This window comes from Pinus tabuliformis, chromosome 6, assembly GCF_031772625.1.
Source record: "Pinus tabuliformis cultivar Carrire ecotype Pingquan chromosome 6, CPIR1, whole genome shotgun sequence".
In the NCBI taxonomy this organism is placed as follows: Eukaryota; Viridiplantae; Streptophyta; class Pinopsida; order Pinales; family Pinaceae; genus Pinus; species Pinus tabuliformis.
This window is the reverse complement of record NC_142292.1, coordinates 1,153,250,945-1,153,395,123: the sequence shown is the minus strand read 5'-3', so window position 1 is coordinate 1,153,395,123 and position 144,179 is coordinate 1,153,250,945.

The window sequence follows — 144,179 nt, the reverse complement described above, 5'->3', positions numbered from 1 at the left end:
TTGATGATTTGGATGCGCCTCCAGTTGGTTCATGTATCTTTATTAAGGGGGAACTTATCCCATCAATAAGAGAGCTATCCCACCCAAAGAGGGGGATTATCCCATTGATGGTGGACCTGAATAACCTCTTTACAGCACTATAAATAAAGACATTGAGCCAGAGGGAGGAGAGGTTGGAGCTATACATTTTCTTTGAGTAAATGCTGCAGGAATTAGGACTCCCATTTAGAACCTTGTGAGGAGAGATTGTCTTTGCTTGATTCTACTTGGAAGTGGGTGAGCTTTGTCAAAGTAGAGGAAAACCCTTGATGGACCCTGGGAGGAACTTGCACAACACCAAGGCCAGGTTGTAAGAGTTTCTTTGTTTCGTTATTAATACAAACTGGTTTATTTTTCTCAATAGCTTGTGTTAATGAGTTATTTCATGTGTTCCTTGGTCTGCATGTTGAATGTATGTTTTATTATATGAAATGCAAGTGCTTGGTAATTGTTTGATTGTTTGTGGTTGCAGGAATTGACTTGAAGGAGGAGCTCATCCGGATCGGCAAGGACGGACTACAACAACCGCGTTTTGGAATAAGGTAATCCTAAACACTTGTAGTTTTCATGTTTTAAAAGGTATATTTAGAGAAAGATCACTCCATTTTGTCTTGTTTGTCGCTAGAGAGTTTAGACTCCTAGGGAGGTCAGTTGTGTCCGCACAAACGACTTTTTCCGCCACGACAAATTGGCGACTCCGCTGGGGAATCCATTAATGAGAAAGTCTTTTCCTTTGTGTGAACTTTGCTCTGAGAAAATCATTTTTATTTTCTGGTTTTTGACTTTGAGAATTAGTATTTGGGTGGCTTAGCTTTAGATTTAGTTAGATTTGGTTTTTCTTAACTTTTCCAGAAGGACGCACCCTCTGAGTACTGCACAGTGCGTCTTTGGACGCGCTGTTGCCGTTTGCACAGAGCGGGCCCGCGCCTGTTCTAACGGGTTGCCTGCGTCTTCCTGTAAAAATTTAGGAAAACTCCATTTTTGCTTTAATTGCTTCTAGATTTTGTTTTTTCTTAGTGTTTTCTGCCCAGATCCTTTAGTACCCTGTCAAAAATTTTCACCTGAACTTGTTTCATTAGCATTCCTGCTTTTAGCTTTCATCAATTGGGTGTTTTGAGTCTCTTTTTTGAGAAATTCTTAATTTGATTTCCTTTGGTCATTACTTGGAGGTTTCTCTCAGTCTTTTCACAATTTTGCATCTTTTTGCTTTTGTTTTTGCAAAAAAATTTCCCCCTCATTCGCCGAGGGGGGCTAAATTGTGTATGAGTGTTAATCGCCTTTGAGTGTTTTTATGTTTTGATCTTTGGAACTCTCACCCAATTTTCTCGACTTGCACTTGATTGGTTCTTAGATTACATTAGAATCATCTTGTGTTTGAGAATTCTCTTGCATAGATTACATTTGCATAATTAGAGTTCTCAGTTTCAGAATATGAATGAAAAATGTGCATAGATTACATTTGCATACTTTTCATGTGAATTGTGCATAGATTACAATTGCATAGTTTACATTCTGAAAAATCAATCGTAGATTTAGATCAGCTTTCTTTGATTTGAATTTACACAAAAATAAAAATAAAAATTGGTTTGGAATTGATTTTCATTAGTTTTTCTTGATGAAATTAGTGCATTAGAGAATTTGTTAAATTTTCTCTTAATGATCAATTTTTTGCATTGTTGGAAGTGAATGGAAACTCTCTCCTTACTCTAGTTAGGATTCATCGAATTGAAAGGATTGCATTATCATATTCGATTGCATTCAGTTGAGTTGGGTCATAACACCATTGGTTTCATCTCCATTTACCCATTTGAGTAATAACAGCCTTAATAACACAGCGCTTAATTAAAATTCATCTAGTAATTTTTACATTTCTAGGGCTCTGAAACACCAACATAGCTTAGGCTAGGGTCTTGGAGTAGGTAAGTACTTAACTCTCCAAGACTACAAAACCAAACAGATAGTTTATCTTGAGTAGAATAAATCAAATTGTTTCAATTGCACTCTGGGAAAGCTCCTCTTAAAGGAGAAGCACGAGCTCGTGTCCGAACCAGTGAGGGGATCATTCCCCCCTCGTTGGGAACGACGCCAGACAGTACGTATTACAAACGGTAAACCTCGGATTAACCATTGTCGAGGAGCCAGGGGTCACTTATCGGTAAACCTTGGATTATTGTCAAGGAGCCGGTAAGGGGATTGAGCTTGCTACTCTGCCCTTGCGTGCTGTCGGAGTTTAGACTGTTCCCCCAGGTGTATTTGTTACTGTTGGTGACCTTAGTGACCATAATCTTTAGGGTTCTACCGAGGTGACGGTGGAGGGAAGGTCCCACTGTACCTGGAGCAGACGTCGGTTATACTCACTTGGATTTTCCGGGGGGTTCACTTCACTTCGAGACGGTTAAAGTGGAGGAACTTGTGCCGGTCTATTCATTAAGCAGGTTGCCGGGGTAATTGTTCCACCCGCCATTTCTGTACTGAATTCTACGAGGTTGGGCTTCATCACCAACTAGTGTTTTCGGTCCAGAGAGCTTACTGTTTGTGTATGGTTTGACTCCTAGATTTGATAGCGCGTGTTAATTTGTTTGTTTTTACTTTTAGAGACCATAGGTGTGAATTGTGAATTTTAGTTGTTAAGTGTGAATTGTGAATTGTTAATTTTAGTTTTAAATTGTTAATAAAATTCACTGAAGTTGAATATAATGGCAAATGTTCCGGAATTTATCAACCTAGGAACCCCTCCTAATGAGAATCCTAGTACTTTTCCTTACTTTGGAAATGTTGGTCCTCCTTATATGGCTACTTTGTCATTACCTGGATTTACAATAGGTTTACCGATATGGTTATTTTCAACTTCGTTGGCCCAAAATACTCCAATTGTTCCATCTCAACCGGATGCTTCACCTCAACAGAGTTCACCATCTCAACATCACCAACCTTCTGTTGACCCTTTACCTTCTTCGCCTAATTTTTCTTCCTCCATTTCTTCCTCTTCGCCTGGTAAAAGCCTTGATGTTAGTAACCAGGAGGCTAAGAAGAAGAAGAAAGGGAAGAAGAAGAAGAAGAAGAAGAAGCAAGATAAGAAAGAAGTCAACCAACCAACCATGGCTGTAAGTGTTAGTTGTGTTGAGGAAAATTCCGACATGCACCGTAAACCCAAATACCCTTGCAGGCTTTGTAAGGGTGACCACTTCCTTGTCAATTGTCCTGGCATTCCAAAAGTCTTGGAAGTATGGTCAGAAAAATCTCATCAACTTTCCGTTGATCCATCAACCAGTGATAGTCAGGTTCCTGGGAAAAAGGGTAAAGTTAGGTTTCCTTGTAAGTTATGCAAAGGGAGTCATCAAACTCACGTTTGCCCTCACATGGATGAAGCCTCAACATTGTTGGAAAACCTTACTGTTCCACAGCAAGAATTTCCAACTGGTTACCGTAAACTTTCTCCCAACCTACCGTCAACTGACGGAGTGATTGATTTAAATTCAAGTACAGTCGATCACACTCTTCCATTGGAGAGTGAAACTCATGTCACTCAGGTTGATGATCCGTTAGTTGATCATGTGGTCGATTCAATTTCACATTCGGTTGATCACACTTTCCCTTTGGAGAGTGAACTTCATACTGCTCAGGTTCTTCTTGTTACATCGGATTCTTCTATGCCGGGGGGCATTTCACCTGTTTCTACAGAACCCCCTCCAAGCACTGAGGTCTTTTCCTTTGATTGGAATAGACTAACAGAACCTCGTCTTCCTTCCTCCATCCCTTTCCAAATCATTGTCAAGGCTGGTGGTAGGGACATACATCGTACTCAGGTAGATGAAGGTGCTTCTGTCAGTATTTTATCCTCAACTGTTTGGAAAGCTTTGGGTTCCCCTCAGCTTGCGCCTATTACGCAGAATCTGAAAGCTTTTAACCGAACCATTAGTGAACCTTTAGGGATCCTTCCTAAGTTTTCTATTACCTTGGAAGGTAAAACTGTCTGTATTGATCTTATGGTGGTTCGAGGTCCCTTGGATTTCAATTTACTCCTTGGGCGAGACTATGTTTATGCAATGAAAGCTGTCGGATCGACACTCTTTCGCATGATGTCTTTCCCTCACAATGGCAGTATTGTGACTGTAGACCAGCTTTCGTTCCCTAGTCTTTTTTCAACTACCAATAATATGACACCCCTAAATGTTCCTGATTCTAAAGTGGTATCTACCCTGCCACGGGTTAATTATGTGGCAACCGGTCCCATGACTTCAGTTACCGATGTAAGTGAGCCTCTCACTGTTGATTTAAATCCGGTAATTGACATGGAAAACTCTATGGGATTACTTGAACACGATGTTCTTATCCCTTTTGAGTCCCTTGACATGTGTTCCTTCCAAAGAACTGTTCTTCCTTCTGATGAAGATCTCTTGGAAGCCATGATCAAGGTGTGTCCATTGACATGTCTTTCTTCCAGTTAGAAGCCATGCTCAGTGTGTACGAGGAAAGTTCCTTTTACTGTGTCAACCTCGTTAAAAAATGAATCAGTGAGTACGAGGATAGTTTTTTCCTGTATCAACCTCGTTAAAAAATGAAACAGGCTAGCGTGAGGATAGTTTCTTCTAGTCTCAACCTCATTAAAAAATGAAACTGGAAGTCATGAGCATAGTTTCTTGTCTTGTGTCAAGCTCATTAAAAAATGAAACAAGGAGTTCCGAGGAAAGTTCCTTTTACTGTGTCAACCTCGTTAAAAAATGAATCAGTTAGTTCGAGGATAGTTCCTTGTCTTGTGTCAACCTCGTTAAAACAATGAAACAAGGATAGGTTATATAGGAAAGTAGGATTAGAGAGGAAAGTTCCTTTTACTGTGTCAACCTCGTTAAAAAATGAATCAGTGAATCGAGGAAAGTTCCTTTTACTGTGTCGACCTCGTTAAAAAATGAATCAGTGTGTTCGAGGAAAGTTCCTTTTACTGTGTCGACCTCGTTAAAAAATGAATCAGTGTGTCCGAGGAAAGTTCCTTTTACTGTGTCAACCTCGTTAAAAAATGAATCAGTTGTTGAGGATAGTTCCTTGTACTGTGTCAACCTCGTTAAAAAATGAATCAGTTGTTGAGGATAGTTCCTGTTACTGAGTCAACCTCGTTAAAAAATGAATCAGGTATGAGGATAGTTCTTTTCTTGTGTCAACCTCTTTAAAAAATGAAACAACCCCCTTTTCAAGTTAAATATTGAAAGTAAACCTTCATTTCATCCAGCCGGTTGAATGCAATGAAGCCTGGGGGGCATGTACCGCATTTCGCATCATTATGCTGGGGGCACGCGAAATTTTTGAGCATAGTTCCTTGTCTTGTGTCAAGCTCGTTAAAAAATGAAACAAGGGTAGGTTAAGTAGGTAGATTGTAGAGAGTAGTCATGAGCATAGTTCTTTGTCTTGTGTCAAGCTCGTTAAAAAATGAAACAAGGATTTTAGAGCATAGTTCCTTGTCTTGTGTCAAGCTCATTAAAAAATGAATCAAGGTTTTTAGAGCACAGTTCCTTGTCTTGTGTCAAGCTCGTTAAAAAATGAATCAAGGTTTTTTAGAGTATAGTTTTTTGTTAGGTAGATTGTAGAAAGTAGTTATGAGCATAGTTCCTTGTCTTGTGTCAAGCTCACTAAAAAATGAAACAACTCCCACGAGTCTTTCCAAGATTTTGAAAGTAAAGCTTCATTCCATCCACCTCATTGAATGCAATGAAGCTTGGGGGGCATGTACCTTGATTTGCATCATTATGCCGGGGGCATGTGAACTTGTAACAAGCATAGTTTTTCGTTTCAAGCTTGTGTAAACATGAAACCGAATCCGAGCATAGTTCTTTTCCTATGTCAAGCTCGTTAAAAAATGAAACAAATCCTCCTCTACTTGAGTCGAGAGATTGACTAGATCTCGTAAATGTTAAGTTGTATATTTAGGTTAGTTGTTTCGGTGTTTTGCATAATTTTCTTACAGTTTTAGGTCAAAGTCTTTTAAATGATCTCGTCACTAAACCTTCATTTCATCCAAATGGTTGAATGAAATGAAGCTAGGGGGGGGCATGCGCTCTAGCAGTTATGCTTAGGGGGCATCAAGCACAGTTTTCTCTCTGTTTCAAGCTTGAGTAAAAATGAAACTACTTTGAAGCATAGTTTTGATCTGTTTCAAGCTTTTGTAAAAATGAAACCTATCTCGAGTCAATTTCAGTTATTTTCAAGACTCGTTAAACTCATGAAAATCCCGAGATTATTTTGCTATTTTTCATTCTCGTAAAACAAATGAAAATGCCGAGTTCTTTCCGTCTTTTCCTGCTCGTAAATTAAATTGAAAGTCGGTCATATGAGTACATTTTTATCCCTTTTTCGAACTCATTAAAATTTACGAAAAAGTGAAAACCATGAGTACATTTTTATCCCTTTTTCGAACTCGTTAAAACTTACGAAAAAGTGAAACCTTGGAGTTCTCTTTTAAGCCCTTTTCAGACTCTTAAAACATGAAAAGATTGCCGAGCGTTTCTTTTACACTCGTTAAAACGGAATTAAAAGACAGTCCCCTTTTAGCTCTTTTCTGACCGCAAAATCAGGAAAAGATTGCCGGGTTTTTGTCGTTTCAAACTCGATATGGAAATAAAACGACGTGTCCTTGATCGCTTTTTACTTTTCAGGTCAACGACACTATTATGAAAGTACTCCTTGGTCGCAAGATCAAGCGGTTCCCCCAGGTATTATTTTATACTTTTTCGGGCTTGAGGGACACAAATGTACGAAAAAGTTCAACGTGGAGTCTCCTTTAGTTTTTTCAGACTCTCTAAAATTGAAAAACGCTGAGTTTCTCCTATACTGGGCTCGTTAAACTTTTACAGTAGAGGACCTGTTCAATTACAAACAGGAACGAACCACTCCTTCCTAGGGTTCGAATTTAAACTAGGTTGGACTCGTCCGAAGGATGAGCTTATAATCAAGCATATGTTATCCTCCTCAAGCTTGTTAAAAATAAAGAGGTACTTGCCAGAAATGGTGGGGGAAAAGAGAGAAGAATGAACCTATTTGTTACCTTTTGTCTCAGAAGAAACTTTATTACCACTCTTGAACACGACACTTTTCATTCACCTGGGTTGGGAAATCTTTTACCTCACAGTTGACCAAACCACTTTGAAAGTCTTTAACCGGGTTCCGGGGATTAACTTTGAGTTATTCGTCACCAAGCCATCTGTCGTGTCGTTATGTGTTCAAGAGGTCTGCAAGCAAAACTTTCATCTGCAAAATACTTGTCATCCATTTGACCATCCCTGAGTCAGTCCTTACAGCAACATTTCTTCAACTTGAACAATGATTTCGTGTTGCAGGCTTGCCTGCAACGGGTCGCTTTCTATCGACATCGACACATTATCTAGAAAGATGACTTAGGAATCGACAGTACCTTGAAGTCTGCATGCATCAATGGCAGGTTTCTCGCCTTTGACGTCAGTTTACATCATTGACTTTCGATCAAAGGATTCCGTGAAGTGTTCGACATCAAAACATCTATTCACATTTCACGGGTTGTGCTTGGTACTTTGAGAACCATTGAAATTACTGGTGGTCTCTCTCACGCTTGTTAACAGTTTACATCATCAACTGGTAATCAAGTGGTTTCTAACATGTTCGACATCAAATCATTTAATCACATGGCTAGAATCGTACCAATTCGGGAAGTAGAAGTGAAGACCCTGGATCTAGTTTCTACCATCCAGGCTGCGAGGAGTTTTGTATTCATTATCTATGTAGACTAATCATAAACAGATGGCTGCGTCCATACTGTGTCTACAAAAGTCTATAAAAAATGATGTACTGCAAGATCATTCCTGTATCAGAATAGTTAGTCCATTAGTTAAAGTTTTGAATCTGAGTATGGGAATGCCTACCTCAGTGATGATATAATCTTATACATGTATTTTGTGTTGAAAATTGCAGGTTCCAACCAGGTCATCCACAAGACAATCCTTGAAATGATAAAGCGCTTCACCCTTCCTAGAATTACAAAACCCTAAATCTATTCCAGGCTTCGCACTTTAGGGGGCAATCTGTTACACTAAAAAATGTCACCATGACCACTTACAGTTAGTATGGCTCAAATCAACAGTCATGCTACCCTCTTAGGCAAGTCTTATGCCTCTGCTATCCATCTCAAACTCAAAGAAGAGAGAAAGTCTTGTCAAAAATATGTTTATCTCTGGGGTCGCAGGTTCTCTCTAGCCTTACCTACGGGGACGCTCACAATGTTCACAAAAGGTGCGTCCTTGGACGCTCTGTATGTTAAGGGACAGGTGTGTCCTTCTGTAAAAGGCAAAATGCGTGAGTTTCATCTTAAAAAAGTTACTTGTGGTTACTTCTAGAACTTTCTAGAGGTCGGTTTGATGATTTGGATGCACCTCCAGTTGGTTCATGTATCTTTATTAAGGGGGAACTTATCCCATCAATAAGGGAGCTATCCCACCCAAAGAGGGGGATTATCCCATTGATGGTGGACCTGAATAACCTCTTTACAGCACTATAAATAAAGACATTGAGCCAGAGGGAGGAGAGGTTGGAGCTATACATTTTCTTTGGGTAAATGCTGCAGGAATTAGGACTCCCATTTAGAACCTTGTGAGGAGAGATTGTCTTTGCTTGATTCTACTTGGAAGTGGGTGAGCTTTGTCAAAGTAGAGGAAAACCCTTGATGGACCCTGGGAGGAACTTGCACAACACCAAGGCCAGGTTGTAAGAGTTTCTTTGTTTCGTTATTAATACAAACTGGTTTATTTTTCTCAATAGCTTGTGTTAATGAGTTATTTCATGTGTTCCTTGGTCTGCATGTTGAATGTATGTTTTATTATATGAAATGCAAGTGCTTGGTAATTGTTTGATTGTTTGTGGTTGCAGGAATTGACTTGAAGGAGGAGCTCATCCGGATCGGCAAGGACGGACTACAACAACCGCGTTTTGGAATAAGGTAAGCCTAAACACTTGTAGTTTTCATGTTTTAAAAGGTATATTTAGAGAAAGATCACTCCATTTTGTCTTGTTTGTCGCTAGAGAGTTTAGACTCCTAGGGAGGTCAGTTGTGTCCGCACAAACGACTTTTTCCGCCACGACTTATCCCTTTTGAGTCCCTTGACATGTGTTCCTTCCAAAGAACTGTTCTTCCTTCTGATGAAGATCTCTTGGAAGCCATGATCAAGGTGTGTCCATTGACATGTCTTTCTTCCAGTTAGAAGCCATGCTCAGTGTGTACGAGGAAAGTTCCTTTTACTGTGTCAACCTCGTTAAAAAATGAATCAGTGAGTACGAGGATAGTTTTTTCCTGTATCAACCTCGTTAAAAAATGAAACAGGCTAGCGTGAGGATAGTTTCTTCTAGTCTCAACCTCATTAAAAAATGAAACTGGAAGTCATGAGCATAGTTTCTTGTCTTGTGTCAAGCTCATTAAAAAATGAAACAAGGAGTTCCGAGGAAAGTTCCTTTTACTGTGTCAACCTCGTTAAAAAATGAATCAGTTAGTTCGAGGATAGTTCCTTGTCTTGTGTCAACCTCGTTAAAAAATGAATCAGTCGTTGAGGATAGTTCCTTGTACTGTGTCAACCTCGTTAAAAATTGAATCAGTTGTTGAGGATAGTTCCTGTTACTGAGTCAACCTCGTTAAAAAATGAATCAGGTATGAGGATAGTTCTTTTCTTGTGTCAACCTCTTTAAAAAATGAAACAACCCCTTTTCAAGTTAAATATTGAAAGTAAACCTTCATTTCATCCAGCCGGTTGAATGCAATGAAGCCTGGGGGGCATGTACCGCATTTCGCATCATTATGCTGGGGGCACGCGAACTTTTTGAGCATAGTTCCTTGTCTTGTGTCAAGCTCGTTAAAAAATGAAACAAGGGTAGGTTAAGTAGGTAGATTGTAGAGAGTAGTCATGAGCATAGTTCTTTGTCTTGTGTCAAGCTCGTTAAGAAATGAAACAAGGATTTTAGAGCATAGTTCCTTGTCTTGTGTCAAGCTCATTAAAAAATGAATCAAGGTTTTTAGAGCACAGTTCCTTGTCTTGTGTCAAGCTCGTTAAAAAATGAATCAAGGTTTTTTAGAGTATAGTTTTTTGTTAGGTAGATTGTAGAAAGTAGTTATGAGCATAGTTCCTTGTCTTGTGTCAAGCTCACTAAAAAATGAAACAACTCCCATGAGTCTTTCCAAGATTTTGAAAGTAAAGCTTCATTCCATCCACCTCATTGAATGCAATGAAGCTTGGGGGGCATGTACCTTGATTTGCATCATTATGCCGGGGGCATGTGAACTTGTAACAAGCATAGTTTTTCATTTCAAGCTTGTGTAAACATGAAACCGAATCCGAGCATAGTTCTTTTCCTATGTCAAGCTCGTTAAAAAATGAAACAAATCCTCCTCTACTTGAGTCGAGAGATTGACTAGATCTCGTAAATGTTAAGTTGTATATTTAGGTTAGTTGTTTCGGTGTTTTGCATAATTTTCTTACAGTTTTAGGTCAAAGTCTTTTAAATGATCTCGTCACTAAACCTTCATTTCATCCAAATGGTTGAATGAAATGAAGCTAGGGGGGGGGCATGCGCTCTAGCAGTTATGCTTAGGGGGCATCAAGCACAGTTTTCTCTCTGTTTCAAGCTTGAGTAAAAATGAAACTACTTTGAAGCATAGTTTTGATCTGTTTCAAGCTTTTGTAAAAATGAAACCTATCTCGAGTCAATTTCAGTTATTTTCAAGACTCGTTAAACTCATGAAAATCCCGAGATTATTTTGCTATTTTTCATTCTCGTAAAACAAATGAAAATGCCGAGTTCTTTCCGTCTTTTCCTGCTCGTAAATTAAATTGAAAGTCGGTCATATGAGTACATTTTTATCCCTTTTTCGAACTCATTAAAATTTACGAAAAAGTGAAAACCATGAGTACATTTTTATCCCTTTTTCGAACTCGTTAAAACTTACGAAAAAGTGAAACCTTGGAGTTCTCTTTTAAGCCCTTTTCAGACTCTTAAAACATGAAAAGATTGCCGAGCGTTTCTTTTACACTCGTTAAAACGGAATTAAAAGACAGTCCCCTTTTAGCTCTTTTCTGACCGCAAAATCAGGAAAAGATTGTCGGGTTTTTGTCGTTTCAAACTCGATATGGAAATAAAACGACGTGTCCTTGATCGCTTTTTACTTTTCAGGTCAACGACACTATTATGAAAGTACTCCTTGGTCGCAAGATCAAGCGGTTCCCCCAGGTATTATTTTATACTTTTTCGGGCTTGAGGGACACAAATGTACGAAAAAGTTCAACGTGGAGTCTCCTTTAGTTTTTTCAGACTCTCTAAAATTGAAAAACGCTGAGTTTCTCCTATACTGGGCTCGTTAAACTTTTACAGTAGAGGACCTGTTCAATTACAAACAGGAACGAACCACTCCTTCCTAGGGTTCGAATTTAAACTAGGTTGGACTCGTCCGAAGGATGAGCTTATAATCAAGCATATGTTATCCTCCTCAAGCTTGTTAAAAATAAAGAGGTATTAGATATCATTTTGGGATTCAACTGCGTTAAGTAAGATCATTCACGTATGACCATTTCCATGAGAGGTAGTCGTAACTGACTAATTTCTCATGATTTTTGAATAGTTCACTTAGCACTCATTGCATCGGGTGATGCTCACAGGGGTGAAGAAGTGGGATTGAAACTAGTGAAATGTGGAGAACGAATCACATAGCATCAATCATCACTTCCGGGGCTTGCACCCGGTAACCAGGACTTCCCAGGAGGTCACCCATCCCAGAACTCCTCTGGCTCAAGCGCGCTTAACTGTGGAGTTTTTCCCCACAATCAAGCCCACTTAGCTTGCTACCCCAAGTGCCATCCGTGCAGTTGTGGTCTCTTTCTATTTCTGAAGAAGGTACAGATCCGTGCGTTTGTGGTATGAGGTCGGTCAAAAAAGAAAGGTCCGGAGGGCTTGCGCTTCCTAGTGCAAGGACCCGACAGGGGGCTCGACTGATAAGGAGAGGAGAAATACAATGATTGGGGCTGTCGTCCTACTCATTATGGTTTGGGGGTCGCTCATCAACTACGAACCATGTGGCACTTTTTCAGGGTATTTGTCTGTTAAGAAACAAAAGATGAGGATCGCAAAGAGAATCTAATCCTAAGGGTAGAGTATAAATCCTATCTATTCAGAAGAAGGTGCGCAACAATAAGATTCTCGTAAGAAGGTACCAGGGGGCAGACACCCAGGGGTGGTTCCGGTCAATCCAATAAGCATTCATTCATTAAGTGCTATAGGGAGAAGGCAAAATGGGGTAGCAAGCTAAGTGGGCTTGATTGTGGGGAAAAACTCCACAGTTAAGCGCGCTTGAGCCAGAGGAGTTCTGGGATGGGTGACCTCCTGGGAAGTCCTGGTTACTGGGTGCAAGCCCCGGAAGTGATGATTGATGCTATGTGATTCGTTCTCCACATTTCACTAGTTTCAATCCCACTTCTTCACCCCTGTGAGCATCACCCGATGCAATGAGTGCTAAGTGAACTATTCAAAAATCATGAGAAATTAGTCAGTTACGACTACCTCTCATGGAAATGGTCATACGTGAATGATCTTACTTAACGCAGTTGAATCCCAAAATGATATCTAATATAATGCACTGCGTAAAACCCCCATACTTAAATTCAAAAAGAGTCAAGGGATCTCTACTTGAATGGTTCATGAGGCACAATACTTGCTAAGGTTTTGCAAATGGGGTAGCAAGCTAAGTGGGCTTGATTGTGGGGAAAAACTCCACAGTTAAGCGCGCTTGAGCCAGAGGAGTTCTGGGATGGGTGACCTCCTGGGAAGTCCTGGTTACCGGGTGCAAGCCCCGGAAGTGATGATTGATGCTATGTGATTCGTTCTCCACATTTCACTAGTTTCAATCCCACTTCTTCACCCCTGTGAGCATCACCCGATGCAATGAGTGCTAAGTGAACTATTCAAAAATCATGAGAAATAAGTCAGTTACGACTACCTCTCATGGAAATGGTCATACGTGAATAATCTTACTTAACGCAGTTGAATCCCAAAATGATATCTAATATAATGCACTGCGTAAAACCCCCATACAAAAATAAAGAGGTACTTGCCAGAAATGGTGGGGGAAAAGAGAGAAGAATGAACCTATTTGTTACCTTTTGTCTCAGAAGAAACTTTATTACCACTCTTGAACACGACACTTTTCATTCACCTGGGTTGGGAAATCTTTTACCTCACAGTTGACCAAACCACTTTGAAAGTCTTTAACCGGGTTCCGGGGATTAACTTTGAGTTATTCGTCACCAAGCCATCTGTCGTGTCGTTATGTGTTCAAGAGGTCTGCAAGCAAAACTTTCATCTGCAAAATACTTGTCATCCATTTGACCATCCCTGAGTCAGTCCTTACAGCAACATTTCTTCAACTTGAACAATGATTTTGTGTTGCAGGCTTGCCTACAACGGGTCGCTTTCTATCGACATCGACACATTATCTAGAAAGATGACTTAGGAATCGACAGTACCTTGAAGTCTGCATGCATCAATGGCAGGTTTCTCGCCTTTGACGTCAGTTTACATCATTGACTTTCGATCAAAGGATTCCATGAAGTGTTCGACATCAAAACATCTATTCACATTTCACGGGTTGTGCTTGGTACTTTGAGAACCATTGACATTACTGGTGGTCTCTCTCACGCTTGTTAACAGTTTACATCATCAACTGGTAATCAAGTGGTTTCTAACATGTTCGACATCAAATCATTTAATCACATGGCTAGAATCGTACCAATTCGGGAAGTAGAAGTGAAGACCCTAGATCTAGTTTCTACCATCCAGGCTGCGAGGAGTTTTGTATAGTCGCCAATTTGTCGTGGCGGAAAAAGTCGTTTGTGCGGACACAACTGACCTCCCTAGGATTCTAAACTCTCTAGCGACAAACAAGACAAAATGGAGTGATCTTTCTCTAAATATACCTTTTAAAACATGAAAACTACAAGTGTTTAGGCTTACCTTATTCCAAAACGCGGTTGTTGTAGTCCGTCCTTGCCGATCCGGATGAGCTCCTCCTTCAAGTCAATTCCTGCAACCACAAACAATCAAACAATTACCAAGCACTTGCATTTCATATAATAAAACATACATTCAACATGCAGACCAAGGAACACATGAAATAACTCATTAACACAAGCTATTGAGAAAAATAAACCAGTTTGTATTAATAACGAAACAAAGAAACTCTTACAACCTGGCCTTGGTGTTGTGCAAGTTCCTCCCAAGGTCCATCAAGGGTTTTCCTCTACTTTGACAAAGCTCACCCACTTCCAAGTAGAATCAAGCAAAGACAATCTCTCCTCACAAGGTTCTAAATGGGAGTCCTAATTCCTGCAGCATTTACCCAAAGAAAATGTATAGCTCCAACCTCTCCTCCCTCTGGCTCAATGTCTTTATTTATAGTGCTGTAAAGAGGTTATTCAGGTCCACCATCAATGGAATAATCCCCCTCTTTGGGTGGGATAGCTCCCTTATTGATGGGATAAGTTCCCCCTTAATAGAGATACATGAACCAACTGGAGGCGCATCCAAATCATCAAACCGACCTCTAGAAAGTTCTAGAAGTAACCACAAGTAAATTTTTTAAGATGAAACTCGCGCATTTTGCCTTTTACAGAAGGACGCACCTGTCCCTTAACATACAGAGCGTCCAAGGACGCACCTTTTGTGAACATTGTGAGCGTCCCCGCAGGTAAGGCTAGAGAGAACCTGCGACCCCAGAGATAAACATATTTTTGACAAGACTTTCTCTCTTCTTTGAGTTTGAGATGGATAGCAGAGGCATAAGACTTGCCTAAGAGGGTAGCATGACTGTTGATTTGAGCCATACTAACTGTAAGTGGTCATGGTGACATTTTTTAGTGTAACATGGAGGCACAACATGAATGGAGATTGGAAACCTCCTAGAAGATTTCAAAACAGACATCTTGGGCACCCTCATGACACAGCTGGATGTCTTACAAGCTAAACAAAAGCAAGCCTTAATATAACAAAACTTGGCCATATTTTTTGCACGCTGTCGAAAGAAGCACAACCAATAGGAGTGTCCATTAGACATGGTCTAGACATGCGCTATCTGCACCAAAGATCACACCACTAAACAATGTCCATCACTGCCAGGGCTGAAAGCAGTATTCAAAGAAGTAGAAGAAGAGACAGAGTCGATGTATCCAATGAACCAACGTCGACAATGGCAGGCTAAATTTGTAGGTATGTCACAAGACACATCCCAGTTATTTCATTCTTCATAGTTTAATCAGCAATAGAGCCTTGGGGTAGCATGGCAAGGCCAATCTCCTTACTCAAATTGGAAAACCCAACCATTCCATATGACATCCTAGCCAACTCAATCCTTTCCAGGTAATGGCTGGCCAAATTCTCCTTTTACTCCTGTTTGGCAAGCCAATCCCCATTAACCCCAGTGACCTGCCTCCACCTCTCAAAATCTGAATTGGTCTCCAAATTGGCAGCGACCGCTGGGGATATCCAATGCACCTATGGGGACAGGTCCTTAACCTAAACTTGCACTATCAACTTCATATACATTACAGCAAAATCCTCAACCTCTTATGTGCCCTCAATTGCCAGCTCATCTGAATCTGAATCCTAATAACAAACTACTCAATTTGGTACATATTATCGAAAGCTTGATTATGAGATTGAGAAAAAACAATGTAGTGAACTCATATTGAGGTCAGGGTGTATCATCACCCATGGGGAAAATAGGGATCAGTCATCAATTGAAATTGAAACCCCACCTATACATATACCACCACTTGTAATTAATACTGAACTAAACCAAGGGGAAGAGACAGATCAGCGTGAAGACCCTGAAAAACTTATAGTCACTTCTCCCCCATTCCCTGAAAGGTTAACGATACTCAAACCTACTGTTTACCCATATTTTTATCTTGTAGGGGAACTAAAAAATCTTTGTATTAAAATTCCTCTCCTCCAGGCTATTCAAGATATTCCCATCTATCCTAAAACAATCAAAGAGCTATGTGTAAAGAAACCTGTGAGGAAGGGAAAAACTTCACCCACCATTCATGTTGTAGGAACCTTATCTGATTTACTCTTGGGAGGGGAAACTCCAGTAATGTATGAAGATCTTGGGAATCCCATAATAACAGTTCAGATATATGGCCTCTCTTTTCCTAATACACTAGTTGATTTGGGTGCAACCATTAATATTTTAACAACAAAAACCTGTCAAGCACTTGGTATTACAACCCTGGAACCAACCACCACCAAGAGGGCAACATGACTATTGCAAAGGGGGATGCTGTAAAAAATATTGTGTTATATCCTCCTGCCAAGCCTAGTCTGCCCATTGTAAAAATATGTAAACAACCACTAGCATACCTAGAGGAAAGCATCCGCTCACCACTCAAAATAGCAGAGGCACTAGAATTCAAAGATCAAATTGAAGATGACAATATCAACAATTTTATCAATCAGCCAGTTGATGTGAGTAATGTAAAGTGTCAAATGTTGAAAGCAATCATTGATAATGAAGCCATGTAAGATCCTTTGGAGGATACCGATGACCAACGTATCCAGACAATTTTTGTTCATAACAGTGAGCCTGTTGAGATTGAACCAGGAAAAGTTCTAAACATTAATGATAGTCTGGATAGTGATCAACAACAAAATCTCATACAAGTCCTCTAGAAATATAAAGGGGATTTTGCCTGGGATTATCCTGACATGAAGGGTATAGACCCATAGCTATATACACACCAAATCTATACGGAGAAGGATGCCGACCCATACGACATCCTCAACGAAGATTGAATCCACATCTCAAGGAAATTGTGAAAGAAGAGTTACAGAAGCTGCTAGATGTGAACTTCATTTATCCTATTTCAGATAGTAAATGGGTCTCTCCATTGGTGGTCGTCCCCAAGAAAAATGGGAAGTGGTGTATTTGTGTAGACTATTGGGAATTGAACAAGGCAACATAGAAATATCACTTCCCCCTCCCATTCATCAATCAAGTCCTTGATACTTTGGCAGGGAAGCATTTCTTTTCCTTCCTAGACGGTTTCAACAATTACAACCAGATTCAGATTGGCCCTGAAGACTAAGACAAAACAACATTCACCTATCCCTGGGGTAGATTCGCATACAAAGTATTACCATTTGGCTTTTGTAATGCACCAACTACATTCCAGAGAGCTATACTCAACATTTTCGTTGACTTGATAAATGAAGGACTCGAGGTGTATATGAACAACTTTACTCCATATGGGGATGAATTCGACCAAGCATTGCAAACATTAGAAAAAGTTTTAGAATAATGCATTGCTACCAGGTTATGTTTAAGCAATGTCAAGTGTCACATGATGATGACCGAGGGCATAATATTGGGACATTATATCTCTGCAACTGGGATACAAGTGGATCCAACAAAAATTCAGGTAATTCTTTTACTGCCTAGTCCCTGCACTTAGACAGAGGTATGTAACTTCCTGGTATATGCAGACTATTATCGTAGGTTTATTAAAAAAAAATCACAAATTACTACGCCTTTATGTGCTTTAACTAGAAATATTGATTTCAAATGGTCTGACAAATGTGACACAACTTTTACAGGTCTAGAGAAACTAGTCTCAACAACAACAGTATTTTGTAGACCAAACTGGGAGCTACCTTTCGACATATCCACAGATGCATCAGATGTAGCTATAGGTGTTGTCCTCGGCCAGGAGGAGGATAGGAAACCTTATGCTATATATTATATTAGCAAAAATCTCACTTCTGTAGAAATTCATTATACATTAACAGAAAAAGAATTCTTAGATGTTATTTATGTAATAAACAAGTTTAGACATTATATAATTGGATACCAAGTCTTTTTGTATACTGATCACTCTTCCATTTGGTATCTAACTAATAAAACTATCATAAACACGGTGGCTATTGTTTTTGTAGGAGTTTGACATTACTATCAAGGATCTTCCGGGGAAGGAAAACCCAGTTGCTGATTTTCTATCTCGAATTACAAAGGTGAATGATCCACTGGTAGTAGATGATCAATTTCCAGATGAACATTTGTTTTCCTTAGCAGTCAAGATGCCATGGTACATAGATGTGGCAAATTATCTGGTAGTAGGGAAGCTACCAAGGCATCTGATGACAAGAGAGAGGAAACAGATCAAGGATAATTTTAGGGGCGAATGTTCGCCCTTTGGCGAAATTAAGGGGTTTTAAATTTTTAGTGGGCGAATATTTTGTATCATAGTACATTTTTACAAATCACCTCAAATAGCCCACCTTATTTTAAGGGAGAGGGTAAAAAAAGTAAATTTAGCCCTTGAAATTAGGACTTACAACCTTCCATTCGCCCATTTTCAAGAATAGGTTTTATTTAAGTGAATCCATTCGCCCATTTTCAAGAATAGGTTTTATTTAAGTGAATCCTATGGGCCAAATACCATATTTATAAAAGAGGTATGGTAAATTAATAAAAATATAAATAAATGAGAGGTATGGTAAATAAATAAATAAAAATTTATATTTACTCCATAAGTCACCTTATATACATGTAAGGGTGTAAACAAATAAAAATATAAGTAAAGTGGAGGTATGGTAAATAAATAAAACGTCTTTTTATATTTACTCAAAAGGTATGGTAAATAAATAAAAATATAAATAAACTAGACGTATCATAAATAAATAAAACCTCTTTTTATATTTAGTCCATAACCCTCGTTCTATTTATGAAGGCTCAAGAAAAAGGTTTTATTTAAGTGAATCCTATGGGCCAAATACCATATTTGTAAAAGAGGTATGGTAAATTAATAAAAATATAAATAAACGAGAGGTATGGTAAACAAATAAAACATTTTTTTATATTTACTCCATAAGTCACCTTATATTTACGAACACTCAAAAAATGGGTTATATTTAGGTGAAACCTATGGCCAAAATACTATGGGACAAATACCATGGACTAGATTGTTATTAATACCATGCAAAAAACCATTATTAACGCTAATATTAGAATTAATAAAAATAAAAATGGCACATGGTATTGACCCATGGTATTCACCAAAATGGCACATGGTATTGACCCATGGTATTCACCTGGAATGTATCCTATTTAAATGGGGGAATTAAACCAGCATGTAGCCAATGCTAAGATTCACTAGGACTTTACAAAGTTTTATTATTTAGTGAAAGACTCGCCAATATCTTACAAGATTTTATAATTGAGTAAAATATTCGCCATGCCTGGTGAGAGATTCGCCAAAAAATTATATATACATATTATATTATTGATAAAATCGCCTTCTATTTTTCCTATATACCATGGAGATTCGCCCATTTATTATATTTATAAATTTAGGGGGGGTTCTTAAAATTTTCACTGATATAGTTGTATGGGGACCTTCTCAAGTATCATCTCTTGGTGGTTCTCGCTATTATGTTACTTTTATTTGTGGTGCAACTAGAAAGACCTGGATTTATTGTATTCAGAATAAATATGATGTATTTGATACTTTCAAGAAATGGAAAGCCTTGGTTGAGAATGAGATAGGAAATAAGTTGAATTGTGTAAGATCAGACAATGGAGGTGAATATTGCAACAAAGAGTTTGATAACTACCGTTCAAAGCATGGAATTCACAAAAAGAAGAAAGTTCCAAGAACACCATACGAAAATGGTGTGTCATAAAGCATGAACAGGATAATCATAGAGCATGAAAGGTGCATGAGATTACATGTATGGTTTCCCTTACAATTTTGGGAAGATATTGTAGATATTGTTGTTTATCTAATAAACGAACGACCTTCAAGTTGCTTGGATGCTGGTATTCCATAGGAGGCAGGGACAGGTAAAAAGGTAAACTACTTAATTTTAAAGACTTCCGACTGTGAAGCCTTTGTCCACATTAATAAAGAAAATAGAACAAATTTTGAGGCAAAATCAAATATATGTACCTTTATTGGATATGGTGTAAGTGATTTTGGTTATCGCTTATATGATTATGAAAATCAAAAATTCATTAGGAGTAGAGATGCCATATTCAATGAAAACTCGTGTATAAGGATCAGATGCAGGAAAAGGAAAACAAAGAATACATAGTGTTTGATGATATCACAGAAAAAATAAAGGTGCTTGAAAATCATCAACAGCCATAACAACAACAGCAATAGGCACCTCAAACACCTGAAAGTGGTGTTAGAAGATCTATCAGGATAAGTAAACCCACTGAACAATAATCTCCTTCATTATATTATGTATTGTTGATTGATTCCAGTGAACTAGAAAGATATGAATAAGTAATGCAAGTGGAAACAAGGAAGAAGCGGGAGTAAGCCATGGAAGAAGAGATGGACTCCTTGATGCAGAACCGGACTTGGGACTTAGTCAAGTTACCTGCAGGGAAAACAACATTGCAGAATAAATGGGTTTAGAGGTTGAAGGAAGAATATGGAGGTAAATAGAGGTAAAAGGCTAGACTTGTGGTCAAGGGGTTTGCACGAAAGAAAGGTATATACTTTTATGAAATAATTTCTCCTTCTTTTAAAATGACTTCAATCATAACTATTTTAAGGCTAGTGGGAGCAGAAGATTTGCATCTTAAGCAGTTAGATGTAAAGACAACCTTTCTCCATGGGGGTTTGGAGGAAGAATATATATGCAACATCCATAAGTGTATGAGGTCAAAGGAAAGGATAAATTAGTGTGCAAATTTAAGAAGAGATTGTTGTTTGGTCAATTTAGTGTGATCTAAATTGCTATTTATAATGTCAACCCGGGGTTCGTAAACTGACGAAGTGAAGTGTACTGTATGTACTAGATAACCAATTCCTTAGTCTTTTGTCGTTTTTAGCTTTTTTTTTAAGTTTGTTTTTGAATTTATCTTTTCCTACTGTGAGATGATGAAAAGGTGATAAAGCAAGTGAAATGTGGATGATTATGGTGATCTCTAAGTGATTTTCAAAACTTAAAAGAAAGAAATTTTTTTTAAAATAAATGCAATGAAATCAATTCTTCAAAAGAAATAAAGACATCAAACAATGAACTATGACATCGGCCCAGTATCTTTGTTGCTGAATGAAAATGAAAGTGAAATCTACACTAAATGAAAAGTAAGAACAACTAATCCACACTATTTTAACTCTTCAACTCAATCTTCCTTATGAAAAGATATCATGAAATGTTAAGAAATGTGAAATCTAAAAGAAGTTAAACTGCATAAAAGAAACTAATCACACTACTTTAACTTTCTTGACCTTCTGCCTTTCAGCTTAATGTACCCTGTGAGAAACAGTCATGAACAAGTCAAGCAATGTGAGATCTAAAGCAAACTAAATCAAGCTATAGTAAGTGATATTCTGGTTCCTAATAAAGTTATTTGATTATAGAAAGGAACCGTTAGTAGATGAATAGCATGATATCTAAAAACAGAAAATAAATGTACTACTCAAGGAAATGACAGTACTTGAAAATCAAACTTCAGAAAACAAGAGTCAGCGACAAAGACAAGATGATCTCGTATGCCAATAGTTATGGAAAGAAAAGGTGAAAAATTGCCCCGGGCTGCCTAAGAACACCTGCAAAAACACTGATCAGTTGTAACCATAAAAGAGCAGCAACGAAAATGTAAATCAACAGAAATCAAAAGCTTTGTTATGTACAGCTAATATACATGATGAAATAAAACGCAGAATTTAAATGACAACTGTACAGCTAATATACATGAACAGAAATAAAGCAATGCAAAAAGTGAAAAGACAACTGTACAAGGTCTCAGTAAGCAGGGGCCCTCTGCCACTTTAACCAATTCAACGAATAGCTACACGCGGAAGTTTAAACCAGTCTTCTCATATATTAAACAGCAACATAAAAGTGCAGTGGGGAAATACAACAGTCTTCAAATTACATTAACAACGATTAACTTGTACAACGTTCATGGACGCATTATTTATAAGGAAAGAAAGCTAAAACAGATTAACTAAATCTACGCTATTAACCACGCTGCCAGAGACACGTGAATCCTCCTCAGCCCAGATCTAGGTAACTGTCATCATGTTTATTAAATCCGAGAGGTATGGATGTTGGATTTGCACTGCCAGGATGTCTTCGTGGCTAAGGATTGTGCCACGTAGCTTCACGTGCTCAAAAATAGAGCTACGCAGAGTCGTGCCACCACTGGACACTTCCGTTGACTATCCTTTGCCCCTAGTTTGACCGCGGGCTTTTATGACCGTGCTGGATGATCTAGAGGGACACGATCCATGTCCTTGACTCCTGTAACTTGCCCATGTGGCTCATTTCCTGAGAGGACACCTGTAGCATGGTGTTTGACAAAACAGCTACAGAATCCTGTGCTGGCTGCAGAAACCTGGGTCAGCTGCGGAAACCTGTATCGGCTGCGGAAACTGAGAAGCTTCCGCAGCTGTCTGAGCAAAATTCTAAACCAAACAACAGTCATCAGCGTAGTTAGAAAACCATGTCAAAAGCTCATTTTTAAACTAAAATACAATGATTTAATCAACTTGGTGGATAAAATGAGTGGAAAAGAAGGCTGAGAGGGTGTATGGGAAGGTGCAGGTTCGAGGCTCAACAATTATATGGCTTAAAACAAGCTTAAAGGCAGTGGTATCTAAAATTTGACAGGTTTTTGTTTGAACAAGGTTATACTAGATGTCACTCTAACCATTGTGTTTATCTTAAAAAAGAAAAATGACGGAAGCTATATTATATTTTTATTGTATGTAGATGACATGCTTGCTACAAGTTCTAACCTACAGGAATAAATGCGCTCAAAGGAAAATTGCAAAATTCATTTGCAATGAAGGATTTGGGTGCTACAAAAAAAATCCTTGGTATGAGAATAAATAGAGACAAAAAAATCACAAATTAACATTGTGCCTAGAAAAGTTGTTTGAAATATTTAATATGAAGAATGAAAAACTCATTAGTACACCTTTCGTTAATCATTTCAAGATAAGTAAGGAGACGTGTCCCAAGACTCAGGAAGAGATGGATTATGTGTGTAAATTTCCATATGCATTAGCATTTGGAAGCTTAATGTATGCAATGGTCTGCACAAGGCCTGATATTGCACATGCAATGGGAGTTGGAAGAAGGTATATGAAAAATCCAAGAAAAGAGCATTGGATGGCAGTAAAGTGGATTCTCAGGTATTTGAGAGGTACCACAAATCAAGCAGTATGCTTTGGTGGTTCAAACATTTCTCTACAAGGATATGTTGATGCAGATATGGAAGGTGATAGAGATAACAAGAGGAGTGCCACAGGGTATATGTTTACTATAGGTTGAACAACTGTCAGTTGAGTTTCAAAATTACAAAACATTGTTGCAGTTTCAACAAAAAAAGCACAGTATGTTGCTGCTACATAGGCTAGTAAAGTAATTATTTGGTTACAAAGGTTTATGGATGAGTTAGGAAAGAAGTAGGAGATGGGAAGGTTATACAGTGACAACCATAGTTCCATTCATCTTACAAATAACTAATCCTTTCATTCCAAGACTAAACATATACATCTCAAGTACCATTTCATACAATCAATGTTGGAATATGGACAGATGAAGTTAGAAAAGATACACACTAGCTAGAATCCTGCAGATATGTTAAAAATAGTTGTAACCAGGTGTTGAGTTACAAAATGGGTATGTATTTACTCTTAATTCCATCAACTTTTTCCTCTTTTCTTATATCTTTCATATCTTAATACGCTAACATATTGATGGATTGTGATAAGAAATGGATGAACTATTCTCAGTTAAGATTTAACCATCGTAACTAACTTTTACTCCTCTTTATGCAGGAAAACGACGAAAGGAATAGTTGTTGCTCCCTAGCGACGGAACAATATAAACCAACAAAGGAAGAATGGAGCGTGTCAGTTGTGGACAGGTCGAAGGACAAATCAAGAGGATCAACGCTAAATATAAAGGGTGTCTCAAGATAGAATTCAGTTGCGAATCCCTCAGGATCGGGAGATCCTGAGGGATCACATTTATCTTTTACCTCTTTCTGACTATAAAAGAAAACGATTGTAGGAGGAAAGGGGATCAATCTCTGTTATTTCAAATTGTAATTTTAATTTACAGACTCGTGCTGTTGGAGAATGTGACCATATTTTAATGCTACTTAATTTCAATGATTAATATATAATTGACATTGTTGTTCATTCGTATTCTCTGAAGTAGCTCAGCAGTGTTCGCTGATGGCTAAGGGCCCAGCCTCTGGTGGATTAAACTGCTTCCTTGTGTTATATATTTCTGATTCTTGCAAGTTTGATTGATTTGATAATTTCCCATTTTTTGTGAGTTTATCTTATTTGCTATTTACTGCTTTCTTGTATTGAAGTAGTATGTTTTCTTTACATGTTTTGCAGCACTATCATTTGATTCGATTTACACTTATTGCAGATTAAATTATTTATATAGTGAATCATATTGATTTAATCAGCTGTAAGAGTTTGGTTATCTCTATTGAACTCTCAGATTGACATCATTACCATTTGGATTTCTTCATAGAGATTGAGTATGATATAGATTGAATCATCTAAGAAGAGATTGGTTATTGCTACCATGCCCTCAGCTAATGCTATTGTTAATTGAATTGCTTGTGTGAGATTTGATTACGATTTCAGCAAAGGATTGATTCTTAAAGCTTGGATGTCATATTTCCTTTAATGATTGCAATTTGAGTTTTATAAATGCATCCGTTTACTCTTGTATCAAAGGTTTACACTTCAATTTAAGAAACATTACTCTCTGGATCCATAGCATGCACATATTGTGTACACTCTTGGACTAAAAGGAATTTCCCAGGTTGATTATTAATGTGGGGTAATTAGGAGTTTTAAAAGACACCTTTTATCAGCCAAGATTTTGGCGCCGTTGCCGGAGAGAGTGTTGCCATTTTACAAAGAGTGATGTATATGTGATAATTGTTGTTGGGAAAGAATTGGGTATTGATAACGGAAGGTAAGAACCTACGTAACGAGCAAGTAAAGTGCTTGCTCCTAGGCCCACTTTTTAGCACAATTACATAAAATTTAATTAGGTGTTTGATGTTTGTTTGTTGAGAGAGAACTAGGTATTAAAAACGGAAGATAAGAACCTACATACAGAGCAAGTAAAATGCCTACTCTCCCCCCCCCGATTTCTAGCAGAATTGCTAGGAATTTAAGGTAGAAATAAACATTCGAGTTTTTGCATGAATGACTGTTACACTAAAATTTGTCACCATGACTATTTGCAGTTAGTATGGCTTTATCAACTGTCATACTATCCTCCTTGGCAAGTCTCATACCTCTGCTCTTCATGTCAAACTCCAAGAAAGAGAGAAAGTCCTTAAAAATTCAAATAACTCTGGGTACGCAGTTTCTCTTAGCCTTACCTGCGTGTACGCACCTCAAGTTGACAATACCTGCGTACTTGTACGCTCTGTCTGTAAAGGGGTGTGTGCGTACTCCTGTAAAGGTCAAAAGGCGCAAGTTTCACTTCAAAAAAGTTACTTGTGGTCATTTCTAGAGCATTCTAGAAGCTTGTTTGACGTGTATTGAGCGCCTCCAGATGGTTCATGTATCCCTATGAAAGAGGAACTTATTACATCAAGAGGGGAGCTATCCCATTCAAAGAGGGGCTTATCCCATTAATGGTGGACCTGATTAACTTCCTCTAGAGTACTATAAATACAGGCATTGGGCCAGAAGGAGAGGAGGTTGAAAGCTTAACATTCCTAAGGGTAGATGCTGCTGGAATTAGGACTCCCTTATAGAGCTTGAGAAGAGAGATTCCCATCCTTTCCTAGCCTTATTTGGAAGTGGGTGAGCTGATCAAAGTAAAGGAGAACTCTTGCTGGACCCTAGGAGGGACCTGCACAACACCAAGGCTCAGGTTGTAATGGTTTCTTTTGTTTCCACTTAATACAATTAAGCTCACTTTTCTCAACAGGTTGTTATACATGATTTGTTTCATATACTCCTTGGTCTGTATGATGAATATGTTTTATTTTATAAGTTATTCAGGTGCTATGTAATCTTTTGGCTTGTTAGTGAATGCAGGTTTCGAAGAGAAGGAGGAGCTCATCCGGATTGGCGAGGCTGGACTACTACAAAGCGCTGGACTAAAGGTATGTTATAAACACCTGATTACTTGTATTCTAAATGCATATTTAGAGAAAGGTAGTGTTTACTTGTCTTGTTTGTCACTAGAAAGCCTTAGCTTCTAGGGAGGTCGGTTTTGTCCGCAAAATTGACTCTTTCCGCATGACAAAATGGCGACTCCACTGGGGAACTCCATTGATGTGAATGATTTTTCTTTTGTGTGAAACTTTGATCTGAGAAAAGTCGTTTGTTTTCTGGTTTTTAGCTGTTTGACTGTGTATTTGGGTGGGATAGCTTAGGGTTAAATTAGATTTCAGTTTTTCTTGGTTTTGCTAGCAGTACGCACCCTCTGAGTTAAGCACAGTGTGTACCTGTATGCACTGCAGCTTTGTGCACAGAGCGTACACGCACCTGTGCAAACAGGTTGCCTGCGTACCCTGTCAAAATTGAGAAAATTTCAATTTTCTCCTTTTTGCCTTCTAGATTTTGTTTTTAATTTGTTTTTTCTGCCCAGATCCACTGGTTACCTGTCATAATTCTTCACCTAAGCTTGTTTCATCAGTGTCAAGAGTTTTAGTGAAATTCATAAATATTTTGCCCCAGGGTTTGATTTTTGCACTGGTCCTGTAGTGACTTTGGCTTTAGGAGTTGTAAAACCTCGGATCTCCCTGGTCTTTTCAGTCTTCTTAGGAGTCAGACCTTTCATAGAATCCACCCTTGTGAGAAACCTACCTTTGTGTTGTCTCTTTGCCGAATCTCGAAAAAGTTTGTTGATTAAAATTTGAATTTTATTCTTAAGAAAAAGAACAAAAGATTTTGATTTTTGTTTTTGACTGGTTTTTGATTCTGCATTAACTAGTCCTTAGTTAAATTTTGACTGAGTAAAACATCCTGGAATCATACTTGCTAGGCTTTTACCTCATTATATTTACTTTTAGGTGAATTTATCTTATATTTTCTTTTGGGTGAAATTGAGTTGATTTGATTGCCATAGATTTTTTAACTTTGATTTCTGTTAAAGTAAGTTTTACATGCTTTGTTAATATAGGGAAAAATCCAAAAAAAAACTCTTTTGAAGAAAAGTTTGCTTTAGTAGCATTTGAGTCTTTGAAAAGAAAAGGAATTTTCGTGAAGTAATTAGTGGTCATGTATTGTATGCTTTGGAAAAGATAAAGAGATTGTTTCTTTGATTTTCATTGCCAAGAAAGTTGTTTTTATATCAATTTTGCATTCTCCAACTCTCTTAGCTAGGGAATTCATTGAAAAAGAAAATTAGTATAAATCATCCTAAGTGCATCTTTTTAGTGGATTTCAGTCGAGTCTACACACCATCAGTTTCATCTCCACTACCTTTTGTCCTAAAGAAAAGCCATAAAAATTAACGCTTAAAGTAAAATCAACTTAATAACTTTTATTCACTAGGGCTCTGAAACACCAATATAGATCAGGCTAGTGTCTTGGAGTAGGAGAGTAGTTAACTCTCCAAGACAGTAAAACCAAACAAGTAGCTCATCTTGTAGTAGGATAAATCCAACTGTTTCATTTGTACTCTGGGAAAGCTCCTCTTAAAGGAGAAGCACGAGACCGTGTCCGAACCAGTGAGGGGATCAATCCTCCTTCATTGGGAAAGACGCCAGATACGCACGTACTACAAACGGTAAACCTCAGATTATTGTCGAGGAGCCTGGGGTCACTTGTCGGTAAACCTTGGATTATTGTCAAGGAGCCGGCAAGGGGATTGAGCTTGTTACTCTGCCCTTGCGTGCTATCGGGTCGTAGACTGTTCCCCCAGGTATATTTGTTGTTGTTGGTAACCTTAGTGACCATTATCTTTAGGATTCTACCGAGGTGACGGTGGAGGGAAGATCCCACTGTACCTGGAGCAGACGTCAACTAGACTCACTTGGATTTTCCGGGGGGTTCACTTCACTCGAGACGGTTAAAGTGGAGGAACTTGTGCCGGTCTATTCATTAAGCAGGTTGTCGGGGTAACTGTTCCACCCACCACTTCTGTACTGAATTCAGCAATGTTGGGTTTCATCTCCAACTAGTGTTTTCGGTCCGGAAGGCTACTGTTTGTGTATGGTTTGACGCCCTAGATTCTTTAGGCGTGTGATTCAAATTTGTTTGGTTCTTTAGAGACTTTAGGTGGTTTGCTTTGAGATTTTACTTTGTTTGCGTGTGCAGTAGTTAAAAGTTTTTAACTATGGCTGAATTACCGAGACAGTCTCGTAGACTTCGGGGCCAGTCTCCTGAGATTGTTACCGTGGACGATTTGTTGAGGAAGTCCCTTAGACTTCGGGGCGAACCTCCCGAAGACGTCCCGGGTCATTACGAAGGTTTGAAAGTCCTTGTAACTCCTAGTGGCAGTAAAGTAGGTTCACCTGAAGAAGGAGATTCGTCATTGGTAGTCCATCCAGATTACCAAGGTCTAGAAATAGGTTATAATCCCGAAGCTGTTGCAGTTTCCGAGCTTGCTGGTAGTTTTTCATCTACTAGTGATATAGGCGAAGAACCTGAAATATCTGAACCTGTTACTCCAACTTCTAGTGCTCCTGATTCACCTAGGGTAGAAAGAGTCATCACCGAAAATCTTCCTTCTGGTTTGATAGCTATTGAAGAACTTGCTCCAGAAGAAGAAATAGGCGTCTCTATCCTTGAAGATCAACCTACTAGAGCGTGAATCCATCTTTCACGGTCCTCCTAGAAGTACTACTTGGTATCTTTCGTTAACCAATTATTTGGACAACTCAGGGTCAATTTTTTCTCCACCTCGTACTCCTTATCCACCCGGAGGTATTTATACTCCTATAAATATGTCTGGTCAGTCGTCCGTGTTCACTCAATCTCTTGAATCTTTTTTGTACGGCGGTCCTTCTGTTCCCTCTGGGTATCAATCACTTTCTGGTACTTTTGCGAGAGCATCTCCTCAACCCATTGAACATGGGTTATTAACTGGAAACAATGGCAATAAACCATTGGGTGTAGGAGACATTTACATGATGTCAGGTTCAGTTCCCAGTTCTCAACCTCAAGGTGGCCAGTTACCACCTGGGGGGCAACCTCAAGGTACACAAATTGCGTCTGGGGGGAAACCTCAAGGACAGTATGTACCCATAGTACAATACATTCCTCAAGGTCAACCCCAGCCTCAATATGTACCCCAAGGTCAACCTCAGTATCAATTTATCCCTCAAGGTCAACCCCAGTGTCAGTATTTACCTCAAGGGTATCTACATCAAGGTCAGTACTCGAGTCAAGGTTATCAACCACCCCAAGGTCAATCTTATGTTCAAGGTATGGGAAATGTACCTTTCAATTATCAAACCTACCCTCAATCCGGTTATGGATCTCAATATCCTCAACCTGTCATGGGTCAATACCCCGGAATGAACATAGTGTGGGATCCATCGCAAGTTCAACAGGTATTGCAGCCAAGTGTACAGTTGTCATCTCAAGCTGGACAACCCTTAGTTTCTGGTTCACCCCAGCAACCAGTCCAGTCTAATGTTCAAACTTCTGTACCTTCGGTAGTTACTCAGTCACCCATTGCACCTAGTACTCCATCTCAAACAACTGCTGCAACTACCACAACATCTGTTCCTTCCACCACACTTACTTCTGGAGTATCGACAGCTCCAGTTTCTACTGTCTTTGCAACTACTCCTCAGACATCTTTACCATTGTCTGGATCCACGATTCAAACTACGGTTCAGATTCCTGTAGGATAGCCTGGTTTAAGTACGGTTGTCATTAGTCAACCACAATTCACTTATCAACCGTACCAGGGACAGTACCAATACGGGCCTGCTGTCCAGCAGCCAGTTTACCAGTATCAACCGTATCCTGGGTACACTTATCAACAACCTCAGCAACCCCAGTACGGTCCGGTTAATCCTGGTTTTCCAGGAGGATACAATATCCCGAATGCGATTCCTATTCCAAGTTATCCTGGATATCCTCCTCCTGGGACTGGTCTTGTGACCCAGAGTTTTAGGGATCCTAATCAGCAATTACCATTTATCGCAACTTTGGATTTACCGGACTTGTCACGCCTAATGAACGATCCAATAAATTATCTTCCGTTTTGGCCACCAATGCCAAATAAGTTGCCCAGTGACATACCCAAGTTCGAAGGTAAGTCTGGAGAGGATCCGTCAAATCATGTGATGACTTACCACCTCTGGTGTGCTTCAAATTCCATCTCGGATGATTCGATCCGCTTACGTCTTTTCAAGCGTACGCTCATTGGTCTTGCGGCCAAGTGGTACATTGAGTTATCACGGGCCTCTTTTTATAATTTTAGTCAGTTAGCTACCTCGTTCCTAACTCATTTTCAGTTGCCGGTCAGATATGATAATGGCACGGAGTTACTAACTTCATTAAAACAGTCGACGTCCACTTATATTTCCGATCATATACATGAATGGAGATGTCAAAGGCGATTAGTGAAAGTTTTTATCCCCGACCAAATCTTAGCTGAATGGTTTGTTAAATCATTATTACCGAAGATTACTGAAGACGTAGCTAAGGCCAGAGTAGTTACTGAGGAGCAAGTGATTGCTCAAGCGCAGTACCTTGACTTAGTTTACACTCAGTCAGGTACGTTACACGAAAAGATCCCAGATCTTCCAAAGTCAAATCAAATCGCTGCTGCTCCTTCGGGATCTCATGCTGCTGATGGCATGATTGGTACGGTGAATACTAAAAGCAAGAAGAAGTCTTCAAAGAATTCTTCGCCCATTATAACCTTACCAGACTCCCCGACAGGAGAATCTTCTGCTGAAGTTTCCGCTGATATTCACGCTGTAGAGTCATCTATGGCTAAATCAAAAAACGGTGGGAAGAAGAAAGGTAAGAAGAAGAATAAAGCAGACAAGACTCCAAAGGAGAAAACAGAAAAGTCGGAAACCAATGACGAAAAGCACAAACCTCGATATCCTTGTCTTATTTGTGAAGAGGATCATTTTACAAGAGATTGCCCTCATCGGGCCGAGGTTGTAAAAATCGTCAAGGGTTCCCCAACTCCTGCTGTTTTGAAAGATCCATTTCCAAAGCAGGAGAGTAAGATGATAGGTTCTTCCTCGAGTGCCAGTGAAGAACCCATATTGATGATGTCTCATGTAAGGATTGCGACTCGATCGCAAGATTATGGTAGTAAAAGTCCTGTTGATGGATCGAAAGAAGCATAATCTTCTCATTCAAATCCATCAACCTCAGCTCCCGGTTCCGATCCACTACAGATCGAGAAACCTAACCCTGACTTAGTAATCAAACCGCCCGCCAAGGGTGTACTTCGAAGGTCTACTTTCAATCCACATGCGAGAGCAGCCCAAAATTACAACATTGTTGAGGATTTAGCTGTTTCACCCTCAGCAATGTCGGCTTTAGAAGTGCTGCAATCCTGCCCAGCACAGCGAAAATTACTTTTGTCGGCTATAGGAGCTGTTGATGTTCAGGACCCGAACCTAATAATCTTTGATCTAGAAAATAGTACACCGCGTTTGCCTCATCAGATGGCTTTGCAGATCCCAGTGATAGTCAAAAACAGGCCTATTCATCGGACTGTAATTGATGAGGTAGCTTCCACGTGTATTATGTCGATACAGTGCTGGAGATCGCTTGGTTCTCCTTCACTAAATCAATCCCCGACAATTCTTAAGGCCTTTGATGGCCGTGGGTTTCATCCGTTTGGCATTCTACAAGATTTTCCTATAGGGGTTGAAGGAAAAACCGTTGTCCATCAAATGACGAAATTCAGACATACAAGGCCCTATTTCAAGAATTCCGTGACGTGTTTGCCTGGTCTTACGAGGAAATGCCAGGAATTGATCCCGCGATTGTTGTCCATGAGATCAAGACTTACCCAGATGCTAAACCCGTTTGGCAACGTTTGCGTCAGATTCACCCACGAAAAGCAGCTGCAATTAAAGCAGAAGTTGAAAAGCTGTTGAAAGCAGGTTTCATTTATCCGATCCCGTTAACGGATTGGGTATCGAATATTGTTCCAGTTAACAAAAAACAGGGAACAATAAGAATATGTATCGACTATAGGGATGTTAATCGTGCTTGTCCCAAGGACAACTATCCAACACCCTATATCGATCAAATAATTGATGATTGTGCCGGCAGTGAAATATTTTCCTTTATGGACGGTTTTTCCGGTTACAATCAAATCAATATTCTACCTGCCGATCAACCAAAAATGGCTTTCATTTGTCCATGGGGGACATTTGCTTATTGCAAATTACCTTTTGGGCTGAAGAATGCCGAAGCCACTTTTCAAAGGGCGATGTCTTATGCATTTCATGACATCAAACACATTGTGCAACCATATCTTGATGATTTGCCCGCTCACTCCTTACATCGAGCTGATCACCTTGTCCGTTTACGAGCATTTTTTATGAGGTGTAGGCATTATCGTATACGGTTGAACCCACACAAATGTGTCTTCTGTATAGAAGTGGGACGATTGCTGGGATTTGTAGTTTAAAAAGCTGGCATCCGTGTCGATCCCTCGAAGGTAGAAGCTATCATCAAATTGCCTCCTCCTTCGAGTCTTCGCCAACTCCAAAGTTTGCAGGGGAAAGCAAACCTTTTACGCCGATTCATTACTAACTATGCCGAGATTACAAAGGGTTTTACCCGGTTGTTGAAACAGAATGCTCAATTCTCTTGGGATGAGATAGCTCAGAAATCTTTCGATGCACTCAAGCACGCGTTGACCCATGCACCATTGCTGCATCCTCCCAACTACAACCAGGATTATTTTTTGTATCTCGCCACCGCTCATTCCACCATTGGAATGGTCTTAGTACAGGAAGACGAATTCGGAACGGAACATGTGATATATTACCTTAGTCGGACCTTAAATCCAACTAAGCTCAAGTATTCACATATGGAGAAATTGGCATTGGCAGTCGTTCAAGCTGTCCAACGTTTTCGTCACTACATTCTTCTCCGTAAAACTACAGTCATTTCGGATTGCAACCCTATGATCTACATTTTGACTAAACAATTTCTAGGGGGCAAGTACTCTAAATGGATTGTTATCCTGCAGGAGTTCAACTTGGAATTTGAAAAATCTAAGTCTAAGAAATCTTTAGTTTTTGCTGAGTTAATGTGTGATTTCCCGCGTGCTGACACGGAAACTGTGGCAGAGGAACCCATTGCGGATGAATCTTTGTTTCTCATAAGCACTTTAGATCCGTGGTATGGGGATATAATCGTCTATCTCCAGACCCAATCCTTTCGACCCGAAGTTTCAAAGTCGGAACGTCGGAAAATTCGATTCCAGTCCCAACAATACAAAATTATTGGAGATACTCTTTATCGCCGTGGGGCGGACTTAGTTTTTCGCCGCTGCTTAACTCACGAGGAAGCTGAAATGGTTTTGAATGACTATCACTCTGGAGCATGTGGCGGTCATATGTCTGGGTGTGCCACAGCCCAAAAGATATTGCGCGCTGGCTATTTCTGGCCGTCCTTGTTTAAAGACTGTATTATTGCGGTTCGGAAATGCCACAACTGTCAAGTGTTTGATCGCAAGATGTGCGCACGACCTGCTCCTCTCCACCCTATAATTGCCGTTGGTCCTTTTGCCAAATGGGGTATCGATTTTATTACATGTAACCCTCACTCGGCCGGGGGGCATGCGTATATCATCCTTGCGGTTGACTATTTTACTAAGTGGGCCGAGGCAATGCCTACATTCGAGGCAAACGGCAAGACAGCTGTGATTTTCATATTCAATCATATTATTGCTAGGTTTGGTGTCCCACAAGCGATAATCACTGACCATGGGCGCAATTTTCGAAAAGTTATGATGACAGAACTTACAGGCCAGCTTGGTTTGCGTCACGATAGCTCAACTCCTTATTATCCACAAGCAAACGGTCTGGTTGAGTCCATCAACAAAGTTTTAGTTATCATGATCCGACGAATCATTGGTATTCATCGGTCGAATTGGCACAACATGTTATTTTCCGCGCTTTGGGCATACCGAACCTCAGTGAAAACATTAACAGGGTTCACTCCTTTCCAACTAGTTTATGGTTTGGAAGCTGTGCTGCCCATTGAATGCGAAATCCCGTCACTTCAAATGGCTGTCGAATTACTTCCAGCTACTTCCGAAGAGGAGAAGTGTTTATTATACTTAGCTCAATTAGATGAGACTCGACATGACGCTGCATTGGCAATCGAGACTCACGCAAAACGTATGAAAGCTCAGTATGATCGAAATGTGACCCCTCGAAATTTTTCGGAAGGAGACCTAGTGCTATTATATGATCAAGCTAACAATAAATTAGGTGCTGGAAAATTCGTTCCTATGTGGCATGGGCCCTACATTGTCAAGCGTAAATTAGCAAAAGGGGCCTATGAGCTGGTAGATTTTGACGGGGACTCTTTGGGTAAACCCAGAAATGGACTTTACCTAAAGAGGTATTATGCTTAAATGATGGGTATGGAGATTCAGTTAAGCTTAGGTTTTCTTTCTAGCTGGTGTGTTTGTTAGTATAGACAGTGTGCTTAGCTTAGAAAGTGTGTTTTTCGTCGTTATTCTGGCTTATCTTGGTTTTACTCTTGATATTGCAGATGTCGACGCCTCTCCAAACGTACATTGGATTCGCTGATGGTGCTTGTTGTAGTACACGGAATATCTCTTCTGTAGCTTGGGTTATCTATTCACCCTCTAATGAGTTATTTTCTATGCATGGGTTGAGCCTCGGTCAAACAACAAACAGCATTGCAGAATATAGTGCAGTGATTGAGTTATTGTCTGAATCTATTTCGTTTGGGATTCGGAGTTTGATAGTGAGGTTAGATTCTGAACTCATTGTATTACAGCTTAATAGAGTGTATGCCATTAGAAATCCAGTGTTATTAAGGTTATTTTTGAGAGTGCGCCTCTTGGAACGTGAATTTGATTACATTGAATATCAGCATATTCCAAGGTCTTTAAATACATTAGCAAATGCAATTGCTTCTCGAATGTTAGACAGACATTTGCGATAATCATACATGTAAATTTAAAAACATTTCATCACACATGTTTAACAAGATAAGCCGGTAATGGTGATATATATATATAAGAGTGTGTCAAAAATACATCGTCTTCGATCATAGGTTGAAAAACACCTTATGATCGGCAAAAATGATAAGTACAAAAAACCAAAATGTCACATGTGTCTACAAAAGTGACCATCCAATCACTGGTGATGCTATCTATACGACACCACTGCACGCGCCACCCTACACAAGAACCTCCTAAAAGGTCCTGGGACTGCGACGACATAGCGCTGAAGTCTGATAGGAATATCATCTATAGTGGTCTCTGGTATGTCTGCCGTAAGACGCTCTAGGTCTTGTTCCAACTCAGCTAAGGTCTCTGTGGCCGCATCCCGTGGGGCCGGTGCTGGTGCAACTGGTACTCTCCTCTCGAAAGGCCGGAGATTGGCTGGACGCTGTGGGCCTACATCTGCATTTTGAAAATTGTCACTGTCAGTTTTGAGACGATATAAAAAAAAAAAAAATAGATAATTTAAAAACCTGTGAAAAATGAAGTACTTGTGTCATCCCACTGTTCTCCCGGTGGAAGAACCATGTCCGGATCTCCATGAAAATCAACTCCGGCATAAGGAAAATCCTGTATCGAGAAGACCTGGTTCTCTAACCAGTGAAAATACTCTGGTCTAAATCGGACAACCTCCGTGCCCTCGTCAGGATGACGGGCCATCACCGCAACCCATCGCATCAACTTAGGCTCTTGGGGAGGCGCAACCTCAACAGTGAGCTGCTGTGGGATCAGCATCGGAACCGTCTCTAGGGCAAAACTCACAACTAAAGGCCCATAACCAAAAGTCTTCAGTTGTCCGTTTTTGGTCCTAGTCAGTTGGCCCTTTAAGTTGGCCAACACAGCATCGCACCAGTTGAAAATGGTGCCCCGATAGCAATCAATCGCCATCCGCATCTGGGATCCAGTGGCAATGTGCAAAGCGGCAGCCCCGCAAAGTCTGGTAACTGTAAAGGCAATTACCATAAGTTCAGGTCGGGATATCTTTTTGATTTCTATCCCCTTATCCTGGTTTTGATTATTACACCACTCTAGTCGGAGACTAGCAATGGACTGGCCACCCGGCCTAGTCCCAGACAGAGTCAATTGTTCGCCCCTCTTGGGAAAACCAGTGAGAAAGTAAATATCTGAGGGCTCTATCTCGAGCTGGTGCCCTCCAATGTAAAAGCACTGATCCTGAACGTTCCACCTTTCAACCAGCCACTCTAGAAAGCGCACCTCGGCCCTCATGCCAGGTATGGCCCAGTATTTGTAAAGACCGCATGCCTTCAAAGCATCAATGGAAGGTTGGTGATTAATGGCGGCCAAATCAACATCTTCGTGTTCTCTCTCGCACCAATCAAGCATGGTGGGCAATCTACACACCATAAAACATCTGTTAGAGTCCATAAATTTAAAATTTTTTGGTTCATTTTGGAGAAATGGGAGTTTGAAAATCCTCTCTGCGGTGTACGCAGCCCGCCTTTAGAGACAGGGCGTATGTACGCAGGTTCTCTTAAGGCAAGCTGCGTACGCCCGGCATTTTCCCAACTGAGAAAATGTCGGGGTACGCAGGTCACCCATGGAGCACCTGCGTACCCCGAAAAGCAGACCTTGAAACCCCCAAGGCCTCCAAAAATTGAAACTAAAGCTTAAAAACAAATTCTAAACGGATGGAAATGCAAGGGAGGATGTTGTAGAATACCTGATGAGACGGCGTTCGGTTTCGACGGTTGGATTCTCCGCAATGTCCACGAGAAGTTTCTTGCCAAAAGCCATTTTTCTCTCCTCAACAGTAAAATGGTAAAAATGAAATGGTAAAAGCCCTTTTTATAGGTTTTTTGAGTAAATAAATGTCAAATTTGTTTATTTTCCACCGTGAAAAGGTATTTTTCAAAGCATTTTTATCTATATTTAAACAGGTATGAGTAATGTGTTGGTTCTTGTGCAGGATAAAATGATTTTCAGGGAAAATTGTCATTTTTCACAAACAAAAACATCAGAGTCATCTTTTAAGCCCTTTTCTGACTCCTAAAACATGAAAAGATTGCCGAGCGTTTCTTTTACACTCGTTAAAACGGAATTAAAAGATGGTCCCCTTATAGCCCTTTTCTGACCATAAAAACAGGAAAAGATTGTCGGATTTTTGTCGTTTCAAATTCGATACTGGAAATAAAACGACGTGTCCTTGATCGCTTTTTACTTTTTAGGTCAAAGACACTAATCATGAAAGTACTCCTTGGTGGCAAGATCAAGTGGTTCTCTCAAGTATTATTTTATACTTTTTCGGGCTTGGAGACACAAATTTACAAAAAAGTTCAACCTTGGAGTCTTCTTAAGTTTTTTCAGACTCTCTAAAATTGAAAAACGCTGAGTTTCTCCTATACTGGACTCGTTAAAATTTCACAGTAAAGGACCTGTTCGATTACAAACAGGAATGGACCACTCCTTCTTAGGGTTTGAATCAAAACTAAGTTGGACTCATCCGAAGGATGAGCTTATAATCAAGCATATGTTATCCTCCTCAAGCTTGTAAAAAATAAAGAGGTACTTGCCAGAAATGGTGGGGGAAAAGAGAGAAAAATGAGCCTATTTGTTATCCTTTGTCTCAGAAGAAGCCTTATCACCACTCTTGAACACGACACTTTTCATTTCACCTGGGTTGGGAAATCCTTTGCCTCACAGTTGATCAAACCACATTGAAAGTCTTCAGTCGGGTATTAACTTTGGGTCAAATGTCACCAAGCCATCTGTTGTGTCATTATGTGTTCAAGAGGTCATTGCAAATAAACCATTCATCTGCAAAATACCCGTCATCCATCTCGACCATCCCTGAGTCAGTCCTTACAGCTACATTTCTTTAGCTTGATCTATGATTTCATGTTGTGGGTTTGCCTGCAACGAGTCGCTTTCTATCGACATCAGCACATTATCTAGAGAGATGACCTAGAAATCGTCAGTACCTTGAAATCTACATGCATCAATGGCAGGTTTCTCGCCTTTGACGACGGTTTACATCATTGACTTTCGATCGAAGGATTCCGTGAAATGTTCGACATCAACTCATTCATTCACATCTCATGGATTGTACTAGGTACTTTGAGAACCATTGACATCACTGGTGGTCTCTCTCACACTTGTTAACAGTTTACATCATTGACTGGTAATCAAGTGGTTTCTACCATATTCGACATCAACTCATTTATTCGCATGGATAGAATCGTACTATTTCGGGAAGTAGAAATGAATACCCTGGATCTAGTTTCCACCATCTAGGCTGCGAGGAGTTTTGTATTCATTGTATAGTAGACCAACTATAAACAGATGGTTGCGTCCATACTGTGTCTACACAAGTCTATGATTATGATGTACTACGAAATCATTCCTGTATCAGAGCAGTAGTTAGTTTGTTAGTTAAAGTTTTCAATCTGAGTATGGGAATGCCTACCTCAGCGATGATATGATCTTATATATGTATTTTGTGTTGAATATTTGCAGGTTCTGGCTGGGCTCTCCACAAGATAATCCTTGAAATGATAAAGTACTTCACCCTTCCTAGATGGTATGAAACCCTAATCTACTATAGGTTTCGCACTTTAGGGGGCAATCTGTTACACTAAAATTTGTCACCATCAATATTTGCAATTAGTATGGCTCTATCAACTGTCATACTATCCTCCTTGGCAAGTCTCATACCTCTGCTCCTCATGTCAAACTCCAAGAAAGAGAGAAAGTCCTTAAAAATTCAAATAACTCTGGGTACGCAGTTTCTCTTAGCCTTACCTGCGTGTACGCACCTCAAGTTCACAATACCTGCGTACTTGTACGCTCTGTCTGTAAAGGGGTGGGTGCGTACTCCTGTAAAGGTCAAAAGGCGCAAGTTTCACTTCAAAAAAGTTACTTGTGGTCATTTCTAGAGCATTCTAGAAGCTTGTTTGACGTGTATTGAGCGCCTCCAGATGGTTCATGTATCCCTATGAAAGAGGAACTTATCCCATCAAGAGGGGAGCTATCCCATTCAAAGAGGGGCTTATCCCATTGATGGTGGACTTGATTAACTTCCTCTAGAGTACTATAAATACAGGCATTGGGCCAGAAGGAGGGGAGGTTGAAAGCTTAACATTCCTAAGGGTAGATGCTGCTGGAATTAGGACTCCCTTATAGAGCTTGAGAGGAGAGATTCCCATCCTTTCCTAGCCTTATTTGGAAGTGGGTGAGCTGATCAAAGTAAAGGAGAACTCTTGCTGGACCCTAGGAGGGACCTGCACAACACCAAGGCTCAGGTTGTAATGGTTTCTTTTGTTTCCACTTAATACAATTAAGCTCACTTTTCTCAACAGGTTGTTATACATGATTTGTTTCATATACGCCTTGGTCTGTATGATGAATATGTTTTATTTTATAAGTTATTCAGGTGCTATGTAATCTTTTGGCTTGTTAGTGAATGCAGGTTTCGAAGATAAGGAGGAGCTCATCCGGATCGACGAGGCTGGACTACTACAAAGCGTTGGACTAAAGGTATGTTATAAACACCTGACTACTTGTATTCTAAATGCATATTTAGAGAAAGGTAGAGTTTACTTGTCTTGTTTGTCACTAGAAAGCCTTAGCTTCTAGGGAGGTCGGTTTTGTCCGCAAAATTGACTCTTTCCGCATGACAATGACTAAGAAGAAAAGACCAGAAAACAATACAATTCCACATCCCAAACCTAAAAAATATAAGGGACCGGTGACCCTTAGATGATCAACTTTTATCGATGACATCTTAAGAAATGATGAATCTCAGCCATCAGTAGGTCCCCAAACCGTTGCTTCCAAATAACCTACTATCTCCCTTCGGGCCACAGGATCACCATCTGTAGCCTATGTTGAGGTCCACAGTAAAACTGAAGGGACTGAGCAGAGCTTTCAAGACATTGAAAATTCGCAACCAATTCCCTCACAAGAAGGGAATTCTTGCAACATTCGTGAAGGAGGAGGAGAAAGAGGGGAAACAGAGGAACCAAGATCCCCTCAGGTAGTAATTGAGTATAGGACACCCAGTGTCCCAGATCAAGGGAGTACTGTTAGGATCATTCCCACCTCTTCTAGACATCCTAGGGATAACTCTCTAGCTCTAGAAATCTTGGAAGGGTACTGGCATATCTTTGGTCAAATGGCCAATAATCCACAAGCACCCTAGACCTCTACATTACAGTATCCTATTGTTGACACAACTATCAACGCCCCTATGAAAGCTATCCCTCTACAAAATATTCCCACCTTTCATGGACTCACTTCAGAAGATCCAGATGTGTTCCTGTTTGAATTTGATATCCTATGTCGAGGTTATGATTACACCACTGATCCCTAAAAACTAAAGTTGTTTCCCTCCACTTTAAAGGGAGCAGCCCTGCATTGGTTTATGGGACTAGGTGGGGGCACCATAAATGATTGGGATCAAATGAAAACTACTTTCCTTAAAAAATATCAGGATTATTGCAGATCTAGAGAACTAAAAGATGAGATATTCCAAATGGTAGCAAGACCTAGTGAAACTTTGGAAGAGTATGTGGAGTGTTTCCAATATAACCTCCAAAGGTCTCCCTATGCAAATCTGCCTGATAATGTGCTAAAAACCACGATGATTAAGGGGATGAAAGACCAGTGGATAGAGACATTAAATATTATGGGTAAAGGTGATATCTATCAAGAAGAATATGCTAACATTATTGATTTGTGTATCAGGTGCTCGAGGGGTAGTACAAGACTAAAACCAGCAGAACGTGATATGATCACTAGGGACAGCAAAATCTCTAGCGGAAGCATTACTCGTACTGAAATCGGAAACTTGCTGGAAGATTTCAAAATGGATATCCTGGGAACCTTGACAACATAATTAGACATCATGCAAGCCAAGCAGAAGCAGGTCGAAGCAGAACAGAACCTAGTTATTTTTTGTCCTCGATGCAGGAAGAAACATAGTCATAAAGAATGTCCACTGGATATGGTACATAACTTTGCCATATGCACTAAAAAACATTGCACAGAAAATTGCCCATCGCTCCCAGGATTAAAGAGGTCTTCAAAGAGGCAGAGGAAGAAGCAGAACCAATCTAACTGTTAAATTAGTGTCACCAATGGCAAGCACGACAAACAGGTATACCTACCTACCCATCTTCATTCTTTCATCCCTCACAATATAATTCTCAGAAATACAGAGGAGCTACATGGCAGAACCAACCACCTTTTCCTAATTGGTCACCACAATAATTTTCTATCCCACCTTAGTCCAATCAATCAAATTCAAACAATATTTGGTGTAATTCCTCTTACTTTCCACCATTCTAGCAGAACAATCCATATCCATCTCAATGGTCCCCCTCCACTTCACAAAACCAAAACTAGCAGTCAAGCTGGCAAAGACCTACAAACCATCCAACAGGAACAATCCCCCTGCTTCAACCTATGCTAACAGCACCTTACACGTTGCAGAAGAATCCTCAACCCAATCTACGACCACATCTCCCAGCCCAGCCCAACCCAAATCCCAACAACAGGCCAGTCTAGTCGGTACAAATTATTGAAGGGCTGGATCCAGAAACTGAGTTGAGAGAGTGTAATGAACTCAAATTGAGGTCTCGACAAATAATCGAGTCAGAGGAGGATAAAAATATACCAATAGAATAACCACTACCTGTAGAAAAAACACCTCAAAGGGAGAATACAATCAAATAGAAAAGCCATGAACAAGCTATTATCTCTTCTCCACCATTCCCAGAAAGATTGATTATACCTCACCCAATCAAATATCCCGATTTCGATCTCTTGGGAGAATTAAAAAATCTTTGTGTAAAAATACTCCTCCTCCAGGCTATTCAAGACATTCCAATATATGCAAAAAACCATTAAGGAATTGTGTACCAAAAAGCCTACGAGGAAAATAAAAGTAACACCAACTGTCCACGTAGTCGGGACTTTGTCTGATTTATTATTAGGCAGAGAAACTCCGATGAAATATGAGGACCCAGGAAACCCTATAGTCACAGTAACAATAAATGGATGTTCATTTCCCAATGCATTAGTCGATCTAGGGGCAGCCATTAATATTATCACAAGAACAACCTGTCAAAGACTTGGCATCACAGCCTTAGATCCAACTACGACCTTGCTGGAACTTGCTGACCGATCATTTTTCAAACCAAAACAGACATTGCAGGATATAATGGTGTCTGTAGATTCTTGGGAATACCTAGAAGATTTCTTGATTATTAATCCTAGAAATCGGCTAGATGGACATCCTCTAATATTAGGAAGACCTTGGCTAGCGACCGCAGATGCTTATATAAGCTGTCGAACAGGAAGTATGACTATAGCAAGAGGAAGTAATGTGAAGAACCTAGCTTTATATCCTCCAGCTTAGCCAAGCCTAACTATAATAAAAGCTATGAAACAACCTGTAACATATTTAACTAAAAACATTCGATCACCACTAACTGTAGCAGATGCTCTTGAATTTAAGAATCAAACAGAAGATGACAGTTTTAACACTTACATTAACCACCACTGTCATATCTAATCTAAAATGTCACATGATTGAAGTAGCCCTAGATAATGAAATTGAAGAAGATCCCTTAAAAGATATCAATGACCAAAAAATTACCAACAACAACTGTTTATAATAGCAAACCCATTGAAATTGAGCCAGGGAAAGTCCTAAACATTAACAAAAACCTGACTGATGACCAGCAACAGAGGCTTATCCAACACCTTAGAAAATATAAATAGGATTTCGCTTGGGATTACCTAGATATGAAAGCGATTGAACCCCAATTATGTATGCACCACATCTATACTGAGAAAGATGCGAGACACATTCGACAACCTCAACGAAGATTAAACCCTCACCTAAAGGATGTTGTTAAAGACGAACTACAGAAATTCTTAGATGTTAATTTCATCTATCCTATATCTGATAGAAAATGGATTTCTCGATTACGTGTGGTTCCTAAGAAGAATGGGAAGTGGCGTATATGTGTCAATTACAGATACCTTAATAAAGCAATGCAAAAAGAGCATTTTCCCCTCCCATTCATCAACTAGGTTCTAGACACATTGGCAGGTAAACAAATCCAAATTGCCCCTGAAGACCAAGATAAGACTACCTTCACTTGCCCCTGGGGGACGTTTGCTTACAAGGTATTACCTTTTGGACTATGCAATGCACCTGCCACATTCTAGAGAACCATACTGAGTATCTTTGCAGACTTGATAAATGAGGGACTCGAGGTGTACATGGATGATTTTACACCCTAGGGAGATGACTTCGAGCCAACATTACAGACACTAGAGAAATTCATGGAAAGATGCATTGCTACTAGACTCTGGTTAAGCCACGAGAAATGCCACATGATGTTGACCGAAGACCTGATCCTAAGACATTACATCTCAGCAACTGGAATTCAGGTATATCCAACAAAAATTCAGATAATCCTCTTAATACCTACCCCCTGCACTCAAATGGAGGTATGTAGTTTTTTGGGATTTTCTGGATATGATCAAAGATTTATAAAGAACTTCTCCCAAATTGCTGCACCATTATATGCTTTGACAGGAAATATCGATTTTATATGGACTGACAAATGTGGCATTGCCTTTGAATAATTAAAACAGCTAGTATCAACAACCCCAGTATTATGGGGCCCAAACTAGGATTTACCATTCCAGATATCATCTGATGCATCAGATATGGCCATTGGAGTAGTTCTCATCCAAGAGGAAGAGAAGAAACCCTATGCAATATACTACATCAGCAAAAATTTAACTCTTGCTGAGTTGAATTACACTGTGACCGAGAAAGAGTTTCTAGCTGTAATCTATGTTATTAACAAATTCAGACACTATATAACAGGATACCCTGTGGTTTTGTATACTGATCACTCTGCTATCAAATATTTAGCTAATAAACCTATTACAAATGGAAGAGTGACACGATGGTTAATCCTTTTGCAGGAGCTTGATATAACAATCAAGGATCGACCAGCAAAGGAAAATCTAGTGGCAGACTTCCTCTCACGTGTGCCAAGAACAGACGACGCAGTGGCAGTAGAAGACCAGTTCCCCGATGAACACCTATTTGTTGTGACCGTGAAAACACCATGGTACGTGGATGTCGCAAATTACCTAGCAGTGGGAAAATTACCCAAGCACCTGATGCCTAAAGAAGGAAAATTAATAGTGCAATGCAACACTTGGTTCTCTTGGATCGGAGGATACCTCTTTCACACAGGAGCCAATATGCATATCCACAAGTGTGTTAGGGAAGACAAAATCTACGATATCCTAGAAGTCTGCCATGATATACCTTGCGGTGGACACATTGCAAATCTCAGGATTGGACATAAAGTCTTACAGGTGGGCTATTATTGGCCCACCATTTTTAAGGACGCCAAGAAATTTTTCCAGGCATGTGATAGCTGCCAAAGAATGGGCCACCCTAGCCAATCTGACGAGATGCCCCTACATCCACAATTAGTCATCGAACCTTTTGAACGTTGGGTGTTAGATTTCATTGGCCCAATAAACCCATCATCTAATCAAAAGACATATATACTGGTTGCAATAGAATATGTGACTAAATGGGTGGAGGCAGAAGCATTACCAAGGGCAACAGAGGACATAGTAATCCACTTTATTTTCCAAATTTTCATGCGGTATGGCTTGCCCAAAGAAATAATTACGGATGGAGAGCCATAATTTGTAGGCCATAAGATTGCTACTACACTAAAAAATCATCACATTTTGCACAAAATCACATCTCCATACCACCTGCAGGAAAACGGCTAGGTAGAAAGTACCAACAAAGTAATCGAGGCCATTCTAACAAAGACAGTCGCCTTGCATAGACGTGACTGGGCTACCCAATTTCCAGAAGCCCTGTGGGCATATCACATGAATTGAAGGAATACCACAGGATACTCCCCATATCAGTTAGTGTTTGGAAAAGAACTTATCTTCCCAATAGAATTTTAAATTCGGACATTAAGAATAGCCCAAGAAGTAGGACTGGATTTGAATGAAGCACAGGTTAACAGACTACATCAAATCAATGAATTGGATGAAATCTGGCTATCAGCTCTTCAGCATACTACACTGATTCAACAACAAAGATAAAAATGGCATGATGCCCTCATCAAGAAAAATATATTCCATGAAGGTGACTGGGCACTTCTGTACGATTCTAGGTTCCAGGATTTCCCGGGTAAACTCTAGACTATATGGTTAGGTCCCTACGAGATACAAGAGGTGCACGATAATGGCACCTTTACATTAGCCACCATTGATGGGTCTAGCTACTCTTTTAAAGCAAATGGACATCGAGTACGCCTCTACCACAAACCGCTTACAAGGGAATCCTTTTTCCAACAAATACGTGAAGATTCTACGATACAAATTCTCGCTGAAGAGGGAAACTCTTCGACAGCACCAGTCCAGTAAATAATTTATTTTTTGAAACCTGTACATAAAATTTCTTTCTTGTTTTCTTTCTATTTTATTGGATTTTCTTAGAATAGTAGAGATTATTGTTTTTTTTTTTTCCTATTTTTCCTTTGTTGTTCCCTACAGGGAACAGCTATTGTTCCCTATAGGGAACACTGGTTTTCATGTGCATTTTCCTTTGTTGTTCCCTAGAGGGAATAGCTACTGTTCCCTATAGGAAACAACAATTTTCTTGTGTATTTTGCTTTGTTGTTCCCTACAGGGAACAGTCGTTGTTCCCTATCGAGAACAACACTCTTTGCGTGCATTTTTCTTTGTTGTTCCCTATAGGGAAAAGCTGTTGTTCCCTATAGGGAACAACAATTTTCATGTGTATTTCCCTTGTTTTTCCCTATAGGGAAAAGCTGTTGTTGCCTATAGGGAAAAGCACTCTTTGTGTGCATTTTTCTTGTTGTTCCCTACAAGGAACAGCTATTGTTCCCTATAGGGAACATCAATTTTTGTGTATACTTCCCTTGTTGTTCCCTACAGGGAACAGTTGTTGTTCCCTATAGGGAACAACAATTCTTGTGTATATTCTCTTTATTGTTCCCTACAAGGAACAGTTTTTGTTCCCTATAAGAAAAAACACTTTTCTGCGTGTATTTTGCTTTGTTGTTCCCTATAGGGAACAATTTTTGTTCCATATAAGGAACAACACCTTTTTGCGTGTTTTTCTTTGGTGTTCCCTATAGGGAACAGCTGTTGTTCCATATAGGGAACACCACTTTTTGTGTGGGTTTTCTTTTGTTGTTCCCTTCAAGGAATAGCACCTTGTGAGTATTTTTGAGAACACCCTTTCTCCCCCTTGCATGATCATTCCTATACCATCCCATTTCACTCTTTATGATCCTCTTTATAGCATAAAAATACAATACATATTTAAGGACAACAAATATGGAATCTACTGGAACAGACAAATATCTTGAATATTATCATCTTTAACAAGATTTCTTTGTGATGATCGAAAAAGAAAGGACACAATTATCTATATCACTTCACTGTCCTCATTTCCACTATAAATCAAATTGATTAATTATCTGTACCATGTTGGTTCTCCCATGTCCCGTATAACTCTCTTTGTTTATTATCAATAAGATTATGGGCATATTTTTTTTCTATTGATATGTTCAAACTTATTCCGCCATCCCTACTCTTAAGGACTGCTGAGCCACCCTCTATATATAAAATGGGGAGTGTTTAAAAAAAATAAAAATTAAACAAAAATATTAATAATAATATATATATATACATATATATATATATATATATATATATATATATATATATATATATATATATATATATATATATATATATATATATATATATATATATATATATATATATATAGATATATATATATATATATATATATATATATATATATATATATATATATATATATATATATATATATATATATATATATATATATATATATATATATATATAGATATAGATATAGATATAGATATAGACATATAAATTCACTAACAATTTTATGATTTTTTTCCACAGATGGAGGATAGGGGGTCTCATCACGAGCTAGCCTACCATGATCATAAGGAAGGAGCGAAGTGGCATTCCCACTATGGCTACCACACCAAGGATATGATCCATTGGATGCATCAAGAAACAAAGTCCTTGGAACAGGAGGTCTCATCATGAGTCGGCCTGACCACTTTCGCTACTTCCAAATGAATGGCAATGTGTTCATCTAGTTACCATGCCAGCATATCGGTCTCTACTATTGACATCATAATGTACTTCCCCAATTATACATTGAGGACCATGGTTCCCAAGGGTTAGAAAGCAACTCTGTCGAGGCTATGGATGCTTGCAGGGAACAGAAGCTTTGCTGATGGTTTTAAAGTTTTATTTCCTACATCAATAATTATTATAATTCCTTCTTCTTATGTTTTTATATTTTCTACGAAGAGATCATGTCTCTAACTTACCTTGAACCTTTATGCATGAGTTAATCTTTTAAAATCAGTCACAATAGTTTTAAGTGGAATAATGGTGGTAAAGTATTATTTCCTGCGTATGTTGTCCTTTTTCTTTATCGCATCACCTCACGGCATCTTATCACTTATTGATAATTCTCATTACACGCCTTGTTTTCATCACTCCAATATCCTTTAGGATCCTTTCATTAATATGTGTACCTTGCCATTTTCATTACCCAATCCATCACCCCTGTACTTTGTCGTCAGCGCGTTATCCTTTCATTCATTTGATCGTAAGCAACCTATTATTTCGAGAGGGGGCAAGGACCTCCAGTATACTTATGCATGCGCTGTCATCTTTTCATTTGATTTTGTAGAAAAATACGACATCCCATGATCACAGAGAATGTGGCATTATAACAGTCCTCGATAACAGTATTTATGTTTATAAAGTATCACCTGATAGAGCCATTACAACCATTTGTTGTTCCATCTCTCGGGTCTGTTCGTTGCTGTGCTTTCCCCGCTACACTAATCGTTTGTAGAATTCAAGCATCATGGGAGGAAGAACAGTGCGCCGAGAACCTTTAACACTGGTTATCTCTAATGAAGCCAGGGAAATTCTAGCTTGCGCAGGATGGACAACATATTTTACAAGATTTCAACCCCCCAATGAGGAAATCACCATCGAATTTTTACGGCATCTACAGAATGGACAATCCATGGTAAGAGACAGATAAATTACTGTAATAGATGCTGTGATAGCAGAAGTGTCTAGGTTGCTGACAGAAGGACCAGTATGGGCTAGAAAGCGATTAAAGCTACATGACGCTATAGAGGTTTTTAGGGACGAAGGACAGGAGCTAATCAAGAAGAGAAAATGCATTCATCCATCTTCTCTTGGAGAGACATGGGAAGAATTAGCGTGAATTGTCCAGAACTATATTACCTACAATGGGCGTAAAGACATGGTAAGGCCGCGACAACTCAAACTTTTAGTAATTTTAAAAAAAAAATGCTCTGTCAATTTTCCTGCTCTATTGAATTCATTACTGCATGACACTACCAAGAGGCTGAGATGGTCCCAACACAAAGAAACAGTAGTTATCCACCATTGTCTGATCAAGTTAATAGTTAGCTATAACCTTGCCAACAACAATCAACCAAGGATGATCTAATATTGGCCCTCGAAAGAAATGTAGCCTTGCCAGCAGCTAACCTTGTTCCAAAAAGAAAGAGGACTGCCCTTTCAGGAAGCATACCTCACAAACACAGACGATCCATAAGGTTGAGGTAAAAACAGGGAGCATCTGAAAATCCTCAAGGCAGCGCTAGTCAACCCATAGAATTATAACAGCCCAGTAAGTGAACAATACTTGCAGCTAGAGTTAGAAGGACAAGATAACCCTGAACTAGAACCTGAGGAAGGAATGGGGCATTCTGAAGATGAACAAAGAAACAAATTTGGACTTCCCCCAACACCAAATATGAGTTCCCAAGACGATCTGTTGCACGATTTCGAGACAGGGATGGCCGAGGTCCTTGCCAGCATGAATGTCTACATGTAGCCAGAAGGACTGCTTAATCTTCACTTAGGAGAAACCCAATCTCCTGGGAATTATAGCTATACCAAAATTTTGTCTCCCTCAAAAGATACAAGTCACGAAGCGGAAAAAAATGCAGAGGCCATTCAGGAATTAGAGAACCAATCTGGTGACACGCTCCTAGTGGAAAATAGCCATGAAGGTCTAGACCCAGAAAACATAGGCCAAGAAGAAGAAGTAGAGACGGAGATTATTTAGGAATCTGATAATAAATCTAGAGACACGGTCCTATTGGAACAAATCCAGGGTGAACAATGAGGCTCTTTACAGACAGAAGCTATTAATGATACTATCAGCAGACCAGTTACTCCTTCGAAAAGGTATAGAGCCAAATTGAAGAAGCTAAGAAAAGAACAACAGAAGCTTTGCAAGACGGTCAAGAGGCTCCGAAGAAAAATAAAAGAAATCACATTGGGAAAGGTTTCGAACAATACCCTGAAGATAGTAAATTTGGTTGTGCAAACAGATTTATATGAAGGTAGGGCTACAGGAACTCAAACTAAGCCCATACCTACTCAAACAGTCATCACCCAAGAGAAACAGCATGTAATTTTAGTAGACGTAGCTACTCAGACAGAGGATGTACCCTCTTACGGCATGGCTACACAGATGGAGGTTTGGACCCCCCATAATAAATAAATATAGACAGAACATATCCCTTCTCATAGCATAAGCACTCAGATGGGCATACAAGCCAAAGACATCATGACATACAATGACCCCATTATACTGAATCTTCAGGAAGAATCAGCACAAACTCGGCTCGTGATGTAACGACTTGAACAAGAAACCATTTCCCGACAGAAATATCAAGAGCTGCAGAAAAAACTTCGGGAAATGAATGCAACAGAAAGCGAGACTTTTGACAGATGCAGAAAGGTGGAAGAAAAAATAGAGAAGATCATGCTCAAAATAGACAGGGTCATAGGTTAGACAACCACCATCTGCTCACTATACGGATGTCATGGCATGCAGGTCTCTCGCCACCAATTCTGCCTTGTTTTTGTTAGAATAGTACCTATTGTTGAAAATTAAAGCCGTGAGAGATGGTAAACCAATTGAATTAAGAACAATTGAAGATTTTATAAATTGTTGCAAGCAACATGGTGTAAAGGTCCAAAGGCTTCTTTTTGAGTTTTACCTGCACAATTTTGTATTAGAGAATAAGGTGGAAAAGAACCCTAACCCTTTTGTAGGAGATGTTCAATTCCAGGACTTTATTTCGTTTGCAGTTAACCAACTCAAATGGTTTAAAGCTTATAATTCATTCCAAAGATAGGAACATGGATTGGATCTTTTGGTAAGAAGTGAATCCAAGCACCCTTTACAAATGCTTGCCAACCATAAGAGTCTGATGACACGAGAAGGGGTGATTAAAATTTTAGGGCCCATTCATAAGGAGATTGTACAGAAAGGAGTATCATATTTCCTCTCCATTCAAGAAAGCTCTCTGGTTGCATCTAAGCTCAGGTGGATAGTCTCCACTAGTAGTGTGCAAGATAGGGAACCATTTAACTACAGAAATTTTAAAGCAGTTGCTGCTCGTTTGGTCACCTATAGCAATATTATTTTGAGAGAAGGACCTTATTGGTTAGGATGTCAGTTTCGGAGCCCCATTATTTGGTATCCCCTTGAAGGTTATCGGACTATCTACAAATTGCCTGAAGGAAAGGGAGGGCTCGCTTTTGTGCTCCTAGCTCAACATCATGGTTTTAGACCAATTTTTGACACTCCCTCTCCAGCCTACTCTTTAACTGCACTGCATAAGAACTACTTACTTTTCATGAGGACATGAAACAGGGTAAGTAGGGGAGTACGTTGAGTTACGAAATGAGTACGTATTTACTCTTAATTCCATCGCCTTTTTCCTCTTTTCTTATCTCTTTCGTATCTTAATACGCTAACATATTGAAGGATTGTGATAAGAAACGGACGAACTATTCTTAGTTAAGATTTAGCCATCGTAACTAAATTTTACTCCTCTTTATGCACGAAAACGGCGAAAGGAATAGTTGCTCCTCCTAGCGATGGAACAACATAAACCAAAAAATTAAGACTAGAGCATGTCAGTTGCGGATAGGTTGGAGGACGAATCAGGAGGATCAGCGCTAAATAGGAATGGTTTCTGAAGATAGCGTTAAGTTGTGAATCCCTTAGGATCAGGAGATATTGAGGGATCGCATTTATCTTTTACCTCATTCTGACTATAAAAGCAAACGATTGTAGGAGGAAGGGGGATCAATCTCTGTTATTTCAAATTGTAATTTTAATTTACAAACTTGTGATGTTGGAGAACGTGACCGTATTGTAATGCTACTTAAGTTCAATGATTAATATATAATTGACATTATTTTTCATTCGTATTCTCTGAAGTAGCTCAGCATTGTTTGCTGGTGGCTAAGGGCCCGGCCTCTGGTGGATTAAACTGCTTCCTTGTGTTATATATTTCTGATTTTCGCAAGTTTGATTGGTTTGATAATTTCCCATTTTCTATGAGTTTATATTATTCACTATTTACTGCTTTCTTGTATTGAAGTAGTACATTTTCTTTACATGTTTTGCAGCACTATCATTTGATTCGATTTACACTTATTGCAGATTAAATTATTTAGATAGTGAATCGTATTGATTTAATCAGCTGTAAGAGTTTGGTTATCACTATTGAACTCTCAGATTGACATCATTTTCATTTGGATTGCTTCATAGAGATTGAGTATGATTTACATTGAATCAGCTAAGAAGAGATTGGTTATTGCTACTATGCTCTCGGCTGATGCTATTGTTAATTGAATTGCTTGTGTGAGATTTGATTACGATTTCAGGAGAGGATTGAGTCTTGAAGCTTAGATGTCATATTTCCTTTAATGATTGCAATTTAAGTTTTAGAAATGCATCCATTTACTCTTGTATCAAAGGTTTACACTTCACTTTAAGAAACATTACTCTCTGGATTCATAGCATGCACATATTGTGTACACTCTTGGAATAAAAGGACTTGCCCGGTAATTAGGAGTTTTAAAAGACACATTTTATCAGCCAACACCAGGGAGAAACTGAGATTCTTCTTAGTTTCAATTGGTCTTCAAGTATGATGGTGAAGATGAGAAACAACAATATCCAACTGCAGTCATTTTCCAGAAATTAAAGCAATGATGGAGTTTATATAATTAGCCTCCAAGTGGGAGATTGTTGGGTGTCAATGTAGCCCAAATTTGGTGAACCACGTATATTTATGTTTCTCTTATTTTATACATTTTGTATTTTTGTTTTCGAAATATTTTATGTATTTCATTTCTCCATTAATTAATTTCTAACAGAACGAACCCTTATTGCCTCCAATGTATCCACCCAATACCAGGAATCCATAGCACATTTTTTCCCCATTAAAAATCCCACATCCATTGTCATGGGAATCTAAAGACCGCCCCATCTCCACCCATTTTAACCAAGTAATGTCGCCTCTGGTGTCTCCACCTAATACTCAGAATCCATAGGACATTGTTATAATACTGTGAAGCCGCAATCAACTATTGTCAAGAATCCAAATACCACCCCGTGTCCACCCACTGATCTATGTAATACTTCCTCCAATGTCTCCAACCAATATCAGGAATACAAATCACATTGATTTACCATTCTGATGCCCATGGTAAACTGAGAAAAACATAGAGTTATATCTGCAAACCAAGATTCCAGAGAATACAGAGTCTCCACCCAACATTGAGAATCCAAAGCACTCTACAACTCCACATGTATACCTTTTATTCACTGCACCATGTGCACTAATAGCCCAAATCCCAATCTATGATTCCTTCAACTTGTCTAGGATTGTCCCAGTGTGCTGCAAATCACATTGCTTCCAGGCGCAGGTAACCCCCAAGCTCAAATGGCCTACCTATCCCAATATCATCACACCTCCCAGGCCTTGGCAACCACTAATCTCATGTGTCCTACATGTCCCAATACCATCAAACCTCCTAGGCCCAAGCAACCCCCAATCCTAGGTGTCTTACCTGTCCCAATATCATCACACCTCCTAGGCCTAAGAAACCCCAAATCTCGGGTGTCCAACCTGTCTCAATATTTGGTAGTCGTTAGTATGCTCATTGACCCCACAATCAACTTATCATTATCATAATATAAACATGGGCACATGATATCATAAACAATAGCGATCATCAGTAAGAATTCACACTTTCTCAATAGATTCCTCACACGACTGGGAATCTCATCAGATAACTTCATTATGTTATTCCAAACAATCCATCCATATATGCATCAAATTTCTGAGAATAATCAATCATTCTTTCAGAATAATGATCCCTAACATCAACTTGTCAATTACAATGGCATTGCATGCATTCATTTATTTAATCATCAACATGTTCATGCATATGACACATATCAACATATGTCAAATAAAATCAAGGTTAAGAGAACCTCTTGTGTCCACGCAAAGCATGCATAAAATTTAGAACCAAAGGTTTCCATTTTAGCCCAAAGGAGTTCTTCAGCCAAATTCCTTTCTTTTTAACTTTTACCTTGATACCAATACTGACATTATTAGCTGATATTATTTCTATTACAATATTCAACAGTTCATAAAACTAAACACTTCATACCCATGTTGTTCACACACAGTTACTTTTCCCCTACATGTATTTTTCTTCATTCCTACTGACTGCAATTCCCAGGAGCATAGTTGCAACATCATTTTCAGAAATGGTCTTTCTTGTGCATTGCCCAATGATGTTCCATGTTTCCTGTCACTCATTAATAAACTCTTCGTGTTACCCAAACATGGAAAAAACACAATTTCTACCTCCATGGCATCACACAGCTGTGATATTTTAAATATTAACTACTTATCTTGCTACTATGATGGTTTTTGACCAATGGCCTCTCGAATCAATGACATTATCATACCTCTCGAATCAATGACATTATCATACTTATCTTGCTACTATGATGGTTTTTGACCAATGGCCTCTCGAATCAATGACATTATCATACCTTCATTGCATCATAAGCTAAAAAATGCATGTGTACATATCAACCATGGAGTCTCAATTTTATAAAACTTTCCTTTTCATACCACTTTCCTGGCAGTCATATTATTGCCCATTTATTCCCATGGACCCAACCAACCCACCTAGTTATTTTATCATTTTTTCCTACCTTCAACTACCCCTTTTATTTATACATTGGTATTTATCCAGTTTGTATACTTCTTATTGGGTCCCACTCAACTCTTCCCTAGAGCTCCATTACTTTCCTTTCACCCAACAATTCCCAAGACCCCAAAACATGAAAATGCAAGAACCAAGAAGAAATGAAAAACAATAAAAGTTCACGACAGTGACAAAAAAATCACAAGCACAATAGCATGGCCACACTCAAGTCAAAAATCAAAACAACAAATGAAATATAAACCAACCACGAAATATAAAACACATGAAACTTTCAATAAACCACATTTAGCTTAATCCCATGTGCAATGTTCATTGTGTCCCTAACTACCTTATATCTATATATATATATATATATATATATATATATATATATATATATATATATATATATATATATATATATATATATATATATATATATTAGAGAGCTTGGGGTGGAACTCCATCTTCCCCTCCATCATTACACATTATTAGTTCATGTTTATGAGGCTCACATGGATTATCCTTCTTCTTTTTCTGTTGGTCGGGAAAATCCTTTCTCAAGTTTTCCTCTCCACAATTACCAACAAGAGATTCACTTTCTTTCCATTTCAACCTTACATGGCCTATTTCTAGCCTTGCTAGCATGACCTCCCACTTTTAAGGATAGGGCTTGTTACAACAGATCCTACGTGTATGACATGCTTTTTTGTAGCATCGAGCTCATCCTTGCCATCCCTTGTTGCTTCCTAGCAATCCTTTCATTCTCTTCCTTGCAGCTCTTCAACTTGGTCTTCATGCTCTTGAATGTCCCTGCTCTTTCAAGCAATTTTCCCTTCTAAATTCATGATGGATTCCATTTTTCATGCCTTTTCCTTCTTCCTACCACTAAGTCTTCTTATGTGTTGTCACACATGCTCAGTTATCAGTTTCATTAATACAAATATAAATTACTCAATTGTTACCTTGTCATGCTCACACCAAGCATGTTGTCCTGTCATTGTTCACACATCTAAACTTTCATGTCAATCACATGTTTCAAAAATAAGCTATATATATATATATATATATATATATAGAGAGAGAGAGAGAGAGAGAGAGAGAGAGAGAGAGAGAGAGATAACATGTTTACAATCATGTCATTACAAGATTTTGAAATCACATTTTTTAGCAAAATTATTATCATCAATCAAAATCATCCTCCTTACTAAGGCTAACAACCATGACATATGCAACCTCAAAGATTAGTTAGTAAGCATTCTAACACATTAGCATTTTCCATTTTATAATTTCACAATTATAACATCATCATGGACATGCACAAAATACACAGTCTGCAACTAGCTCATAGCTATCAACACCCACTTGTACAAACAAGTAGTCATCAAGAGCGCATCTCTCTACAATAGAGTCACAAAATCTATTGCCCCAAGGTCCAACGCAAAATATTTTCCTTTTCATCCATTTTCTTTTCAGTTTATCCATTCCAAGTGGTGAACCTACACACTCTAGCATTATGTTGAAATAAAAACCATTATATGCTTCAATTATCCATCCCATGCATTATACACCATTCCATGAGGAAGGAAGACATTTACCACTAATGACAAGAAACCATAGAAAGAGAGAAACCCTGATAACAAATAATCAATATGTTGAAACAACCAACCTCCAATCCACCAAGTCGCTTTGTTGCATGTAACATATAGACCATGGGATTCTCATGCCTCATTCCACATATAAATATACCTAACATTCAAATGGATCAAGAGATGTTATGCAAATACAAGCAACATAGAGATTCCCTAAATCCCTTATATTATACAAACATTAACATGTACATCTCATTCAAGGTATGTAAAAGCACACCATTTAATAATTGGTGTTGGTTTATTACAAGTAACCATACACACAACCATATATGCAGTCTTACAACTCTTAAGGAAATGATGAGCATCCAAAGTCTCAGTAATAGGTTGTCCAAAGCTTCATGATGTAAGAGAGAAAATACATTACCATACTCCCTTAGAGTCCAACTTTACCTCTAGAGATATAATGTTGAACCTTCTACTCTAACATTACTCTGCAATGGACCTTAATGCATTACACTATAGTATCAAAGACCCAAATCTTTATCTCCAAAGGTCCAATTATTGAACCTTCAACTATGATACCACTTTATAACACCCCCACTTGCCCCCTTGGAGGTTCCAAGCTAAATAAGAGGTTTTACTTTGATTTAACCCAACCTCAATAGTCCTATCATGGAAATGGGGTCACAAAATTCGTTAATCCCCAATTTTCTTGAAGCTAGAATCTGATACCACCATCGCGTTTAGCTCATTGTGAGCTTTCTAATGATATAAATTTTGTGTCAATCCAACTTACGAATTAAAATTTATGGCCATTTGAAACTTGTCCCTTTTAAACCCTACCAAGTCAACATGGTTTTCAAGTGGCACTTACGGTGTGAGGTCTTGAGGCGTAAACTTTTTCGTCATTTTCCATTGAGAACTCTCATCTTACTATGTCAATCCCAACCCTTTTTGTCATTGCACACCTCTCATCCCCCTCTAAGGTTCTGAGATGACGTTGTCTTGAGATTCATCATCTTGACACAATTCCCTTTCGATGGTAAAAATTTCCATCAAATGCTGTGAAATAATGTCATTACAAGATTTTGAAATCACTTTTTTAGCAAAATTATTATCATCAATCAAAATAAACCTCCTTACTAAGGCTAACAGCCATGATATATGCAATCTCAAAAACTAGTTAGTAAGAATTATAACACATTAGCATCTTCTATTTTATAATTTCACAATTATAACATCATCATAAACATGAACACAGTACACAATCTTGAACTAGCACATAGCTATCAACACCCACTTGTACAAACAAGTAGTCATCAGGAGCGTGTCTCTCTACAATAGAGTCACAAAATCTCATGCCCCAAAGATTCAACACAAAATCTTTGCTTATCCATCCATTTTCTTTTGAGCATGTCTAGTCCAAGTGGTGAACCTAGATTCTCTAGCATTATGTTGAAATAACAACCATTATAGGCTTCAATTATCCATCCCATGCATTATACACCATTCCATGAGCAAGGAAGACATTGACCACTAATGGCAAGAAACCATAGAAAGAGAGAAACCCTAATAACAGATAATCAATATGTTAAAACAACCAATGTCCAATGCACCAAGGATATTTGTTGCATGTAACATATAGACCATGGGATTCCCACACCCCATTCCACATATAAATATAACTAGCATTCATATGGACCAAGAGATGTTATGTAGATACAAGCAACACAGAGATTCCCCAACTCCCTTATATCATACGAACATTCACATGTGCATCTCATTCAAGTTATGTAAAATCAAACCATTTAACCATCAGCGTTGGTGTACTACAAGCAACCATACACACAACCATACAAGAAGTCTTACAACTCTTAAGGAAATTAGGAGCATCCAAAGTCTCAGTAATAGGTTGTCGAGACCTTCATGACATTAAAGATAAAATACATGCAAACACATTATCATGCTCCCTTAGAGTCCAACTTTACCTCTAGAGGTGTAATGTTGAACCTTCTACTTTGACATTACTCTACAATGGACCTTAATGCATTACACTATAGTATCATAGAGCCCAATATTTATCTCCAAAGGTCCAAGTATTGAACCTTCAACTCCTATGCCACTTTATAACACCCTCACTCTTGCCCCTTGGAGGTTCCAAGCTAAATAAGAGGTTTTACTTTGATTTAGCCCAACCTCCATAGTCCTATCGTGGAAATGGGGTCACAAAATTCCTTAATCACCAACTTTATTGAAGCTAAAATATGATACCTCCATCGCGTTTGGCTCGTCAAGAGATTTCTGATGATATAAATTTTGACTCAATCCAACTTACGGATCAAAAGTTATGGCCATTTGAAACTTGGCCCTTTTAAACCTTACCAAGTCAACATGGATGCCACATGACACTTACGGTGTGGCCCACATGGCTTGCCCCATTAGCATAAAAGTCATGAGTGACAAGCCACATCTTCCACAACCTGCCATGTCATATTGCACTTCCTTCTTCCTTGGTCCACCACGCATAACATAACTCCTCTCAGCGTCTGAGGGCCCAAGGCTCTGAGATGATGACATGATGACATCTCTCACCTCACCCTACTCCCTCTTTACTTCGTTAACACCTGTACCAAGGCATCACCATGGCCCGAGACCCCGAGGTCTTGAGGCATAAAAATTTTCGTCTTTTTCCATGGATAACTCTCGTCTTACCACTATTGCAATCTTAGCCCTTTTTGTCATTGCACACCTCTCATCCCCCTCTGAGGTTCTGAGATGACATCATCTAGAGATTTCATCATCCTAACACGGTTCCATTTTGTTGGTAAAAATTCTCGTCAAATGTTGTGAAACATTTTGTCTCTCACCCCCTTTGGTCTCAACCTTCTCCACTTATGGATAGAAATCATCACCTTTGGGGCAAGACAGGAATTCCCTTTATCAAAGCCCTCTCCTAGCACTCAGAGGGGTTATGATTGGCTCCCGAGATCTACGTAATCACATATGTATATGGGTATGCCCTTGACGCTCAACCACATCCATGATTTCCCCTATCACATATATATACATATATAAACATTTAAGGCATTATTTCCTTAGATAATTAAACAACCCAAGACCATGCAATACAAGACATTTCATTATAAGAAACTACCAAGTGAGACATAGACTCCATATATCTCTCACACACAACAATAACGAATAGTTTTCCATGCATCCTTCACCACATTACATAGGCCTAAGAATTATGTACATGAATAAACATTCCTTTTCATTGGCCTTACAATTTAACACTAGAAATAGAAATTACATGGCATTAGTATACAAGAACATAAGTAAACAACTTATTTTATGAATAGATGACTGAGAACTAAGATGGGGATTGTAACTTTCCACTCAACTTTAAATTGACTACACTATCATCTTTCTTGCAATCAATCACCCTCGAGCTAGGTTCATAGCTTGAGAAGTGCTCAAAGGAATAAAACCAAGATCATAACCAATTGCAAGCTGCAATCCAAATTATGATAAAACATAGAAAACACCTTCATAGATCAAGGATCCAAAGGATGCAGGGCCTCCACCCAAAATTGAGAGTCCAAATAACCCTGCTCCTTCACCTGAGCAATGTCTTTTTCTCTACTATGTTGTTGCGTACAACCATATCCCAGCCCTTGCCCCTGAAGTATTCTTCCTCCTCCCACACTATGCATCATGCTATATTTCCCCAGTTTGTTGTCATGTGCTTGATTGTTCCATACATTTGTCTTGTTTCCTATTGTCGTCTGTTTGTTCCTCCACTGTGTTCCCCTCCCTCTAGTATGCATTGTCTCCTCTATTTCATATGCTTTCTCCCCGCTATTTTCCTTTTTCTTCTTTTCAATTGTTCCAACACTCTTCCCCACATTGCCTCATCTTCCTCTTCCTTACCAATTGCATTAATTATTGGCTTGTTGAATTGCCCAACAAAGTCCACGAGACAGGAAGAGTATGGGCTTGTCCTCCATTGAGAAAGTCCATACTCTTCCTCAAAATCAACCTTTAATTTTATTTAGTCTTCATTAAAGTAAACTAGCCAGGCCATGGTTGTCATTAGTGAGCACTTCCTCGGATTTCCCAAGCAATCTCCTCCACAAGGCAGCTAAACTTATGTCTCTTTCTCGACCAATTCATTGTGTTTACATTTCCACAATTTAATTACATAACTATAATTTAAATATTTACAAGAGAGAATTTAACCAAAAAGGGTTGTCACAACCTACCATTGTTAACCATAGTCAACCATAACCTATCATAGTCAACTATAATCAAACATAAACAACAATAGCCAACCATGATCACCCATAGGTTGACCAAAATAAACCTTCATCAACCATATTCAAACATAGTCAACAAAGTTAAGTATAATCAACCATGGTTTACAAATCCTCCCTACCAAGTAAAATCGTACAAATTTAATAAACTAGCAACAACCTCATTAAAATAAAAAAAATAAAAATGCTAGATATACATGGTTCCCTATTAATTTCCACCATTTAAGACTAATAACACCTATAGGTATAAATCAACCACTTTTACTTTAATAAGGTTGTTTTTAGTACATATACATTTAGTAAACCGATCACTCCAATTCCTTGCTCGTTGTGAAATTAAGGATTGGGACATTGCATGGATGGTTGCTCATGTTGGCTTCCTCGCTTACAGTGATTCTTTTGATTGATCCCATCAGATGTAATCGAGATGACCTCCAATACATGCCATCTCTCCTCAGCCACCGGGTGCATCTATCCAACCATATTTAGAAAGAGCGTTGAAAGTGATATGGTTTTGATCACTAGCGGTAGAGTGATTCATCAAACATTTCTTCATAATATGTTTCTACAATAGTCTCATGACCTCGAGTGGAGGCCTGTTGTCCTCCTGTAAACCTATCGTTGCAATCGGAGGCAATTCTCTACCATGTACTAAGAGAATAGTCGAGCCTGCAATTTCAGGTCGTAGCGACTGTCAAGCGATTTTATCATCTCTGCTTCCATTCTTATCTCTCGCGATGCTTACCTAATAACTTGCATGGGAATCTCTAACCAATCGATTTCATACAGCTAATTGAGTAGAATGGTAGACATACATTTCCTTTCCTATCGAGCCGTTTCATACGTGAGGTTCTCTATCACGAATGATTAAAATTAGCACGTGTGAAGCAGCAAGATCTTTGGTTATTGAGCAGCGTTCACTTTATTGGCAGTCGACCAATAAATAAGTCGTTTTTTACTATATATGGATTCAATGCTTTAAAAATCTCAAGGTACTTCGATTATGGAGGGGTTACTCATCAAACTTGTGATTTTAATAAATTCTTACCAAATTTTAAAAAAATTAAACCAAAAAATGTCACCAACCCAATTTCCAAAAAATCTCACTAAAAACAATTTAAAACTAACATATACCCAAATAATTTAACTAATATCTACAAATTAGCTTCGTCAATTCCCATGGGGTTGATAGACCATGTCACCCAGAGGACTTAATGAAAGTGATCCAACTTGGATTGCAACGTGTGTAATGTCAAGAACTTATGGAAAATGATGGTTGAGAGTATGCGGTTTTAGTTAATTGGAAAACAATGGTTGAGAGTATGGGGTTTTCGTTAATCGAAAATGATGGTTGAGATATATATATATATATATATATATATATATATATAATTTGTTTATTTGGAAATTGGAAATTAGGGTTGATTTTATAGTTTTTGGTTAAATGAAAATGATGGTTTGGATTACAAGGTTTAAATAATTGAAAATTATGTATATTTGGTTTTATAATTTTGATTAAGTGAAAATGATGGCGATTGGATGTAATTTTTGATAAGTGAAAATAATGATTATTGGTTAATAGAAAATGATGGACAAAATATTTGGGCTTCAGGGTTAACAAAGTTAATTGAAATTGATAGACATTGATTAATTGAAAATGATGGACTTCATTTTTAGTTAACTGAAATTGATAATCATTGATTTAATAAAAAATATGGTTATCCATTTTTAGTTAATTGAAAATGATGGTCAAGACACTTGGGCTTGAGGCATGAAAAATTGACGGTGACTGACTTTTAGATAATTGAAATTGAAGATCATTGGTGGATAAAAAATGATGGTTATTATATTTGGGCTTCAGGATTGAAAAAATGATGGTCATTGGCTTTTGGTTAATTGAAAATGATAATCACTAACGAATAAAAACCATGGGCATGACATTTGGGCTTGAGCCTTGACAAAATTATGGTAATTGGTTTTTGGTGAAATGAAAAGGATGGTTATCGATCAATTGAAAATGATGATCATGACATTTGGGCTTGAGGCTTGAATTGGATATATATTGGGCTTGGTTCTATGTGCTTAATTGTAAAAATCAGTCATTGATTAATTGAAAATCATGGTAACAAAACTTGGGCTTGAGGTTTGAATGAATGAATGAAAAAATATATATATATATATGAGCAACAAACAAACGATCTTAAGAGTTAATCAAATTTATTTTGATATTTGATGTAATACAAAGGACTTTGTGGAATTGTTTTGCGGATAATAATAATAATGAAAATGATGGTTATGGCACTTGTCCTTAGGGCTTGACTTAATATATATATTTAGGTTGGTCATATAGTGAAGAATAAACAAGGTTAAGAACTGACAAAATTTCATTTTTTAATCATGACATAATTCAAAGGAGTTGGTGGAGTTGTTTTGGGGATAATAATAATAATAATAAATAATAATAAATGGATTTATGTGTGGATAAGTGACATTCACATGGACAAGATCATGTTATATGAAGGAAATGTGAGTTTAGTGAAGTGGGGACCATGACCACAAATAATCCAAACCAAATCAATGTATCATGCAAACATGATGTATTGTCATTGTTACATATGCCTTCGCTCCAAACTAACATGTAACTTATAACCTTGTAAACATGTGGAATAATTTGTTATGCAATTTATTACCTTATTAATGACATAGCACTTGAACTTATGAAAATAACTAAAATTGATATGAAAAAAACAATTAAATGAACACACCATCCACACAAATGAACTCATGGTGTGGTGTGTGAAACCTAATAGAGGATAAACTTTAGCTAGAAGGTAAGGCCTATGCTTTGCACTTTTTTTCTCAGTTATGAAATGAAAGTATAAAGAAAGGGGCACTCACTATGATGTTTTCATGGACACTCTGGCTTGAATGGCTACTACAAAATCTTATGCCTATTACATTATGTTCAAATATCCCACTCCTTGATGCTCAGCTTAATTATGAAACAATAATAATATCTTTCCTAGACTCCTAATATTTAACATAACTTGAATGTCATCTAGGGGTTCAGGTTAAGGATTTTGCATGCCTCAACCCATAATTAGTGATACGGTTTTAGAAAAGTCTAAAATATCCTTGAAATTCCACACGTGGATAGACCCACATTTGTGAGTAATGGGGGAATAATTGGTACCACGGTGGTCAATAGTGTAGGTCAACCTATCAGAGGCATAATTTCTAGATACAAATTCTGATTGAGGTGATTTTCGCGCCATTGGAAAGATTTCAATATGTAGAATAGCATCAAAGCGATAAGAGCTATGCTCAGAAAGTTTCAACTTTAAAAAGTGGCGTTTGATACCTCAAATTGGCTATAGAAGTTTTCAAACCCCAAATCGCCAAACTAGGATCTACACCTAAAATGGGCCTTGTAATTCAATTTCTCCTATTTTTCCCACCTTGAAACTACCAAGATAGATGAAAACATTACAAAATAATCCATTCTAGATCAATGCAATGCATGCACTCATGCATATGATCACACCATTTATAATCGCAAATTCTTCCTTTTTACATTTATTCAACTTATAATGATTTTGCTTCTAGGTTGTTCAGTTCTATTATTCACATCTAGTTTATCATATTACTTGTTATAACCCCATCTCTTGGTTTATTAATATTTGCATATGTTATCATCATTTCTTAACTAATTAATGTACTCCCTCCTAATTACTCCACCATCCTACTTACTTATATGTAATTGATTGTACCCCCTCTTGATTTCTTATTCATTAATAATTGTACCCCATTCTAATTACTTAACTCCCTATGTTTCTATACCTAGACATTGATAGTCAAATCATTTCAAGTGAGGTTACAAGATAGTTTTTTTTTTCTTTTACTAAATAACCAAAATTTTATCTTATATTTAAAAAGCACTAACATACGGGCTCTATGTGAGTATAACATATTCATATACATCATACCAGGTTCCCAAGAACATGGTTGGAATATACAAGTACTCTTTGACCATTTCCAGTTTTTTATGAATATTTTCTCCACATATGGTGGGGAGATTTCAAGATTTTTCCATTTATACACTCTCCAAAACTTACCTAGAAATAAGAAAAATTTGTACAACATTCATGTAAAATTAGGTGTTTCCCATTTGGAGGATGGTCCTCCTCCTTGTTGTTCTGGCTATTTGGCAATTTACTTTCCTCATTTAGCCTCTAAATCACCTCCTCTAGCTGAGATTCAACCAATCCAACTTCATCTTCCAATCCTTGAAAAATTAACTAAAGATTTATTATATTATCCCTGAACGTTGAAATATCTTGATGAAAAAAATCAGTTTTTCCTCTAAATTTCTTCACATGCCTCCCTATAGAAATTAATGTGTAGATTCAATATTGCTCATGAAATTGCTAAATCACAAGACTTGAAGCTACTCTATTGATCTGCTGAAGTGAATTCACCATCTAAAACAAGAATCATAAACATGCAAAAAGAAACATCACACATGCACAAAGATTTATCTAGGGGAAAGCAACTGCTCAAAACCCCTTACTATATATATTTCATTAATCAAAGAATAGAGAAGAAATACAATGCTTTCTCAAGCTTGAGCACACCCTGCAAGTGTATAGTCTATCCCTCTGCCTGATTGCCTGATTGACTGAACCTGACCAACACTTAGCCAATTTCAAGCCTTCCCAAGCTCCTATTTCCTTGCATTGTTCCCTTGGGAAATTACCCCTATTTTTTAAGAATTTCACACTCTAGAATTAAGCAATAGACTTAGATCATTCTTTGACAGCATGCACCACCTGTACACATTAGAATATGCTACAAATGATAGTACACTACCTTGGAATTTCAATCTCAACTAGATAACTTGAATTATTTGCATGCAACATTTATTTTGGGTTGATTGATCAGTTAACTGGTTGATCACTGAGTGTGGTTGAAGTTCCACTTTCACAACTTGTCCTCCACTAGTTCTTCTGACAGTTAGAAGTAGTTAAACTGACAATAACTCAAATTAACTGAAATAGATTGCTACAAATTACCAATCAATCATGTAGAACTGAACTCAAGCTTCCCCAACTCGAAATTACTGAGTTAACTGAGTTACAAGTGCCATGTTACCTCAATTAACTACCTCTAAGTATTCTGTTGAAATAGAAATTCAAATTTTAATCTAGTTTGACCAAGGCAAAGTCAAAACTATATTTTCTTACTGCATTTTCAACACTCCCTCTTAGTAAGAAAGGGATTATCAACCACCCCTATCCTGAACCTATGGAACTCGAATTTACCTCTTTTCAAAGCCTTTGTCAAAATATCTTCATCTTGTTCCTTTGTTGGAATGTACTCCAACAACATAATCCACCTCTGTACACAATCTCGTAGATGGTGATATCGTATATCAATATGCTTGGATCAATCATGAAAAATAGGATTCTCAGAGAATTTGATACAACTCTGATTATCACAGTAAATCATAGTAGGATCCACCATCTGACCAAACAAGCCAACAAGTATCTTCTCATCCAAATCACCTCACATGTTTCTTGACTTGAAACAATGTATTATGCTTCTTCTGAGCTAAGTGCCACTGATCTCTACTTCCTATTGTACCAAGAAACCACTATGGACCCAACACTGAAAATTCCACCTAATGTAATCTTTTGGTTTGATGGAATTCCCTCCTAATCTACATCGGTGAACACACATAGCTTCACTCCCTCTGTCTGTCCGTACCAAAGTCCAAACAGGGTAGTGCTTATGAGGTATCGTAGATCATGTTTAGCTTCCCTCCAAAACAGTTTGGTTGGCATAACCATGCTTGACTAAGTTGGTTGACTTCATAACACATGTATGGTCGTGTGTTCACAAGATACATGAGTGAACCCACCATCTTTTGGTAAACAGTCGCATCCACTTCCTCACCTGAAGTGGCATCCTCTTTAATCCAATTGGTTGTTAGAGGAGTCTCCATGGGTTTGAACCTATCCATGTGAAACCTTTGAAGAATCTCATTGGCATACTTGCTCTGAGACATAAATGATTCTTGTTGGTTTTGTGGGCCCTAACCCAAGTTCAACGTTAGTCAACCAAACAAATCCCTACACTACTGGCCCTTTCGGCATCAGCCCAAGGAGCGCGGACCAAAGTCTCACCCGAAGCAGTATGGGGGGATGTTGGAACTAAGTTTCCACACCCTGAGATGGTCGTGATGTCGGTTTATACCCCCTGCTCCTGCCTTCATACAGGTGGCTAAGTCTTAGGGCTTAGTGATCTACCCTTTATCCCATCCTTCAGTACCTCTGCGAATGTGTATGATTGACCTTTGCGCAGCACTAACCAGTGGTCCAGGTACTTTCGCGCTACTATGATGATGTATTGTATAGGTTCCCAAGTTATCTCAAGTGTTTTACTTATTCTACCAAGCAATTACAGTTATCATCACGTAAGCTGATGTTTTTACGTACATTCGATTAACAGTTATAATCACATACATTTGCACAACAAATAAACATTGTAATATAAACCCAGATCACAATATAATCAAATGCATTAACAGAGACAAATTACATAATAATTGCATAATACTTCTCTTTATTGATATTTCCAGTTTAATACAGACTCTATCCACCCTGCGCACACGACTACAGGGGTCCACGCACTCAGCTACGGTCTTCTACCCTAGGCCTCTATGCACTCAGCTGCAGAGCCTCTACCTACGCTAAGACCTGAGAACACTTAGACTTATCCACTCTACTTCGCTACTTATTCTTCACTCTTAACTCTACTAACTACTTAGAGCTTACTTAGCTCCTTTTTATACAATCCCATGGTCCACAGACCATGGGTAGATCTTTACAGTCGACTTGACACTTTACAGAATAAGGGCAGACAACCCTTTATGACTCTTGACACCTTTGTGCTCCGCGACCACAAAATGCGCAGACTTTACAACTATATTACAAAATTGTCCCAAAACATGGGCGTTTAGTCCCAAAACTGCTCTTGGGGGAACCCATTCCCAACAGGCCCCCAACACAAACATGGTGACTTACCCTCAAGTCACTCTGTGAGCATGGAGATCTTAGCATGAAGACCTCCCAGTTTGACCTGTATGACTGCCACCTTGGTGGTGCACTGTGCGGCCCCCTTCTTCACTTCTTCAACCAATTGCTCTTTCGCTGGTCCTGAACTATCAACTTGAAGCTTCTGTTGAGTCACCTGCAAACTAGAAATCTTTCCTTCAATGGAGACCGTGACCAAATAGGACTCATCCAACCAAGGCTTCAAGTGTGCCTTCAACACTACCTCTTTGTGCTACGCTGCATCTACCTGTTCCTTCAGTGTTTTGGCCTCTTGTAGCTTCGCAAGTCTCTGTGTGAGGGTGACAATGCGTGTTGTTCCTTTCACACCTCTGTCTCCAGCCGTTGTACATTAGGATCTTCTTGCAGACTAGTTAGTACTTCAAAAGATTGTTCAAATAGCCTTGTGTAGTCTTCTACTACACTGTCTATGACAGATATTGCCTCTGTGAAAGAGATTGCATGTTTCTCCTTTACTTCAAGTGGATTTGAAGGATGGGCCTTCAACTGCAACTCTACATCTGGAGGTTCAGCTCCAACTAAACCTTGGCCAACTCTGTGTGAGCATCGCACACCCCCGTAGCAAGTTTGTTAATGTGCACCTCTACCGATTCTTCCTTAGGAATGGCTAACTCTGCAACGATTCGACATGCTTCCTCTACAATCTGAACTATGCGCTAGTTTTAGTCGGTTACGTCGTTCACGGAGGCAATGGCAGTGTCTCGTTGTAGGGCTGTTTACACATTATTGATCTTATTCTCACTGATAACCTGCAAAGCAGGCTATTCACGGGCCCTCATCTCCACGATCACCCCATCCTGCACTAGGTGGAGCACCTCGCCAGGAAGCGCTGCCAAGTTCAGCCCTACTCCCTTGAGGGCACTGACATCAGGCCTGTCAGCTTCAATCTTTGTGGTCAGTGCTCCCTCTAGCACTATTACTCGGGAGTCCTTGGCATGCAACATCTCGGTGGCTTCTGAAGTACTCAATGCGAGGGTGGTGTATGCTGCGCTGGTCTGCGATGCGCGGATCTGCAACTCATGCACACCCATCTAGATGGCCCCCAATACTTCTTGTTGTTGTTGCTCAAACTATTGTAGTACCTCCACAGTGACATCCCGCACTGTATCTCCAATGTCATTAAAATCTCCCTCTGTTAGGTGATTGGGTCCAACGATGTCTTACTGGCCTTGGATTTCTTCTGCGGCCCGACTTTTTCCTATTCTCTTGGATGCTTGATATGGAACGATGCTGTCTACAGGTCCGCTCCATGCTACTCTGTCTGCTCATCCATTTCTTCCTCCGTTTCGGGCGAGGGTGACCTCGCACCTTTGCAAGAGCCGCGCTCTACCTCGCGTGTCTACTCTTCTGCTTGTTGCTCAAAATCGCGCTCTACCTAGGCCTTGACATTAGGCTCCTTCCTCCTCTTCACGGCCAACTCTGCCATCTTGGGGTTGGCCTCCTCCATTTTGCGTTGCACGGAAGACTTGCTTAATCCCATCGCCGAGTTTGAGGCAATGCGCCATTCTACCAACCAACGATCAAGAACTACATCAATCGCATTGTCAGTTGCAAAATAAGGCAAGTCATGCCACTTCTACTCAGATTCCTCTCATGCCTTGATCGATACGCTCTGAAAGTTTGCCTTGAACTCCACATACTCCTGTAGTTTGGCAAACATAGTAGGTGACAATCGCGGCTTGCGATTGATATCTATGCTTATATTCATTTCCATCAAGATCCAACATACATTTCTATCATTGATGCACTGATCATCCTTGGTCACCCACAACAAAGCGTACTTCGCTGCTTCTGGCATCTCTGGCACGACTGAGGGGAATTGACTGTCTTCGGGCAACTCCGAGGCTACCAACACAATGGACAGCAAGAGCCACGTATAGTAGAAGGTCTTTCTAAGCTCCTATGCCTCGCGGTAGTTTGCGAGGAACTCACCACAAAGATAACATACCCAATTAAATTGAACTCCTTCGACGCATTAGGCCACTAGACTGACAATGGGTGTCGACACTTCATCTACACGACACTTCCACATAACTTTTCTTGCCAAAATCTGTGTGGCCACCTTGACCACAGAATCACAGATACTTGAGATGGCATAGCCTCGTTACTTATTCACGAGCTTTAATTTATGCTTCATGGCCTCCGTAAGGGCATGCTCGCCACCTTTTCTACCAAACATCATGGTCGAATTTTCCCCTGTATAGGGTAGCCCTGTGATCCTATGGATTAACCTGTCGATGATGGGTATTGGCTCCTCCAACCACAGACACACATCATGCACCAAGCATAGCAACTACTTGATTACCAATATTGTAATGGATGTGTGATTGTAGTGCGACACCCATAGTAGGTTGAGCAAACCTACCTTGTCTACCCCCCTGAGCCACTTCCGTGGTTCCAACATAGTCATCCCAGTGGTTGTATGAACAATGTGGTGCATTAGTTGTTCTGTCACCAAGTGAGGGAACTTCTCAGTGTCAGCTAAGTCCTAGTCTTCCAATTTCAACAGCGGAACCTGCCCCAAGCGCAGTCCTTCAAAGACAATCTCGTCTAGTAGCAGAGGTATGTGTAAGGTGACCTTACTTTCATCAATGTCCTTCAGCACCTTGGTCTTTCCCTTGTGTGGAGGAACATATTCGGGAAACTTAGTAATAGGGTCAGAACCCTCGACTTCAATATCCTCCACTTCCATCACCAAATCCTCATCATCCATCAGGATGTCCTCAATATCTTCCTCCTCCGACTCTAAGTTAATAGTTTTTCCCTTTTCCTGTGCAGTGGGCTTGTCCTTCTGTGGATTTCTTCTAGGCGACGCGCGCACTGGTGTCACAACCTGCTCACCTTTCTTATCTTTCGCACTCTCCTTGGTCGGGGTAGGCTTCATTCTAGGTGTCTGTGGTGACTTGGGGACTTTAGCTAGTACCTCTATAACCTCCAGAGCAGCTCCCTCTACCTCCATAATAACTTCTACCATAGCCCCCTCAGCTATCACTACTTCGGCGTCCATAGCTTCTCATCCTAGGATAAAGTCGGATGAAATTATGGTCGAACTCTAGAAATCGATCAAATGTTGGCCAGTCAAGCAATTCTTCGAAGAATGTGCAGTTCATGCACGTTTGAGAGCTCACCAACTCAATGCTCAAAATGCCAAGTGTTTTTCATTGGGTAGCCACATGTAATTTATAGGCCATTTTGAATTCAAATCCGACCATTCCCCCCAAATTCAGTTCATTAATGTCAGATTGGCAGCAGATTTTCAAGGATCTTACCCATAAATTTTGTCTTAAATTCCACCTGCCCGCTCCATTTGGCCGTGTTCTCATCGTCAAATCATGAACAATGACTTTAACAGTCACTTTCTGGCTGATTTGTCTAGTTTTTCCCTGGGTAGTGTAGGTCTCTCTGTGTTGTTACAAACACTGTGACATCTCTGCATTCCATGCAATCCTCCAAACACACAATTCCCCAACCCGGGCAATGTATTTTATAGTCTCACGCCTCCTTTCAGCTGCCTGGAGTGCTAAGACTATGCTACCTTCATATAATCACCTGCTCAAATCACCCGTGTACGGCTTCAATCGGTTGCAATTCACTTTTCCTGGGAAGGGATCTCCATTCAATTTAACCAGTAGAACTGCTCCACCATTAGTAATCTCCTTAATGACATGGGGCCCCAGCCAATGCATCCTAAATTTCCCTGGAAATTTATCAAACATGTTTTCATATAACAAAACCAGATCATTTACCTTAAAGGTGTGCAGTTTAATGTGTCGATCATGCCATGCTTTTTCATGTTGCTTTTGGACCTGTTGGTGAAATCTAGCTAGAAACCTTTCTTCCTCAAGCTCAGCAAGCTGCGTGAGCCTATCTGCCAAGGCTCCATGATTCATCATACCCATGAGTGCCTCTATGCACATACTAGGCACAATGTATTCCATTGGCATCATTGCTTCAACACCATATACAAGCCTAAAGGGTGTCTATCCATTCAACTTTTTGCACATCGTTCGATAAGCCCATAGTACTGCGGGTATGCGCAGGTCCCAATCACTTCACTGAGCGTTGAAAACCTTGGTCATCACGTTCTCCAGTAACTTATTGAATGCTTCCACCATCCCATTAGCCTATTGGTGATAAGGCATGCTTTTCTGCTGATATACCTAAAATTCCTCCATCAGCGTGCTGATCGTTTCGTTCAGAAAGTGTGTATCGTGATCACTCATCAAAATCTTTGGACACCCAAATCACGTCAGTACATACTCAAAGAGGAACTTCCCAACGGTCATGCCTATGAAATCCTTCACAGGTTATGCCTCCGCCCATCGAGTCAAATACTCAGTCGCAGTGATAATGTACCGCACACCCGTCTTCTTTCCTTGAGGCTGAATGGGTCCCACAAAATCTATTTCCCATTTCTCGAAAGGTTGTAACGTCATTTGTGGGTTCAGAGGCAACTCATCTCTCCACAATGGCCTACCAGTCCTTTGACACACGTCACATGCCCTGCAGTAGGCTTTTGAATCCTTATGGAGGGTTGGCCACCACAACCCTGTGCGTAGAATATTTTGCACGGTCGCCCTTCCTACGTAATGCCCTCCCATGGCACCCCCATGAGCATCCATGAGGATACTGCTTCTTTCAAACTCCAGTACATATCGTCGCAATACTTCATCAGACCCCATTTTGTACAGATGTCCGGCAATGACAGAAAAGTCTGTCGCGTGCACCACTAACTCCTTTTTCTGTTGGGTGGTGTAGCCTTTCGGGGCAGTTCCCATCATTAGGCAGTGTATGATGTCTTCAAAGTTACCATCCATGATGCGCATTGCAAATAGTTGCGTGTCAGGAAATCCCTCCTCCAAATTACTAGGCTCTTCTCATGTTTCAATGCACAACAGATGATCTGGTCCCGCGTTCAGTCGTCCATGCTTCACAATAACTTTAAAATCATACTCCTGGAACAATAACAACCACCTACATATTCTCCCCCCCAACACAGGCTTATTTACCAGGTATTTCAACGAAGAATGATCTGTATACATATTAAAATGTCCACCCAAAAAATAGTGTCTAAACTTCTGGAGCATGTATACCATCGCTAGTTCTTCGCCCTCGGTGGTGGAATAGTTCTTCTCAGCCTTGGATAACCTCCTACTTGTAAATGCTATAGGATGGTCCAATTCTCCTTCACCAGTCTATTTCATTACAGCTCCCAGTGCTATACATGATGCATCTACATGTACATGAAACTCCTTCCTCCAATCCAGGAAGACTAAAATCAAGGTGGTGACCATTTTTCCTTTCAGCACATCCAAGCTTTTCTGCCAGTCCTCATTCCAACAGAACGTGACATCCTTTTTCAAAAACTTCTCCATAGGCGCGGTGATCTGGGCATAGCCCTTGATAAACTTCCTATAGTACCCAGTATGTACCAATGTTGCGCGCCACTTTTTCACACTCCTTGGCACCTCCAGATTAATTATCATTGCGATCTTCACGGGATCCACCATCAATCCCTTTCTGCATACCACATGACCCAACAGAGTCCCAAGAGGGACACAAAACAAACATTTCTTCAGATTGAGTGCAATCTAGTACCTTCGACAAGTATCTAGTATTAATCTCAAACTAGCCACATGGCATTTTACCAACTCGAACACAGTACAATCATCAAAGTACACCTCCAGGATGAAGTCCTTGAATGCAGCAATGACTACCTGAGAAAAAATCGCAGGCACATTCTTTAATCTGAAAGGCATTGCGATGTACTGAAAACATCCCCATTCAGTTGCGAAGGTCATCTTGCTTTTATCTTCAGGCTCAATTTTGATCTGATGGTACCCAAAGAACCCATCAGTGAAGGAGTACGCTTCATAGCCACCGACATTATCCAATACCTCATCAGCGAATAGAGTCGGGAAAGGATCATGCACGCAAGCATCATTCATCTTCCTGAGATCTATGCATATCCTTATTTCATCCTTCTAAATCCTTTTCCTGTACCACCATTGGGCTCACCCAATTAGATTCTTCTATGAGCTCAATGATGCCTACCACGAGAAGTTTATCTAACTCTAAGCAGACCTTCTCCTTATACTTTGGATTGAGACAGTAAGGTATTTTCTTAACTGGCTTTGCATCGGGTTTTAACGTGATCTTCATAATGCACAGGTCACCTATTATCCCCTTTAACTCCGTAAACTTGGTAGGAAACAAACCCTGGTATTCGCGGAGTAATTTGGCAACCTTATCTACCATCACGTCATCCCAGTAATATCCAATCTTCGCGAATTTAGGCTCTGCCTCCGTGCCAATATTTATCTGTTTACTTTTCAACGGCATGGTTATATCAGGATTATCGATCAGCGGTCCCTCGACCTTGTGGTGACCCTCGGTTTTAGGGATATTAATCCTCTAGGGGTCCTCATCTTCTTCTTCAATAATCACGTTATAGCATTCCATCGTGTGGCTCGGGTGAGTAGTCTAATCTGGTTGAATCAGATCCAAAGGATCCTATGGTATCCTAAAGATCACTTCTTTAACTTCTTGTAGCACTTCGTCAATACAGTCAAACCCGTCTTCGAAGATGAACGTCATTATGAACCCTTTGCACAAAATATCCCATTCTCCTATTCCATGGTGGAGCTCTTTCTCTAAGTACCAGTTCATTAGGATGACATCCAGGGTGTGACAAAACAAGTGCACCCATTCAGGTTGGGGCTTTTCTCCATAGGCCTTATCACATTTGAACAAGTGTTTGCGTGGATCATCCTTCTCATCATACTTTTCCGTCACTCATACCTTCAGCTTCTTGAAGCCTGTTCTCATCATCCTCCTATACTCACGCCAATCATCAAAACTACCCTTGTGCGTGCCCCACCATCTCAGGTGCATAGTGCATAGTGCCCAGTCCAAAGCCTGGAAGCGTTGCTTCTCTGGTACTTCCCTCTCAAATGCATCCAAAAACACATCCACATCATTCAAGCCATCATAAGTGGGCAGATTTCTTACCTCTTACGACACACAGTGCAATGACCGGGTAATCATGTTACAGCTCAGCGTAGTTACTTCATGTAGTCGATTCTGCCAGCGCTCTGATTCTTCGTCCGATTTTGAGGTGTAGGAACTCTCACGATCCCATGTAATTCATCCATTCGCTGTGAGATTCACCAAATCTTAGTCTCATGCTGTTATCTTATATATGCATTCCAAATCGTCATCGCTTTCGTAATTGCGAACTGGTTCAGTATAGCACGATCCTTCGGCAGGATTTGGGGTACTATTACATGAAGATATTTCTTTTCAATTATTTCGCTTCTTTAGGTTGATTACCCAATTTATGTTAGTAGCTCAATCAATGCCAAGGAGCGCAGGGTAGGGGTTGTTGTCATCCACAATTTCTATTACATCAAAATCAGCCAATGCGCTTGCACCTTCAATATCTACAGTTACTCCCTGCAACCGTCCCATGGGGATGATCTTCTACTGATTTTCTATCCGTAACTGAATCGGAGACCACTATAGCGTGAGCCTCAACATCCGCTCCCAAGTTTGCTTTGGCAAAAGGTTCACATCTGACCCCAGATCTAGGACTAACTTGATCCATTTCATATTCTCCTATTTGTATGGTGAGTCTCATTTCATGCCCTATCCTTTCCTTATGCTTACCAATCTTCCGTACCACGAGTGATTCACCCGAAGTGTTTCCAACGCATTTATTTATAAGTTCCTGTAACCGCTTCACAACCTTGCTATCGCGTAGCAGCTTCATACAGGTCTCTAGAAAGGTCGTAAGCATAGAGGGGTCCATTTCCTGAATAGGTTTATCCTAGATCCCTGAGGTAGAGGCCTCAGCGAAGCTCTTCTTTGCTTCCATGAACATTTCACGTGCGCGCTCCAAATAAAATTCAATCTCCTTATCTGGAGCTTTGTGAACCCATGCACTGTCTTCAGGTTGTTGCCCTTTATCGTTGCTCGTTGCAATTACACTTCAGAGCACTATATTCACATTTGAATCTTCTTCGCGAGGCTCAACCCTCATCATCTGTAGGTTCTAAGTCAATTGCAGAGGTAGCACCCCTTTGTCGCGTATCCTTTCTATCAATGTAGGATAGTCCTCAGTCTCATGATCAAACTGATTGCAATATTTGCACGATGAATGTGTTGAGTTAGTGAATTCGCAGGCATAGTGTCCTGGTCCTCCACAATTGTAGCAAATCAGCTATTCCCAACCTCTGCCAGGTACTCCTCCGCTTCGGTCCAGTCTGCGCCCCTAAAAGCCTGTCTGCGCCATCCCACAGCCCTGGTCAGGAGGGCAGGTTTCTGCCTGAACTCTATAAGCAGGTGTTCTATCCATCATTAATTCATAACTTTGGCAATTGTGCTCATCATTCCCTACCAATCTACAGAAGTTGTAGAACAGTTGTTGCGGTGTTTGTACAAAATTTTGTAGCAAATGACAATTATCAGTTGTATGTTTCCCTGCTACCTGACATATAGCGCACCACAACGCAGGTCCCACACTCGGCCTTACTTGGGCTTCCGGTCTCAAAGGCATCAATCCTCCTCCTACAATATAGTTCGTAAAGACCGGGAAGTGGTCTTTGTCATGCCCCTGACCTTTACATTTCAGGAACCATATCTCTTTACTCGCCTATGGCCGAACTGTTCTATCCTGTTTCAGACTTTGAATTTCGAGGCAAATATTTTACAACTGCGCATGGATCTGCTGAACCCCCAGATTCGGATCTTGCATCAGTGTTTCATGTAGTCTTATTGATATCTCCAAGGCCTCTTCCTGAGTCGTAATCTTCTGTTGTGACAGTGGAACCCTTAGGTGAGGCAGGAGTGAAGCCACGCACCATTCATGGTGCTGCCCATCCATTAAATTCATATTAGCTTCACAGATTTTACAATTCAATCTCTGATTCAACTCCCAATGTATCTCACTAGGTTTCATCATGATTTCCTTGAACCCAACAATCGACTGCACCTCGGATTTAGGCCTACTAAACTCTTTATTCAGCGCGATCTGGAACTCTACCAACCCAACGTTTGGGTTATCGTTAGAGTACTTGATGTACCAAGTTAGCGCGCGATCCTGCAAAGAACTAACTAAGGTTTCCTTCTTCATGTGATCGCGTGTGGTGCACTGAGCTTCGCTTACAGCCTTTACGATGATCTAGAACTAGTCCAGGTCCTCATTTCCCAAGCCCTTAAACAATGGCAGCCTCACTGAATTCAGCATGTTGAACTGTGGTGGAGGTGGTGGTGGTGTGGGTGAATTCACAGGTGACGATGGTGAAGGTGGAGGTGGTGTAGGTGGAGGTGGTAGTTCTGGGAATCATTGTCTTATCAACTAAACTATGCTACTCCCTCTTCATCACTCAAAGGAGGTGAAATCAGTGGGCTATATGCAGGACCCTTTCTTCCTTCATTCTTGTAAGTCTTTCCACTTTGCGTAGCTCTGAACATCAAGGTAGCTGCATAACCTACTTTTTTCATAATAACATCTTAATCCAAGTATTTAAAGACTTCAAGTAGTTATGTTGCGGACCTTTGAAAAAGTGTCGCACCGCCTCGTTGTAACTGACTGAGGTATCAACCGCGAATTCAGTCACAAACCCTCCTATGATACTATTGAGCCAATAATCGACAGCGTGGGCGATCTTATCCTTAGAGGCTTCCAGTCTTTGTACTAACTCTGGGGTCCAGATAATAGGACCGTCAAGCTTCCACCTTCCTTGGTTATCCACTGGCTTCGCGATCCACTCTTATAACTCAACTAGAAATGAACTGAAAAATATCTCATGGATTTTTTTATATAGGTATCTGTCTAGCCATTATTCCTTTGTCAGCCACGAATTTTTTTTCTCCTGCGCTACGAATTCATGGATCTTCCTAATACCTATCCAACCAGCCTTCAATCTCTTTCTTAGTTGGATTCTAGTGATACGACATCACACATCTCTCATGCAGATTTTGATCCTAGCAATGAAATCATTTGTTGGCTTTGTGAGCCCTGACCTAGGTTCAGCGTTACTCAGCCAAACAAATCCCTACACTACTGGCCCTTTCGGCATCAGCCTGCGGAGCGCAGACCGAAGTCTCACCCGAAGCAGTATGGGGGGATGATGGAACCAAGTTTCCACACCCTGAGATGGTCGTGATGTCCATTTATACCCCCTGCTCTTGCCTTCACGCAGGTGGCTATGCCTTAGGGCTTAGTGATCTACCCTTTATCTTGTCCTTCAGTACCTCTACGAATGTGTATGATTGACCTTCGTGCAGCCCTAACTAATGGTCAAGCTACCTTCGCACTCCTATGATGATGTATTATATAGGTTCCCAATTTATCTTGTGTGTTTTACTTATTCTACCAAGAAATTACAGTTATTTTCATGTAAGCTGATGTTCTTACTTGCATTCGATTAACAGTTATAATCACATACATTCACACATCAAATAAACATTGTAATATAAATCCAGATCGCAATACAATCAGATGCATTAACAGAGACTAATTACATAGTAATTGCATAATACTTCTCTTTATTGATATTTCCAGTTTAATACAAACTCTATCCACCCTACGCACACAGCTGCAAGGGTCCGCACACTAAGCTGCGGACTTCTACCCTAAGCCTCTGTGCACTCAGTTGCAGAGCTTCTACCTACACTAAGACCAGAGAACACTTAGACTTATCCACTCTACTTCGCTATTTATTCTTCACTCTTAACTCTACTAACTACTTATAACTTACTTACTTAGTTCCCTTTTATACAATCCCATGGTCCGTGGACCATGGGTAGATCTTTATAGTCGACTTGACACTTTAAAAAATAAGGGTGGGCAACCCTTTATGACTATTGACACCTTCGCGCTCTGCGACCACAAAATGTGGAGACTTTACAGCTTTATTACAAAATTTTCCCAAAACATGAGCTTTTAGCCCCAAAAATGCCCTTGGGGGAACCTGTTCCCAACAATTCCCCGTAGCCTTGTCATACTTCCAATCTAAGGAAGTAGTGCATGAGACCCACATCCTTCATCTCAAACTCTCTTGCAAGATCCTCCTTGAAATATTTGATCAACTGCCAATCACCAATAAGGATCAAGTCGTCAACATATAAAACAATAATAAAAAATTTACCTTCTACTAAAATATGATAGAGGTTTTCATCCACTTCACTTTTGTTGAAGCGCAAACCAATGAGATAGCTATTGATCTTGGTGTACCAAGCACAGGGTGTTTGCTTGAGACCATACAACACTCACTTGAGTTTGCACACATGAGACTCTCGATCAAAAGTCTTGAAGCCTTCTAGTTGCTCGATATACACCTCCTCCTCAATAACTCCAATGAGGAATATTGTTTTCACATCCATCTGGTGGATCTTCCACCCCATCTGCGTAGCCAAAGAAAGGATTGATCTTATGGATGAGTACCTTGATAGAGGAGCAAAGGTCTCCTTAATAGTCAATCCCATCCACCTAAGAGTACCCCTTGGCCACAAATCTGGCCTTGTACTTTTCTATGCTTCCATCTATTGTTTTCTTCACCTTAAAGATATATCTTAATCCTACAACTGATTTTCCTTCTGGTCTTGGGACTACCTCCCAAACATTGTTCTTCAAAATGGATTCATACTACTCCACCATTGCATCAACCCATACTAGTTGTTCTACTGCTTCCTCAAAAGAGGATGGCTTAATCTCTACTAGCTAAGTCATAATATTGTTGTAGTCGGTGTACTAATCTGGTGACTTTCTTTGCTTGCACTGATTTGAAGGAGCATCCACATTCTCCCTTGCATCCCACACAAATCTCTCGGCTGCTCTAGTTCTTTTCCTGCCTTCTCTAGATGGTTCTGCTTGAGTGGCTATCTCCACTCTCTGCTCATCAACTTGTGGTTGCTCCACAACATCCTGAGGCTCCTCCTTTGAAGCTAAAATCTCCTCCTCTAGTGCAATATGTAGCTCTCTCTCAAGAGAGCACTGCATGGCTTTTTCTTCATCAAATTTGAGATCCCATCATACAACTGTCATTCTGGGGGATGGCAAATACACACAATATTATGGGGAGTTTCTGTGTAACCCACAAACACCCCCAACTTTGTTGTTAGATCCAACTTCTTCCTTGACTCTTTGGAGACATGTAAATAGACAAAGGATCCAAATATCTTGAAGTGTGACACTTTCAGCTTCCTCCCTGAGAAAGACTTCCCTGGTGTGATCAAGCCAAGAATCTGATGTGGACTCATATTCTTCAAATAGACCATTGTGTTGCATGCTTCAACCCACAAGTGCATAGGTAGGCTTTGGTCATGCAACATCGCCTTTGTTTCTCCCATAATGCTTTGGTTCTTCCTCTCAACCACCTCATTCTGTTGTGGGTTTTGGGTTGCTATCAACTCTCGTCGAAGTCCTTCTTTTGCACAAAAAAAATTAAACTCATTCAACGCATACTCACCTCCATTATTTCTCTTGAGATCATTCACCTTATTGCCCATTTCTTTCTCCACCAATGCCTTGAACTCTAAGAACTTGGAGAAAGTCTCATCCTTTTTCCACATGAAGAAGGTCCAATACTTCTGCAAATAGTCATCAATAAATATAAAAACATATTTGTGCCTGGAAATGGAGGTTTTCGAGAAAGGTCCACAAACATCAGAGTGGATCCTTTCAAGGACTACATGTGCTCTACTATCCCGATCATGGAAAGTCGCTTTTGTGTACTTCCCCAGGGTATACCATTTTCATGTGTCATGTTGCTCTAGTTCTCCTTTGGGGATGCATGTGGTAATATATTGCATGATCTTCAAAGCACCATGTTGCAAATGGCCAAGTATTCTATGCCAAATTTCATCAACATCATGGCACTACACCTTCTCTGCCTTTGTTCTCAATGCAGCAAAATCCTCCACATCTAGCTTGTAGAGTTTCTTCACTCATACCCTAATATGATTCACTTGTATCATGCATATGTCTCTCAATAATTCCTTTCCTTCGATGAATATCACAACATAGCCACGATCTTCCAAAACTGCAACAGAGACAAAATTATTCTTTAGACCCGATACAAATATCACATCCTTGAGCCTGAGAGGGGATTCTGAGTCCCTCTAAAAGGTGAAGGTACTAATCTCGATTGTGTTGTACCTTCCATCATATCCCATCTCGATGTGCATCTAGAGATCCTTCTCCTCCAAATCACTGGAAAAATATGTGTTCCATGTCATAAATAATGAGGAATCCCTGTCAAGATACCACACACTTCCCATCACCGTGCTCGTCATGCATGAAATGAGAGTAAAATCAAGCTCGAACAATGAAGTCAAGGCTTCACCAGCTACTCTTCCTATGGTCTTATTATTTTCCTTCTTGCGTGGACACTTCGTTGCATAATGCCTAAATTCATGACAGTGAAAGCACTTGATCCTAGACAAGTCTTTATTCTTTCCCCCTTGACTCAATTCTACTTTAACTGGGGATTTCTTCCCTTTCCCTTTATTTTTCTTTCTATCTGAGGCGTAGTTCTCCTCATCCTCACCCTTGGATGAAGCCTCATCTCTGATATTCCACCTTATCTCCTCTTGTACTAAATATGACCACAAGCATTCCTAATTTGATAGTTTATCCCTCCCGTTCACCGAATATTGGTAGTTGTGCCAGCTCTTGGGAAGGCCTAGAAGGGTCATTCTCACCAAATAATCCTCTACTACAGTAACACCAACTTGATCTAGTTCATCCTAAAACTGTGTGAACCTGCTAAGTTACTATGGAATGGTCTCATTCCTCTGCATCTTGATATTTCGAAGCTTGTCCTTAAGTGCCAATTCCATGTGGTCGCTACCATTCTGGAAAAAATATGATAGTGCTTACCACATTGCATATGAAGTCTCTTTCTCATGGATATTAGAAATAATATGGTCTCGTACTTCCTCCAGTATGACCCTCCTCGCCTTAGTAACACACTTCTTCCATTCTACTAGATCCTTTACATCCGATGTTGCTAGTTTCGGAATATCATTATCAATGAATTCCTTCAACCCATTATCCTCTAGTACTACCTCCATGTAGTCCTTCCATGCAACATAATTTAAGCTTCGCACAAGGCATACTCGATCTTTAGTCCATTGAAAGCCGTCTTCTAAGTCCTGAAGAAAACTTGCAACCTAATCTACAACCTTGAACCTCTTACAATAAAAACTTTGAAATCTTTGTTCTATAGTGATTCTAGCTATGATACCATGCAGAAATTAATGTGTAGATTTAATAGTTCGCATGAAATTTTCTAAATCACAATACTTGAAGCTACTCTACTCATCTGCAGAAGTTAATTCACCATCTAAAACAAGAATCATAGACATGCAAAAAGAAACATCACACATGCACAGAGATTTATCTATGGGAAAGAAACTTCTCAAAACCCCTTACTATATATATTGCATTAATCAGAGAATAGAAAAGAAATGAAATTCTTTCTCAAGCTTGAGCACACCCAGCTAGTGTATAATCTATCCCTCTTCCTGACTGACTAAACCTGGCCAACACTTAGCCAATTTCAAGCCTTTCCAAGCTCCTATTTCCTTGCATTGTTCCATTGAGAAATTGCCCCTATTTTTTAGGAATTTCACACTCTGGAATTGCGCAAAAGCCGTAGGTCATTCTCTAATTGCATGCACCACCTATACACATTGGAATATACTATAATTGATAATACACTACCTTGGAATCTCCATCTCTATTGGGTAACTCAAATTCTCTACATGCAACAATTATTTTGGGTTGATTGACAAGTTAACTAATTGATCACTGAGTGTGGTTGAAGTTCCACTTCCACAACTTGACCTCCACTAGTTCTTTTGACATTTATAACTAGTTAAACTAATAAGAACTCAAACTAACTGAAATAGATTACTACAAATTAGGAATCAATCATGTAGAATTGAACTCAAGCTTCCCCAACTCAAAATTACTGAGTTAACTGAGTGACAAGCGCCATGTCACCTCAATTAACTACCTCCAATTATTCTGCTAAAATAGAAATTCAAATTTTAAGCTAGTTCGACCAAGGAAAAGTCAAAACTAGATTTTCTTGTTGAATTTTCAACACTCCCTGAGTCATAGCCTTAATGTAATCCAAAGCATGAGAAAATTCCACTCATAGGGGGTCTCCAAAAGGGATAACCCAATTCTAATTTAAAATTGTTATTAAAACACAACTCGTGTAGACTAAACAAGATTTGCTTCCTAGATTTCTAGCACTCCATAAAATCATAGCACCTTGAGTCAATACAACAAGCAAGATGACGGATGAGCCCAATTTTTCAATCGACATAAATTCTAGGTTGGTGAAATTGATTGTAATGCTCTAGGAAACAAAATGGATGATGATGTTGATGACTATAGATTCCACTATATGGATCACCACCTATCACAAGTGAAAATAAAATATATCTACCTTTCCTAATGGAATTTATCAATAAGCGAGAAAAGGAGCCCCCTATGTTCCCTTGAGAAGAAACCAATTAAAATATTCACCCAAAGGCAACAATCGAGCAATATGCAGAAGATATATAAACAATCCCATGGGAGAGAACTAGAAGGATAGTTTTGGAACTCTTCCTTCTGGCTAAACAATTATTTACCCCCACTTTTTAGAGAGAAATGAAAAATAAAATGTTTCTTCCTCCCAATAGTCTAATCACCATCCTCTCCTTCAAACTTCATAAGTTTCACACACAACTAAACATATTCACCCCAGACTACACAAATAAAAAACTAAAGCCTAGCACCCATTACAATGACTAGGATCAAAACAATAGGCCTGATACTAAACTCAAAGACCATTGGCCACCATGAGTTTGATATACACATACGCAAAGAATGACAATCTACACCACCAATTTCAAGACTACAACAAGGTGAGGAATAATTAGAGAACACCATAACTTAACAGAAAGCACCAAGAGTCACACTTTTTCCCTATCTCATGAAAGAAAGAGAAAATGATCAAACGCATGTCTATACTAACCCATCTAAGCCATTTCCCTAACATAGTGACAAACTCCAAGCTTATTCAAAAAAAAACTTCGTTCATATATATATTAATTGAATGAATTTATAGCTTGATGAAATAAAGATATACCAAAACTATTCTCTGCTCAAGGTCATTAAACTTTTATGTACTAACTCTTGTGGGATGGATCATGACATGAAGATCTCTCATTATGAAACCAACTACATTCCAAGTCAATCTTAAATTCCCACTCCTTTCTATCAAATCCTCTAAGTCCTATGAAATCATTGTCCCAATTACATCCATACATAATCAAAACAGATTTGGTCTTGCATGAAGAGGCCATGAGTCCCCTTCTCATGCTAAAGAAAGGGGGGCACCAATTATAAATCAGTTGATACATAGTCTTGACTAAAGATTAAGGGAATGGATCAAAGTCCCTCCTCCCCTGCCACCATATCACCCTTGTCAAGCTTGACCACCAAGTATTCCATTAAGTCAACCTTAATGTTATTGATTCTTAAAATGTGGAAGCATTGTTTCTTTGGGATGGCTTGCTACTGCTGGAAAATCTGTTTAAAACTTTGATTTAATTTTAATTCTAGAGGGGAGGACCCTGAGAAAAAAATGATAAATTATGTTTTCCAAATCTCCAATGGTAGTCATTTATTGGATTCTAAGGTTTACAATTTTCTTTAATCCTTGGTAGAGAGCATAGGCCTCTACAACATTTCTAAAGGCATTGCCAAGACCCCAAGCATACTAAAATTCTTCTTGTTTCTCAGGGTGAAAGATCATCTCTGCACCCCCCCCCCCCACCTCCCCCAGAGGTTAACACATTGTTGGTACAACATTAGTGATTGATTTTATCACAAACACATAAGATTTTGTTTATATGGAGATCTTCATTTCATGTGTATGGGCTTCCATAAGATTTTTTATTGAACTAATCTTCTAATCCTGTGTAGTGTTTATCCTATCAAGTTCTCATTTGTAATATATCATGTATTAATTATCTCACACACACACAAATATATACACATCACCATCTCATGGCTAATCATATAACTACCATGAACCAATCAAGTTGTTCTAAGAATGCAATGTCATAGTCTATTTAATGCAACAATGAACCTGTGTGTATGTTTGCACATGTGCGTGTCTATGTGTGTAACATAATAAACCCTGAATCATATTTGAAAATTTTCAAAATATTGTGTAATAATCGCATAATCAACATATAATGTATTATTTGTGGGAAACACAACAACTAAAATTCATATGCACATAAGCTAAATGAAACATAGATATCACATATGATATTTGTTACAACAAAATCTAACCAACAATGTCAAAATAAAATATCATGTCTCAAAGCATCTAAGTAATATCTTAATTAATTCATTCTAGGTCCATGTCGTAATTGAAGATAATGAAAATATGGAGCACAATCTGCAATGATAGGTTGGAATCACCATATTCCATTGGGGAAGAAGAGAATCCAGATTACATTGATAATATGTAGCCATTTAATACAATGACAAGCTTGAGAGGCCAACATTTGGTTATACCTCCCACTCTAAGAACAATTTAAGCACTTCATTGCTTTCAAAATGGTCCTCTAAGATATCGAAGCACTAAAGCTTCACTTGGGATCCCCTTCACACACTTATATATAGAAAATAGACCTCTGACACTATTACATGAACTATCCCAACAAGTCCAAGAACACAATAATTTATTATAAGTCTCTACCTAGAATCTTAAATCTTTGGTTTTTACAATATTTATATGTTTTGTTATGTTTTTTCGTTAGGAGATAGAACTACTAAAGCATGAGAAAGAATACCTAGATTGACATGATAATATGTGCCCCATTGGAGTTTAAGGAATTGTTTTAGTAGATACAACAACCCTCCAAAATTTTTCCTTAGCTTCATTTTGGAGCCTCCCTACCAACCTTTCACAGCAGCATGTCTTGCTTCGTCAAGTACACAAGCTTCAGTGATTTTCTTACAGAAAGGCAACCTGTCTATCAGAGATTGATGCATTCCCCTCAGAGGTTGTTTCTCCAAACTTGGTTCAGCTGCAGGCTAAGTAGTTCCTTCAATAAATTCCGCAATTCTAGAGGGAAACCAAGCTTACCTCTAGAAATTGCACAATTCAGTCTGGCGGCCTGATGGGGTCCAGAATTGTGCAATTCTGATAGTCAGGCTCCATCTAGAAAATTACGCAGTTCCTCCTAGCAGGGCTGCTCAGCCCAGGAATTGCACAATCTTGGGTAGCATTCAAATACTCTGCCTAGAAATTACGCAAATATCCTGGGCATTTAGCCCAACTCCCATCCAGAAATGTTCACTTTCTCCCAGTAGTTGAGCAGCCTCTTGCATGTTCAGTTGAGTTTACTGATTCCCTCCGAGACTGAGCAAAACTGATTTTCATGCATGGGATGCTTCTCCCAAGGTAGCATGCAAAGGCATCCATTGATTCAGGGATCTACTTCTAGCAGCTGGAGGTTGCATGCAAGGATCATTTCGGAAACCTCCCACCAAGTGTCGCTCTTCCTAAATTTGTGCCATGCACGTCACATCTTCAATTTTATCAAAACTCATGAATCGGACATTACAGAGCTCATTCCTCACATCAACCTTGCAGCTCTAACATCCCACATTGCATCTAGGAGTCATCGGCACATTCAGCTCAGTTGTTTTGGGGTAAGCCCACCTTCCATGTCTTATGTTGCATTTTTGGCGCTTTTTTTGTTTCGCTTCGTATGAATGATGTCTGCTTGATTTCAGTGAGTGCTTCTTGTCGTTTCATACATACTACCTTGTACTAGCACCATTTCATTTTTGTTAACATCTCATTGTTGTCGCATGGATGAAACTTTTTTTCATGAACAGTTGCCAATTCAGTGACTCCCCTCACCCACATGCATATTGTTCAGTTTTCTGAATCTATCATTCACCATTTTCATGCATGATCATTCACTTATGCTTACACTCAGTATCACCATTGATTCACATTCACATTTGCTTTCAATTGCCTGTTGGCAGGTCTCAACAGCCTTGGCCCAAACTCTGCCTCGCCAAGGCAGCGTTGTGCAATCCTAAAAGGGAAGGCTCTGTCTTCCTCTCAGGAAATGCACATTTTTTCCCAGTAACTATCCTCCTATCTTGCATTGTGCAATTCTTAGGTACAGTGACTGTTGGCCCAGAAAATTCCACAACGTAGTCATTGGGCCTGCAACCATTGCTAGCTGAGATTGTGCATTACGCAATTCTAGCAGTTAGCAGCCAGGCTAAACTGTGCATTCCACAGTTCCAACAGTCAGTCATCCTCCTCACAGCCTAGACTGTACCTTGCACAGTCTTGGAAGTTAGTCTCCCGACCTCCCAGTGGAAATTGTGCAATATTCATGATCAGTCACACAGGTATGTTGCAAATCAACTCTCAAGTTCATTTTGGTTTTCGACTGATAGATTTCTTGCCATGAGTGTTTCCATGTCTCCAGGTATCACAGGTGCTCATCTACCTCTCAGCAGCATAGGAACAATGGTTTCTAGGAGGGCAAAGTCGAAGACACCATTCAGAACACACTTGGGGATGTAGTCGATCAAGTGTCTATGAACTTGCCTACACATGAAGACATCAAGTTGTTCATAGACAAGGAAGTTAAGATATGACGGCAACAACATCACAGCAAGCAGCACGATGAACACCAGTTTAATGTAGCATACCGGATGAAACGAACGCAAGAGGAAGGTTGTTGAAAACATAGAGGTAGAACAAAGTTGCAAGCTCAAGCAGATCTACTTATGGTGAAAGCAACTTTTGAGACTCAGGCCATGAGGTGACGATGCAACATGAAGATCATGCGAAGGCAGAGAACAAAATATAGAAGGAGTTGCATGTGCTCAACCAACAACTCAAGGAAGAATAGGAGCTGCACATGCAAGAGAATGAGTTGTAGCAGGAACAGGTACAACAAGGGGTGCAACATTCACGGACGGATGAAATTGCACCCTATACAAGTTACAGATTCATCCTATCAACTAGCATGGAGCAGACGTGGTGAGTGGTGTTGTTGATCTTATGTAAGGGAATTCAGCAGCATGCATATCATTTTGCACACACATGCGACCTAACACATTTGGCACACTCACCAAAGCAAAGACAAGAAGCAAGTCCAACTGGAGCTGAACATGTAGTTGACAATTGATGTGCATGACCACCAGCACACACTAGAAGATCAACATGGACACCATGCATAAATGTTTTGCCAATTCGGTCAAACCCAAGAAGACCATGTGCATGTTAGTAGACGAGTTGGATGGAGGAGCCACACCAATGCACTGGGATGCAACGAAGGTAAGAATTCGCTTCAACAAGATGTCACCATGGAGCACATGCACACAGTCATGAACGACCAAGCGGCATCATCTCACCACCTTCACCATCACAATCATGTCAAAGAGTTGGTATCATCACAAAGGACCCAGTGTGAGTGATGTCTTGCATGGCTTGCTGATGCAAGAGCATCCAGACTTAGCCAGCAATGTGATTGTATGTTCACATGTTGTGGCTAACAAGAGATGAATTTTATTGACCTGAGTGGTCAAAATCAATTCTTAGGAGAGAGGGTTGGATCTCTCGAATTGATATTTACTTCAATTATTGTACAAGTAAATCATTGTATTATTTTTAAAACAGGAGATAAGTGTTAGGATAGGTCTATATCAGAGCTTGAGAATAGGGATTTAGTAGTTGAGCTGATAAAAATAGAGATTGAGTTGTCAATGTTGTTAGGATAGGATTTAATACATAAAAGAAAGGAAAAAATGTAATGATATAGATTGGATGGAACAGGGGAGTGAGTAAGTGAAAGATTGAGAGAGAGATAGGGTTTGCGAGTGAAACGGAGGTCAGAAAAATCGTTGTATTTGAGCCGAGAGGGCCAAGACTCTGTAATTTCTATGTTATTGAATAATTGATTAAGTGTGGTGTTGCGTGTTATTCTTGGTGCATAATTTCTCTTGAATCGGTGTATCGGCGTTTTGGACCCTAATTTGGTATTATTTTCTGTTTATGCATTTTACTGATAAGTCACAGTCAGTTAGCACTAAGGGTTATTCTAGGCTTAAGCGCTAAAACTTTGTTAAAACATATTTATTAAAAGCGCATATTAAGCACGTGAGCAATATTCCCAAGTGGTAAGCAGTATCTCGCACGCTTAATTAATGGTAAATGGTATTTCTCAAATTCACGCAATTAACCTAAGTTGGTGACACGTAGCACAGAAAAACCACTTTTCTCACGTGCTCTCGACCTGATATCGATCATGCTAGACAATGCGCAATATTCCGCGGTAGCCGTTGGATCAGACGGGATAGATCGATGGTGGAGATCGGCCGGGCTAGTTGGCGCACGATGTGTCACAATATCCATAGGATTGGGTCAACAAATCAATGGTGCAGATTGAAGTGCTCAGGAGTGGAAAGGTCAAAGTGGGACCGGTGGTGATTGGTTAGCTTAGCGGGACCCTTGGGAGGAACTACACATACATAATCTTATTAACACGAAGGTAATTGGTTTTTTAAGTGAACCATTAGTCTAATTGTAGACTACCACATCAATTTTGGTAACCATACACATCATTTGGTATTAGAGCCCAAGGTTTAAGTTTTTCTACAGCAAACATGCCACCAAGGAGAGGAGCTAGCATAGGTCGGGGGAGACCTGTAGCGAATTCAGTTCTGCTGGAAAAGATTCGTAACCTACGTACAAGGATGGAGATAATGGAAATTGCTCAAATGAGAGCACCTTGTGATGCAGGAAAGTGTTCCCTCTGCTAACAGAGGCAACCCCTCTAGCCTTAGAGTGCGTCTAGTCACAGTAAGGACAAAACAACAATTGATTCCCTTAAATAGTCATCGTTGGAGGCCTACCTCAAATCGGTGGTTGATGAAGTTCCGTTGCGCTGCTCCAACTTCCGTTTCCATCTCCTTAATGAGCAATCAACCTGAAACACCACAAAGAAGCAACAGAGCACATAACCGAGAGACAACAATGATCTATTTACTCATAAAGTCAAGAAGTCATGAGCTATCAAGTAAATTACATACAAGACATAGGAAATCATCATTGATTGTATTAATAATAAAACAACAGCAAGCTTACAACCGAGTCTTGATGTCACAAGCCTTCTCAAAGGGTCCAACCAGTATGTTTCTTCAAACATTCACTCTCAAATATGGGTCTCCCAAATAGCAATATATCTCTCTCTCTCATTCACAAGCTTTTCACAAGATTAAGGGCACTCCACACCTTCTTGCAAACTATAAAGCAATCCCACACTTGTCACACTCACACTAACTATCTATCAAACTCAAAAGAAATAGCAGCACTGTACAACCAAAAGAACTAGCTACTAAGGAACTAGTAGATCATAGCAATGGTGAGTGATTTTAAAGGAGGAGGAGCCTCCATGAAACGAGGGAGAGGGAGCTTATCCTCAAGAGAGGTTTCACAAGAAGTGGAACCACCATCCCAGAGGCAGAAAAGCAACCCAAACTGACCCAACAACCAGCTCCAAAAACATCCATAAGGCCGGTTGTTTGAACTAATTCGCCAAATCTGGATCGTCGTGGGTCATGAACTGGGGACTAGCGATGACGTTGCAATGATACAATGCATGACAGAGAACCGTTGTGGATTTTAAGGGTTTACTAGCGACGATGCAAGAGCTTAGTCAAAAAGGGTCAATCTTCAGGATTAGAGAGCATTTGCTTAATATTCTTACACTAGTGGGAAGATATGAACATGTTTATTTGACACATGACATAGCAAAGGGACTGAGATGAGGACAGTGACAAATTACTATGTAACAGATGCCCCCTAAAGTATGAAGCCCGAGAGAGTGGGAGGGGTGAAATGCTTTACAAAACTGTCTGAACTGGAACACCACCTGGAAGAACCTGTAGGCGCAAGTATAACTGATATATCTGATAGTGAAATACATATAGTCTAGGCATGGGCACAGCCACCCAAAAGACATACGAACTTAGTCTGTGGTATGGACATAGCCATCCAGCTAGTAAGACCATGATAATGATAAAGGTATGGTTGCAGCCATCCATGCAGACTCAGGTACAGTCACAGCCATCCATCAACCACGCAGCCCGAACATGTGTGATCTGAGTCTGGGGTCTTGAAACCCAACCGATCATAGTACAAATTCTAGCATGCGAATAGATGTGCTGAGGTTGAGCATGATAGAAAGACGCTTGATTACCAGACAATGAGGAAAACCATTAACAAGCACGAGAGAAACCACCAATAATGCCAATGGTTCTCAAGGTACTGCCCAGTACAATCCACGAAGTGTGAAGAATGAGCTGAAGTCAAGCACTCTTGGAATAACCTAATCAATGACCAATGATGAAAGTCGATCGTCAGGTGCGAAGAACTTGCCATTGAGGCATGCAAGCTCCAAGGTACCAAAGGGGATCTCTAGATCAGTCTCTTGGATAATGAGCTGATGTCGACAAGAGACGATCCGTCGCAGGAGGGCCATAATGTTTCCCCCATCAACGACACGAGATAGGGAACAAGTGGTAGATGGTGGAATAGAGTATCAAAGGAGGAGGTAAGGATGTGAACTGCAAAAGGATTATACTCTTGAACATGTCGGCGACACGACTCCAGAGGGTGGTAGCATTCAGGTACCAAGGGATCAAAGGCTTAATGTAAACAACATGGATCAGATGGAAGGAGGCTAAATGGCAAACCAAACCCCAGAAGGCCAAATGATGATGTATGGATATCCTAACCCGACAAGAAGCAAAAATGTCGATTTTCAAGAGTGGCTAGCTGCTGCAGGTAACCAATGGCAACTTCCAAATTTCCCCCACCATTGCTGGCAAGTACCCAAATTATTTTTGAAAACAAGCTTGAAGGGGATAGCATATGCTTGTAATATAAGTTCGACCTTCGGTCGAATCCAACCTATTAATATTTTAACAAGCCCTAGGGAGGAGAAGCCCGAGTCTCGTCATGGTGACGAGTCCAATGCCATCAGGGTTTAATGAGTCCGACATAGGTTAAACTCGAAGTCTTTTCATGTTTAGAGAGTTTGAAAAGACATGGAAAATAAAACTCCAGGGGGGGTCCTTTTTCGTAGATTTGTGTCTCTCGAGCCGGAAAAAGTATTAAACAATACTTGAGAGAACCGCTTGACCATTACGATCAAGGAGTACTTTTCATGATTAGTGACCTCGATCCAAAAGAGTATAAAAGCAATCGAAACCACGTTGTTTCGTAACCAATAACGGACCCGAAACGACAAAAGCCCGAAAATCTTTTTGCTTTTATGCGGTTGGAAAAGAGCTTAAAGAAAACTGCCTCTTATTTCATTTAATGAGTCAAAAGGGATAACTCGGCTATCTTTTCATCTTTTAAGCCAGAAAAGAGCGTTAAAGAAGACTTGCCCTAGAGGAACGAGTAGTATAAAGGGTAGCAACTGGTTCTGACAATGGTGGAACTGCTTAAAACATGTAATGGTCAGGAGGCTGGCTAATAAAACCACTCATCGATATAGTTCCTCAGGAAAGGAAAAAACAACCAAGTGAACACATATGATCGGCCAAAGAGATCGTGGTGATGGAATGAAACAACCAAGGCTCCTCTAGCAGAATTTAGCAGATAAAAATGGCAATCACGAGATGTAAATCAGGTATGGGTTCATTTTTACACAAGCGTGAACCATGGAGAACTCTGCTTGGATTTGGTTTCATGTTTACACAAGATTGAAATGAAAAACTATGCTTGTTATGAGTTCGCATGCCCCTAGGCATAATGACGCAAATCGAGGTACATGCCCCCCCAAGCTTCATTGCACTCAACGAGGTGGATGGAATGAAGATTCACATTCGAGATCTTGGAAACACTTGACTTGGATTTTACGAGATCTTAATCAAATACTTGATTTGGAAAGGGAGTTGTTCCATTTTTTAATGAGGTTGACACGGTAAAAGAACTATCCTCATAACCCTTGTTTCGTTTTTTAATGAAGTTGACATAAGATCAAGAAATTTCCTCAAGACTCCTTGTTTCATTTTTTAACAAGCTTGACACAAGACAAGGAACTGTGCACCATGATCCTTGTTTCACTTTTTAACGAGGTTGACACAAGATCAAATTATCCTCGGGACACCCGGTTTCATTTTTTAATGAGGTTGACACAGGAACAAACTATCCTCATCACTCCTTGGTTCATTGGCCATATGAGAACATGGCTCCTAAGAGGTCTTCGCGGGATGGAAGAGATGCACTCTGGGAGGAATACATGTCATGAGGCACTAATGACAGATCAGGTTACAATGCCCCCAGTACATGATGTACAATACCATCTGCATGATCATCAGCAAAGGTAGAGACGGAATGGGTAACCACATAATTGACCTGTGGCAAATAACGTACTGCTTGTGAGCAAGAACCGAGAGGGGATGACAGCTGTGTAGGAGGCACCTGGGGACTAAAGAATGATAATTGATCGATGGTCACCATTCTTCCATCATGTGGAAAACAAACCACACGGAAAAGTGAAGAGACAAGGGCCCCCATGGCATAAACATAATCACGACCAAGGAGAAGACTGAAATATAAAGCACCTTGGACAACCATAACATCTATATAGATGGTCTTTCCCCCCAAAGTAACTTGATAGGATCCCTAAAGTTTGATTGGTTCCTCCATCAAACGCCAATAGATTCTGTGTGATTGGCACAAGTTGTGGGGAGCGCAAAGCTTGCCAAGTAGTGGAAGGCATAAGACTGATAGACACACCCTCATCCAAGACAGTGCCAGGTACTGCCTTATTATAGGCATGTACTGTAATCTGGAAAGGCACATAGGATGGAAGGCAAAAAGTAGTCGAGTGACTCCAGTCGAAGGAAACGACCGAACTACTTGGTGGGGGTATCATATGATTTTCCCCGTGCTCTACAGGAACCGAAGAATGACTCTCATGATTAGCAGGGATAGGAGGGTCATTCTCAAACTCAAGAGAATCTGATGAAACGAGAAGAACATGAGTATGACGCTCTTCCGAAATAGAGTGATCAACAGGTGGTGAACCCAAGTCGACACTCTCTCCGACCAATGGTTGGTCCAGAACAGGCTGAGCACAGCCAGGCTCGGAAGGAGGAGGACGGACAAGAGAAGAAGATAAGTTAATCTCTTTGTCAACAAGGAGAGGGTCTAAAGAGAGCCTCTGATAACCAACGGGAATTTGGGGTGAAGAAGTTGTAAGACTTTCCAAAATGATGGAAGCTTTATCCATGAACTAACAAAGGTGAAGGGGGATGGTTGCCTTCACATAGTTTACAGGGGAATCGAATATTCCCTTTCTTTTTACCATTGCCAGTTGATATGCTAGCATCGCTGTGAGCTTCAGAGGACGACAAGGGACGAGCCAAATTGTGATACCATACTTCTAAGATCCTAGGAATACTAGGACAATCACAAATAAGATGGCCACCCTTGCACAATTTACAAGGAAACTTAACCTTCCGCGGAGGAGCAGAAGGTGGTCCAACCTGAGATGTACTCGGAGCAGTGGCTGCACAGGTGGCCTTGCGTTTATCGAACTTTTTCTTCTTCATCATCCTCTTCCTCTTCTTCTTAGTCTCCTGGTTACTAGATGTGGAACTTTCACCAGGTGAAGGAGGAGAGGAGGAGGAAGAAACAGGGGAAGAAGGCGTAGGCTCAACCTTGGAATGATCGTGTCATGGTTCAGGCGAAGGAGACAGTGGAACAAGAGTCATGACACTCAGGACCACCGAGGTTGAAAACAACCAAATTGGCAAACCGATGGTTAACCCAAGCAAGGACAGTGTTCCCATATATGGACCATCGGTAATTCCAAAAGGAGGAAACGGACCAGGATTTCCATCCTGGGGAAGACCTTGACCGGTGGACTCGGGAGCTATTTCCATCGGGAACGAGCCTAAAAAATAATCGAACTGTAATGAAGAACTCTAACTGTTACAAGGAATATTTCACGGGCAGTAAATTTTATGACACAGGAACAAAACTTGACCTTTTCATGTTTCAAGAGTCAAGAAAAGGACAAAAAGGTGACTCTATATCTTTCGAGCTTTAATGAGCCTAAAAGTACAAGTGCTCATATGGACCTTTTCTTTTAAGGAGTTCAAAAAGGAACGAAATTGACTACTCTGGAGAACTTGGCAAAAGGTTTACCAAACATCCCATAAAACTGCATATACACCTTGGCGATCATATGAAAACCAACGACTTTCCGTACGGCAGTCAATCTTCCCAAATGTTGTGTTCGGTGCGTTACGGTTTGCAAGGTGGCAGGCATGGCTTCCTAAGGATATGGGATGATAACCTAGTGGGGTCTCCCAACATATACTCGATGGTACTGGGAGCATAATTCCGTACTAGACTGCTATTGAGTCACAGAAGGAGGAATCACCCAACCTTGAGTGAAAACGATAGTGACTAGGTTTAACAACACCGGAGCACATCTCTAGCCTAGACCTCTAAATAGTGTGTGTTATGTTCCAATGCGTTGTTAAGTTCATTCATTTCATTTTAGATTTGATCTTGAACTATGTTTCAGTTTCCAGGCCTTACCATATGTATATCAAAAACCTAGGATGCAACTAGAATGAGTAAAACATCTTTCACTTCAATGAACACCTACCTACAGGAGGGTAGAGAGATCATTCCCAAACCAAGAAAACCAAGACAAGCGAATGCAAACACTAAGAAATGCAATGCATCAATACACTAATCTCACGATTCATCGATACTACTAATGAAAGATTTAAAATTTGCTTTCCAATTTCTCAAACATGAAAATTCGTAATGCAAATATACTTTCACTTTCGTATATCAAATGAATGCAATCCTTTAATTTTTTTTTGTTTTGAATTTAAAGAGACAAACAAGCAAGTGTGAACTGATCGATCCAAACAATTGTGATCTATGCTTTGTAGTGAAGAAATCGAATCAACATAAAAATTTGGTTCAATAATTGACACTAAAAATCAACCAACAAGAAAACAAGCAGTGAAAAAGCCTCAAGAAAATCAATAAGACGGTTGTGGATGAACCTTGAACAGACAAGTAACCCAAGCAAACGGTTTCTCGACGAAACTTCTAAAGGGCTAGGTCACATGGTCTAAAAACACAAGACTCACTCAATGAAATCAAAGAGATAGTACCCTAACCAAAAGCAATTAAAACAAGCTAATGAAAGACAAGAAACAACAGGGGATAAACAAGATTCATGAATTCAGGAATCATCGCAAGTGTTACACTAACAACTAGAGACGAATCGCTAGTGTTACACTGACAATGAGAGACCGTCGCAAGTGTTACACTGACAACTAGAGATGAATTGCTAGTGTTACACTGACAACTAGAGACGGTCACTAAAGCACACATATTTTTCGTGACGGTCTAATTTCAAGAGCCATCATGGGAATTAAACTAGCAACCTCAGATGAAAGCCAAATCGTCACGGGTACAAAGCTATAACATCAGTGATGTCATTGTGACTATTAGGCTATCTTCATTCACGATCTTAAAAACAATGACAGATGAATAGAAACTCCCAAACAAAAACCAGTCAATCCTTCAATCAATAGAGGGATTTCCTAGATCAACCCAGGTAACCCAAAAGACTGATAGTTTATCCCAAAATTCAAAAGCGCCCAAATCAAAACCAAAACAAAAGAAAACAAGAGAAGAAACATACAAAGGAGTCCCCAGCGGAATCGCCAACTTGTGATGCAGGAAAGTGTTCCCTATGCTAACACAGGCAACCCCTCCAGCCCTAGAGTGGGTCTAGTCACAGCAAGGACAAAACAACAATTGATTCCCTTAAATAGTCATCATTGGGAGGCCTACCTCAAACTGATGGTTGATGAAGTTTCGTTGCGCTTCTCCAGCTTTCGTTTCCTTCTCCTTAATGAGCAATCAACTTGAAACACCACAAAGAAGAAATAGAGCACATAACCGAGAGACAACAATGATCTATTTACTCATAAAGTCAAGAAGTCATGAGCTATCAAGTAAATTACATACAAGACATAGGAAATCATAATTGATTGTATTAATAATAAAACAAGATCAAGCTTACAACCGAGTCTTGATGTCGCAAGCCTTCTCAGAGGGTCCAACCATTGTGTTTCTTCAAGCATTCACTCTCAAAGATGGGTCTCCCAAATAGCAATATATCTCTCTCTCTCATTCACAAGCTTTTCAAAATATTAAGGGCACTCCACACCTTCTTGCAAACTATAAATCAATCCCACACTTGTCACACTCACACCAACTATCTATCAAACTCAAAAGCAACACCAGCACTGTACAACCAAAAGAACTAACCACTAAGGAACTAGTAGATCATAGCAATGGTGAGTCATTTTATAGGATGAGGAGCCTCCATGAAACGAGGAAGAGGGATCTTATCCTCAAGGGAGGTTGCACAAGAAGCGAAACCACCATCCCAGAGGCAGAAAGGCGACCAAAACTGACCCAACAACTAGCTCGAGAAACATCCCGAAGGTCGATTGTTTGAACTAATTTTCCAAATCTGGATTGTCGTGGGTCATGAACTAGGGACTAGCAACAACGTCGCAACGATACAGTGCATGACAGAGAACCGTTGCGGATTTTAAGGGTTTACTAGCGACGATGCATGAACTTAGTCAAAAAGGGTCAATCTTTAGGATTAGAGAGCATTTGCTTAACCTTCTTACACTGGTGGGAAGATATGAACATGTTTATTTGACACATGACATAGCAGAGGGACTAAGATGAGGACAGTGACAAATTACTTTGTAACACACCTGATGAAGGAGATGCCAGTGTTGCAGAGGAATATCTGAGGAAGAAGAAGAGGATGAAAGCGAAGCTACAAAAATTCTAAAAATGTTGGCCAAAGTAAGTGGAAGACCAAAGGTGGAAATACCTTTGTATGACAGGAATTGCAATGTAGAAGAGTTGATGGACTGGATCAGTTCATTGGACAAGTATTTCAACTATGAGGAGGTTGATGACAAAAAAAGGTAAAATTTTCAGCTACCAGATTGAAGGGTCATGCAACTATCTGGTGGTATGAACTACAAACATCCAGAGGAAGAAAGGGGAAGCCCAAGATCAAACAATGGAATAAAATGGTGAGTAGTTTGAAAGGTAAATTCATGCCAAAATATTATAAGTTAAATATTTTCAAACAATTAAAAAATTTGAGACAAAAGGGGTTGACAGTCAAATAATATACAGAAGAATTTTATAAGTTGAGCATTAGAGCAGGACATGCAGAGGATGACATAGAAAAGGTAGCCAAATACATCAATGGCTTGAGATATGACATACAGGATGAAATCAGCTTGCTGAGTCTAAAGACAATTGAAGATGCCTATCAAGTAGCTTTGAAAGTAGAGGAGAAGATGTTGAGGAAACAAAATCAGAGGAACAGAGGGAAAAGTTTAGCAAGAGGTAGAGGAACTACCAGATCAAGATTTCAACACCCTCAAGGTGAAGCAAGAGGTTCAAGTAGTAGACCACCACAGAGAGGAGACTTTAGTAGAAGAATATTTGCACCCAGAGGAAGAGGTCGAGGAAGAGAAATTCAGTGTTATACATGTGGAGAATGAGGACATGGATCATGGGACTGTCCTCATCATAAAGCAACAAATCAGCGGAATGTGAATGTGGCTGAGGAAAAGGAAGAAAAACCTCAAATTGCAAATAAGGAAGGATCCATTAAAGCAGAGGTTGAAAACCATTTGCGTGCTGGCTTCATTTTCCCTGTATGTCTCACTGATTGGGTATCAAATATTGTTCCAATGATGAAAAAATAAGGGACGATTAGAGTGTGCGTCGATTATAGAGATGTAAATCAAGCATGTCTGAAGGACAACTATCCTACACCCTCTATCGACCAGAACATTGATGAATGTTGTTATAGACATTTTTGTGCCTTACAGCTCTAAGCATGAAATGTCCATAATCCAAGGGATCCAAAGTCCCTAAAAGTGTTGTTCCTACCCCTAGAGGAACAAGGTCAACCAATTACAACTTCTCCCAGAAGTTCTCCACCAGAAACTACTCAGAATCAGTCAAATCAGGATCATTTCAGCTGCTCCACTAGCTACCTGCATTGCATAGCACCCAAGTACACTAGCTAGGTGTGTTGCAATGCACCTAAATGCACTACCAGGGTGCGCTGAGCGGGAAATTCCAAATGGCAGTGTCATTCTGCGAGGTGGACAGACCATGGAAGCTTCCAGAATCTTCCTCAATGACACTTGCCTCACTGAGTTCGACCAAGGATGAGTAAGAGGCTCTCATCCTCCAAGTGGAAGCAAGAACTGACAGAGAGAAGCCACAAGTCAAAACATAAGCTGACTCATCCTCTCTGCTTACATCTATATATGGATCCCTCATCCCAGAGATCCAGAGGCTGGAATTTTGTACTTTGCAGAGAATTGTTGTTGGTTTTGAGATTGAGATTAGTGCATTGGGTGATTTATGCTTTGTTGGAGGTGAAGAAGGGATTCCTTTGCTGGGAGGTAGATGATGGATCAGGACTCACTTGGTTGTATCTCCTCCTGGATCTTCTTATTATATCAATAAAACTATTTGAGTTTCTCCTACATGCTTGTGTATCAATGATGTTTTGTTATATCTGCATGTTTAGCTTAAATCTGATCCTAAGCTATTTATGAATGTAAATCTATGTCTTTGTGTAGTTTTCCTCTTCTGCGATCTTGCAGGAACTTGGTGAAGCTGGGCAAGTAAGGGAGCACGTAGATGGAAGCTGTCAAAGAGGAGAGCGATTGGATCAACAAACTAGCGCAAGACACAGGTTAGTTCATCCTTCCTCTTCGTTTACATTTCATAAAGAATAATACGAAAGTAGTTTTCCTTGTTTGTTGCTAAGGCACTATCACACCTTAGAGTGGGATAGGGGCGTTCTGAGTAGATACTTTTCCCAACAACAAATTGGCGACTCCACTAGGGAACGTGTCTAGTTAGTTTGTTTGTGTTTCTCTTGTTGTTTGCTTCATAAACACAGAAGTAGCAATCGAACTGCATTTGCCATTATCAAATGCAAAGTAGCTGCTACTTCAATCCGCTCACTGGATTTGTTTATGATTTGAACAGCTGATCCACAAATGCTCTAATTGCCCTTTGTGATAGCTCTTAGTCCTCCTTTAAATCATCCCTCTAATTGTACCTTACTGATTGCTTTTACTCAGCCAAAATCCATAGATTAAACTGCAAACCGTGACCCAGAACCCGGATAGAAGTCTCGTTTCTGCCCCAGCGCAGGCTCTGTGAAGAGGTTCTGCATTTCAACGCAGGTCCCGAGAGGGCTACCTGCGTTGCAATTCAGTTTCGTTGTGCAACAGGTGCGCTGATCAGCCTTTGCCCTGTGCAACTGAGGTTCTTTGCTTCATTTTGTTCAGTTTTATCTCTGATTTTTGCAGCCTGTTATCAGTGTGTGTACCTATCTGAAAACCCCTTTTCTTTGCCTTAATTCTGCATCCTTTGTACAAAAAGACTGTAGGTGTTCTTTTTGTGTTTGTTACATCATTTACAGTTTTCCATTGAAAATTAAAATAGTCATACTGTCGTCCTTAGATTTAGATCTGTCGTAAGTGTCGATTTTGATCTTAGGAGAAAGTTTGTTTGCTGTTGACAGTTGATTATACCTTTTACTTTTACCTTTGGTTTGAATTTGTCACTTTCTAGTGTCGAAACGAGTGTTTATTTCAAAATCATAAAGTGTCGTAATCTTCTCTACCTTTTGATTTCGAAAAGAAGCTTGTTTGTGTTTTTCACTTGAAAGCAAATTCAAATTTGTACATCGACTTTCTTTTTAGGCATCAATATTAAGAAAGTGAAAACGAATACATGCATATGTGCATTTGCATATTGATAGTTTGTATGGTTTGATTTAGGAAAAGTGCATTTACAGTGTGCTCTTTGCTCTTTGAGAAAAGATTGTGTCTTTCCTTTCCCCTTGTAGCTAGGATTTTCATTGTTGAAAAGAGATAAAAGCTTGCTTATCATCTTTAGATTGCATTTAGGAATTACATCTACATCTCGTGGTGATCCAAAAAGGCAAACTTCTAAGAAAGATCAACTTAAAATAAATTGAATGAATCTAAGAACGCATTGGAACTTAACGCACAACATAGAGGTCTAGGCTAGAGACGTGTTCCGGCGTCGTAAAGCCTGGTAACTGTTGTCCTCACTGATGGTTGGGTGATTCCTCCACTGTGAGACGATAAGTGCCAGTACGGATTGTGCTCCCACGTACCGTCGAGTATATATTGGGGAACCCCTATAGGGTTAAAACCTTTTATCCATAGGAAGCCGTGTCGGCCGCCCTACTGATCGCAATGCACCGAACACAGCATTCGGGAAGATTGACAGCCGTACCATAAAACGTATTCTGCAGTTTTGTGATTGGTTTGGCACACCCTCTACCTAGATCTCCAGAGCAGTCCCTTTCGTTCCTTTTCAGACTCCTTAACGGAAAAGGTCCATCTGAGCACTTGTCACTTCAGGCTCATTAAAAATCGAAGGAGACTAGAGTCATCTTTTCTTTTTTCTCGACTCTTTAAAATTGACAAAACAAGTTGTGTCCAAGCATCGTAAAATTTATTTTAAATGGAATATTTATACCCTTTTCCTACGTTGATCTTAGGTTGAGAAAATGGAGTCTACCAACCAAGGAATTCCCCTTGGTGGAAATCCTAGTCCCTTCTCCTCTTGGGGAGATGTTGGTGCACCCCATATGGCCACATTGTCGCTTCCAGGACTGACAATTGGCTTGCCAGTCTGGCTCTTCTCAACCAATGTCGTTCAGAACACCACTATTCCTGAACAATCGAATCAGCAGTTAGACCAGTCCAGAGTTACCCACCAACCTTCTACTTCCTCTAATTTTTCCTCTCCTCCTTCCTCTTCGCTTGATGGGGCTGGCAAAGCCAAGAGTCAAGTTATTAAGGAGAAGAAGGAAAAGAAGAAGAAAGAGAGGAAGAAGAAGGAGCCAAAAGCGAATGGGGGCAAACGAGTGTCGTCTAACGAAAATCCACACACTGCACTGACCAGGCCTAAATCGCCATGTGTCATTTGCAAGGGAGACCACTTTCACAGAGATTGTCCTTGCTTCCCTCGGATACTAAGGGACTAGTCTTCCCGTTTGCACAATCCGGTGTCGTCAACCTCTGATGGCCATGTTGAAAGCACACTGTCAACTAGCGAAAGTGAAGTCCCAGGACAAAAAGGGAGAGCTAGATCTCCCTGTAAACTGTGCGAAGGCGATCACGCCATCCACCGTTGTCCCTTCTTAGACGAAGCTAAAAAAGTTTTGGATGATCGTCCGGTTTCACCGTTACGACTTCCTCTTAGATATAAAAAACTCTTGCCGAGTCCTTCGTTAGTTGAGAATCCAGCTAGCCCGCTCAAGTGGTCAGATGAAGCGCCTGTCATTGAAGATGAACCAGCTGAATCCATACCCGACGAAAGTCAAAAGGTCGAGGCGGCAGTTGACCCGGTCTTGCCTTCAGAGGTTTTATCTTCGAATGACACAGTCACTGGAGAGAACAAGGATGACACCGTCCAAATTCTCTTCATCAACACAGACTCCGACGAACACGGGGGCAACCTACCCATTCCTTTACCACAGGAAGGAAGTTCGTCAGAGCCGTACCCGGCCGTCTACTCGGTCCCACCTCCAAGCAACCTAGTTGTCTCCTTCGACTGGAATCAACTAGGCAGACCCCGTTTACCAGCAAGCATACCATTCAGAATTATCGTCCAAATATATAGAATGGTCATGGCTGGTACCATCATAGATGAGGGGGCTTCTGTGAGTATCCTTTCCTCTATTGCTTGGAAATCACTTGGTTCGCCATCGCTTTTGCCTGAGATGAGAAATCTGACAGGCTTTGATAAAGGAACCAGTCGACCTTTAGGGATCCTCCCCAATGTGCCCATAACACTGAAAGGGAAGACAGTTCAAATGAACGTAATGGTCATTCAAGGACCCTTGGATTATAACCTACTCCTTGGACGAGACTATATTTATTGCATAGGAGCCGTCGTCTCCTCACTCTTTAGAGTAATGTGATTTCCGCACGAAGGAAGAGTGGTCAAGCTCGTGGACCAGCTTCCATTTCCTAGATCACGCATCGCAAATAGTCATATACCATCCCTAAATGGTCTCTTCACGCAAGAAATGTCTCAACCCACGGTCCGTCCTCCCGATGAGCGCGAGTAATTCGGAGGGATATGACTGGAACCCAGGGGGCATGCGTCCTGGTCTGCTTCGGCAGGAAAACTTCGGGTATAGGGTAGGTTTCCGCGGGAGAATATGACTAGTCTGTACCCCGTCCGTCAGTGGAAGAGGGGTTATTCTAGAAAAAGATTCTCTTGTCAAAGTTATGTGAGTGGCGCTCGTCTCTGCTCACCTTTGTTTATTTCGGTAGACATCGCCGAGGAAGTGTTTCATTTGTAACGCGAATGAGACAATCTTTGGTAACCTGAAAGAGGTAGGCCTTTCCTGATAGAACAAATGTTTTGTCTGCAAATTGAGGGGTAACCTTGAAATCGTATTTTATACCTGGGGGCATGCAAACCTTTTGGAGTGCAAGCAAGGGGCGGCTATTTATTTTTTAAATTTTTAGGTCCTCCCTTTAAACCCGTAGGCTAACCCTTTAAACTCGTAGGATTAGTCGTTTCTTAACTTGCATAAAGAAAGGATGTGGGGCAGAAATCTAAATGTTGTCGTTTTATATGAGACATTCTTATCATATGACTGGATTATCGAGCAGTTTTAGCACATAGTTCATGCTCGTTAAAAAATAAACATGAGACCGAGCAAGTGTTTCAATCCACATTTAAGCTCGTTAAAAAATGAACTATCCTCCGGTAAATAACCACCGTGAATGTAACATTATCAGCCATTAAAGCCTTGGTCGTGTTTGCACCGTCACCTCCACTTTTCCGTTGGCCGATCATTCACCTCCATTTGATTGTTTACCCATTTTGAGGAACAGCTACGAAGAGTGATTTCACTAGCCATCCTTGTGACACTGCCGTGCTTGGAAAATTCCAACCCTTACCTGGAATCAGCTGCTACCCATTTTATCACTCGTTTCTCAAAAGACGAGTCTTCTTTAAGCTCTTTTCATCTGACTCGTAAAACATGAAAAGATTGCCGAGTTTTGGCCTTCCAGCTCGTTAAAGCGACCGGAAGTGCTATCCCTCCTCTAGATTTTAATCTTTTTGGACCTGAAGGATTATTGCACAAAAAGATCGAGCGCTTGTTTGGTTCGGCTCGTTAAAACTATCGAAAATTCATCCCTTCTGTATTGTTTTATACTTTTTCGGACTTAAGGGATTAGATGACGAAAAAGGAATTCCGGAGTTAACTTTACGTACCTTTTTAGACTCTCTAAAAATGAAAAGGACCGAGTTATCTTTGTCGTTAAACTCGTTAAAAACATTAATAGTGACAAACTTGTCTTTAGACGAGAACGAGTTTCACTATCGCTAGGCTCGTTAAAACATAGCGATGGGTTTGCCCGAAGGGAAAATTATAGAACAAGCATATGTTATCCTCCTCAAGCTTGACAAAAATAAAGAGGTACTGGTCAGCAATGACTGGGGAAAAATTGGGAAAAACTCAAAGAATCTTTATTGGTAGCAAGTCGCTCTTGAACATGACACTTCCACTCCGTGCCTGAGTCGGGTTGGGTTGTTTCATTCACCGGTCACATCACCATGGTCACGCCATACCATCCACATTTGGGGTAAATGCTACCAATCCATCATATAAGTGTCGCCGACATGTTCAAGAGAAGTCATCCAGAGAAGTCACCCGTGTCCCATCCACTACCATACATTATACTTCATTCCTTCATGACCGCCATCCTGAACCATATATCATCAGATCGTTTTCACCTCCATCAAAATCATTTGCTCCGTTCTGTGTCATTGATGTGGGATTCATCAAGGCCCTCCTTCGACGAATCGCTTCTTGTCGACATCAGCTCATTATCCAAGAAGCTGATCTAGGGACACCCCATTCAGTACTTTGAAACTTGCATGCCTCAATGGCAAGTTTCTCACTTCCGGCGACAGGTATACATCAATGACCTTCGACCGAAATATTTTGCGTGGTGTTCGACGCCAAGTCCTTTATTCACACCACGTGAATTTTACTGCAGTACCTTGAGGGTCATCATCCTTATCGGTGATTCCTCTCGCGCTTGTTAACAGTTTACATCATTGACTGGTAATCAAGCGATGTCTTTCCATGTTCGACTTCAAAACATTTCTCACATGGATCGACTTGTACTTCGAGTGAAGATCGGACGAGATTGAAGACCCCGGATCTAGTTTCATCCATCCGGGTTGCGATATATATTCAGGAAAAATAAAAACATTGACATGTACAGAGTTGCAGCACAGATGATCATCCTACCAAAAGGATGATGACTTCATCAGAATCATCAGTCTACCATCAGACGATTGTCTGTCCTATGTACATAAAAATGAATTTAGAAAGTTGAGCATGGGAATGCCCGCCTCAGCTAGATCATGAAAACAGTATGAAAATAATGTATTGTATTGTATCTTATTACAGGTCTCCTCCCAGCATTGAAAGAACTTCGGATCCTCATAATAAAGCATTTCACCCGATAAACGGCCTCATACTTTAGGGGGCAACTGTTATAGACATTTTTGTACCTTACAGCTCTAAGCATGAAATGTCCATAATCCAAGGGATCCAAAGTCCCTAAAAGTGTTGTTCCTACCCCTAGAGGAACAAGGTCAACCAATTACAGCTTCTCCCAGAAGTTCTCCACCAGAAACTACTCAGAATCAGTCAAATCAGGATCATTTCAGCGGCTCCACTAGCTACCTGCGTTGCATAGCACCCAAGTACACTAGCTAGGTGCGTTGCAACGCACCTAAATGCACTACCAGGGTGCGCTGAGCGGGAAATGCCAAATGGCAGTGTCATTCCGTGAGGTGGAAAGACCATGGAAGCTTCCAGAATCTTCCTCAATGACACTTGCCTCACTGAGTTCGACCAAGGATGAGTAAGAGGCTCTCAGCCTCCAAGTGGAAGCAAGAACTGACAAAGAGAAGCCACAAGTCAAAACATAAGCTGACTCATCCTCTCTGCTTACATCTATATATGGATCCCTCATCCCAGAGATCTAGAGGCTGGAATTTTGTACTTTGCAGAGAATTGCTGTTGGTTTTGAGATTGAGATTAGTGCATTGGGTGATTTATGCTTTGTTGGAGGTGAAGAAGGGATTCATTTGCTGGGAGGTAGATGCTGGATCGGGACTCACTTGGTTGTATCTCCTCCTGGATCTTCTTATTATATCAATAAAACTATTTGAGTTTCTCCTACATGCTTGTGTATCAATGATGTTTTGTTATATCTACATGTTTAGCTTAAATCTGATCCTAAGCTATTTATGAATGTAAATCTATGTCTTTGTGTAGTTTTCCTCTTCTGTGATCTTGCAGGAACTTGGTGAAGATGGGCAAGTAAGGGAGCAGGTAGCTAGAAGCTGTCAAAGAGGAGAGCGATTGGATCAACAAACTAGCGCAAGACACAGGTTAGTTCATCCTTCCTCTTCGTTTACAATTCATAAAGAAGAATACGAAAGTAGTTTTCCTTGTTTGTTGCTAAGGCACTGTCACACCTTAGAGTGGGATAGGGCCGTTTTGAGTAGATACTTTTCCCAACAACAAATGTGCTGGATATGAAATCTTTTCATTCATGGATGGATTTTCTGGCTACAATTAAATCAATATCTGCCCACAGGACTGATCAAAAACTACATTTATATGTCCGTGGGGCACATTCACATATCAGAAATTACCTTTCGCTTTGAAAAACGCATGGGCTACTTTTCAGAGGGCAATGAATTATGCCTTCCATGACATCAAACACATAGTTCAACCATATCTTGACGATTTGCCTGCTCATTTGCGAAAACAGACTGATCACCCACAACATTTGAGAGCAATATTTTTGTGTTGTCAACAATACAAAATAAGACTCAATCCACACAAATGTGTGTTTTGTCTTGGCTATGGTCAACTTCTTGGCTTTGTAGCTTCTAAAGACAGAATTCGACTCGATCCAATAAAGGGTCAGGAAATTCTTGACATGCCTCCACCTTCAAATTTGTTACAGATCCAGACACTTCAAGGGAAGGCAAACTTTCTAAGGAGGTTCATTCCAAATTATGTTGAGCTAGCTAAAGGTTATACACATATATTGAAAAAAGGGGTGCCCTTCCATTAGGATCAGGTTGCGCAAGCTTCCTTTGATGCTCTAAAAGATTCCCTGATAAAATCATCATTAATGTATGCCCCAAACTATCAAAAAGACTTTTACATGTATCTCGCCACTGCAGATACAACCATCAGTATGGTTTAAGTGCAAGAAGATAATGGAATTGAACATCCTATATATTATTTAAGCCACAATATTAATGATACAGAAATTAAATATTCGTACATTGAAAAGTTAGCTTTAGCAGTCTTTCAAGCTGTACAGAGATTTCGACATTATATTCTGCTTCGCAAAACTACCATTATATCAAATTGCAACCCTATGACATACATTTTGTCACGTCAAATGTTGGGGGTCAAATACTCCAAATGGATAGTAATCTTGCAGGAGTTTGATTTGGAATTCATTAAATCCAAATCAAAGAAATCTCTCATATTTGCAGAGCTACTTTGCAACCTTCCCTTATCCTCCAATGATTTAACATCAGAAGCATCAATCTTGGATGAGTCTCTATTTCTAATTTCATCAAGTGATCCATGGTATGGAGATATACTGATCTATCTCTAGACCCAAGCTTTTAGGCCTAACACCTCTCGCTTTGAACAGCGACGCACTTGATACCAAGTCAAAGATTATCTGATCGTTGGTGATACACTTTATCATCATGGTGTCGATATGATTTTATGAAGGTGCCTTACGCATGAGGAGGCCAAAAAATCTTTGAATGAATGCCATTCAGGTGCTTGTGGGGGGAATTTATCTGGTTACGCAACTGGACAAAAAATCTTGTGAGCTAGTTACTTCTGGCCATCTATATTCAAAGATTGCATACTTGCTGTCAGGAAGCGTTATGCTTGTCATATTTTTTATCGTAAAACCAGATTATCACCTGCACCAATGCATCCAGTTATTGTTGTTGGCCCATTCGCAAAATGGGGCATTGATTTCATGACATGTAACCCCACCTCGACAAGGGGGCATGGGTATATTATAGTCGTTGTTGACTATTTTACCAAATGGGCCGAGGTGATGCCTACATTGAACAACAGTGGCGAAACGACTGCTCTCTTTTTTTTCAATCATGTGGTTTCCAGATTCGGTGTGCCACAAGCTATAGTCACAGATCATGGATCGCATTTTTGCAATCACATAATGATCAAGTTAACTACCAAGTTAGGACTGTCTCATGACATTTCTACTCCATATTATTTGCAAGCTAATGAACAAGTTGAGGTAATCAACAAAGTCCTTCAGTGTATGTTGCAAAGAATGATTGGAGTCCATAAACAGAATTGGCACTTAATCCTCTACTCAGCTCTCTGGGTATATCAGACCTCGGTGAGAAATGTGACTGGATTTACGCCTTTTCAGTTGATGTATGGTTTAGAAGCAGTCTTACCAATTCAATGTGAAAACTCATCCCTCAAGCTCGCAATTGACCTGCTACCCGATACTTCAGACGAAGAAGCACATTTCTTGGAATTAATCCATCTGGATGAAACCCATCGTAATGCTGCATTGGCTAACGAAGCACATAAGAAACACATCAAGTCACAATATGAAAAAAATGTTAAGCCTCGTGTCTTCTCAGAAGGTGACCTGGTCTTGCTTTACAATCAGGATTCTAACAAATCAGGAGCAGGGAAATTTGAACCGTTATGGATGGGCCCTTATATTGTTAAACGTGTGTTGACAAAAGGAGCCTACGAGTTAGTCGATTATAATGGGATTCCATTGTCGCAACCCCGAAACAGGTTGTATCTCAAACGTTACTATGCTTGATTAAGTGTATTAAAACTCACTATCCATATGCTTTCATTGCATTTTTGCGTGTTAGTTTTTCTTTTAGAGTTTCAATTTGGTTAGGTAATCCACTTCACATTTGTTGCAGATGTCAAACTTTTCGGAACCATTTGTTGGGTATGCTGATGGAGCTAGTTGTGGTACGCATAACTTATCTTCTGTAGCCTGGGCCATCTTCGCTCCAAGCGGTGAGTTAGTGAGTTTCAGAGGGATATGTATTGGTCAATCAACAAAAAACATCACTGAGTATAGCGTGTTGATTGAACTCCTCTATGATGCCATTTCACATGGCATACATTGAATCATTGTTATGCTAGATTTAGTACTTGTCATTCTATAGCTTACTAGCATTTATTCCGTCTAAAACCTAGCTATTCATCGCATGTTCATAAGAGTTAGAATTTTGGAAAGACATTTTGATTTCATTCAATATCAACATATTTCCAGAAATTTAAACACATTCACTGACTCTTTAGCAAACTATATGTTAAATAGACATTTGCAACATATGGAAAGAAATCATTTCACATCATCATTTGCATAGGATTTCATCACTTAACCATAATAAAACTCCAAAAGTCAAATAGATAGTTGTTTATAAGTTTTCACAAATATTTTGTGTCCAAGACAAAATTGGTCATCTGACCCCAGAAACTCAAGAAGAATGTAGAAAATATCCTAAACTAGTGATGCTGATGATAACAGGTCACCGCATGTGCTATCATGTGCAAGAGCCTCATCCAACAGCTCGACACACCAGTGGTATGGCATTGTAGCCTCATGGGTAACTCATCAATCTAGACATCCGGAATGCCGAGAGTTAAGCTCTCTATATGATCCTACAATTGAGCCAAGGTCTCTGCTATGTCCAAATCTCTAAAGACTTCCCTCCCAATAGCTCCCTCCACTAGAACATCTACTTCATGTGGGTGTTCCACAGGTCGAACTAGTCCAATATCTGCATACACATATGAGTTCGTTTAGTCTTGGTAACAATCAAAAAACAAAAAAATGGAAAACTCAAAAATAAAAGTGTGGTCAAAACGATTTACCGATAGCGCTTCACTGCTCCTTGACTGGTAATTCTTAATCTGGATCACCTCAGAAATCCATCCCCACATATTGATATTCCACAAATCCATCTCCTGATATTTGAATCACTCGAAGAAGGCAGATGAAAATGAGATCTGTGACTGGCCAGCATGCCTAGCCATAAGGTCTACCCATCACTGCATCTGTGGTTCTTTCGGTCCAGGCACTCCCAGAGAAATGTTTTGTGGTTGCATGAGCAGGATTCTTTCTAAAGCAAAGGAAATCAAAATGGACCCATAACCAAAATTTTTGGTCTTACAAGCCTTCACTTTGGTCAGTTGATCTTTCATAAGTGGAAAAACCGCCTCGCACTAGTTGAATACCCTCGGTTCCAGGCATTCCAAGGCATACTGCATATAAGATCTGTTTGCTAAATGTAAAGTTTCACTGCCAACCAATCTATCAAGGGTAAAGAGAATAGTCCTCAAAGGTCCATCAAAAACATCTCGGATATGAATCTTTCCATCTCTGCTGGGTTGAGATCCTTCCCGACAGAACTGATGAATATAATCTCTCACTGATTCGCCTCCTCAGGCTAGTCCTGATAATGAAAGAGGGGCACCCTGCCTCGATAAACCCATCATAACATAAATATCCTCGATGGTGATAGGAATAGCTTTACCCCTAATTTGAAACACCTGGTCAATACGATCCCAAGCATGAACAAGATACTGCAGCAAATCCATTTGTTGTCTCATGTTGGACAAGCGGAAAAAATTTAGCAAACCACAGTTCCTTAATGCATTTATTGTGCCCTGATCCTTTAAGGAAATCCTGTCCTACTCTTCATGCTCTCATTCTCACCATGTAACAACCATTTTGATCCAATGAATATCTGAAATACAAACATTAGATAAGTTAGGATCCAACTTGGGCAAAAATCAGTTCAAAATTTGATGAAAAACAACTGTTCAAACTTGGTTTTCTGTGCCCATCGCACTTAGCCCTTGAGGATATTGCTATGCATAGTAGGTTTCCTGTTAGAAACCCAGTATGCATTGCACTTTTTGATAGGGACAAGGTCCGATGGTTGAAAAGTGAAATTTTAAACCCTAGAGGACCATAAAGCTGAGAAAAGTTACCCAAAACTGAAAAAGAATGGAATAGAATTGAAGAGCATAAGGATAGCTCCTACCTTGTCCTGACAATGTGGGAAATGATCCATAGAATCTCTCACAATCGACTGGTGAAATTTGGGGGAAAAAACCGCTTCAGAGCTCCAAAATCCAATGTTAGAAATGAAATGGTGAAAATTTAATGTTAAAACTTGTTTTTATATTTACTTTTACATGTAAATCAAATAGATGATGGTTATATTCATTTTTCATCCATAAATATGTATATTTAATCATTTTGATGGAGTTTTGAGCAGGATGAACAACTGAGAACAGAATCTGATGTACTGATGGTAAATTGAGCATCTTTGACCACCAAGCAAACTTTTTGTTTTCCTTTTGAGCTTTGATTTAAAATGAAAAGGAAACTATAGAGTCCTCTTTAAACACTTTTCAAACTCTTTAAATAAGAAAATATAGTCGAGTGCTTGTCTCTTCCAGCTTGTTAAAGTATTGGAAACGACATCCCTCTTGTATTATTTTATCCTTTTTTGGACCTGAGGGATTATTTTACGAAAAAAAAACATATGGATTTTTCTCTTCGTCTCTTTTCAAACTCTCTAAAGATGAAAAGGACCAAGTTATCCTTGTCATTAAACTCGTTAAAATAATAGTGACAAACTTGTCCATCTAGACAAGACCAATTTTCACCATCACTAGACTCATTAAAACATCAAATAGCGATGGGTTTTCCCAAAGGGCGAATTATAGAACAAGCATATGTTATACTCCTCAATCTTGATAAAAAATAAAGAGGTACTGGTGAGCAATGACTGGGGAAAAATGGGAAAATTCTTGAAAACTTATGGTAGAAAGTCGCTCTTGAACATGACACTTTCACTTCATCGTCATGATTAAGCTTGGTTGGGTCATTTCGTTTGATGGTTATCATACCATTGGTCTATCACACCATCCATCACTCTTGTTTTGGGTCAACGCTACCAATTCATCTCAGTGTCACCAATATGTTCAAGAGAATTCATCCAGTTAAAGTCTCATCCGTTGCAATACTACAAACCTTCATTTTCATGACCGCCATTCCTTAACCTTGTGTCGTCAGTTCGTTTTCATCTCCAAAAATCATTTACTTCATTTCATGTCGTAGATGTGGGATACATCAAGGCCCTCCTATGATGAGTCGCTTCTTGTCGACATCAGCTCATTATCCAAGAAGTTGACTTAGAAACACCCTTTCAGTGCTTTGAAGCTTGCATACATCAATGACAAGTTTCTCTCTTCCGGCGATAGGTTGACATCAATGACCTTCAACCGAAAGATTTTGCGTGGTGTTCGACATCGAATCCTCTATTCACACCACGTAAAATGTATTGTTGTACCTTGAGGATCATCTTCATTATCGGTGATCCCTCTCGCGTCTATTAACAGCTTACATCATTGGCTAGTAATCAGACGATGTCTCTCCATGTTCAGCCACAGAACATCTTTTCACATGGTTTGACTTGTACATTGAGTGAAGATTGAATAAGTTTGAAGACCCCAGATCTAGTTTCATCCATTCGTGTTGTGATATATTCAGGAGTACAAAAGCATCAAATGTACAAAGGCTTTACACATATGGTCATCCTAATCATGGAATACAAGTCTATATCTGCAAACGATTGTCTGATCTATGTACATGTAATGAAAGTTTATAAAGCTAAGCATAAGGATGCCTCCCTCAGCTAATTCATGAAAAATCATATTGTCATGATGTATTGTATTGTAATTGATGCAGGTCACCTTCCAATTCGAAACTTTCGATCCTCATGATAAAGCATTTCACCCGACATGAACATTTACGACCTCATGCTTTAGGGGGCAACTGTTATAGACATATTTGGGCACATCAACCCCAACTCACATGTCGATGTATTAGGGTTCATCAACCCCTAAAATAGTTTTTTTATGCCCTAAAGGAACTAAGTCATCTAAATGCCTCATTCTCCAAAAGCTCCATCTCAAAAATCATCCAGAAAGTGCCTAAAATGAATCATTGTTGAAAGCCCTGTGTTAGGGTGCTATGCATAGCAAGTACTGCACTATCAAAGTGCTATGCATCACAATTTGGCCCTCTAGAAGGTGCGATGGGCGAGGTAGGACAAAATTTTGGGAGAGTTTGAGAGTTAGTTGCTCATGGAAACTTCTAGAAACTTCTCCTGTGCCACCTACCCCTCTGAGTTCACCCAAGGATGACTAAAGGAATTAGGAAACCACCTCCAATTCCCCTCTTTCATGGAACCAATTCCTAAAAATAGAAAGGCATTCATCATCCCCATTGATGACTCAACCTCCTGCAATCATCTATAAAAGGATCTCTCATCCAAGAGATCAAAAGGATGAATTATTCTGAGTTGTAAGGAAGTGCTGCTAGTTTTAGTATTGAGGTGAGAGCATTGTGTTATTGTTGGTATTTTCTTGCTGATTCATGAGGTGAAGAAGGCTTGAAGCTGGGAGGATGGTGTTGGATCAGACTTTTTATGGGTTGTAATTCTCCTTGTTATCAATAAAGTTCTTCAAGATTTTTCCCAATTGATTGTGTTAACTGTAAATGCATTCATTTGTTTATCATATTTATGATACTATGATGTTTATGTTGTGATGGGTCATTATGCTTTGACAGGTCTTCTTTTTTTTAGTTGTGCAGGTACTCTCCAAGCGTGTTAAGTATGGGGAGGAGTTACTAGATCAGCCAAAGGAGAGGGAGATCAAGCAAGGGTTCAAGCAAAAGTTACAGGTTGCTCTTTCATAATCTCCTTCTTATATATCACTCATAGGAAAGATAGTTAATTGCTTTGATTGTTATTTCTAGGTTAGCTACCAAACCTAGAGGGCTAGCATTTCTTAGAAATGCTAGTTTTCCCAAAAACAGGAAGAATCACCCGAAGTAGGAGAATCTTTGTTATTGAAAAGGGTATTTCTTAAAGAAGAGAAAGAGACAGGAGAACCAGCTCAGAGAAAGAATCTATTCAAGACTACATGTAAGTCTAAAGGAAAATGTTGTAAAGTGATAATTGACAGTGGAAGCACTGATAACCTTGTTTCTATAGAAATGGTGGACAAGTTAGGACTAGTGAAAATAGTACACCCTACTCCTTACAAAGTATCATGGCTGCAAAAAGGGCATCAGCTTATTATAACAGAACAATGCAAAGTAGAAATCCAGATTGGTACTTACAAGGATTTGGTATTATGTGATGTAATTCCAATGGATGTATGCCATGTATTGCTGGGGAGAACTTGGCAGTTTGATCGAAAAGATATACATGATGGGAGAAGAAACACTTATACTCTATAGAAGGATGGGAATAAACATACACTGCTGTCATTGAAGGATGAAGCAGACAAAGAAGTGCCTGGAAACAATGTTATGCTGATGAGTGGGAGGAATTGCTGCAATAAGTTAAGAAGGATGAACTGATACATTTTGTTGTCATAAGGAGACCTAAGGTAATTTTGACTTCCACAAACTTAGATTATTTATCTGAAGAAATCAAAACTTTGTTGAACGATTTTGCTGATATTATTGTGGATGAGCCATCAAATGCATTACCACCAATCAGGAGTATTATTCATCATATTGATCTAATACCTGGAGAAAGTTTGCTAAATAAAGCAACATACAGGTTAACTCCTCAAGAAAATTCAGAAGTTGGGAGACAAGTGCAAGAACTGATGGATAAGGGATTAATCAGAGAGTCTTTGTCCATGTGTTGTACCAACAGTACTCAGTCCAAAAAAAGGAGGTGAATGGCGCATGTGTACTGATTACAGAGCCATAAACAAGATTACTATCAAGTATAGATTTCCTTTACCATGCATGGATGATTTGATGGATTGTTTAAGTGGGTCAAAGTATTTTACTAAAATAGATTTGAAGAGTGGATACCATCAAATAAGGATTAGAGAAGGAGATGAGTGGAAGATTGCATTTAAAACAAACAGTGGGTTGTATGAGTGGTTAGTGATGCCTTTTGGACTCACTAATGCACCCAACACATTCATGAGATTGATGAATGAAGTTTTGAATGAATATGTAGACAAGCTTGTCATTGTTTATCTTGATGATATTCTAGTTTTCAATAGAAGAAAAGAAGAACATCTGGAGCATCTTAAGTTGCTTCTAAGAACTCTGCAGAAAGAGAAACTGCTAATAAATCTGAATAAATGTAGTTTCATGAAAGAAGAATTAATCTATTTGGTATTTGTAGTTTCTAAAGAAGATCTGAAAATGGATCTAGAGAAATTCCAAGCAATTTGGGACTAGCCTATTCCAAGAAACATATTTGAGGTAAGAAGCTTTCATGGTCTTGCAAGTTTTTATAGAAAATTTATCAGAAGTTTTAGCCAGATTTGTGCACCAATTATTGAAACAATCAAAGATACTAATCAGTCATTCAAGTGGACAGAAGCAGCAGACTAAAATTTTGAAGTTGTTGAAGAAGAAAATTACAGAAAAACCAGTTTTAGCTTTGCTTGATTTTGGAAAAGTTTTTCAAGTTGAAGCTGTTGTTAGTGGAGTTGCAATTGGAGCAGTTTTAAGTCAGGAATAGAGACCAATAGCATACTTTAGTCAGAAACTAAATGAAGCTAAGAAGAAATATTCTTCTTATGATAAATAATTTTATGCTATTGTGCAAGCTTTAAAAAAATGGAGACATTATTTACTACCAAAAGAGTTTGTATTGTATTCTGATAATCATGCATTATTGTTCACAAACAACCAACCAAAATTAAACCAGAAGCATTCCAAGTGGGTAAAATTTTCGTAAAGTTTCACTTTTGTGATAAAACATACAAGTGGTAAGTTGAACAAAGTTTTTGATGCTCTAAGGAGCGTAAATTCCATTGTGCAAGAACTAAGAGTTGGTGTTGTCGGATTTGAAGAAATGGTTGATATGTATAAAGATGATGCAGAATTTAAAGATATTTATGCAGTTGTACAAAATCCAGCAGTTCATAATCGAAGCCAGTGGTTAGATTATCTTATCCAAGGAGGTTTATTGTTTAAAGGTAACAAATTGTGCATTCCCAAATGTTCTATGAGGTAAAACATAATCAAGGAGAAACACAATGGAGGGTTATCTGGGCACTTTGGACAAGACAAAACCTTTGCTCAGGTAAATGCTTTTCACTACTCACCAAAGATGCAAACTAATGTTAAGAAATTTTTTGAGAAGTGCAAGATTTGTCAGCATGCTAAGGGGAGAAGCCAGAATACAAGATTGTACCAGCCATTACCAATACTAGACTGACCATGGGATGCAGCTAGTATGGATTTTGTTTTGGGATTACCTAGAACTCAAAGAGGAATTGATTCCAATTATGTTGTGGTTAATAGATTTTCTAAAATGGCACATTTAATTTCATGTAAAAAGACTAGTGATGCAACACATATTGCTAATCTGTTTTTTTTCAAAATTTGTAAGGTTACATGGATTGCCTATAAGTATTGTGTCTGATAGGGATACAAAGTTTGTTGGGCATTTCTGGAGAACTCTTTGGAAGAAACTAGGTGCCAACCTTAGTTTCAGTTCAGCATATCACCCTCAAATAGATGGATAGACTGAAGTGGTAAACAGAAGCTTGGGAAACATATTAAGAAGTTTAGTGTATCAAAATCCTAAGCAGTGGGATTTAACACTTGCTCAAGCTGAGTTTTCTTATAATGACACTCCAAACCGAAGTACTGGGATGAGTCCATTTCAGATTGTTTTTGGAATAAATCCAAGAGGTGTGTATGATCTCATAAATCTGGGAAAATAGGAGACAAGAAGTGCAAAGGCCGAAGAGTTTGTAGAGCAGATGTTGAGACTACAAGTAGATGTCAATGACAGGTTGCAGGAAAGCAGTGACAAATACAAATAGAGAGCTGACATGAGGAAGAAAGAAAAATAATTCCAAGCGGGAGATCTGGTGATGGTGTACTTGAGGAAAGAAATATTTCCTGTTGGGACTTATAATAAACTAAAGATGAAAAGGATAGGGCCATGCAGAATTGTGAGGAAGTTTTCAACCAATGCTTATGAAATTGAGTTTCCAGAAGGGATTGGAATATCACCTATCTTCAATGTTGCAGATTTATATCCATACAAGGAGATATAGGTAGGGTTATAGAAGGAACCTACAGAAGATGAAGTTCAGACTTTAAATTGGGAAAAAAAATTCCAAAGACTGTCAAGAAAGAGGTGGAAGTTGTTTTGGAGAAAAGAGTATCCAAAAGAACCATAGGACAAGATTATTTTCAGTATCTAGTCAAATGGAAGGGACAACCAATGGAGGATTTCAGTTGGTTAACAACAGCAGAATTACAGAAGTATGGAGTCAATCCTGACATTTTGATGAATGATTCTTTTCTTCCCCAGGAGTTTGATGCAGGAACATCCAGACTTAGCCAGCAATGTGTTTGTATGTTCACATGTTGTGGCTAACAAGAGATGAATTTTATTGCCCTAAGTGTTCAAAATCAGTTATTAGGAGAGAGGGTTGGATCTCTCGAATTGATCTTTACTTAAATTATTGTAAAAATTAAATCATTGTATTATTTTTAAAACAAGAGATAAGTGTTAGGATAGGTGTGTATCAGAGCTTGAGAATAGGGATTTAATAGTTGTGCTGATAAAAATAGAGATTGAGTTGTCAATGTTGTTAGGATAGGATTTGATCCATAAAAGAAAGGAAAAAATGTAATGATAGAGATTGGATGGAATAGGAGAGTGAGTAAGCGAAAGATTGAGAGAGAGATAGGGTTTGCAATTGAAACAGAGTCAGACAAATTTTTGTAATCGAGTCGAGTGGGCCAAGACTCTGTAATTTCTATGTTATTGAATAATTGATTAAGTGTGGTGTTGCATGTAATTCTTGGTGTAGAATTTCTCTTGAATCTGTGTATCAGCATTTTGGACCCTAATCGGGTATTATTTTCTATTTATGCATTTTATTGATAAGTCACAGTCGGTTAGCATTAAGGGTTATTCCAGGCTTAAGCGTTAAACCTTTGTTAAAATGTATTTATTAAAGCGTGTATTAAGCACATGAGCAATATTACAAAGTGGTAAGCGGTATATCGCGCGCTTAAAGAATGGTAAATGGTATTTCTCAAATTCACGTGATTAACCTAAGCTAGTGACACATAGCATGGGAAAACCACTTTTCTCGCGCGCTCTCGACCTGATATCAATCATGCTAGACAGCACGCAATATTGCACGATAGATGTTGGATCGGATGGGATAGATCAATGGTGGAGATTGACCAAGCTAGTTGGCACACGATACGTCGCGATATCCATAGGATTGGGTAAATAAATCAATGGTGCAGATTGAAGTGCTCGGGAGTGGAAAAGTGAAAGTGGGACCGGCGGTGATTGGTCAGCTTAGCGAGACCCTCAGGAGGAACTACATGTACATAATCTTATTAACTCGCAGCTGATTGGTTTTTAAGTGAACCATTAGTCTAATTATAGACTACCACATCAATTTTGGTAACCATTGTTGGCTTATATGGGCCTGACCCAGGTTCAGAAGATTTATTTAGCCAAACAAATCCCGCAGCTACCGGCCCTTTCGGCAACAGCCCGCGAAGAGCGGACTGACGTCTCACCCAAGGTAGCAAGGGAGGGTGCTGGAACCAGGTTTCCGCACCCTTGGGATGTCTTGATGTGGTCTAGAAGGTTTGCATGCCATTCTATGGCTTCGCACCACTCTACTTTCGCATAGATCTTAAACAAGGAAATTCCTTAATATTTATTATTGCTGAGTTTGTTACAGATCAGATCTACTTCTTATGGTCTTTCAAAAAACATTTGATAGAGATAACCATTTTGCGCACCCAGAAAAGTTATAGATTTTCATAAACTCATAATATAAGCATAAACGCATAGATCAAACAGATATATCAACCATAAATTAACCAGATCCATAATATTTCAGAATCAATGCAGTATTTTAGAAAAAACTTATATTTATTCAACTCTGTCACCAATACAACCAGATTTACCTTTCACACTCAACTGCAGGGGTCTGCGCACACAGCTGCGGACTCTACCAGGCCTCTGCACACACAGTTGCAGAGCCTCTATCTACCCAACAATATCCTCAACTCAAACTTACCTATCCTTACAAACCCATAGCACTTAGATCTGTCAACAACCAAGAAAATGACTTTTTCCCCTAGAGCCATGCTCTATTTATACATTCCCATGGTCCGCAGACCAAGGGCAGGCCAACTTACTTCCTATTATTCTATACTATTTCTTGGGTGGACTATTTCACGCTCCGCATATTTCAAAGATTTATAATATTATTATCCTAACTTATAGGCTTTAAGCCCCAAAACTATTACGCGGGACCTCCACTATCCAACAGGCCCCCAACACAATCATCGTGACTCGTCCCGAGTCACTCGTCGGTGCGGTGATACGCGCTACCTAGGCTCCGTGGTTCACCTTTCTGTGAGTGATGTATTGCTCCCTCTTTGTCTCCTGCAACGCTTCTTCCAACTCCTGCTCTAGTGTCGTTACCACTTCACACAACCGATACAGCTCATTCTGGTATGCTTGGTTAACATAGAACACCCCCTCATAGGATTTTAGCTCTAGCTAGGGTGCTGCATATGGGAACTCCTTGTACCAACGCAACCATTTTCCAATTTTGTATCTTTTGTACGCACTTTCTGCTATAGCTTGTGTTGCTATTTTGCAAGACCATTGTTGCTATCCACAGGATCCCAATCTTCAAGGTGCATCAGAGACGACATATTAACTACAATTCCACCATTTGTCTCTGTATTTATAGCCTTTCCTTTATCTTTCATGGTTCACCATCCAGCCCATGGGTGAGGCAGCGACATTCGAATCAGTTCTGGTTTGTGTCTATAAGTTTCTAAAACATCCCCTACCGTCAATGTTGAACTCTGCGCGGTGCCCGCAGCTATCAATGCCATCCTTTTTAGAAAGCCCGACACCTCTAATGGCCAAATCACAACCTTCAGCCTTACTCCTTGAGTGTAGATAATGAATAGTTCCATAGCGGCTGGAAGTAACAATATCTTACGGTTCTCAAAAGCATAACTCGTTTGGTGGATGCCCCCCCGTGATTTATAGGTGTCTCGAAATTCAAATTCGTTGGCTCACACCTTTTCCGTTGCCCTCATGCTAAGCCTGTAGTAGAATGTTTCAGATCTAGCTCGTACCTCGTCTCTTAATTGCCCGCCGCCCGCTCCCTTTCGCCATAACTCAAACATCTTGTCATGAATAGCGATAGCAACGGTCACCTCTCTACTTGTCAATGCAGCAATGCAGACCTATCCGCGCAACCGTGACCCTTGTGATAGATCAAATCTATGCGCACCCCGGTTTTCGCGCAGCTGCTCCCCAAACTGCTTTAATGTCCCGCGCTCTCTTTCAACTGGCTGGAGCGGTGAGAATATCCTGCAGGCAGTTAGTCAGGCAGTTGGCCCACCCGTGTAGAGCTTCAGGTGACTTCCATTTACTCTTCCCGGGAAGGGGTCTCCATTGAGCTTAGCAAGCTGGACCGTGCGTCCATCTGTAACTTCTTTGACTACATAAGGTCCCAACCAGTGCATGCAGAGCTTACCAGGGAATTTTTTCGAACTTGCTATTATATAGTAATACTAGATCATTTTCTTTTAATGTGCACATTTTGATGTGACGATCATGCCAAGCCTTCTCTCACTACTTTTGTACTTACTGATGAAATCCTACCAAAAATCGCTCTTCCTCCAGTTCCTGCAGTTACGCAATCTACTCTTCCAAAGCCGCGCGGTCTGCCATGGCGATCGCCACTGCTATTCGTAAACTAGGTACAATTTACTCCATGGACATGACAGCTTCCTTACCATAGACTGACCGGAAAGGTGTCTGGCCTGTCAACTTTTTGCATGTTGTTCGGTATGCCCATAACACAGTAGATATCCGTAAATCCCAATCGTTGCGTTGTGCATTACATACCTTGGTCAATGTTGTCTCCAAAAAATTTTAAATGCTTCAATAGTCCCATTTGCTTGTGGATGGTATGGCATACTCTGTTGATGGTATATCTAAAATTCCTCAGTGAGCACACTATAGTCACATTCAAGACAGCATTCCGTGGTCTCTCATTAGAATTTTCAGGCATCCAAATTGGTTTAACACATTCTCGAACAAGAATTTCGTAGTTGTAGCAGCCGTGCAGTCTTTAACCGGTTGTGCTTTCGCCCCTTGAGTCAAGTACTCTGTGGCTATGATGATATATTGTGCCCCCGTCTTTCTTGGAGGTGTGATCGGCCCCACAAAATTGATCGCCCATTTCTCAAATGGTTGCAGCGTCATCTATGGCTTGAGCGGCATTTCATCCCTCCTCGATTTTTTCCCAGTCCGTTGACATACATTGTAGGCCCAACAGTACGATTTCGAATCTTGATGTAGATTTGGCCACCATAGTCCGGCACGAAGAATCTTCTATGTTGTGGCATGGCCCACATAATGTCCTCTAGCAACCCCCCCATGTGCTTCGGCCAAAATCTGTCCTCGCTTGAATTCAGGTACATATTTGCGTAATATTTCGTCGTTACCCATTTTGTAGAGGTGCCCTGTAATAAAAGTATAATCTGTTGCGCATATCACCAATTCATTCTTTTGCTGAACAGAATATCCCTGTGACGTGGTTCATGTGGTTAAGAAATGGATTATGTCCTCAGAATGGCCATCCACGACATGGTTCATGTGGTTAAGAAATGGATTATGTCTTCAAAATGGCCATCCACGACACGCACCACATACAACTGTGCATCCTGTCCTTCCTCTAAGTTTGTGGGCTCTTCACCGTTCTCAATCCGGGATAGGTGATCTAGGCCTGCGTTTAGACATCCTGGCTTTACAACAACATCAAAGTTATATTCTTGAAATAATAGCAACCACCTACAAATGCGCCCCCCCAACACAGGATTATTCATTAGGTATTTTAGTGCAGAGTGGTAAGTATACATCTTAAAGTGTCATCCGAGCAAATAGTGGTGGTATTTCTGGAGCGTGTATACCATCGCCAATCATTCTTGTTTAGTAGTGGAATAGTTCTTCTCGGATTTTGACAATCGGCGACTTGCGAACGCGATCAGGTGATTGATTCCTTCCACTCCTTCCTATGTGAGTACTGCTCCCAACGCGATACATGACGCGTCAACATGCACGTGAAATTCAAAGTCCCATTTTGGAAAGACCAATATAGGGGCTGATGCCATCTTTTCCTTAGTTTGTTACATTCTTCATTCCAGCAACACGTAACATCCTTTTTCAGTAATTGTTCCATTGGTGTCGTGTTCTATGCGTAGATTTTTATGAACTTCCGATAGTAACCAATGTGTCCCAGTGTGGCGCGCAATTGTTTGACACTTCGCAATGCTTGCAGGTTGAGTATGGCAGCAATCTTTGCCAGATCCACCGTCAGACCTTGCTTACAAACCACATGGTCGAGTAGGTTTCCGAAGGGGACGAGGAAAGTACACTTCTTTAGGTTAAGCACAATCTGGTGCCGTCGGTAAGCATCCAACATTAACCGTAAGCTCGCGGTATGTTTCTTAACCAGCCCGAACATGGTCCAGTCATCAAGATATACCTCTAAGAACTTGTGTATAAACTCTTTGAATGTCGCTACCACAACGCGTGAGGATATTGCCGGTGCGTTCTTTAGTCCAAAGGGCATCACCATATATTGAGAGCAGCCCCATTCGATAGTGAATGTTGTTTTACTCCTATCCTCCTGCACAATCTTGATCTAGTGGTACCCCGAGAAGCTGTCCATAAAGGAGTAAGCTTCCTGTCCTCCAACATTTTCTAGTACTTCGTCTGTAATGGCGTCAGAAAGGGATCGTTAATGCATGCATCATTGAGCTTTCGAAGATCCACGCAAATGCGAATTTCACCTTTCTGTTTCTTCTCCTGCACCACCATAGGACTTACCCAATTGGACTCCTCCACCGGTTCAATTATCTCGGCTGCGAGCATCTTTTCCAATTCTTCCTGGACCTTCGCTTTGTATTTTGGATTCAACCTAGAAGGCTGCTGCTTGACTGGCTTCGCATTCGGCTTCAAGGTTATCTTCATTACTCCCAAGTCACCGATGATCCCTTTCAACTTCGTGATTTTAGTCGGGAATAAGTCTTGATATTCTCGAAGCAATTCAATGACCTTTTCTATGGTGGCATCGTCCCAATAGTCCCCAAGCGTTGCATACTTCGGCTCTTCCTCCATTCTAATGTTTATTTGTCTCATTTTCAATGGCCATGGTGATGTCTAGATCCTTGATTTCTGGTCCGCGAACCTCGCGACTCCCCTCTGTTTCCGGAATATTGATATTCCTAGGGTCTTCCTCATAATCTTCGACCTACACATTGTAACATTCCAGGGCCTGGCTCAACTGTCTCGACCAGTCTAGCTACACGATTTCTTCTGGTTCCAGTGGTATTTTGAAGATAGTGGCCTTCACCAACTGCAACGCGTCGTCCACCGTATCCATCCATTGATCTTCAAAGAGGAACATTAACAAAAAAACCCTTGCGCAAGATATCCCATTCACCTGTACCATGTCAGAGCTCAATTTTAGTATACCAGTTCATTGGAATGACATCTAGGGTATGATAAAATAAGTGTACCCACTCAGGTTGAGGCTCTTCTCCATAGGCTTGGATCCATCTGGTAAGGTGCATGCGTGGGTCATCACGTCCATCGTATTTCTCAACTATCCATAGTTCCAAGTTCCCAAATATTATCTGCATCATGCGCCTACACCTATGCTAATCGTCGAAAGTTCCTTCATGTGTGCCCCACCAACGCGTAGGCGTCGTGCGCAATTCCCAATGCAACGCATCAAACCGTTGGGGCTCTGGAACCACGGTTTTAAATTTGGTTAGGAATTCCTCTACTATTGTGAGCCCATCATACATTGGCAATTCGCGGTCCTGAGCTTTGATGCAATACAACAACTTAGTCATCATATTGTAGTTTAACGTGGTTACCCCTTTCAACCAATTATGCCACCGCTCGTCTTCTTCATCTGAATCTTCGGTCCAGGATTCTGCATGCCCCCACGATATTCTTCCTCCTGCAATCAAATTAACCCAATCTTGATTTCATGCGTAATTTTGTAGATACAGTCTAACTCATAATCACTTCCTTCGTTGTGCACAGGCTCAGTGTAACGTGGTCCTTCAGCTGGGTCTAGCAGAATGACTACACAGAGTGACTTATTCTCAAATATCATTTTCTGCTTCTTTAAATTAATAACCCCATTCATATCTATGGCCCAGTCTATCCCTAACAACGCAAGATATGGGCTACTTTCATCCATGATTTCTATTACCTCAAAGTCCGTTCGGGTGCTTGCGCCTTCTATATCTACTGTAATTCCTTGCAATCTTCCCATGGGCAGAATCTTCTGTTGATTCGCCATCCGCAATTGAATAGGAGACCATTATAGTGTGGGTTTTCCCATGTGTTCCAGAGTCTGTTTAGGTAGTACATTTGCATCCAAGCCCAAGTCCAGAATGATCTGATCCATCTCAAAGTCACCAATTTGCACCGTTAATCACATTTCTCACCCAGTCCACGACGCTTTTTTCCCAATTTTCAGACCACGCATAGTTCCCCCGACCTTGCGTACCTAGTTATCAATTCTTGTAATCCTTTAACCACCCAATTGTCGTGAAGCAATTTCATACATGTCTCTAAAAAGGTAGTTAGCATTGAGGGATCCCTCTCTGGCTCGAGTTGATCCTTACTACCTAGGGTAGAGACTTCTGTGAAGCTCTCCCTAGCTTCCAGATCTGTTTCCTTGCAAACCCCGACATCGTCCTTGGTCACTTTCCTCTTATCTTCCCCTGTAGTTGCGCCACTTTTGAGCACCATGTTTATGTTTGGGTCTTCCTCACGCGATTCGGCCCTCATCATTTGGACATTCTACATCATCATCGGTTCCATTGCCCTCTTCTCCTGTATCTGTGCTATCAATGTGGGGCAATCTATCATTTCATGATTGAACTACTCGCAGTAAAGGCACAATATTCTGGTCAGGTTGGTACAGTCCCACGCATAGTGTCCTGGTCCTCCACAGTTGTAACAAATTAGTTGCCCGTGACCCCTTCCTAGCCCCATTCCTTCCCACCCTCGTCCACGCCCCTCAAACCCACAGCACGCTATTGCCGTAGCTGGATCCTGACCTCGCGCTTCAGTCTGCACCCTGTAGGTAGGTGACTAGTCCATTAATAATTGATAACTATGGCAGTGTTGCTCCTCATGGCCCACCGATCTACAAAAGTTGAAAAATAACTATTGGGGGGTCTGGTTAAATTTTGGTAGTAGATGACAGTGGTCCGTGTTGTACTTTCCTCCCACCTGGAAGATTGCGCACCAAAGTGAGGGTGCCACACTCGGTCCTGCTTGTGCCTCTGGTCGCAACGGCGTTGGTCCCCCAGTGCCACATAGTTCGCAAAAACCGGAAAATGATCCTTATTGTGACCCTGGCTTCTACACTTTATACACCACACTTCCTCCTGGGCCTCTGGCTAGGGTGTCTTTTCCGTTTTTAAGTTCTTCATTTCTAAACATAGGTTTTGTATTTGTGTGTGTATTTGTTGAACTCCCAACCCTAGATCCTATATTGGAGTTTCATGAAACCTCATCGCTGTCTCTAATGCTTCAGCCTGGGTCGAGATCTTTTGCTGTGACAACGTCGTCCTTATATGCGGTGTCAATGACGCCACAAACCGCGCGCAGTACTGCGCATCTAACAACGTCATGTTTGCCTCGCGGATTGTACTTTTCAATCTCTAATCTAGATCCCACGGAGTTTCATCAGGCATCATCACAATCTCCTTGAACCCTATGATCAACTTCGTTTTTTATTTTGGCCCACTAAATTTTTTTTTCAATTCAGCCCGGATATCCACTATCCTCACATTCGAGTGATCACTTGAGTACTTTATATACCACGTCAGTGTGCGGTCCTACATCACGCTAACCAGGGTATCCTTTTTGATGTTGTCATCCGTAACTCTGTGTGCTTCCCATACTATCATCACCACGAACCAAAATTGTTCTAGATCTTCGCTTCCTGCTCCTTTGAATACCAGCAACTGAATCGCGCTCGTCATCTTTAACTATTGGTTTGCGCGTCGGTGCACTAGGACCTTCTATGAACTCGTAGCACTCCTGATTCAATCAATCCTCAGACTCTTTCTTCGTAGGATTTCAGCGTCCCAACATCAGACATCCCTTAGGCAGATCCCGATCCCAACAACGGAACCATTTGTTGGCTTATATGGGCCTGACCCAGGTTCGGAAGAGTTATTTAGCCAAACAAATCCCGCATCTACCGGCCCTTTCGACAACAGCCTGCGGAGCGCGGACTGAGGTCTCACCCGAGGTAGTAGGGGAGGGTGCTATAACTAGGTTTCCGCGCCCTTGGTATGTCTTGATGTGGTCTGGAAGGTCTGCGTGCCATTCTGTGGCCTCGCACCACTCTGCTTCCGCGTAGATCCGGAACAAGGCAATTCCTTAATAGTTATTATTACTGAATTTGTTACAGATCAAATCTACTTCTTACGGTCTTTCAGCAGACATTTGATAGAGATAACCAATTTGTGCACCCAGAAAAGTTATAGATTTGCATAAACGCGAAAATCAAACAGATATATCAACCATAAATTAACCAAATCCACAATATTTCAGAATCAGTGCAGTATTTTAGAACAAACTTATCTTTATTCAACTCTGTCACCAATACAACTAGATTTACCCTGCGCAATCAACTGCAGGGATCTACGCACACAGCTGTGGACTCTACTAGGCCTCTGCACACACAGCTGCAGAGCCTCTATCTACCCAACAATACCCTTAACTCGAACTTATAGACGTAGATATTACTATCCTTACAAACCCATAGCACTTAGATCTATCAACAACCAAAAAAGTGCCCTTTTTCCCTAGAGCCATGCTCTATTTATACATTCCGATGCTCCGTGGACCAAGGGCAGGCCGACTTACTTCCTATTATTCTATACTATTTCTTGGGCGGACAACCCCTTGACTCGACCTATTTCGTGCTCCACATATTTTGGAGATTTACAATATTATTATCCTAACTTATAGGCTTTAAGCCCCAAAACTGTTACGCGAGACCTCCACTACCCAAAAACCATCCACATCACTTGCTCAAGCCATTTTGTCTCACATGGGCACATGTTCATTGTAATGTAACCTTTTGTCAAGTGGAAGTTCAAGTGTTGATAGTTGGATGTAATAGTCATAGAGTAGTTGAAGAGTCATGAGGGTAGATGAACTATCACAAAGGGGAATGTTAAGGGTCACCCCACCCTTTGCTATAAATAGAACCTCATAACTCATTGTAAAGGATTTTGGTCAGCCAATCTTCTGATAAGACTATCTTGCAGAGAGCTTGGACAGTATTGTAACGAGCCTTGGCTTCTCCACTGCGCAGAGCTAATATATCTCTTTGGAGGAGCAGGCAGTTGTGGCTATAACGTTCCGCTATCGGAACTAGTGGTTGGACATGGATGTATTTTATGACTGGAACTTACACTTATTAATATAACAGATACAGCACATTTCATGCATATTTTGTATTCTATTCCATTTTATCTGGTTTACTCTAAATTATATATGTATTGGTTTTCTTACACATGCATTTATGGACTATTCTGTATAAGTATGTATGAATCTTTCTGAAATGTGTTGTTGGTTTAACCATCACTTTGGATTGCTCGCTAACTTGCTTTCCAGCTTGTGACGCATCTTCGCTTGTGTGTTCCCTTCCAAGTCACATACTATTATAGGTTTCCAAGGGGCGCACTCACCTCACCCTCAGTGTGTTAGAACCTCTTATGCACCTTCCTTGACTTACTACAGCGGTCACACCCTTGCTACCAACAAATTTATCTTGCTTCTGTGTGAAATAACGGTCAAGGCATTACCATACGACCAACTGTTGGGACTTCTACACCAAATGGTCTGAGGTCTAATTGGGACTTTTGACTGGGGAGATCTTCTGACATATTGGCAAGTCCAGCACCGTCAACATTTCTAGCACTAGAAGGAGGGCCAGATGCCAAGTTGTGTCCTCTCATCCTGTTTTGAAACTTTGCATATCTATCATGGATTCTTGCACTCTTCTCCCTCCACGATGTTTTGCAAATCAAGAAGATGTCACCATCACGAGGGAGTTTTTTGATCACTTTTCCACTTACACGTATGATGGTGAAGGTGAAGTGGTCTGGCCTGAGTTCTTACATGACTTTCTTTCCATGCTTCATGAGGAAGATGGATGTTCTGACGAACATGCCAGTTTGTTGCTTTCATACACACTTTGAAAATCCCCACATCTGTGGTTGTGCAGCCTACTGACTGTCATCATGCACTCACTTGAGCACTTATGTGATCTCATTGAAGACACTTTCTATCATTTTGATCCAGACCATATTGACCAAAAATTGTTACAACAATGGAAGGCTCCACATGAATTGACTATGGATTTTTGGCAGCGCTTCCGTGAATTGTAATTCAAGCTCTGAAGAGACAGATGAAATTTTTCTATCTTTGGGACCGATTTTAGTATTGCATTAAGAAATATGCTTGTCCCAAGGAGTTTGAAATCAAGCATAGCTCATCATTCTTCAGTGGAGCTGCACAATCCCAAACGGATGCAGTCACTATCACAAGTGACTATTCACCATCCCCTCATCAAACAACTCTTCCACTGCAGAGTGATGTTGAGGATCATGCTCACATACAAGTTCAACTGTCATATCCTTCCAACATCACTTCGCTTAATTTTCATGCAGATTTGGTTATGAGTCCATCGAGTTGTCATATGCATTTTGTTTCACAACCTTCATCTTCGCACTTGGTTGTCCCTCCGAATGATACTCTCTTGTGTTCTTCCATGCTGGACTCTACACTTGTTGTGAATGAGGAACAAGCCACTAACGGAGTTGGTGTTGCACAACCAACATGCGCTACCATACATGAAGAATATGACTGGGAGCTTGATCATCAACACTCGGTGAAGGATGACTCCCTTCTATCCAAGTCTCCTGAGTTCTTTCTTGGCATCTTTGGTTTGCTTGCCATCCAGGATTTCGCATGTGTATCTTCATCCATGGATGCACCCATTGTTGATCACTCGTAGGATACACTGGATGTCAGTCCATCATTTGACAACAGAGAGTATGAGTTATTCATTGAAAATCCACTTGATCTTTCATTTGCCTATTCTGGAAACGCAAAGGATGAATTTTTTCGCTTCTCATCCACCCCTCTGCTTAATTCAACAAATCATGAGGATGCCGATGAAATCATTGATTTTTCCGATTATGGTTGTTGTGATCCATTTACTCCCATATTCGATCATGATCATGTGTCTATCGCGGTTGATTTTTCAAAGCACTGGTTTATGATGATCTATCTGACGATGAAGTTGAAACACTCCAGACTGTCGAGGCACTCCAGCCCGAGCCGATGGTTATGTCAAGCCCTCGTTATCAGGGGATTGGTTTCGCTTCCAATCAGGAAATTGTTCGATCACTCAAGGCTCCTCATCACTCATCTGTATGCATTGAAGATCAATATCACACACAGATTATACTTCCTCCACTCGAACTACATGATTCTATCACCCATGCATTGGAGGAATCTTACATTGCAAGCACACATGCACGACGCAAGTTGTCTTTCTTTCTTTCATTTTCTTGCATGTCACAGTCAAGAGTGTGCTTATGCTTCAAAGCTACACACAGTGTCGCACAACACCATGATAAGTCCACGGACTGCTCGTCATGCACTTTCACTCACTTATGTCCCATGGGAACTTTGAAAAACAAAGTTTGGTTGTCTTCATTATTATATCTTTCTCACTTGTTGGTTCACACAACTAGGTTGCTCACGGACAAGGCCTTCACCAACATCGGTCAACCAATGCGCTAGTGGCTGCATTGGAAATATCACTTCACGTGATCAAGTCCATGCATCGTTAGCTTATGAGTAGGAGTAGTGTTTGATTTCCATTGGTTTGCTTGCATGCTTGTTTGCTTACTTGTTTTTTTTTGTTTGTTTATTTGCCTGCTTTTTTTCTTACTTTTCTTTCGATTTTTCTTCTGCTTCTGCTTTTATTTGTTGTTTTTTTTCTTCCTTTGTTCATAGGTTAGATTTGCATGAAAGCATGTGTGACTCTTGAAACGAGCTGGGTAAAGTACAAGAGGCCTTGTACTGCTATCACTACTTGGTTATCTATCATCCTGCCTTTGTATCATGAACTTGTTATCTTTAGTCCACGATACGTCGAAGGAAACTACGTATTGTTCAAAGTGAACCTTGGTGAAAACACAATGCCTACGTGCTAACTTGTGTCACCTACTCTAGTCGGTTATTTTTGGGTTAACCCTTGTCAGCTCAGTCAAGTAGAGTAAGGTGAGGGGGAAAAACTTAACAAGCATGTCAGAGGTATATAATAAACTACTTCTCTAAAGGAACAACCTCTTCTACTCTTAATAAGTTAGGATCCCTCTTCTGCCTCTGAAAAGAATAAGTGTTATGCACAGTTATGAAAAAAATGAAAAGTGAAAAATGAAAAAAATGAAAAATGAATAAGGAAAAAGAAGAGAAAGGCTTCCTGTGCAGAGAGGTCATGTAAGTAACTTTTCTGGGGTACTGACCAAGCTCACTCGCAGTGGAGCGATGCTTTTGTTCCTACATGACTCCATTGTGGTACTGTCTAAGCCTGCTGGTAGCGGAGCAACACCAGAGGTGAAACTAAGACTCTGACAATTATATTTCTTGTGCACTAATATACCCCTCAACCCCAATCGAAACAACTGTGTTTCCTTGGCTTGGAATGTGTGTCAATCGACCAAGATTTTGGTAGATGCTACGTCTTACAATCAGGCTAGTGTAAAACCAAGACGAACTAAGAACTGAACAATACTTCCAGAGGTGTTAGACTTGTTTTTCATGAACAAGGTCCATTCAGAGAGCTGGAGTTCTACCAGTGTGTCACCAAGTATTGTAGCAGCTACAACCACCCTCCAAAATTTTTCCTTAGCTTCATTTTGGAGCCTCCATACCAACCTTTCACAGTAGGATGTATTGCTTCGTCAAGTACACAAGCTTCATTGACTTGGTCCAGCTGCAAGCTTAGCATCTCCTTCAAGAAATTGCGCAATTTTGGAGGGCAACCAGCCTTCCCTCTAGAAATTGTGCAATTCTATTTGGCAACCTGCTGGGCTTCAGCATTGCACAATTCTTCCAGTCAGGCTTCATCCATAAAATTGCACAATTCCTCCCAGAAGGGCCACTCAGCCCAAGAATTGTGCAATCCTGGGCAGCAATCAACTGCTCTGCCCAGAAATTACACAAATCTCCTGGGCAGTCAGCCCAGCTCCCATCCAGAAATGTGCACTTTTTCCTAGAAGTTGGGCAGCCTCTTGCATGTGCAGTTGAGTTGATCGGTTCCCTCTGGGACCAAGCAAAATTGATTTTCATGCATTGGCTTCTTCTTCCAAGGTAGCATGCAAAGGCATCCCTTGATTCAAGGATCTACTTCTAGCAACTAGAGGTTTCATGCAAGGATCATTTCAGAAACCTCCCACCAAGTGTTGCTCTTCCTAGATTTGTGGCATGCGTGTCACATCATCGAGTTTATCAAAAATCATGAACTAGACGTTGCAAAGCTCATTCCTCACATTTGCAACTCTAACATCCCACATTGCATCTAGGAGTTGTATGCACATTCAGCTCACTTGTTTTGGGCTAAGCCCGCCTTCCATGTCTTGTGTTGCATTTCTACAGATTTTTGTGTTTCGCTTCATATTAATGTTGTCTGATTGATTTCAGTGAGTACTTGTTGTTGTTTTGATACATACTACCTTGTACTAGCACCATTTCAGTTTTCATTAGCATGTCACTGTTGTTGCATGCATGAAACTGTTTTTCACGAACGATTGCTGATTCAATGACTCGCCTCACCCACATGCATGTTGTTCCATTTTCTGAATCTGTCATTCACCGTTTTCATGCAAGATCATTCACTTATGTTTACACTCAGTATCGCCATGCATTCACATTCACATTTGCTTTCAATTTCCCATCAGTGGGTCTGGGCTGTCTTGGCCCGGACTCTGCCTTACCAAGACAACATTGTGCAATCTTGAAAGGGAAGGTTTTGTCTTCCTCTCAAGAAATGTGCATTTCTGCCCAGTGACTGTCCTCTAGTCTTGCATTGGGAAATTCTGAGGGATAGTGACTATTGGCCCAAAAAATTGTGCAATGTAGTCATTAGGCCTGCAACCATTTCTAGCTAAGATTGTGCATTGCACAATTCTAGTAGTCAACATCCAGGATGGATTGTGCATTGTGTAGTTCCAGCAGTCAGTCAGCCTCTTGACAGCCCAGACTGTTCCTTGTGCAGTCTTGGCAGTCAACTTCCCAACCTCCTGGTGGAAATTGCGCAACCTTCATGATCAGTCACACAGGTATGTTGCAAATTAGCTCTCAAGTTCATTTTGGTTTTCGATTGATATATTTTTTTCCATGAGTGTTGCCATGTCTCCACGTATCACAGGTGTTCATATACCTCTTAGCAACATAGGCACAATGGTTTCCAAGAGAGCAGAGTCGAAGACACTGTTTAGAGTACACTTGGGGATGCATTTGATCAGGTGTCTATGAACTTGCCGACCCACGAAGACATCAAGTTGTTCATAGACAAGGACATGAAGATATGATGAAAATAGCATCACAGCAAGCAACACCATGAAAAATAGCTAAAGGTAGCATACTGGATGCAACGAACGTAAGAGGAAGGTTGTTGAAAACACATAGGCAGAACAAAGTTGCAAGCTCAAGCAGATCTACTTATGGTGAAAGCAACTTTGGAGACTCAGGCTATGAGGTGATGATGCGACATGAAGATCACACAAAGGTAGAGAATGAAACAAAGAATGAGTTTCATGTTTTCAAGTAGCAACTCAAGTAATAACAAGATCTACACAGACGAGAGAATGAGTTGCATCAGGAATAGGTACACCAGGGGGCCCAACATGCACAGACAGATGAAACTGCACCCGTACAAGTTATAGATTCATCCCAGTAGCTAGCATGGAGAAAACATGGTGAGTATTGTTGTTGATCAAATGCAAGGGAATTAAGCATCATGCATATCATTGTGTACACACATGCGACCTAACCCATTTGGCACACTCACTAAGGAAAAGAGAAGAAGCAAGTCCAACTGGAGCTGAACATGTAGTTGACAGTTGATGTGCATGACCACCAACACACACTGGAAGATCAGCACAGACACCATGCATCAATGTGTTGCCAGTTCGGCCACACCCAAGAAGACCATGCGCACGTTAGCAAATGAGTTGGATGGAGGAGCCACACTAATGCACTGGGATGCAATGGAGGCAAGAGTTTGCTTTATCAAGATTTCACCATGGAGTGCATGCACACCATCATGAACGACCAAGATTAGAATAAGCTCACCACCTTCACCATCACAAGCATGTCAAAGAGTTGGTCTCATCACAAAGGACCGAGTGTCAGTGATGTCTTGCATGGCTTGCTCAAGCCATTTTGTTTCACATGGGCACATGTGCATTGTAATGTAACATCTTGTCAAGTGGAAGTTCAAGTGTCGATAGTTGGATGTAATAGCGATAGAGTAGTTGAAGAATCATGAGGGTAGATGAACTGTCACAAAGGGGAATGTCAACGGTCGCGATCTAATCGCTGATCACTAATCATAGATACCAAGCGGAAAAGGCTACGGACATACGATATGCGATCAAGTGATATCGTTGATCGGAGATTGGAGAGTGCAGAGGTCAAAGGAATAGCACAAAGGAGAGCAAACCCACCGATTTATAGAAACGAGCATATAAACTTTGAGGTCCATCATATGGGTTCGGAACGGGATTTTGTATAATTCCCGTGTATTCATATATTGTGATAAATTATTGTGCTGTGATATGAGAGATGTCCCGATTGCGAGAAGGGTTGCCTCGGGATATGTGTAAAGGCATGCCGAGGGGAAAATTGTGTGTTTGTGTATAAGTCCTTTGTAAGCGGTCATTAAAGGGAAATAGCACAAAGGAAGGTTTTGTGCGTAATAGATATGTAACCAATGGAGGAGGAAGGTTATATGTATATATTTTTTTGAAGGGTTAATAAAGGTTTAAGGGGTGATTGAGTTCCGAAAGGAATAAGAAGGATGGTTTAGTGTAGAACTGGGCTATTGTAATGAATGTTATTCCGAAGAGTTAAGGAAGGGGCCTTAACCAATGATGGTTGAAATTTTGACTCAATGGTGAGTTAAAATCCCTGGGCAAATAGAGTTTATGCATTGTACATGCATACTGTGGGATTTAATGATTCCTGTGTCATTTGTGGTATCATAGCAAAGACTAATTCTCTTTGGATATTGATTGAGGAACTGAATTTTATTTTCCAGCATATATAATTGGCATTGTAATGGATCTGACACAGTGGGAGTGCAAGGATTAATGCACAGAAGAATTCTGACATGTTACAGGCAATGAAGACTTCAGTTGGTTATTCAAGAGAGACTGTGGGAAATGGATTTGAGGAAGCTAGGATCAGAAAGGATCTGGTAAGTCTTAAAGCTTTAATGGTATGTGTAGGTGAATGCAGTCAATGAAATTGTAGCAATATATATGTATTCAGCAAGAACAGAATTTGGTTGAAAGAAGGATTGAAGTACATACAGCAAGAGGTAAAGCAGCATGTGTATTGTCCAACCAGAGCAAGATGAAAGAGATAGATCAGCAGGTATGAGTTGTATTTTGATGATTGGTTCATTTGAATTGTTTTATAAAGGGAAGAGAGTGGTAGCAGCAACACACAGTAGCAGACTGTGTAAAGAAAGAGAAGAGTTGTGTTAGTGGCAGTGAACCTAAATATTCCAGCTGAAAGTTGGATAGGGAGAATAGTTAAAGTGTTCTCAAGAGAAGGTGAGTTGAGGATACAAGCCTAAAGAGAGCAGAAGAGAATGCTCAAGGGGTTCTAGAGATAGAGAACCAGTGCTTACCAAAAGACCAAGTCCAGAGAAGGGATTGGTGAGGTAAGTGACAGCAAGAAGAACTTTTTGTCACAGAGGCTTAGTGCAGCTCATAGTGAGTGAGAAGCTCATAGAGATAATGAGGAAATGACTATTGATGGTCATAGTAGGGGTTTAGAGAGAAGCCACAACAGAGGAACATAGGATGCCAAGGAACAAGGCAAAGGAGAGAAGATGAGTCAAGAGGTATTTCACAAAGAAATTGCAGGACTGAAGATAATTATGGATGCCATAATAGTGCTACTAGAAAAAGGAGAAGGGAACCGAAGATATGGTAGGACTATGAAACGAAAGAAGTAAAGTGGAAGCTGTTGCAGAAACAAGTAAAGAGGAGAACGTATATCAAATTAAGAGGATAACTCAGAGCAACTGAGTTAGAGGTGAAAGATAGCTATAGTAGACACAAGCAAGAGGTATGCCTTGTTGAGGAAGGAATCATTGATGATTTTCTGAACTATTGGACAAGTTCAAATCAATAGAGAGATGTGATGATTGAAACATCGAAGAAAAGGGAGCCTAGAATTTTTGAAATTAATGATTTGTGTATGTATGCAGGGGATGAACAACCTTTAGATGATATGTTTATGCAGGTTGCTGAAGAAATGAAACTGTTACAAGAAATGGAAGTAATAGATCAATTTTTGATTGACCATGTGTTCAAGGACACTGGATATGGACAAATATTGAAGACTACTAAGGAGGATGAAGATGATGAATCCAGTAAGACTTGGCAGAAAGATGGCAGACAGTCTAAAGACAAAAGGAAGTTGTAGATTGCAAAGGAGAAGTAGAAAAGAGGTATGAAGACAACCTTATGGAAGGAGCAACCAAGAGTGTAGATACAGTACAAACACTTGAGGTAATGGAATTGTCTCTTCAATTTTTATTCAAAAATTATGAAGCTATATTGATAGTTAATGGACAAGAAATAACCTTGAAAGGACATAATGGATCATTAATGGAAAGGACTCTTACTAAAGAGTGCATTGTGAAAGATGATAGAACCAAGGTTTATAAAGAAAATTCAACCCAATGAGGTATAGTTAATCCATTCAAGGCTATGAAGAAGAAAGGAAAAGGGGATAAACAAGAACACAAAGAGAGGTTGATAGACACTAATTCACAGCTGGATATTGAAGACAATGATATTTGTACAAATTTCCAAAAGAGTAAAGTGAGCAACCCAAGGGGATAGTGGAAGGTGATATTCATGGTGATGATGGCAATTTTCACTATTGTGAAAGGGACTCAACAGTGGAATGGAAAAATATGGTATGTGGTGATTTTGTTTCTTATATGGAAACAAATAGAACTTTAGGTTCTAAACTCAGAGATTGGTAGATTTTTATTGAAACAAAGAGGAAATGGAAAAGACAACTCAGTAGCTTACAGATTTGTAAGGAATGAACAGGAAGAATGAAAAGGAGTGTGAAAGGAAGGAAGGCCAAGGAGAAGAGCAGAGAATAGAATTCAGAACTGAGACAGCCTTCAGAACAAAGTGCAAACAAAGAAGATTTTTTCAAGACAAGACAATGTGACAAGCTTGACATGTCATATATGTTATACTCCTATACAATAGGTGTCATATTTCATGATTGACTAGTTGAGCTCTGTAATATGCTCATCCCTTTCCTTGTTGCAAAGGTTTTTCATATTATCAAAAAAAAAATGTAAAGAGGGTATGCCCTAAAAGAAAAATCAAAGGGTAAAAAGAATAAAATGATCAAAAAGAAAAAAGAAAGAAAGAAATGAACCCCAAACAAAAAATAGACCAGGAAAGTGTGCAAGTCCAAAATGCCACTACTTTTTCATTTTCTATAAATAAAGCATTGTGTGCAATTTGTTAATTCATGCCACAATTGATGAATAGCAAAACAGCTTAATCTTGGCTGGTTCATGTTTTGAATTTCCTGTTTTAGAGATAGAGAATAAAGATCTGACCAAACTGTTTAAAATTAGCAGATAAGTAGATAGGTAGAGAAGAAAAGGTGCTCAACCATTTAATCTGAGCCCTTGGAAGTAATAAGTGCAGACTTAGGTAGGCTTACCCTGCAAAGAAAAGAAAATTTGATAAGGGTTTGCTAGTCTAAATGCACCCAAAGAAAGAAGGAAAGAATGTTAGGCAAAGTAGGCAGGGTAGGTAGATTGGTGTTGCAGAATGAGACTTGTGATGGATTTTGTTGCTAAAAATGTGTTAATATTTCACTTCTATCACAAGTACTTGGTGGACATTATACTTGGAGCAGCTCAAGCAAGGCAAGGTTTCATGACTAACTCCCCTTCATAATTTTCCCTAATCACTCACTAATTTCTCCCTCAAAATATTAAGAATATGTTCTTAATATCGCCAAAAACCATTCATTTCACTTCATAAACCTATTTCCTTAAGTAAATCCCTACTTTACTTGGGAAAATACTTTATATCACCTCAAAACCCCTTTTTGTTCATCCTAAGCCTAAGTTTAACTACAAAAGTCAAATTGATTTTTAAACTTAGCGCTTATTATCATTTCATGAGTCATATTAACTTTAACACTTATTATATAAATCCCTTATAATTTTTACCCACCCCATATTATGTGAATATATGAAAAAATCCTCAAATAAATACATATCCCGCCCCAGTTGAAATATAACTATAAGCATGTTATTCAGGGATTAATGAGTTTATTTGAAACTCATTAAAAACCTTCCCCGCTTGTTAAAATGGGATTAATTAACCCCCGGTTAATTAATAACCGAACACCCCGTGGACCAATGAAAACCACCTCGATACCATTAAAAAACATTGTTTATTTGCGATAGCCCCACAAGTTAACCCCCCGCCATATTCCTTGAGCGCCCATCGTCCGATCAACCCTCGCCCATCCGACGGTCAACGATCATTTCACGACCACCATAGCCGCCGAGTGTTAACTCGCGAGAGACCAGTGGTTTTGCCGTCGTACCAAGGACACGCGTCACGCTCCCACTATGATCACTTGCCCTCTGCCCGAAACCACCCAGCCCCAAAAGCAGTGCGGGGCAAAATCGCTTACCATTGTCCTTCTGCTGACGTCACTCGCCACGTCACCCTTAGCTGACATCACCTACCACGTCATCTGCCTCGTACTTCCGCTGACGTCATCTGTCCTTCAAATCATAAACTCCCGCCAAAATTCATTTTGTCAATTAAAGGGGAAAAAGGTCATTTTTGATATGTTTCTCTGCGAACAGCGCTCCGGGCATGATATCTACTAAGTTCACAGTTCATGCTCGACCGCCTCCGGACCAGAAAAGGCTCCATCGACGAGCTCCTCCACCTGTCAACTGGCCCTCCAGGGTACGGTTTCCTCCTCTTTTGACACAGGTACTGGTGAATTTTCTCAATACCTGGCTATCAGCGCATCAATTACCAGGACTTCTCAGCAATCTCCGCAGGAAGTTAGCATACCAACCACAGAAAGATCTAAAGGAAAGGAATTGGAAGGTGCAGAACTAGCTTAACGTCCCACCAACAAGTGTTTATCCATAGTTTTGTTGTTACCCTTGAAAAAAGGAAATTTTGGGCTAAATACCAGACAACGGTGAGCAGGAGTCAGTTCAGCATTAAAGAGTATCAGTTCAAGCATTAAAGTGTATCAGATTAGAATTGAAGAATGTTAGAGCAGAATTAAAAGCAGCAGGGAAGAATTAAAGAAAGCAGATCAGAATTAAATGTAGCAGTTAAGACAGGCAGTCGGTGTAGAGCTACTACAGAAGACAGCTGCCAGCCAAACCCTAAAAGGCCTGCCTCCAGCACTACATCAATTAGCGGTTTCTATTTTTTGTATATTATTATTAGTCATCCTGGATATTATCTCACAGCTGTTATGAGATATAGGTTGTACATATTTTGTTGTATATATATACCCCCTCCATTTGAGTTCGGGGGAGATTGTGTGTGTGTGGATTTCCTAGACTCTGTTGTAATACTGGATTTTTGGAATAAAGAGATGTTGGAATCAAACTCTTGCATGGCCTAATGGATGAAGAATTGAGGCAGAGGACTTGTCCCAAAATTCTTGAATCAACCTCCAGATCAATAAGTCCTCTATATCTTCTGTTTTACAGTTTTCTTAGTTATTATATCATCTGTGTTTCATAATCTGAATGATAAAGAAAATGGTTAATTCAGAATATGCTTGATTGCACTCTATTTTCAGTATTTATTGTTCTATGTGTTTTCTTCAAAATTGGGATAAACAGTGAACTCTTAATTGCTCCTGTTCCCTGATTCTTTCATGTTGAATATTTGCTAAGGAATTCTTAACTGCTCCTTATCAGTAATCATCCATTTTCCCTCTTTCAATATGTTGAAGGATTCTTAACTTCCCTTCATCCATTTGACCCCATTCCATATGTTTTCAACTCTTTATTTTGTTCCCTGTTTGACTACCTTGCTCTGTGAAGCCATCCTCTGTTGAGAAACCAAATCTAGAAAGCCTGCTTCTTTGACTCCATCATGCCCAATGGACTGAACTATTTTGTCTTACCTCTATGTTCTATTGAATCTCACCATCCAAACTCAAAACAAGACACTTGAACTTCATAACTAGCCTAATACCTTTCAAAACAAAGCTAAATCATAAAGAGAGAGCCCTCTCTGGATACAGATTGGCTAGATTCTGTATCTAAAAGATTGGTCTGTGGTTACCTCGGCATCCTTCTCTTTCTTACAACTTTTGGGAAAACCTGAGTGATAACATCATTAGCGACTCCGCTGGGGACCTGAATAATTGTTTGTTACTATTGTTTATTTCATAAGCTACAGATGGAGCCTAAAGTTAGCCAAGTAGCCTTTGAAATGCTTTTGCTTTCCAATTGCAGAAGTAAATAAATTATGCTTCAGTCTATCTCCGGTCTAGTTTATGTGTTGAACAGTTGGTTTCAAATACTTGATCAGTTCCTTTTTTCAAAAAAAAAAAAAAACTTTAGGAAAGTTCAAAATTCCCGCATCTAAAACCTCCTAGAAGAGACTGTTAAGAGTTGTAGTGTCAAACTATTTAAAAAAAAAAACCAAAAATACACCTAGAAACTGGCTTCAGAAAAGATTCATTACACCAGATCAAATATTGATCCTAATCCCCCACCTGTGTTTGAAAATCCTAATCTGATTCCTAGGATTCTTAGAAGTCAAGAGAGCCAAGGGAATTCTGTTACTCCACACCTTGGCAGACATTTGCAGAACTCCATTCAATCTGAGCTTACCTCTAAAAGAACACCAAAACTTTCTGTGATTACTACACTTTTTCCAAGTTCACCATCAGCACATCCAACTACCCTTTCCACTCCTCCATCTACAACACACATTCCCATTGTTATCCCTACTCCTCCAGTTGTCACATCTATTTCTGCAACCATGGCAAACCGATATACTCCCCTAAACTTACCTGCCAATCCAGGGGCTATGCCCCAAGACTATCAAAGTAAAATTCCTTCTTTTGAAGGTGTTGGCACTTACACAGCTCAACAAAATACCAATAAAATGACCAACTATTTTGAAAGTTATGAGATCGATGATGATGATGTTAGGATGAAAGTATTTGTTCAAAGTTTAACTGGAGATGTTAGAACCTGGTTTATAACCCTCCCTGCAAACAGTATCAATGACCCACAAGCTCTTTATCAGATCTTCTTGAACAGATGGGAAAAGAAGAAAGATCCTCTCCATATTTTATCAGAGTATGAAAACCTAAGAAGAGGCACACAAGAAACTGTCCAAGATTACTGTACCAGATTCAATAATGTCTACAATGCTATTCCTCAAAATCTCAGACCTCCTCCAGATTTGGCCTTGATTAAATTCCCTGATGCATTTGATTCTGATATGGCATACCAACTTAGGGAAAGAGCTCCTCAAAACTTAGAAGAGATGCAGAGTATAGCTGTCAGTGTTGAGGCAAACCTGATATCTAAACGATCTAGAGCCAGAGCTGAAAGGAGGACACCTTTCAAAGAAGAACCTTCTGCCTTTGAATAGAAATTAGATGTTATTATTAAAGGAAAGGATGGACTTGGAGATAGAGTAGAAACAATTGAGAGAAAATCCCCTTGGGATGGTCAACCAAGCAATACTAGGAGAAATCCAAATTTCAGGAAGAACCAAAATACTAACACTAGAAAGACAGGGCCTGACCAAAATATTAGGCCCCCATTTCAAGAAACTTATGCTGAAGCCTCAACTTCTGATGAACCAACATAAGACACTCAAATTAATCTAATGGGACTCAACAATGAACAGCAAGTTTTCTTGACCCAAGAGGATCAAGAATCTCACATTCTTGAAAAATTCCAAACTCAGTCAGGTGAATCATTTGACTTTAGGGAGGGATATGATACAGCCATTTATGAAGTCCACAAACAATACAATCTGAGGAGCAGAAGAATAGATATCACTGAAACCAGTAAACAAAAAGATACCAAGCAGCCCAACAAAGGTAAAATCAATAATCCCCCTGTACATATTCTTTCTAAAACAAATCCTAACCCAAATAACCCAATCATTGAAGATGTATCAGATAATCAACCACCTAACAGACAACCTTCCACTATTATTCCTTCTAAAGAAAAAGTAGGAGAGCCTCTAGAACTTGATTTGGAAACAACTTCATCCCATGATCCCGCTCCTGAAGAGGAGAGAAATGCAGAAAATTCAGTTGTCCGAAATACAAGAACTCAGACTGAAAAACCTTTCAATCTTGAGACAGAAGTAGGCAAACTAAAGATAGTTGTTCCATTATCAGAATTAGCTAAACATGATGTCTACAGAAGTCAAATCAGCAAATCACTCAAAATTTCTGTGAACCAAGGTTCAGTAAATGTTTTTGATGACCAACCTAAATTGATATTTGGCCCTGAAGTAAATGGAAAAATAGTAGAGGGAGAAGTTCCTCCTTTCTATGTGGGTTTAAACATACATGATAAAATACTTCATAATGCCATGTTTGATTCTGGTGCTTCTCATAACTTAATGCCTAAATCTGTAATGGAGAGACTTTACCTTGACATCACCAAGCCATACAAGGACCTTTTCTCTTTTGATTCAAGTCAGGTCAAATGTTTAGGTTTAATCAAAGACTTATGCGTGTCACTAGTCCAATATCCTGCCAAAACCATCTTAATGGACATAATAGTAGCTGATATTCCTCCAAAGTATGGTATGTTATTGTCTAGATCTTGGGGTGCAAAGCTTCAAGGACCTCTACAGTTAGGCATGTCTTACGATACTATTTCAGTGTTTGGTCAACCAAAGAGACTATACAGAGAAACCTTAATGAAGTATGTAGTAAGTAGTCATGAGAAACCTCAAAATTTCCCTATCTACTCAGTACATTCAGATATGGATTCTTTTATCCTTTACAATACTGAAATTGGTCCCCAACATGCAATAAAAGTTTTAGCAGATGAAACAGAAAAAATTGCAAATAAAAAGTCTAGTGTCTGAATCCAAGAAATTTCTGAAAATCACGAAACATCAGAGAAATCATAAGAAACTAAAAAACCTGATCTCCCTATTGAACAGATCCCAGAAACTCTGGTTACTAATTGTGAACATGAAATCCTGTGGTACTTAGAATTTGATGGTTTTGTAAACAAATTAGGAGCAGGAGTAGGAGCCTGGGTGCACAATCTTGCAAACAATCATGCTGAAGGTCATGCCTACAGATTAAACTTTAGGTGCACTAATAATATGGCTGAATATGAAGCTCTATTGCTAGGTCTTAAACTGGTCAAGAAATTGGGAGCAACTAGAGTATCAGTCCTTGGAGATTCAAATTTAATCATTCAACAGATAAAAGGAAAGTTCTTGACAAATGATCCCATATTGAGAGAATACAAAGGAACAACTATAGAGATCCTTAATACATTTCTAGAAACCCAACTTGCCAAAATCCCGAGAAAACATAATTTGCAAGCTCACAGCCTAGCAAATTTTGCCAGCACCTGTAAATTTCCATTTGAACCAAATCATCAATTCATAGCAGAAATTAGACACAGGCCAGCCATACCTGATAATGTAAAGAACTGGCAAGTGTTTGACAATGATACTCAGATCAACAATTTTTTAACCTTAGAAGAAGAATTTTCCAGCACTAATGTAGAGGGAGATACAGTTAGTGAGTTTGATCCCACAAATCAGATAGAAACAGACATTTCAGCAAAAAACGTGACTCAAATGCTTCATCCAACAAAATTTACCAAAGAGGAAATACAAAATCTTAAAGAAACAGATGTTGAGGAGATTATTGAAGGAGAATCTGAAATTATCAATTTGAAAGACAATCATTTGCCCAAAGGATTAACTCCTTTGGAAGATCTCTTTGATTTCAATGATATTCCAAAGAAACCTCAGATAGAACTTCCAAAAGAAGACATTGAAGACTACAACATAGGAACTGAACAGAACCCAAAAATAGTAAAATTGTCCAAAACTTTGCCCCCTAATCAAAAACTTAAGTATGTTGAACTGATCAAAGAATTCCAGGATGTTTTTGCCTGGAGCTATGAAGACCTAAAATCTTATGACACCTCTGTAATTCAGCATACAATACCCCACAAGGAAAATCAAAAACCATTCAAACAAAAGCTCAGAAGAATCAACTCGTACGGATTCCTTTAATTGAAAAAGAAATCAAATGAATGCATGATGTAGGGATAATTGCCCCAATCAGATTTTCAGAGTGGGTATCTAATTTAGTGCCTACCAGGAAGCAAATAGGAGAAATAAGATTATGTGTTTACTTAAGGAATGTAAACATGGTTTCTTTGAAGGAAAATTACCCTTTACCTAAGATGGATCATATTTTACAAAGAGTAGTAGGTGCTTCTAGGATTTCACTTTTGGATGGGTTTTTAGGTTTTAATCAGATTCTGGTTCATCCTGATGACCAAGAAAAGACTGCATTTACAACACCATGGGGTACATTCAAATATGTTAAAATGCCATTCAGACTTAAGAATGCAGGGGCAACCTTTCAACGAGCAATGGACATAGCTTTTGCAAAAGAAATTCACGATTTTCTAGTTATATATCTAGATGACCTCACTGTGTTTTCTAGGTCAGATCAACAACATTTCGA